Here is a 144,179-nt window from a genome sequence, read left to right as displayed (position 1 = left end):
ATATTTAATGTTTATTACTTTTAAGGATGACTTTTTATTGGATAGATTCACTAATCAATTCTATTTCTTCTTAAACTTCAAGATTTATATAAATGCATTGAACTTACACATTGTTGTGTACCTTGCTTTTTTTCATTCAGCTTTTGAGATTCAGCCATTTCAATATTCAAAGTTTTAGCTCATTCATTTTGGCTGCTCTGTGGCATTTTATTGTAAATATACATAAAAAGAATACATATACATAAATATATATATAAAGAATGCATATAATATTTTCCCAACTTTTTACTAGTACAAATATTTATGCATTGAATATTTTGACCTTATTTTTAATGCACCCCTTAAAGCTAAGAGGGCAGTTGCTGCTGGCTCGTAGGAGTTATATCTTTTCCGCACCACTAGATTTTGCCACATTCTTTCCAATGAGGTATACCTATTTACCCTCATACTAGTATCGTAAGAGAGTTGTTTTGCTATAACTTTGCCAATACTAAAAAGAAATTACTTAACAAAACCTAGGGGGTGTAAAGTGGTATTTCAGTGTTGATTTGATTTGCATTATTAGTGAAGTTTAGCATCTTTTTGTATGCTTTGGATTTTCTTCTTGTCTTTTTCTTTTTTTTTTAAGCTTTATTTTATTTTATTTTATTTTTTGGCCATGCTGCACAGCTTGTGGGATCTTAGTTCCCAGACCAGGGATAGAACCCTTGCCCCACAGCAGTGGAAGCACGGAGCCCTAACCACTGGACCACCAGAGAATTCCCTGGTTTTCTTTTTGGATTGTTGTTTCAAACCCTTTGTCCAGCTTTTTTTTCTCTTGGATTGTTAATTTGAGTTTAAAAGTCAAAATGTCATTAATATATTTAATGACAATAAACTGACTATGTGCACCAACACAGTCTCCATTTCCTAAATCATACATTTTGAGAATGATTTCAAAAAAACAAAATTTAGAAATACATTTTTGATGCCATGAACTGGCTGCCAATTATGTTTTCTTAAAATTATTACTGACTTCTCTTCATATATGCTGATGCAACCCCGGTTGTTTTAAACTGGTCTAGGGCCAGTTAAAAGATCTTTTACCCAGTTTGCTATTGGAAATTTCAGAAGGAAAATTGCAGTTTAGACTGATTCATGTAGCTCTGTTAAATGCATCAAAAAGTCACTTGGATTTATTGCTGGTGGCTTACAAATTTTGCCCACATTATACTTACGTAAATTAATACCTCTCTGGATTATAAATGGAGACAGATCTCTTTAAGTATTTGACATCTTCTTTCTATGTCAACCATTATTTCTAAAGAGTATTCCTTGTATCGTAAATCTGTTTTTATCAGACAAAAATTTCTTTCTTGTTTTCTTCCCCCCCTCCTTTTTTTTAACTTGTGTAAGACAGTGCTTGCCATGACTGATAAAGTTATGTTTCTCAACATATTCTGCATTTCAGCAAGGCCACTCTGTTTCAAGAAGTCACAAATCACCTCAGCTTATTTCCCTGATACAAGTTTGAATGGCACAGACATAATTCCCACTCAACTCTACTGTGTGTGTAGAGAGATAGCAAAGAGGTAGTTTGGATAAGTACACGAGTATGAGAATAAGCTATTTTATTTCTTTACAGATACATTTTGAGACAGCATATATCTATGAAGATCTTGATAGTAGGAATTCAGTAAACATCAAGTGCTAACATTTCCTTGATTTTTATGAGTAACAGGGACAACTGGAAGTCAAATTCAAAGTAAACATGAGTAAACACAGAGGACAAATTGAAAAGATTTTGAAGCAGATGTGAAAGCATGAGTCTATTTTGGAGACAAATCTAAAATATAAAATGCATAGAAATCAAGGGTAGTTAGAAAGAAATGAAGTTGCCTAAAGTCACTTTCTGGAGTCAGACAAAAGAAAGGAGACAAATAAATGCAAGTAACACAACCAAAGTGCATCCTCAGGATACTTGAGGGTTAATGATTAACAGTCATATCATATTGCTGCCACAAACACAGACACAGCCCTTCTGATCTCGTAGAACCTTGTCTAAAATCACTGTGGTAAATGATGAAGACGTAGTGTGAGTGACAGAGAGCCATAAATCACAATTGGTCTGAGTGCTTTTGGAAATAAGAAAGAATTTCACAATGAATTTCCAAAATGAGTCAAACTATCTGGTCCAAGAAAAAGAGACAAGTAGGATGTGACTGTGCTTTACATTGGCTATGTCAGAGGAATAGTTTTCAGTTAGGAATTTGCCATAATACAGTGGGGTGATCTAACAAAGGAGAAATGTTCAGAGGGTACCAGAGGATCAGTGTGAGAATATATCTGTTATCATTAGCAGGAATACTTAACCATTGGAACAAAATTTATAGCAAGTAATTGAGATATTATTCCTGAATCTACCCAAAAGTATATATTTTTAAAATATCAGTACAGGGTCAGGAGAGCTTAGGAGGGCCTACCATCTGCAACTAATTTTATGAAACACTAAGCAGGTCTTTACCCAATTTCCTCTTATAAATTAAAAACCTTTGCATTTTGCACTTTATTGTCTCTGTAAGGCTGCATTTGTATGGTTCCTATACATGGTCTAATTTTCTTTGTTGTGCTTTCAAGAGAAAGCAGTGAAAACAATCTTCATATGACTTCATAATAGTTATCATCCTTGAACTTGGACATACATTTCTCTGTATGAATCTGTGAATTAGTTTAAGTGTCTTCTGCATTTCTATCTGGTAGCTGGTAGCACTTAGTATTAGTTGAACAACCAGAGTTAAATAGATCCTTGGGGAGAGTGAGAGAGTGGTGCCTGAGGAAACCATTTTAGCCCCAACATTTCTGTGGCCTTTCCTTTCTTTTTCTTCAATAAACCAAAGTTGGCTTTAACATTACGAAATTTTTTTTTTTTAATTTTACCAGAGTATAGTTGATTTACAATGTCATGTTAGTTTCAGGTGTACAGCACAGTGATTCAGTTATACATATACACATATTCATTCTTTTTTAGATTCTTTTCTCAAATAGATTATCACAGAATATTAAGTAGAGTTCCCTGTGCTATACAGTAGGTCCTTGTTGGTTGTCTACCTTATATACAGTGACGTGTGTGTGTTCATCCCAGGCTCCTGGTTTATCCCTCCCCCCATGACATGTTTTAAATGACTTACAATCAAGTCAAATTTGTGCTTCAAAGAGGTGCACATGCTTATCCCATGTCTTCTCACAAGCCCAAGCACATGGGGCAAACGCCTAGAGTGCTGCCTGCCCAAACTTGAGAAGCACAAGAGTAAAGGACATGGTTCTGCTCTATCAGATCATTCACTTCATAAATCCTTAATGAAGATTGACTATGTGTCTGCCACTGTGTGAGGTTAGGAATATAGCAGTGAACAACACTTAAGACTTAGAATTTAGTGGTAATCAGTTTAAACTTATAAACATTTCTTCCCTGTGTATACATAACACTGTTGCAGACAAGTCAATGAAAGTCTTGAGTACTGGAAGGGATGAGGGTTGGTTCAGCTAGTGGAATAGACCTGCAAGTAGGAACAGAAACTTGCTGGCATGTTAGTTGAGAAGCTGCATGTGGGTATCAGTTATTAACAGGGGTGACACTGCAGAGCACCTCCTTTTAGAGCTTTAAGTTTCTCCAAGCACTAGCTTCTCCTCTTGGACAATGTTAGGGATTAAATTGGGTGCCCTTCAAATTCATGCTGATGTCCTAACCCTCAATGTAATTGTATTAGGAGGAGTAATTAGGTTTAAATGAAGTCATATGGTGGGGCCCTAATCTGATAGGATTGATATCCTTATCAGAAGAGGAAGAGACACCAGAGATCTCTCCCTTTCCAGCTAATCACAGCGGAAAGGCCATGTAAGGACACAGTGAGAAGGAGGTTGTCTACAAGTCAGGAAGAGAGACCTCACCAGAAACTAACCCTGGCACCTTAACCTTGGGCTTCCAGTCTCCAAGACTGTGAAAAAGTAAAATTCTGTTGTTTAAGTAACACATTCTGTGATATTTTGTTGTGGCAGTTTGAGCTGACTAATATAGATAGCCATCATGATATGACTCATTCATTGAAAAGAGATTGGGCATCACCTACTATGTGTCTAGCACTGTGACCAAAACAGACAAAATCTCTGCATCTGTGGAGCTTACACACTGATGGAGAGAGACAGACAATAAACAAAATGCATAAGTAAAATATGTAATATATATAGTGAATGGTGATAAATGATATGAAGAAAAATAAAGCAGAGGGATAAGGAGTACCAGAGGCAGGAAGAAGATATGAGAGGGGTTTGGGTATATAATGAAGAGAGAAAAAGAAAAGAGTGAAGGATGACTTCAAGCTTATTGGCCTAAGTAACTGGAAGGATAAGAGTTGTCATTAATTGAGATGGAGAAGACAATGGAAAGAAGAGATGGTATAGGAAAATCAAGAGTTAAATTGTGGGCATGAGTTCCATAAGACTGTCATCTAAGTGGAGATGCTAAGTAGACATTAGGTACATGAGTCTGGAGATCAGAGAAGCTACCTGGATTGTACTGTACATGGTAGGTAAAAATTTGGGAGAGCCTTCAATACATATATGGTATTAAAGCCACTAAAGTCTGGAGGAAATTAAGGATACAAGGATAAAGAAGCAAATGAATACAAGGATTGAATTCTGAGATCCCAATAATAAGAGACTGGGGAAATGAGGAGGAATGAGCAAAGAAGGCAGAGAAACAATTCAAGTCAGTTCTCTCAAGTCAGAGCATGCCGTCTTGAAGCCAAAAGGAGATATATATCAAGCATAAGTGATGAGGTCCTGTGAAAAGGAGTTAGAATCAATGATTGGAGGTTCCAGCAGGGTTGAAGAATTACTGGAGTCGGGGCACTATAGCAAGGTGGAAGGAATTTAGGTGGATGCAGTAAGAATTTGGGGTGCTTGAAACTGAGTTGATGGAGGGTTGTAGTTAGTTCTTGATTATGACAAAGCGTCGGAATGAATGGCTGAGGAGTGTGGAGGACAAGGTATAACTTCCAGGACATTACAGATGAGGGGTAAATGACCTGAGACTCCAGAGTACTGGAATGTGGGTATTCAGAGCACCAAAATGTGGGTAGTATTTGAAGAGTCTGATAGCAATCCAGCAGTTAAAATCATCCAGAATGAGGGGGATAAACTGTGAGGTGGTGCGTGCTATAATTTAATGACACTAGATAAAAACCTGGGGTTTTAAAGGAAGATTCGAAGGAGGATGGTCTGGAAGCAGCATGAGAGGCAAAGATGACACTTAGCCCATTCCCAGGGCCCATGGTAGAAGAGGGTGGGAGAGGAAACAGCTGTTACTTCAGAGGTACCAAAGAGAGAATCTTCAGCGAGAGTCAGATTTCCATTAGAGCAAGAAGGTGAACCTTCTGAAGAGAATCTTCAGAAGAATTTGAGAATATGAGGGCTTTATTGAGGACTAATACTAAAGTTCCAGAAGGCATTGGAAGGGTTTCAAGGGTTAGAAAATTGGGGAGTGTTCAGAGCTATATTTGGATTTGATTCTAGGAGTTGAGTGATGACTTGGGAATCCTAGATATTCTCAAGTGGCTAACATTACAGGAATGGAGGGCATAAAAACAATTGTCCAGATAGTGGGAGTCTGGGAGTCTGGGAAGGACAGAAGGGTGGGAGGAGGCAGAGTGTTTCTAGAAGCCCGTAGAAGAACTCTATGTCCCTCCCATTCACTCCCCCCAGGGGAGGCCTGGAGGTTAAGGAGGGTTAGTCTTACCTGGAATGTGTGCAACAGAAATACTGGCAACCATTGTATCCATCTGACTGTTGCTATTACCAGGGCCATTTGTGCTTATTTCTAGTGCTTCTGCACAGCAAGATTTTCCCATCCCACTCCAAAAATCATTGATAACATTTAAAAAGTTATTTTGGGGTGAGTTTGGGTGAAAAAAAAAGTTACTTTGATGCAGTTAAGACACTGCCTCCTTAGTGAGATGCAGACTGTAAAAATAATTGTGCTTTTCTTTTGCTTATTAAGTACTGATATCTAAAAATGACAACTCTTAGGAAACTGAATTTTAGAATTCCATTTTTGTGTTAGTGGTTGCAATCAAAGTTATGGTCAATATTGATTCCTCACCAGGGTGACTCTAGCCAAAACTGCAAGCTTACCTCAAACATGCATACTCAAGAAAAAGAGAGACAATTTACTTTGAATGTATATGCATGAACTACAATGTATAGTCAGTTTAAATAAATGTTAGTTTGGGGATATTGTAAACATACATGGGTATACTCATTTAAATCCAATTTAGAATATATTGTTATTATTCTCTCACCTGGCAATACCATATAATGTTGGAGATTTTTAAAAAATTGAAGTATAATTGATAATGTTGTATTAGTTTCTGCTGTACCGCAAAGTGATTCAATTATGTATTTATATATATGTGTGTATATATATATATATATATATATATATATATAATTTTTCATATTCTTTTCCATGTGGTTTATTACAGGATATTGACTCTAGTTCCCTGTGCTAGACAGTAGGACTTTGTTGTTTATCTATTTTATATATAGTAGTGTGTATCTGCTAATCCCAAACTCCTAATTTATTCCTTTCCCATCCCTTTCCCCCTTGGCAACCACAAGTCTGTTCTCTAGGTCTGTGACTCTGTTTCTGTTTTGTAGATAGGTTCATTTGTGCCATATTTTAGATTCCACATATAAGTGATATCATATGGTATTTGTCCTTTTTCTGACTTACTTCACTTTGTATGATAATCTCTAGGTCTATCCATGTTGGGGCAAATGGTTTTATTTCATTCTTTTTTATGGCTGAGTAATATTGCATTGTGTATACATATCACACGTTCTTTATCCATTCATCTGTGATGGACACTTAGGTTGCTTCCACATCCTGGCTATTGTAAATAGTGCTGCTATGAACGTTGGGGTACATGTATCTTTTTGAATTATAGTTTCATCTGGATATATGCCCCGGAGTGGGATTGCTAGATCATATAGCAAGTCTATTTTTAGTTTTTTAAGGAAGCTCCGTGCTGTTTTCCATAGTGGCTGCATCAGTTTACCTTCCCACCAACAGTGGTGGAGTGTTCCCTTTTCTCCACATCTTCTCCAAAATTTGTTATCTGTAGACTTTCTAATGATGACCATTCTGACTGGTGTGAGGTGGTACCTCTTTGTAGTTTTGATTTGCATTTCCCTAATAATTAGCAATCTTGAGCATCTTTTCATGTGCCTATTGGCCATCTGCATGTCTTCTTTGGGGAAATGTCTATTTAGGTCTGCCCATTTTTTGATTGGCTTGTTTGCTTTTTTATTATTGAGTCATGTGAGCTGTTTGCATATTTTGGACATTAATTTTTGAGATTTAAATGTCAATTTTTACTTGGCTAACTGATATTTAGAATACAAACTTCATTTCTCTCACACACACATTTCTGTTACTTATTCTAAGCATTGCATGCCCACAAGCAGCTCTTTAGTATTTCCTGCAGAGGTTTTTCTTTCATGCACAGAGAGTGGCCATGGCCTTGCTACATTTCTAAACATGTTCATACTAAAGAAAGGTGTCTTTTCCCAAGGTGAGTGTAATTCCCCTAGCTTATTGTTTAAAGAGAGCAAGCATTTGTCTCTGCTAAATGCTCTGAGTCCACCCCCCACCCCGCCCTTCCCTACCAAAGCAAACACACACAGGATAGGAAATATAAAAAGCATCTTCACAGACAATATGAATAGATCAAAATTTATCATTTATTAATTATAGCTGCCTAATCTGTTTCCAGATAGCAGCTTATGATAAGAAAATATACAATAAAGTTGTTAGCAGAAATTTAAAATATTAATAGAAAAATAAACCACCATACACTAATCACTCAGGTTAATGAGTTATTACAGCAAACACGAAACGTTTTTCTGAGTCTCCTAGAAGTCAAAGCAAAAAGGGATGAAATATGAGCTTCTTATCCAGTTGATGATTGGGCTAATGATATCTTTGGGTGCCTGTTATGTGTCACTTCTGTTTATAACAGAAGTTTATATTATATATAAACCTGATAGCCACCCCATGGGATTAATTCACCATACCCATTTTAATACGAGGAAATGGACATTCATAAAAGGAAAATGCCTTTGCCAAGATCAAATGACTGGAAATCACACAAGTATTTTGTCTCAGCTGAACCCTGCCTTTGCTCTTTCTAAAATCCAGGAGCATGGTAATAATACATTTTAACTTAGTAAAGGTGTTTCTGCAGATCTTCTCATGGTATCATTGCTTGGGAGCGAAAGGAAAAGAAAAATTTGATATTCAATTATTGTAGTCTGTAGGCAATTATTTTCCTCTCCATGACCAACAACAGGTTGAAATCTTCTCAACAGTTTCTACTTGCCAGAATATCAGGAAAGACAGTTAGAATGAAAAACAAATGTTTTAAATATGAGTTTCTTCTTCTTAAGTGCTTTTACATTCTTATAATAAAATTAATTAAATCCACACTCTTTGTTATTTACTCTATATTAGTTTCCCGGAGCTGCTGTAAGAAATTTCTGCAAACTGGGTGGCTTAAAAAAATAGGGATTTATTCTCTCTTGGTTCTGGGGGCCAGAAGTCCAAAATTAAGATATCAGCAGGAGCACATTTCCTATTGATGCTCTGGGGTAGGATCCATTCTTTGTCTCTTCCAGCTTCTGGTGGCTGTTGTCATTCTTTTACTTGTAGCCACATCACTCCAATCTCTGCCTCCGTGATCATATGGCCTTGTCTCCTGTATGTCTGACTGATATCTCTCTGACTCTCTCTTATAAGGACACTTGTAATGGCATTTAGGGCCCACTTGGATAATCCAAGATAAGCTCCTTCTCTAAAGACGCTTAACTTCATCACATTTTTGCCACAAAATATAATATTCACATTTTTGCCATAGAAGGTAATAGTTATATGTTCAGGGATCAGGAAGTGAATATATCTTTGAGGTGTCATTTTTTCAGTTTGCCACAATTTTCTTTCTGGCTGCCAAAGATTCACCTCTATTCCACATGCAAAACACAGCCAGCCCATTCCAACACCTTCAAATGTCTTAACTCATTTTAGTACCCACTCAGGTCCAAAATTTCATCTAAATAACATTAGCTCAAAAGCTGCAGGTCTCATCCTGTAAATAATCTAAATCAAGTATAGGTGCTGGTTGGGTATCATTCATCCTGGGGCAAAGTTTACCTCCATCTATCTATGTGTGAGCTAGACAACAAGATGCATACTTCCAAAATTCAATTTGAAGACAGGTATACTATAACAGTTATAGACATGCTCATTCCAAAAAAATGAAAGTGGAAGAAATAAAGGGGTTAAATAAAATCCTGAAAGACAAATATCAGGTTTCTAGGCCTGAGAATAATCCTCTGCAACTCAGCTCTGTAGCCCTTTACACCCATGACTCCACCCTCAAAGTCATTCTTCCTTTTTCTTGAAGGGTAGCACATTTTTGTAGTTGAGTAGATTTATAAGCATGTTTCCTGTTTGTAGAATTTAGGGAGTCTAGTAGACTTTTTTCATGCTGTTTTATCTCTCTCTTTCAGTCCAAACTGACAATGTTTCTCCTGATATAACATTTTTAAAAACTTTGTGGGCCTCCTGTGTGTCATAGGAGGGCCTAAATAAGAGAGCCTTCCACAGATCTTTCCTGGATGATCCCATCTCAGTTCCTGGCTTCCTTGAAATGATTGAGTAGATCCATGTGTCATACACCTCATCTCTTTAGCGAAAGGTTGTCCAACTGATATCTTTAGACTTCTCTCCAGAGCGTGCTTTCCTAATGGTGAATCTCCTAATTGTGGCATCATTTGCGTTTTAGGGAGGCTGAGAATTTCTCAAATCGTCAAGTTCTGTTTCTTTCTGTTTAACAATTCTTTCTTTAATTTATCTCTGTCCTCTAATTTTACAATGAGCAGCAAGAAGAAACTAGGCCACACCTTCAACATTTTGTTTAGATGTCCAAGTTTTTTGTTTATAAATTCTGCTTCCCATACAACTGTAGGATGCTATTCTCCATTATGAAGACATTTGTGATGGTATTTAGTGAGCATTTGGGTATAATCCAGGATAAGGTCTACCTTTCAATATCCTTAACTTAATTACATTTTTTGCCTTTTTTTTTTTTCCCATATAAAGTAATATTGACAGGTTAGGGATTAGGAAGTGGATATATCTTGAGGGAGGAGGGCATATTTCCAGCCTACTACAATCTGAAAATCATTACCCTTCAGGAGAAAAGCAGTTTTGGTTAGACTGTGCCACCAGAGGTAGATTCAATCCACCTGATCAGTTAGCTCTTGTTTAGAGGAGAGGTTTTGATTTTAAATCAGAAAGATACTTTACACATATATTGATGGAATAGGAGAGAAAGGAAAGAATGATTATTATTTCATGATGAGGCTCATGCCTGTTTATACTAGGGACATATAAAGATTTGAAAGTTGAAGGCTAGTGTAAGAAAGTGAAGAGGCAGAGGCAGAAGCAGAATTAGGCAGACTGTTGCCATGGTGATACAATTAGTATTTCCTTTGACTTCTCTAAGAAACCCTGCAGCCAACTTTTCTACATACAGATATTTAGCACAGTTTGAAATCCTCTTCAGTTTCCTTTGTTCAAATAAAACTTATTCCCCTCGTCAGCAGAGAAGCAGGCATTGAAGTTACTCTGCTTAGCAAAGGTCTTCCTGCTGCTCATCCTCTTCCTCCCCCAACAGATAGACAAATGCCCATGGCCGTACACCTGCACACCTGGTAGTAATCTGCTTGCCTTTAGTCTTCCATTTCTTATAATCCAGCAATTTTAAATCTCTGGTATACATTATAATCATGCTGAGTTCTTTAAGAATATACACCAAATCAAAGCTTATAATCAGAGAAGAATGAATATATATATATATATATATATATATATATATATATGTACACAGACACACACATGTATTCAAGTGATTTGTGATTTTGGAATTATGGAAGACTGAACTATATGGAAATGCTTGATTAAGAAATATCCCATTAAAGCAATTTTTTTTTTCTGATTGCTTTAGCTTACTATAAACCCAGTCATTGGACATTAATGAGATTTTCTCTGGACCTTTATTACTGATCTGTGCCTGTGTTGCTGGGAATGGTGTCTTGATGTTCTCTGGATAATCAGGGCCAGTGAGATAACTCGTCTGCTGCAACATTTTTCCTTGAGATCCCTTAATCTTATATAACTGTTTCCAACTTGAATGGTGCAAAATGAATTTGTTTTTTATAAAGTTGTTTATTTTGTTGAAAGGTAGTATATGAACTTAAAACATTTTCAAAGAACATAAAAGTGTATACATTGATAACTACCTTCCCCCACTTCAGACTCTCAGTTGCTTAATGACAAGCATTATTAATAAATTCCTTTTACTTTTTTTCTGAAAAATTTCTCTGCTTTAAAAAGTTTATATATCTTTAAACAAACACACAGGCACCAAAAAATACAAATGAGAGCATGTATTTGCAGTGCTCTGAATTTTGCTTTTTAATTTAAAAATGTACCTTAGTGATCACCCCAAATCAGCAACTATAGTACCAGTCTTCATTCTTCAAATGGCTGCCTCTTATTCTATTCCGTGTATGTACCGAGAGTAATGTAATTCCTTACTCAATGGCATTTTCCCTGCAGTTTTCTGGTTATTCTGTGAACATCCTTGCACATATGTCTTTGCACACGTGTATAAGAAGCTATCCAAGTCAGGGGCCACTTATTTGCCCAACTCCTGTGGGGGTGTCATTCACATCATAGATATGGGAATGGAAATCTCTGAGGTTGCACAGTGTGTTAGCCTGTAAAGCTGTTCTCAGTGGCTATGAGTAAGATACTTTCTTAAAGTTGAAATGCTACTTGTAAAGCTAGAGCATATAAAGCATGAGTGTATATTCATTTACAGTGCCATTAATAGTGAGTTTTTGAGATGGCATGTTTTCCACATGGCTTCTAAAATGTGCAACACACAATCCTACATAAATGGTCACTCCTGGAGTTGTGCAACACGTGGAACATGGTGGCCCTGATTTCTCAAAACTCTATAATCAGACCGATTTAAGTAGACTATTTTTTTTGAAACTACATTTTAATAGAAAACAAAATACAAAATAACTCTTTTCAGAAAACAGAAATATTTAATCCTTTTCCCACAAATTAGAAATCGCTTTATCCTCAGAGCGTAGTTTTTGATGTGTGTGTTTGTACTTAAGATTTGTTTCACAGACTGTTCATTAAACTGCTATTGCAAAGCAGGAGGTGGGAGGGATGATCTCAGGAGAAAAAGACATTGGAAAAGCCACACCTCAGAATCATATGGAAATTCAACATTTTCTAATTCTATCTTTTGACTTTTCACTTCAATTATTTTCATTTCTTTACCACAATCTGTCCTTTTGGGGAGAGAATTGTGAACAGAAGTGCAGGCAAGAAAAGAATCTTTCTTCCCCACCATCACTGCAAGAGCCCAAGACTTTCTCAATCAAATCTACCTACTCACTTCTAGAAACAGATCAGCCAGAGTGATCAATCCGTCACCCAGAAATTTTCCCTTTCTCCCAATACACCATGCAACCAAATTCTCTGAATTCCCTGAACCTCAAAATTCCAAGTATCACAGCCAGTGCCAGGAGTAAAACCTGAAAGATGAGAGCAGAGAAGGCCCCCTCTGCCAGTGCTAGGTTTCCTCTTCTCAATAATAATAATAATTATAATTATAATAACAATAATAAAAAATCCTGGTTCTCTGTAATCACGGAAAAGCAAAGACATTTGCCAGGATGACCCCTCCCCCTTTCCTAGTTCCCGCCCCCGCATTCCTGCCCAGACAGAGTCCCTTCCACCCAGTGACCCTGCAGCACTGCTCCCGGGGAGGGCACCCAGGAAACCTCCTCCGGCCAAGTGCAGCCCCAGCAAGGCAAGGGCATCTTGGCTCCAGAGACAGGAAGGGGCCAGCACGAGCACACAGTGAGATCTCCGTGATTCTTGATCTCATGTTCGTTCCCCATCACTGCCCTTCCTTCCCTGTCCTTCCACACTTGGGGGCTGAGCGAAGGGTGGCGGGTTCGGGATGTCCGAGGGACGAGGGGGGGATGCGGGGAGTCTTTCACAGTCAGTCAGTGATTCCATCCGTCTGTCCTAAGACTTGCCACCTGGAGACTTTTGCACGCCCAAGTCCATTACATGGAAGATGAAAATTAATGTTCCTTATTTTCTTGTGTGATTCCGGTCACCAGCAGGAGGTTGCAGGCCATGAACTGCACGCTCAGCACGCTGCTCATCCTGCCAGTGTAGACGCCCACGAGCTCACTGGACGAGCCGTCGGTGGGCGCGCTGCAGTGCACGCTCCTGATGTCCCAGACGCGCACCGCGTTGTCCATGGACGCCGACGCGATCAGGCTGCTGTCCGGGCTGAAGGTGAGGCTGGTGATGTTATCCGTGTGGCCCCGCAGCTCTTTGTACAGGGTTCCGGACGCCAGGTCCCACAGCTTCAGCCGCTGGTCCTCACCTGCCGACGCCAAGTACTTACCATTGGGGGAAAAGGCCAGAGAGAGCACGGGGCCGCGGTGGCCCGTGAAGAGCCTCACCGAGTTTCCCTGCTGGGCGCTCCACAGCCGGACCGTCTTGTCGGTCGAGCCCGTGGCTAAGTAGTTTGAATTAGGGTGGAACCTGACGCAGTCCACGTCCGCCAGGTGCCCAGCGTAGATCCGCAGTGGGTACGTCCGATCAAACGACCACAGCCTGGCCGTGCGGTCGTGGGACCCACTGGCGAAGTACAGGCTGTGCGGGCTGATGTCCAGGTCCCACACGGGGTAGGCGTGGGCCTGGTACAGCACAGTGTTGGTGAAGCTGCCGAGGTCCCAGTACCTGATGGACATGTCCTCAGAGCAGGAGAGCAGCCCTGAGCTGTCCGCGAGGAACCTGGTACTGTACACTGGCCCGCAGTGTCCCCGCAGGACCTTCATCTCCGTTCCCGCGTTATCGTCCTCGTCGTCCTCCTCCTCCAGGATGTCACAAGCCAAGTGGATGCGGGACACATCTACTTGATGGGGTTCAGATTTTAACTTCTTGGAACGCAGACTCCACAGTTTGATACAGGAGTTGTCAAAGCCAGCGGCAAGCAGCTTGCTGTCTGGGGAGACCTCTGCCGTGTTCAGCAGCTGCTCCGTGTTGTAGAAGGCGTAGAAGCAGATGGTGGTGAGGGAGGGGGGGCCATCCTTGACGCGCTTAATGCTCTCCTGCAGGACCTCCAGCGCGGCCTCGTTCTGCAGGGTGGGCGCGGGCACGTCGGCAGGCTCCAGGCCGCCGCCCTCGCCCCGGGAAGAGCCGCCGCTGGCGTAGAGCTGGTAGTCCGTCCTCATGGCGGGTTGCACATCCAGGTGGATGTGCCAGGTGAGGACTCTGCACAGCGCGGTGTTGTTGTCACTCTGGAGGTAGCGGAGAAGGTAGTTGTAGCTGTCTTCCTGCAGGCGGACCACGTACTTGTTGTCCAGGAAGGCCCGTAGCCGGAAGTTAGACAGGATATCCTGGATGGTCTGGTTGGTCTGCAGCTGCTCGATGACGTCATTCTGGCTGGCGTTCTGCAGGAACATCCCATGGAAGCGGCTGTAAAAGCTTTCTACAGTGCTCTTCGGGCTGTTTTGGACTAGGTTGAGGTGGAGGTAGACAAAGAGAGGGTAGAGGAGAGGCATCACTTCGTGGCTGTGCTGGGAGTCAGAATCTTTCTCTGTTATCTCCTTTGAGAGGTACCATCTCCTAGACTTTAACTTGTACCTCCCCGTGGCTGATGCTGAGTTCTCTATCAGAGTCTGTACCTTTCATGCTACGCAGCAGGATGCGGTGAGAAAATTCCGCAGCCGTCCAAACTGTACTTCATATTGCTGGGGCTCTGCCTGGCAAGGGGCTGCAGACACTATGTTGGCACAACCAGATTCTGATGGGACTGCGAGGCTGGCGGCCATCTCCTCGGCGCTCTGTGACAGCCGCAGGCCTTGCTTCAGTGGGCCGTCTGCATCCCCGTACTGCCGGCGTTTGAGGTAGCAGGACAACGGCCATCTGGATCTGCTCGGTGCGCACCCATTTCATGACTGAACATCCCACGCGGCTTCCGCTCCCCTCGCCGCCGCCGCAGCCGCCGCCGCCGCCGGGCTCGCCTCGCGTCCGCCTCCGTCGTCTCCGCGGCAGGCTCAGCTGGGCCCCTGCGCCCTGCGCCCTGCACCCGGCCGCCCCCGCGGCGGCTCTGGGCGGCCGCCCCATCTAAGTAGACTATTAAGTAAAAAATAGTGTCCTTTTAAAATTTGCATTTATGTAATTACAAAGCTGCTTGAGCATGTTTTATATATTTATAATCTATTTATAGATGTGTGTGTGTGTAACCTCTTTGTTCATACTACTTGCCTATTTCCTTTCTTGATGGATGATAGGTCAAGACTTTATTAAAGACTTAAAGATGAAAACATAATTTATTCCAAATATGCTGGATATAATTTTTCAGTTCTGTGTCATTCTACTGACCACTAGAAATTTAATACAGTTTGAGTTGCATGTCTTTTATATAAAGACCATTTCCATTATATACTAATAAAAATATCCCATGTTTCCTTTTTAATCCTTTTTAGCCTGTAAAGTAATTTAAAAAGTGCGGTCGATATTGATATCTAGTTTTGTTTTCCTTTTTCTCCAAATGGTTTATTATCTTCTCACACCATTTATTTAATAACACACATTTTCTTATTGACTGGAAGTACACATTTATTGTATGCTGAATTTCCATGTATACTTGAGTTAGCAACACCTTTATAACTGAGCCAAAAGAAGAGCAGAGTTATACAAAATATGATGGAGGAAAAATAATGGATTCCGTTTGGGATATGTTCACTTGAATTATATTTAGGACAAACAGGTGAAGTCCATTCGGTACTTGGGATTTCTGTGTGTAACGTCATTTTAAATCAGGCCCTCATGGAAATTTAGGTGCCATTACATAATCTTGGTCAAGCCAGATTGCCGCAAATATTTTGTCTTCAGTTTCATCATGGTTTGCCTCTTATGCCAGGGGCTTTAAGTCTCAGCACTATCCCAATTTAGAAAAGTAAAATGGTTCTAATTCTGAGTTGGCAGATAATTCATCCCTAACTTTTTGTCCTTTGATTTTATGTAACGAGAAGGTGCACAGAAATGTGCCTTTTATGAATAGACAGTTCTGGTACCTTGGTTATTAATAATAAAGCTTTATTTAATGGTAAAATGGTTGCATCGTATGTGAAGTCTTAACGTGTTCCATGTAAATAGCCATTCTAGGGGAAAGTTGCCTGTGGAGAAACTACGTACGCCGTCATCTTTTTCATAAAACCATATTAATTTTCAGAATTCAAAAACTTGGTCTTAACAAATTTGTTTTTGTAAAGTTAACAATGAGAGTGATCTTAGGAAAAAACATTAGAAATGTCACTTCAGCGAAGAATCCTATTGGAGAAAACGTTCCCTGAAGAAATTAAAAATGTCATTAACTGTCTACTTCTAATTTAACCTTGGACTGGGTGAGAACATTGGATGATTGCCATCCTCTGAAGCCTTATCATTTTTAGTTAACATTTAGCTAAATCTTTCTTTTGTATTTCCCTTGTCCATTATGAAGTAAAATCTAATATCCAGCCAGTTCGTTTCTAAATTCTAATTAGGTTACCACCTGTCCTTATCACATTTACAGGAATCATTTTGGAATGGGTGTTACTGTTGGGCCAATTTGCATGAGAGATGAACGTATGCAACAATCAAGATGTATATTGTTGCTAGGTTAGCATTCTCACCTCTACTCAATTTTTCCAGGCATCTAGATTTTATGAGTGAATTTTAGATTCAACCAGGAGGGACTCTAATGCTTAAAAATTATTTGGACCTAAATATAATAGAATAGGATGGAATGAATTATGGACAAAACTCTTATTCAGTGTCCAAAAGCCTGGTCCCTTGGCAAAATATTAGAAGATTATGAATTAACTCAGAATAAAACATGCTTCGTCCGTTTTTTTTCAAGGCACTGACAAAAGAAAATATTTTAAGCAGGAACATGGTTTAAGGGACTCAGATACAGAATTTTAAAAATAAATGTGAAGTATTAAATGTGAAATTGGCATACACAGCCTTGGTCATAATCGGATTTATAGATTTGTAACTTATATTGGGTCTTCCTTCTTGGATATATTTTATGCAGCCCCACACAGTGCTAACTGAACAGCTACCCATTTGACACATCAGGCCAGGGAAGGTCTCTGTGAAAATCTTCAAGAACAGTGTTAAATAATTCGGCCTTGACTTGTAATGCTAGAATTTAGCAGCAGCAGCCAACAGGGCAAATGGACCTGCATCCAATAGTGTACCTTTAGGTGGTTTTCAGTCATGAGGTTTTATCATCTCAGGCAATGAGATGGCTCTCTGAGCAAACTGTCCACAGGTCAAATGATGTAACTCCAAACTTTCCAACAATAGCAATGTCTGAAAATAGTGTGGGCTGAGATTCAAAACCCTCAAATTCTTGATGAGACCTTTCACTGCTGCAGGTTCTTGAGGAGGGTTCTGAGAGTGGACATTGATCAATGCAATGTGTGCTCTCATTACTGAGCTTTGACCCTTGGTGAGCTGGACTAAGTCACAGAAATTCCTTTTGATCACCTAGCTGCAGGCCTGGGCTACAGCAGAGTTGGTACCACCTTAGAACTTTTTGCCATCTTGGAACTTTCTCCTAAGCCCATGTGTTCAAGTTTTTTACCACTCTCATAGTGAGGAAAAGCCCAGTTACATCTAACTTTGGGATGCAATCCAAAGAAACAAGTCATTTTTATCTAAAGTGTGTCCACTGTTTAAAGAAACCAGTCCATCCCTAGAGCTTCCTGGAAGATTTTTTATTTTGTTTTGATTTTTTCTGCCAAGTAAATGTCAGCTTTAAGGTTGGTTGTGATTACAGTTACACTAGGGAATCTGCAGGAGGCCCTGCAAGCCATTCTTCACTGTTCTTTGTGAGTCAGTTGCTAGCTGCACAGTCAGAGTTCTCCCCTTTCCCTTAACTCCTTCCTATTTTTGGTGGACAGAGGATTGCTGGTATTGGTAGATTGTCCTGACTGAGTTCTGAGGAATCACTGTTAAGAATTCTACTTGAGCAGTGGTTAAGAATCTGCCTGCCAATGCAGGAGACATGGGTTCAATCCCTGCTCCAGGAAGGTCCCACATGCCACGGAACAACTAAGCCCGTGTGCCACAACTGTTGAGCCTGTGCTCGAGAGCCCATGAGCCACAACTATTGAGCCCATGTGTCACAACTACTGAAGCCCACATGCCTAGAGCTTGTGCTCTGCAAGAAAAGAAGCCACCACAATGAGGAACCTGTGCACCACAATAAAGAGTAGCCCCTGCTTGCCACAACTAGAGAAAGCCCACATGCAGCAATGAAGACCCAATGCAGCCAATAAATAAATAAATAAATAAATAAATAAATTTATAAAAGAAAAAAATTCTACTTGAGGTAGCACAGGCCTGGAGAGCCAGAGGGCAAGCCACAGCAGAGTCTGTGAGCAAGTTTTAATTCGATTTCTATGAAGACACAACACAAACACAATCCCAAGGGCCAAGGGCCAGATCCAGCTCTGGTTGAAGAACCAAGACTGTGAGGCCAGACAGAGCTCAGCTCAGAGTAGCAGCTTCTTGAGAACAAGACACAGCATCCCGGGCCATTGTTGCCTGTGACTTTGGGCATCTCTGGCTGGTCTTTGTTACTTTCAGTGTGCGTGTGGCGGGGGGAGGGGGTTGGGCTTGTTTCAGGGCTCCATTGACAATGCAGAGCAGGGCTGCTATTGTCCAATTTGTGTGCAGGTCAGGAGGAATGGGGTAGGTTTTTGAAAAGATAATAACTACACTTATTTAGAGCCTCTTATGACAAATATTCTAAGCAATTGTTACATATACACACTTGATTTAATGTTCACAACAACCCTCTGAGGCTGGTACTGTCCCTAATTTACAGATTCATCCAGGGACATAAGGAGTATGTGACAGAGTTAGGATTCCATTCTAAGGCCCCTGAGTGTGTACTCTTAACCACTGTGCTATGCTGCTTCTCTTTCGTTGCCAAGGTAATGGCGAGCAGTGATCACACAGAGAACGGGTATTTATGAGCTGACGTTGTGGTCAGTTGCAGGTGACTTTATCTGATGACTCTGGACAGATTGAGTGGATAATATCCCTCCAAACCTTCACTGCAAAGAAATGGCTGCTAAGGAGTTAAGTGGATCTGCGGTCGTTTATAAAATGCTCTTTCAAGGTTAGTTAGGTTGCTGAAAAAAACACGTAGTGCTGGCCCAACTAGACCACTGGAAACATTGCCTTGTGTACCCAGATCAAGTCCTTAGAGTCTGAACAGTTTCCACTTGCTGAACTGTTCACTTGAGGAGAACATCTATGTCTCATTCATTGATTCCTTCATTCAACAGCATGCATTGAGCGTCACTTTATGCCAGGCTCTATCCAAGATGCTGGGGATGAAAAATGGAAAGATGTGCCCCTTGTCCTCAAGGAACTTAAATACAGGCAAGAGATGTGCCATCAAACAACCGGGTGGCTCCTTTAAAGACATGTGCACACATCTGAGTGAGATCACCAGGGGAGGGGCACAGCCAGCTTCTTGGGGAGTCAAGGAAGCCTTCTCAGAAGAGGCAGCATTTGAACTGAGGCTTGAACACTGAATGAATTTGTCAGGCACACAAGCAGGGAGGACTGTTACAGGGAGAGCATGTGTAAAGGCAGGGCGCCAGTCCAGAGCTTGGTATGTTCAGAGAACTCTAAGTAGTTCAATATTGCTGGCTTGCAGAGAGCAAGGCAGGAAATGACAGATGAGACTTGACATTTCGACAGTGGCCAGATCTTGAAGTTCTTTGTATGCCAAGTAAAGGAGTTTACAGTTTACTCTGTAGACTGTGTAGACATTAGGGAAGCATTTGAAGGGCTTTAAGCCAAGCTTTCAAGGTTAGATCTTTCATATTGGAGCTATCAGTTTGGCAACAAGCATAGAAGATGGATTGGAGGGAGCTGATAGCAGAGGCAGGGGGCCAGTAGGAGTGTGAGGCTGCCCTACTTTGGGACGTTTCTTGGCATTGGAAATAGCAATAGTCAAGCTTTCCCAATGGGTCTGGGTAAGACCTCATGGAATTGCAAAGTTCAGTGTTGGGTGGGATCAGCAAGGAGGTACAAGGAAAGAAGCGTGACATGGTCTGAGCCAAGGGTGTACAGTTTAATAGGTAGGGTTTGGATTTTGAGCCAAATGTCTTTGTAGTGTGGAAAGTCTTCTCAGCCATCCATCCGTACACATTCAGATGACAGCAATGTCATCCTCAAAAGCAAAATTTCACTTTAGTAGCACTGCCGTTTTCATCATGATGCCATAGGCTCTACTTGAGGCCAAGCCAACTCATAATTCAGTTATTTTTTTCAACTTCAACAAGTGGCTTCCTTTGGATTGTATCCAAGTGAAATTTATAAATAAGGTCTACATTACAGGGAGTGTGTTTGTATTGTGTATATTAGTGTGAAATGTATTCTTACTTATTTCAGAGAATTATTGATCAGATTACCTGTAGTTTTATAATATTTCTGCCCTAGCTTCCCTGGGTTGGTCAAAAGGGGGTTTATTCCTCTCCTCTCATAGAGCATTTTTCATACATGACCACGCACAATACATCCACACACATCTCAAAAGTACATTCATACATATAAAAGATGAAATGTCGTCTGTGGTTTTTTTCTACATTCTCTGAAAGGCAAAAACTTGATTTGCTGAACTTCGGTCATAACTTAAAGTTCATCTTCTTCAATAAGTTTTCCAAAATACTTAAAATATAAGGCTTATTTTCATGCTGATTCTATTCCATTTGTACTTGTGCTGTATTTTTTACGTGTCATCTTAAAACAGTACTTCTACTGGAAGAGTCAGTATTAAAATAAGCACTATCAATAAATGCACTTGAAAGGTATTGGATTTTTTTTCACATGAGTCATTCCATCAGCATTCTAACCTGATGCAACTAAATCTAAATTGGCCCCCACCTCGCAGGCACTTTAGAGGTTATGCTATTAATTGGCAGATTTCTTCTAAGCAGTGTGAGTTTTCTTGATGTTTTTGCCATTGGGTTCTGTGTGTCTGTGGGCACATGCATGAGCCGCATAAGAACTTCTATAATCTAGACAGCTGCCAGGTTCTATTTTCGTGTTATTGATTACACACTCAGGCATCTCCCTGAATAAAACAAGCCCATCTGCGACGAGGTGAGCAAAATGGAAAACATATAGGATGGCCGGCTGCCAGGAAGCTGATATGTACATTCCAGTAATCTAATGCCTCACGTACGGTATTGTGTTGACTGTCATGACTCATGAACCTCAATTGATATCACCTGGCACTGGCTTTTCCTGAATGTTCTATGTCATTCATTGTCTTCAAAGCTAATCTGAACTTGTGGTAATTTTGCAATGTTGTTTTCAGAAGACTGAGACATACACATACACCAATATAGGGTGGGAAGAATTGTCCCTTCATTAGGTAATGGAAATAAAGTTATTCTGATGCATAGTGACGAATAGAGAATTATAAGTAGAGAGTTTGGAGTTTGACTGCCTGGAAGGTTTAGATTCCAACTTGAGCTTCAGCTATGTGACCTTGAGTAAGGTGTGAAAGATTTTCTGTCCCTCAGTTTTCTCGTCCATTAAAAAAGGTAGAATAGATCCTTTCTAGTAGGTTATTATGAGGGCCAAGTAAGAAAATAGGTATAAAGTGTTTAGCACACTAAGTGTTTAATAGATATTTCCTCTCATTACTCAGCTGTCAACATGTTGATTATCCTTTGCCCCACAATGAACACTGATGCTATTTAGTTCACACAGGCTAATTAATTGGTTGGGTTATCATAGATTATGAAGGTGGAAAAGCTCTCTTCCAAAGAGGGTTACTTGAACTCTGACTGAGAGAGCATCTTCCCCACCCCAAACAAGCCCCAGAACCCTACTCAAAGCAATTCTACTCATTTGTGCTTGTAACAACCAGAAGGTGCTAATGGAAACCAGGTAAAATATAAGGACTACACAAAAAAAACCATCCATTCTTACAGCTACTAGAAGTCTAGGGTGATTGTGATGGAGAAGGGTAGAGCAGGGAACTCAGGACCTCTCTTGAAGCACCTTGTAAATATGCAATTAACTGTTTTTTATCTTATAAAGTCATCATAGAGTACATTTTTAAAATGTGAAAAAAAGAACATGTAAACACTATATAATTATTCCCAGGACAGAGAGATTTTTATTTTTTTTTCAGAGCTGCGGGCAGATCTTGAGGAATTTATTCACTAAAGATTAATGCTTTTACATATGAACTAATTTTAGACAGACATAACTCAATTCAGATGACTGAAAGAAAGTAAAAGTTTTCCTGGGCATATAAGTAAAGAGGACTTAATTTTGTTTTCAGATATTGTGAACTGTGTTGCAATTATTTTTCTATTCCTCATTTCATTTATGATGTTTATCAGAATTTGAATAGCTGTCCTAGAAGAAGGTTAAAACTCAAATTTTACGACAGTGCTGCACAAACCCTTTAGATGTGTTTTAAAAATTAAAACTGGTGTATGAATATGTGCCCCCACTTAGAAGACTTCTACAAAGGTAAACTAGCCTTAATGATTACAGAGCAAAATGTGCTAGCTCTCCTTGGACCCCCTCAGCCACTCCCACTCCCCCAGCCAGAGCTAACAACTATTAGCAGTGGGGCCTATTTCATCTTGTATTTCTTTTATACTTTCTCTACTACTTGAATTTGGTACTTTGCACCTAGCTGTAAAGTGTTCAGGTTTATTTTCATTAATGGAGTATGTACAAGTGAACAACAATCAATTCAACTTTCTTATTAGCTCTTCCGTTCTGCGATTTTACAACCTTTTCACTCCTAATGTTTTGTATTTTCTCTGTTTTGTGTTTCTGCTGGGTCAAACATGTCAGAAATTTGTTTACTTTAGTGTCCTTTCCAAAGAACATAATCTAGGTATGATCATTGTACTTTGGGGGATATTTTCTATTAGTAATAATAACAATGGCGTTACAGACACATCTGAAGACTAAATGAGATGTTGTGTATAATGACTCGCATGAAGTGAGCACTTAACGAAGGTTAGCTCCTTTTATTAGTAGTATTATATATCTGACTTTACTCATTCCTTATAATTTCAACACTTTCAGTTAATATAGTATGTAGTGTTTATAAAGCCCTTTCACATATTTATTGCACAGTAGCCCTCCGCTATGAGCTGAATGTTTGTGGTTCCCCCTCCCCTCGCCCCCACCAATTCGTATGTTGAAACTCTAATCCCCAGGGTGCCAATGCGATGGTATTTGGAGATGGGGCCTTTGGGTAGTAATTGAGTTGTGAGGGTGGAGCCCTCAGGGTGGGATTAGTGCCCTTATTAGAAGAGATACCAGGGAGCTTACTTCCTCTCTCTCTCACTCTCTCTCTTTCCTACGTGAATATACAAGAAAGTACACTGTTCCCATAAAACATCAATCTCCGCATTTCACGTTTTCTAGGTAATCCTCAGGAAGACATAGCACAGAGAGCGCCTGAGGTAGTGAAAACAGGTTGCATCAGAACTTTGGGTGAATGAAGCAAGGAGGCTTCTCATGGGGTTAGGCTGAGTGAGGCCTCAGGGATCTGGGAACGTATCAGCAGAATGATTTCCTTACGAACGACTCCTTCTGTGTTTGTTCTCCTATCCTGCCCACCCACACACACTCACTGGAAGTCCCGTTTCCTCAGCCAGGAGGTAGTGACTGTTTCCCATAATGAACCCCTTGCTGCCCTCAGAGATATTGGTCTCAAGGTGAATAAAAGAGCAAGTGACAAATCAAGCAAGGAGAAGGAGGAGGAAGAGGAAGAGAGTGAATAAAGCAGAGAGCGTCTCTCCGAAAAAGTCTCACAGCCAGCACCCTATTAGAAAGGGGTTAGGATTCCTGTTTTATAGATGGAGAAACTGAAGCGGGCAGGAAACGGATCACCCACTCAGATCCACTAACTCAGAATTTCTTGCCCATTGTACTAAGTCCTGCTTTTCTCTCCACAAAGGACAAGAGTATGCAAATGCCAGATGGACCGGGGATCTCTTTCAACTACCAGCTACTACTATTGCACAAAGAGAAAAAAGGCTGCATGGTTGATTCATGGTGGTTGTTTACATAACTAAAGGCTTTACTTGGGGGAAAAAAAGTTTCATGTAGTATCATCTTACAAGTAAAACTAGTTGGTTGAACAACAAAACTGTGTGGTTAAATATGTTTGAGAGATTATCTACAAAATAAAAAGATAAGCTTCATGGTTTATCTATTTCCCTTTGCATATATGTGAATGTAATTTTTCTACATTTAAGCTATAACATTGTTCTTAATTGTGCATCAGGGAAATTGCAAACTCTGATGCTTCATCCTGTGTGTAATTGAGGTCAGCTCTGCAGAAAACTGGGACATCTCAATTATATAATCCCAGTTCAGTCCACACCAGCCTTTTTATTTACAGCTTCAATCTTAGTCTATATGTCTCATTTCTAAAATAAGAAATATCATATGTACTTGTCTTATATGAACTTTGATGATTTGTTATTTTAATTAAAATAATTGTAAAGTGTTGATACAAGGTAACATTAGTGATTTCAAATAAAATCTAATTCCTAAATAAAGCAAGCTATAAATCTTACATGAGACTATCTTTAGAAAACAACTTTTTTGATCATATATCCTCTAGTAAGATGTTCACTTTGAATTCAAATGGTTGAGAAGTCTGAGTATCCTTTATTTCCTGGAGGGATGTATATATTTGAAATCTGGCACAACCCACTGAGTGTCAGTGCATTAGATATAAGGAGAAGAACAATGAAGAAAAAGAAAATATACGAAAATAGACAGATGAATTTGGGAAGCTCACTTGCCTTAGGGGGAAAGAGCCATGAAACAGCTGCTAGCACCCTTGAAAATACTGCAGATGTGCCTCATTATACCACCTAGATTTCCAGCCTGTCACATTCAATGAGGTCTTTGCAAGCAATGATGCTGGGGCTGTCAGCATGATATTCTATAATTTGGGATGGCTCCCACCCCCGCCATTTTGTAACACTTCCTGGAAAGCAGTGGAGGGAGCCTTGCCAGAGAGTCTTTCTAACTCCATTTAATAAGAGTATTTTCAGATTTCAGTAAGAACAGCTCTATGCTATTGATGTGCTGGGGCATCAGTCATTCCCAGCACCATTTTGTTTTAAATAACTGAGGCCTCAGCGGGGAAATTGCATTTGATTCAACTCAGGGAAACTAGAGTTTATATATAGTGCCTTCAAGTTCACCACCCTAGTCGCAACTTCTGCGTTCAGCCTGATCCATTTCCCCACTTCTGTTTCTCTGGTGAGATTCTGAGTGCCCATGCTGTGCCAGTTTTTAAGAGTTGGAAGAGACTTGTGAGAGAAAGTGTGCATTGTCTAGAAGTGGGGCAGCAGCTGCCTTGGGGCTTCTTGTAGTTCTTCATGAAGTGCTGGGAATTCTCTGTGGCCCCAGAGGGAACAGTGAGTTCCTCTTTCTTCTCTGCGAGTGCTCGTTGTTGCAGGAGTGCATGGAGCTGATTCCCTTCAAGCTCCCTCAGAGATTCTGTCCCAGGCTTGGCTTGACTGCAAAATCACTGACAAGGAGACCCTGACTATTCAGTAACATGTCCACTGAAGCCTCCAGCTGGTGGTAAAATGAGGTCATTAGGGGAAGAAAGTGCTATAATTCGGCTCCTAAAGGAATTGTTAGTGACATTGATGGAACCCTAAACTGTGGCAATCAGGAGACAGATAATTTATAGAGCTACTCTCCTAAAGAGAAAGAGGATGAATCACCTTCCTTCCTTCTTCTAACCTCCTCCCCAAACTTCTCACATCCTTGGGAGGACAGCCACCTGCCACCTACACCAACTTCCCTTCAAGGACCCTAGAATTAGATTGTCTATTTTTAATAGAGTTAGAGGAACTATTTTGTACACATAGCTCACTTTCTCACTTATTTTGCAGAGGTGATATATGTTTGGCATAGGGATAAACGGAGACTTGCATCTTTGAAGTGATGCTGATGGGATCACAGAAAAATGACGACAGAGGAAGGAGAGAGAAGACAAGAGAACCTCAATACAGCACTGTAGTCATGGCACCAAATATTCCAGCGACAGTATCTTCCTCTGCCTGCTTGCTCTCTCACTCAATGCTTGTCCTTGTCTTCTTGTATCACACAAACATTCAGATGCTCTCAGTGCCCTCAGTTCGTCTATTTTCCTTACTATCCAAGAATGATTATTTCTGTCTACATTTTCCTCTCACCATTTCTTCTCTCACATCATTAGGTTGTGCTTTGACATTCTGAGGGCTGTGCACTTGATGTAGGATATTTTCTGGAAGTGTTGTTCTCCCTGCTTGATCTCAGAGAAGTCTCTCATTTGCTCTCCTGCTCTCTCTCTCCCTTTCTCCTTCCAGTTTCTTACAAAGACTCTGCAATCTGCTCTCAGTCTTCACTGTTGACACATCAAAGAAATATGACTTCAATTTTTCAAAGAAAATATGAATCATGTAGTGTTCCCCGCACGGACAGTACCCTTCTCTGTTAGCTAGCTGTACAATCTAAAATTCTGAGCTTCATTTTATACACAAGCAATGGTCAGATTATTGGGCCTGTGCAGTGCAGAGCACCACCGCACCAGGATATGAGCTCATCTTCCCTGGGAAACTAAGTGGGGTTGAGCTGGGTCAGTGTTTGGAGGAGCACATTACCGATGAAAACCAAAAGAAACCCAGGAGGGAACAACGATTTTTCATTCTGAACAAGGGCCTCCTTCTGTGATGAGAACACTTCAGTTGAAAATTAAAAAGCAACGATAGGCTTATTATTGTCACATAAAAACCACTTAATTGAAAATAAATTCCCATTTTGCATGATTATCAGACAAAAGAAACATCCACTAAATTGCATAAGAAGAAGGTTCATTCATAGTTCACTTTGGTGTGAGTGACAAAGACAAAGTAAACAAACGGAAATAAGATTTTTTTTCCAAGTTAACAATTTTTCTGGTATGTGGTATGGTCAGAACACTTTCAGCTTGTTTTCTGTATGTATAGTACTTTGAAAAGGGAGCTGGTTTTCCTAATGATGCTCTTGTCATTGCGTGACCTTGAATATATTTGTAATTCATCCAGGTACCTATTTCCAAAGACTTACAGTAAAATTCAGAACGCTTGTGAATCAAAATGTACTATTCAGGGGACTTCCCTGGCAGTCCAGTGCTTAAGACTCTGCCCTTCCACTGCAGGGGGCACAGGTTTGATCCCTGGTCAGGGAACAAAGACCTCACAGGCCACGCAGTGTGGCCAAGAAAAAAAGAAAGAAAGAAAGAAAGAAAGAAAGAAAGAAAGAAAGAAAGAAAGAAAGAAAGGAAGAAAGGAAGGAAGAAAGGAAGAAAGAAAGAAAACGGAAATAAAAGATCATATTGATTGTTTGATTTAAAAAAAAAAGAACCATTCAACTATTGTGGCAGGACCCAGGAATCAGAATATTTGATGAACCAAAGCATCCCATTATGTAGTTACTCCAATAAAAAGGAATTTCTTGTCTAGTGATGATGAGACAAAGGAAGGAGATAGGAAGTGGCAAAGAAATGAATAATCAAGAACAACACATGAGCCTGAACCCTGTACTTACACCCTGCCCACTAAAGGCTCCTGTAAATATCATTTGGATTTGGTTCTCTCAGTCTCTCATTACTCATTATCGTGTCCCTTTAAAGCTTCTTATCGGACCCACTGTGAGGGGGATGTATTCCAAAGCTGAAGGAATTATTTCCCTTGAGCTGTGCAGGTGGATGGGTAGATTTACAGTTGCAGGCAACCAAGACTGTATCAGTGACAGCAAGATTTCTGCAGGTTCATTTCAGCTGCCAAAGAAATGACTCTGCTGAATATTGATTCTGTTCTGCTTTAGGTGTTGCCCTTGGAGGCAGTCACCATGGACAAACACACGCAGACTGATCCTCATGCATCCCACACAGCATCTGCACATTGCTCTCAAACAAGGGCAGGCAGCTACACTTTCTGGAATCGACTTGGACAGAGAGCTATTCTAGGCTGTGTGTGTGTCCCAGTGGTGGAGGATGGAGAATGATTACACCAAAAACAGAGAGCATGTTTTATTAACCTAGAGATATTAATGGTTTCATAAGAAACAATAAAAATGAAAACCACTAGTAAATAAAATAAAAAGGGGAATGACATATATGCCTACACAACTGTATTGGTACAGTGGAGGCATAAATCCTAGCACTTTCATATGAAGAGAAGGAGAAAGGAGGAGAAATTAAAGGGTGGCGTGGAGCATACAGTAGGTAGCATGGCAAACCTGGGATGAATCTCAAAGGAGTTAGTGGGAAAGCTAATTTTTTCATCGTTTTACAGGAGAGATATGAAATCAGTGTATTTAAGGCAAATGGATGCTCTAGGGCAGCATGTCCAAAATTGTTCTTAAAATTCATGCAATGTTCAGAGATATTTCTTGTATTCTTTGAAAAATAAGTTCTGCTTTCAGAAGGCAAAAAACAGTATCCCTGCTTAGAGTCTTAGAGATTAAAAAGGGCATCAGCATCTTAAGGGTTCTGAAAATTATGTTGGTAATACGTCTCTCTGTTTTTAGTTTTATTCCCATATTTTTCAAACTTATTTCACTAGGAGGCTGTGTGTGTGTGTGTGTGTCCTAGGAATATTGCTCTAGGAATTTTCTGTGACACACAGTTGGAGAAGCAAATAAAATGGAACCATGAAAAAGGAAGAGGTTGGCACTTTTATCTTTCTTGCTTGCTTGCTAGTGGAATCATAGAAATGCTTTTTCCTATGGCCTTGAGGGTTTGCAAGTTTCTACCTATTCACTCTATCTTAATAGATATAGATGATATAGGTATAGATGTATAGATATGGATGTATATGGATATATATGCATACACACATATATATGTGTATATATACATACACACACCCACATATATGTATACACACACACACACACACACCTCTATATCCTTTAATGAGTCAAGCGAATAGCATTGTTTGCCTTCAAAAATACTTAGGACCTGATTACATTTATCAAAGACGCTCCTATAATCTTTTAAATAGATTTGCCACTCTTGGCACTGAATCGTCACAGGGAAGGCAGTGGTAAAGGATACACTATGTGGTCTAGAAGCCTTTTGCATTGAGGAGCATGAAATCAGGAACACAAGGGACCATGTTTTGAAGAACTCCTACAATGCAATTACAGGAAAAGGCCTGCTACTGTTAAGGCTTTCATTTTGGCACATCAAGAGAACAATAGTGGAAATTATTTTTGTTTATTTTGGGTTAACATCAAATAAAATTACTTCCTTGTTTGTCACAGATTTAATAGTATGTGTTCACTTGTCTCTAGTCTAAATATATGCAGGGAGATTCTGATATGAACTAGTTTAGAAACTGGAGACTGGAGACAAAAGTCACAAGTGACATTTATCACTAGATTGTAAGAGGGACTTGAGTCTGTGTCATCGGGCATTTCTACAGTCCAGAATACATAATATCCCATACAAATAGAAGCAATTATTCTCATGAATCAAAAGTAGTTCTTTTAGACTTTCAGATAACATTAGCTTGAACTTTTTGGTTAGGTCTTTGATAGAATTCAGTAAAAATGTGTCTATAAATAGAAAATTGGATCAGTGAGAGAGAACTAGTTCCATGTTCATGATAATTCAGAATTTAGGAGAATGAGAATGACCAAACTCAGTGTTCTCATGCTAGCAGTCCTCTTTCAGAAGTACTAAGCCAGCTGCTTTTAGGACAGTCAACACACTATGCACGTTTTTCCTTGTTCTGAAGTATTTAATAAGTGGTAGGTAGGGGAGGTTTTGTCATGAAACCTCTAAGTCAAAAGATTTACAAAGGGAACAAAGTTTGACTCCCTAAGTATGAAATGAAAACTTCTGTACTACAAAAATAGCCCATAAGAGACAAAAGCCCATGAAAAGACAAAAGAGCATCAAAAAATGTGTATCAGATATCATAGTCAAAGGGCTAATACCCTAAATATATGAACATGTCCCACAAAATGATAAAAAAAAGACAAAAAATACAATTAGAAAGGGGGAGTAGGATATAATAGAGAGTTCAGACAAAGAAACAGAAGTAGTTTATCAACATATAGAAAAATGTCCCGCCATTCTTTGGTCAGAGAAATGTAGACTAAATCGACAATGAGTTATCATTTTTACTTTATGAGATGAAAGTCCATAGTGTTTTTGAAGGTATAGTAAAACCAACAGGAGTATAAAGCAAAACAAACAGTTTGGAGGGCAATTTTCCAGTAGATATAAATTTATAAAATGTATAAACCCTTTGACTTCGCAATTCTATTCCTAATAATGAATTTTATAGAAACTTTCCTAAAAGTGTGTTGAAATGCATAAAGATGTTCCCTGCAGCACTATTTGTAATAATGAAAATACAGCATTATTTGTAACAATGAAAAATTGGAAACAAACTAAATGCTTATCAACCAAAAAAATTACTGAATAAATTGTGGTTCATTCATACAGTAAGAAGGCCAATAAGCCATTAGAAGAATGAGATCTGCAGATCTTGACAAGGGAGCATGTTTATGACATGTTGCTAAACGTAAAACACAAGTGACAAAACAGTCCATAAAATATGACTTCACATTTTAGGTAAATACCTGTGTGTGTGTGGGTATACATCTAAATGATGTAGTTTTCTTTTTTCTTTCTCTATGCACATTTGCATTTTTAAACACTTTATAGAAAACATTTTAAAAATTAAAACAAAATAAAATATTTAAACAAAACCACCTTGGACGAAGTACTGACTGAAGGAATGCCGTATAACCATCCTTATGCCTTGTTAGTGTGTAGTTTCTCAAGTCGAGCAGTAGGCAACTCCTGCAGGTCTAAAGTAGACTAACCTCAGAACTCAGCTCTCATTTTGCAATCACCGTGCTCCATTGATAGTTCTCATCTTTCCCCTGGATTTACTGCCTTGACCTTCGAACTGGTCTCCCTGCTTCTCCTGTTGACCCGTGAGTCACCCATTCTCAACACAGCAGTCTGAGTAGTCCTTTCACCATTTAAATGACATTCCTATCACCACCATGCCTTTCAGGGGCTTCCTGTTGCATTTATGATGAAACCCAAATCCGTAGCCTAGCCTGTAAGGACCCATGCTGTCTTGTTCTCCTCAATTTTCCAGCCCCTTCTAATGGCATGCCACCCCTACCTCACTTTGGGCCACCTACCCTGGACCCTTTCATTTGTTCAAAGGCAGTAAGTGCTTTCCTTCCACGAAACCTTTGCACATGCTTTCTATGGTCTCTGGAAACCCTATCTCTGCCTCCCAACCCACCCCGCTCCTCCCCTTTTCTTGGCCTTCCAGACTCAAACAAGCCTTCCTCAGAGAGAATTTCCCTGATCATCTTTACTAATTGAATTAAATCTCTATCAGTATCTCATATCATAAAAAGCACATATCGTGTACTTTTTCTTCAGTTTACTTGCCACAATTTAGAATCATATTTTATATGTTCTTTGTTTACTGTTTGCTCTCCAAGATTCATGCAAGTAGGAACTGTATCCTTAAAACAAACAGCCTGTAAAATCCCTTTCTAGCAGGATACCTGGTAGCATAATAAATATTTTTGAATGAATGAACAAATGAATGAATACTCCTAGCCCCCTCTTGTTGATTCTTATTTTTTTTAAAGTTTCCTTAGCCTACTTCTATGAGCATATTAAAATATTCTAAAGTAAACTAGAACACAAAACCATTCAACCATAACACAAAAGTATCTTAGTTAATGAACTGAAATACTATTCTGGGTGTGTCGAAACCTCTTTGGATGCCACTTTCAAAAATAGTCTCTGCTCTCTTCATATGCTTTCAACCTGTGGGAGAATGGGTGTCATACCCTGCTAAGCATTTGTGTTCCCAATTACCAGGGGAACTCAGCGACACCCTTGGCTAAACTGTTCTGTCTCAACTCATGTATTATTTCTGGTAATCTAACCTTGCCTCTAAGGACCTATACTATCTTGTTCTCCCTAGTTTCTCAGCCTCCTTTAATGGCACACCAACCTTCCACCTTTTTAAACAGGACTGCAGCTGATCTGTTCTACACCCTCCAAGTTTATAAATTTCCCTTTGAGGAAGGAGGTGATAAAATGGAGAAATGATTTAAAAAAAAAGTCTCCTACCAAAAATATCACTCATCTAGGAGGAGAAAGACAAACAGAAATCTAATTCTGTGTTCATGAGTCAAGCGTCGCTTGTGTCTCTTAGATGAGTGTTGTGAAGGGTCTTATTAGTGTGCAAGCTTTCTTTCCAAGCTTCCAAGTTACATTTGTCTTGCTCTCATTTACCATTTCCATTAGAAACATCTGCATCTACCTTTGATACCAATTCTGAAAGTATGTTACTCTAGGCAGTAAGTTTCTTTGAGTTGTATGCAAAAAAAAAAACCAGAAGATGATTTTTTTAAAAAGCTAAGAAAATGCAAAAGAAATGTCTTGGATAGATTCTAAGACATCAAAGAAAACTCGAACGATGAATCATTAGAAAGAATGGAGACAAAGCTATTCCAAATTCATAGGCTTTTTCTCTAGAGTTCCAGGATGGACATTTGTCAGTTCCTTTCTCCTTGTTGTCTATTGGTTAAAAGTCTCAAGGCATGACTCTGATTGCACAAGTTTGAGTTAGATGTCTACTTAAGTGTCCAATCAGATATTACCAGCCAGTTGCTCTTCTGTGAACGACGCAGGAAGAGAAGAGGTGCTTGGAAGGCACCCTAATGGATGCTCATCACACACAGCCTCTGAATTCCTGCTGAAACACTTTGTTGACTGATAATAAGAAAACCTATAAATATAGATGGATAACACACTAAAAGACTTTGAAAGAGCCCTATTCTAATAACAGGTTTCTAGAGAGGCATACTTTAACTTTGTCCGAATACAAAGAAGGACGTAGGAAACCAAGTCACACAGGAAGCCCTTGTTTTTGGGGTAGAATGATGACCTTTAAACAATATGGCTTCACATTTCTTCAGTTTCCTATAGGATAGAAGTTGTCTTCTTAGCTTTGACTGCCTTTCTCCCTCCCCACTCACGCAAATTCTCACCATCGGTTCCTTTTTCCTTGTTGGTTCATCTTTTTCTCCCCCATTATCTTATATGGCCCTTACTTTATCACTGTATTCCCAAATTGGTCACCAGGTCTTCTTACCTAGAGTTATTTACCTCCTTTACTTCACCATGCATGTGCTACAAGAGGAATCTTCCTAAAATATCCTTTTTGTCATGATGGCTGTCTCCTCAAAAACATCTAATCCCCTCTTTTTCCCTCCATAATCAATTCTAATCTTCTCTGCTAATCTGTTCAAGGGCTTTGATTGGCCATTCTTAGCCACATTTTGGTCTCTACCCTTCCTTAGTATGAATGCCCGGATCTGTCACTTTGGCCCCCTTATTGTCCTCCTTCAGCTCTACCCACCACGTGCTCACACTGCTGGCTCACTTTCGATCTTTTACTGACCAAGAATGCTATACTTCATCCTTCATCTTCACCTATTGAAATTCAAATTATTTTTCTAAGCCCATCTCAAGTCTTAACCTTCTATGAGGTCTACCTCATGCCTACGGTCCACCTCATTCTAAAAAATTATTTTCTTTTTTGAATTTGTCATGCATATAGCCTTATGAAAGACTATCCTATTCTTCAGTGCCTGCACACAGTTTGTAAATTTAACATCTCACAGTATAGGAAGGATATGATACTCTTCTAGTCATTTATGATTGTCAACAAATATTTATTATATAGCTCTTACATGCCTTACATTATTCTAGACAACACAGATGCAAAGAGCAAGACAAGTAAGGACACATACTCTTCTGGGGCTTAATTCCGGTGGGAGAAGATAGTCTGTACCCTGGACAAGGTGAGAAGTGATAGGAGTTGAGGTAAGTGAAGTAGGCAGGGCCAGACTGGGTAGAAATTTGAAAACTGTGAAGCTAGGAAAAAGTAGCATGATGATTTATCTTCCTTCTTCTCATTCTTCTCTTCCTCTCCTTTTCTCTCTCCTTCACTACGCTAAACAGTATAGATGTTGTCTTAAGTGTAATGGATGATCACGGACTTCTGTGTGGAACAAGGACTGTAGGAGGGCAAAGGAGGAGCAAAAAGGACATCTAGAAATCTACGGAAGAGATGATGGTGTCTTGGGCTTGGAGTGATACTGATGAAGTTGGAGGGCTTGTTTCATGTGTTAATACATGACCTCTCCTACCATATTAAAAACAAACCACCACAGACAGATGCCATACCTTAATCCAGGAGGTATTGCATAGGTAAAAGCATGTAGCAGAAGTTCCATATATCCATTGGCAAAGCGATTGGATTTACTTTTATCTTTGCTTATTTAAAAAAGAGTGATTTGCTACTGGGCGTATACCCAGAGAAAACCATAATCCAAAAAGAAACATGCACCGTAATGTTTATTGCAGCACTATTTACAATAGCCAGGACATGGAAGCAACCTAAATGCCCATGAACAAATGAATGGATAAAGAAGATGTGGCATATATATACAATGGAATATTACTCAGCTATAAAAAGGAATGAAATGGAGCTATATGTAATGAGGTGGATAGACCTAGAGCCTGTCATTCAGAGTGAAGTAAGCCAGAAAGAGAAAAACAAATATTTTATGCTAACTCATATATATGGAATCTAAAAAAAAAAAAAAAAAGTACTGATGAACCGAGTGACAAGACAAAAATAAGGATGCATATGCAGAGAATGGACTGGAGGTCATGAGGTTGGGGGGGCTGGCGGGCGAAGGGGAAGCTGGGACGAAGTGAGAGAGTAGCATAGACATATATATACTACCAACTGTAAAATAGATAGCCAGTGGGAAGTTGCTGTATAACAAAGGGAGATCAACTCTATGATGGGTGATGCCTTAGAGGGCTGGGACGGGGAGGGTGGGGGGGAGTCACAGGAGAGAGGGAATATGGGGATATGTGTATAAATACAGCTGATTGGTGTACCTCAAAAACTGGTACAAGAGTGTAAAGCAATTATATTCCAATAAAGAGCTTAAAAAAATAAAAGAAAGAAAATAAAAAACTAAAAACATAAAAAATAAAAAAGAGTGATTTGTCAGATAGAAGACTGCATTGACCATTCCTTTTGTTAACTATCCCCCTTCATCATCATGATGGATACCTGACAATTTATTTGTTAGATTTTGCAGGCACAGTGATATTCAGTCAAGACAGACCAAAGCTACTAAATTGAAACTTTCCTAAGTTTTTCAAATTTTAGATGTGTCCTAAATGTGTCACAATAATTTACAGGTTTTTAATAAGAAAATCTCAAGGCAGTGTAGGATAGCTGAACATTTTTGTCTTCCCACAAGCATGTTTCTTTTTAGCTCAGTCTGTTTGCTTATATATATCTAAATACCATGGTAATGTTTCAAATAATTATATAGTCCCCAATGTATAGTTTTTGAGTAGGATGTGCCAGTGATTAAAAATCTATGTATGGAAATAAAACTGCTGCTTATGAAGGCTGCTAAGTCTCAAGAATGTGCTTGGGTGTGTAATTCATATTTCCTTTTATAGCTGCAACTTGACTATTTGAAAACTAACTTTTCCCAAATAACTTAAAAGAAAATTAATGCCCACAAGAGAAAGGCATTCACATAAGTAAGTTGATCCAAAGATCTAAGTGATATGTTGCTCAAAGATCAATGATATAATTGATGGAAAACCTGAGATATCAGGTTTCCTGTGCAGAATTTTTGTGCAAAAGTTACAGTCAAGGTAGAGAAAATGAAATAATAGATACAAAAGCATTTTGAAGAATTCAAAGAAGTATATATACATTTGGCACTCTTTATCAGAACAGCTTCTCAGTTCTTCATTCAGAACAGTTCTAAGCCCTGGATTCTAAAGAAAAGTTTATTTGGAGTGGCCAATTAAATGTCAAAATTAATGTCACCAGTCTGAACATCTACCACCTTGTTCTAATTTATAGAAGAAATTCTCAGGGGGAGGAGCCTCCTTCAACAATGCCTACAAATACCTTTTGAAAAGAAATACATTTCTAACCATATGTTTCATTAACAAAATATTTCCCATTCCTGAATTGTGGTCCCATCGGAATCACAGTGTGACAGAATTTTAAAGGTGGACAAGATACTAGACAGTATGTAGTCCAGCTCCCTCATTGTCACATGAATAGTGGAAAGTAGGCTGAGTTCCTGCGACAGAGAGAGAAGGGTGGATGATTGAAAGGGGATCCAGGTACTGCATTTTCCCAACACAAACAAGCACTGTTTACTGAAGGAAGGCTTCTGCAGCAGTGCTAAGATTCAACCTCCGTTCTCCTGAAGCTGAGGCCAGCACTCCTCACCCACTACCTGCTTGTTTGCTTGCCTTCATATTATTGCATTATTGAAGCCATGTCATTAACCTAACTGTAGAGAATCGAATAAACATGTTTCTGTGAGTTTACTGTGCTCCAGGAACTATTCCAAGCACTCTATATCTATTAAATTACTTACTCATTACCACAACCCTATGAGATACAGACCATTTATTTGTGTTTTACAGATGAGAAAACTGAGGTACAGAGCTGTTTAGTTATTCATCAGAAGCTACTGAGTGGTAGAGTGTAAATATGAGTCCACACAATAGGGAAACTAAATACTTACCCATTACTTTGTTTATGGTTATCCAAAGTAGTTAACTAAAAATTATAACACTTGAAAATCAAAGTGCGTTCTTAAAAAACTGGAAATGAAATTCTAATGACTGGTTCTTGATTTAGAATGATGATAATTTATCTTTCAGCATTAGGAATTCAGATGTATCATCAAAGGGGAAGTCTGAGAGATCCTTTACTAACCTGGGGAATATATTTCTTAATTCAAATATTCATCTGAATGACTGCATCTGTTCCAGTCTTGTCTCTATCCCTAGTTATCAACATGGTACTTGGTACGTGGTAGGAGGTCAATAGTATCTGTTGAATGAATGAAGGATTGCAACATGGGATGAACTATTAAATTATAAATAAGGTTTATGCCTAAAAATGCTAAAGATTTTTTTTATTCAGGTAAATCTGGTGACCTGGAATGATTCATGTAGTTTCTCCAAGTATTGCCTACTTCCTAAAATATACTTTACATAACAAGCTTAAGCACTATGGATATTGTTAAATAAGCTTATAAATAATTTTATTGTTGTTCTGTAAGTATTCCATGAGTTGAATTGTACTATTTAATTTGAAACACCAGAAACACTTATTACAAGAGAACAGAATTTTTAAAATCAAATTTATACTATCAATGTATTCCTTTCTTAATAGAACAGTTTCCTACCTTTGAAAAGCAAACCAATTTAATAATGACAGATTAATCCACAGTTTGAGACATTTTTGCCAAGGAAAATATAAAGATAATACTTTTTATTGTAGTGTTTATTGTAATCCACAGTGGTAACATAGGGTTCAAATAAATATTTGCAATTTCAGGGTTTGTTCTATGTTCTTTCCAGGATATTTAAAATTTAGTTATCAATTAAAAGCACCTTCACCAGGAATCAATTCAGAACCCTTGCTAAAGTTCTGGACTAAAGGCCCTGTTAGCCTTCCCTTGATCCTTTGGTCAGAGTTTCCTTTTCCTGTTCTTAGAAGATGCTTTTCTAGTTTCAAAGAAACAAATGGTATGGAACTTTTTTAAAAAATGAATGTCTTAACCATTTCTCTTCTTCCTCCACCATGTGGAAAAGTGTCCCATGTTGCAGGGAAGGATCTGACAGAATGGCATAAATGTCAACCTAATCTGCCTGGTGGTCCTTCCAAGGGAAGCTTGGTGCTGTTAACAAGTACATACTTCACAGACAACACCATTTTACCCAGAAACGCCTGACCTGAGTATCACTGAGTTGTAACCTTACAGAAGTAGAAAAAGTGTGAGGCTCCTTCCTCTGATCAGCAGCAGGGCACTTTGCATAGGACTTCAGAGCTGGTAAAAGATGTCCGCCGGTCCGTTCATCACAATGTCTGCGTGCACTCTATTAGCTATGCTGTAAGGAATGCCGCTTGCTCTTTGTGTTCTGTGAAGTAGAACAATAGGTCACTCTCCTCCAGAATAGCTGCTGATTCCTTCAAAGTTCAGTCAAAGCCCACATTTTTCCCCTCTGAATAATGTATAAGCATGGTTCACCCATGTGCTGCTAATCTAGTATGGAGGGAACTTTCAGCCTTCTTGTCTGATGTCACTGAGAAAACCCACTGGTTCAAACAGGAAGACTTTATCATCCAGTTTTGTTTGGCGGAGGGCTGTGATGAAAAGGTAGGAGTGAGAGAGCTCCAGAGGCGTACGCATAGGCACGCAACAGCCAGGAATGCTCACAAAGGAATGAGACATCCAGCTTAATACCTCACAGGCACATTCTAGATGGAAAGCTAAGCCTTCCCCCCATGCACAGTGGTGACTAGATGTTCTTTTGAGGGAGTATCTCCTCCATTTCCCCATCTGAAATTGACATCCCAATCTGTGGTCAGCTCCCAAGCCTCATCATTCCATATGGTCAGTGGCCCCCACAAGGGGGCTTGTGTTTTGGTTTCCTAGGGCTGCCATAACATATTTCCACAAACTGGGTGGGTTGGCACAACAGAAATTTATTCTCTTGTGGTACTGGAAGCTATAAGTCCAAAATCAAGGTGTTGGCAAGGCCACGCTCCCTCTGAATCCTCCAGGGACGACTTCTTCCTTGCCTCTTCAAGCTTCTGGTGGGTCCTGGTGTTCCTTGGTTTCTGGCAGCATGACGCCAATCTCTGCCTCCATCTTCATGTTGCCATCTTCCCTGTGTGTCTTCACATACCTTCTCATAAAGACATCAGTTATTGGATTTAGGGCCTACCTGAATCCAGAACGACCTCATCTTAACTTATTAGATTTATTTCTAAATAAGGTCACATTCTGAGTTCTAGGAGGACATATATTTGGGGGAATGCTATTCCACCCAGTATAACCTTTAAGAGTAGAAAAGTGATGCATAATTTATAGAGCTCTGCTCTTGTCTCCAGAAATGTCTGAGAAGCATGATTAGTGCCTAAGCATTCCTGAGGATGGAGGCAAGGATCCCACTTTCTCAGGCAGAGGGAAACATCTATGTCTGCATGCCTTCTGGTCTCCTAGTTGGAATGGCTTTCCCTCCAGATAAGTTATAAAACCTATGTCCTTCGAAGCCCTCCACTCATACTACCTTTTCCTTGAACCTATTTTTTCCCAGAAGATGTTATTTATTCTTCTTTTAACCCCATAATTTGAGGAAGAGTTTTACGGATTTGGAACTTCTTGAGGTTTCCAAAGGTCTATTGTCCCAGGATCTCTATGTGGGAGGGACACAGAACAGCCAATGAAGAATCATAAAATCTTAAAGTTTGTAGGAACTTTAAGAGCTAGACAATCAAACCTTTATACAAAATGGTACCTTAAGGCTTCCCTGGTGGCACAGTGGTTAAGAATCTGCCTGCTAATGCAGGGGACACGGGTTCGAGCTCTGGTCCGGGAAGAACCCACATGCCGTGAGCAACTAAGCCCATGTGCTGCAACTACTGAGCCTGTGCTCTAGAGCCCGGGAGCCACAACTACTGAGCCCATGCACTGCAACTACTGAAGCCTGCTCATCTAGAGCCCGTGCTCTACAACAAGATAAGCCAGTGCAATGAGAAGCCCGAGCACCACAATGAAGAGTAGCCCCTGCTCTCCACAACTACAGAAAGCCCGAGCACAGCAAGGAAGACCCAGGGCAACCAATAAATTAAATAAATAAATAAGTAAATAAATAAATACTTTTAAAAAATGATACCAAAATGGTACCTTAAATTTATTAGCTCCTTAAGCGGGAATGACTTAGAACCCAAGATATTTACCTAAGGGATGTTCTCTGAAGGATGGAAAAGTCTATTACAGAGTAGGCGAGCCTCATATAAGCCTCATCTGTTTTATAATTTTGCCTCAAACTATCCCTGAAGCTCACAGTAACCTCGTTCCATCATCTCAATTCTTGCGTACCTAAAACTCAGTGTGGGTGTTGTGTTGATTCACTGTGTCATAGTTTGTCAATAACTGCCCTACTTGAACTTGTTAAGCCTTCTAAGAGTGGGGAAATGTGAGGAGTGGAGTGTAGGTGAGGTCATCGTTGTCTGTGCTCAGGTTCCAAAGAACACCCCAGCTCTCTCATACCCTGCAGTGTGGTTGGGGAAAAGCAGGAACAGCATTCTCTGGGGGAGAGGCTCTAGATTTGAATGTCAGAACAAAACTCCTGTAGCTTAACAGCCTCTTTCTAGTCCCTTTGTAGACTTTTTCATCAACCTGAGATCTTTCTTATCGTTTCAAACACTTTCAATTGTGACTAATGAAAGACCCAAGTAAAGTTGACCTGTAAAACAGGGGGTTATTACCTCCTATAACAAGCATTCTTGAGTATGGGCAGTTTCCAAGGTTGGTTAATTGTCGCTTAATAATGTCAAGGACCCAGGTGCTTTTGTTTTTCTTCTCTAACGTGGCCATGTTTCGCTTGTGTTCTCAAGATGGCTGAGGCAGATTCAGGTAGTACATGTAGACATGAAGACCAGCTTCATGGGCATGCAGTCAAGACCCTTGCATGGGGCTCCAGGCTCAGAACCTCATGCATGGGGGCTAATGTTCTGTCATCTCCATCTTGAAAGTCTTAATGATTTTACTTCCAACAGGGCAGAGGAGTGCACACCAAAGGCTTGGAGCCTTAACTCATGCACAGTCCTGCCTCACCACCTGGGCTGGGCAGGCTCTTGACCACTTGCTCCCTGACTCCTGCCCAACCACTACTGCCACGCTTTGCCTCCAGCGGGGGTCTAGGGGTAGGTATGGGGAGGGTCAGGGTCAGAGTAATGTATGTTCTGCATGCTGTGTTGCAGGATGAGGCTCCAGGTGCCTATGAGGGTCCCCAAACTTAAATAGCAAATAAAACTCACCATTACAGGTGGAGAGAGAGAGACAGTTGAAGAAAGGAACAAGGATCTTCACATTTTAAGTTTTCACTGGGCCCCACAAATTATATAGCTGTCCCTAGTGCAGAGTTCCAGCAGAGGAAACAAACTCTTCTGTGCATCTCTTTTCTCTAACAGGGAGTCTTTTGCAGATACTCCCAGTAGATTCTAGTTCTACATAGCCCAAATTTAGAACACATGTCCATGCTCAAGGCAGTGACTGGCCAGAGACTGAGACTACCCTGATTAGCATAGACCAATGGAGATTCTATCCCTGAACCCATGGCTGTTTCAAATATCAGAACAAAGTCAAAGATTTGCCAGCATGGAAAGATGGGAATGAGGTGACGTGGGGAGTAGGATCTCTGTAAAAAACCAATAATGTCTGTCACACTGTTCTCTCCCTGATTCATCTCCTTTTTCATTCCGTCATATCAGCTAGAGAGGCCATAGGATCCTCAGAAATAACTGAATCCAATGCGTTTCTAGTTCTTTTAGCAGTGGGAACTTTTCTTCAAATGGAATTAATCACAATATCAGAAGGCAAAAAGAATAAAAGGCAGTTTCTTTGGTTGAAACAGATGAATGTTGCTTGGGTCCCAACCAATTAGGAAACCTAAGTATCCCTAATGAAAGTCTATCAAACCAATCCAAGGATGTCTGCTTAAGTGTTGTGCTGTGAAAATCTTTCTGTGCTACCTAAGTTCATTTTTTAAAGGATCTCAAAAACATCCTCAAAGTTGATGTTTGGTAAGACACACGTGCACTGCAGCTCACTTTGTTTTCTAACTGAAGTGCAACATTTTTTCTCTTTGAAGGCATGTAAAACTAACCCATTAAGAAGTGATATAATTTATGTTTTTCCAGTTTAATTCTTGTTGTTATCTAGGACTTAGCATCTTACAAAGCCTTCTGATGTTTGACTCCTATACTTCATTTCTAAAACATCCGAATCACATTAAAGTCCCTAAGTGCTTGAGATTGGGTGACTGGATTCACTAGCAGAATGTTACTGGGCAAGAAACTGAGTTGGAAATTAGTTTTCTTTCCACATCGAACTCTCAGCTGCTGGGCAGGGAGATCTTACATCTTTCTTTTCTCATTGTCCCAGAGGATTTTTATGCCAACCGTTCAGTGCCAACTGCTCAGGTACACTCCCACAGAGGTACAAACACAACTAGCTGAGAATATAAGGACAGGAGATCTAAGCCTGTCTGTACACTTGGGGTTTAGAGAAAACATTTGGCGACTTGGAAGGCGCTCAACAGAGTGTGTCCTAACCCCTCCACATTCCATCCACCATCCCAACGTGGAGCAAATTCATACACCACAGGCCTTGCCCCCAAAATACACACTGGAATCCACAAACCACACTCCTGTGTCCATACAGTTAGAGACTCAGTAGATTTCTTCTTTACAGGAATTCTGGAACAAAGACCAGAGTCTGAGGTTTTCACCGCAACGTCTCCACCAGGATTAACACAACTGCGTGAGAAAGAAAGGAGCTCAGAGGAGTGAAATGCTTCCCACACGTTTAACTGAGTGGAGGAGGGGAAAGCACCTACAACCCATGCTGCAGCGTCTTCCTGGCCATTTTGTGATTCTCGGAATCAGGCTTTAGTTCAGCTAGGCCCGGGGCACTGAGGCTGGAGAATTTTTAGTGTCTGCCAGGATTTCTTAGCTTTGCTCTAATCTTAGACCAATGGCAGCAACTAACCAAAGAGGCCAGTTACGTAGAAGGAGTGTACCGAGAAGACAAGGCAAGCAGTGGGCATAGGTAAGTGATAAAAACCCAGACCCTTAAAATACTCTAATGCTTGAGCGATATCTTCATCATAAGAAGAACTAGATGGAAAATAAGAATTGCACTTCGACCTGCTATTTCTACACTATCGCAGGGCTGCCAGGTGATCTCATCATTTTGAATGGCATTTAAGTATGGTGGAGACACACGACTTATCTAAAATCATAGAATAATAACATAGGAGAATGCTTGTGAAAGTGCTTAGTAGACTGGGAAGAGGATTTTCTTGCTATTCAGTCCAAACTCCTCATCTCCAGAGTCAAACTGAAACTCAAAGAGGTTGAGTGACTTGCCCGAGTCAGGTGACTGCAGTCTCCTGCTCTCAGTCCCGTCACCACAAAGCAGATTACTCAGAGCAGATTCTTCTTGGGTGGGTTGCTGACTTTGCCAAATACATTACTATGCATATAATATTGGTAGTTACAATCTGTCTGGAAACCAACATCATTAACTACAGTAAGTCATGGATGTGAGTTCTTTGAAATAGTCATTTTCCTGTAGCTAGGATCATTCAGGCAGTTTTGGAACTCACAGATTTGCATAAACACTCAAAAAATGTATTACTTGCCATCTATGTCCAGGCAGAATCGGCCTGTGTTTTCTTCTAAGACGGAAGGGACAGTAGTAGTCACAAACTGGTGACGAATAGATGGCCCAGAGCTTGGGGAAGCTTGTTAGTGTTGCCAGTGAAAGGGCATTTAACTAGCTGCGTGTCATCAGCCTGCCCAGGAGCTCTGGGCTACGCCAGTGTCATGGTCATCTTGGCCCCCAGCCATCAGGTGTGGGGTGACAAGTCTGGGAAACAACCACAGCTTGAGCAAAAAGGATGAGCCACAGAGAAGCTAAGTCTGGTGCTATTTCGTTGTTAATATTGAGGGAAATAATAATAGGGCAGCCAGAAAAAATTTCTAATCAAGGAAGGGAGTATGTGATAGAGGAGTACTTCTTTGATTTTGGTAATATTTAAAAATAAATAACTGAGGTGCATATTTGGCTTCTGGTGTTGCTGCTCACCTGGTATAAACCTGTATAAACTGAATATAAGCATCTTTTTGACCTGCTATTTCTTGGCCATGACGTGCAACCTAGTCAGTCCTCCAAGCCACAGGATTTTACTGCCAAGGGATCAGCACACTTTTTCAACGAAGGGCCCAGTGGCGACTATTTTAGGCTTTGCAGCCATGTGGCTTCAGCACTACTAAACCTTGCCATTGTTGTAGGAAAACAGTGCTGATCAATCTGTAAAGAAATGGGCGTTGCTGTGTTCTGTGGGGCCATAGTTTATCAGTCTCTGCTCTAATAGTTCTGAAATGTCTGGAGTTACTATAGAGAGTGAGGGGACAGGTCTTAATGGGTTCTGGGAAGTTTTTAACCTGGAAGAGAGCCACATAAATGTGGAAAAAGAGGGCTGAGTTTTACGCTTGTCCTAGCCATCTCTAGATGTCTGGGGCGGGGGGGAGATTTGGAAAGTTCTGGTTGCATTAATGGTCCCCTGAGGGTCCAATAGAAAGGTTCCAAATTCTCTGTGTGTGAGAGAGTTAGTTGAACAGATCCTCTCAACACAGTTTGCAAATTCTTTTCACTAAAGATAGTAGACATCATTTGAAGAGAGTTTCGTCTAGTATTTCCATCCTACTGCCATCCTGAAAAACACTGAACCTCATTTGACATGGTTTTTTAGATGCCAATGAACATATAATTTGAGTGTATACCTCAGAGTATAGTTAAATATAATTTTGGCCAGTGCAATGTAACTTTCAGGCATAGGGACATATGGCTTGAATGGCTTGAGCTCATGCTGTATGTGTGTGTGTGTGTGTGTGTGTGTGTAACAGAGAACAGTACCATCTGAGTAAATGGTAGGCTTGGTGCCAGATGCCAATCTGGCTGAGGAAGGCACACAAGCGAACAAGCTAACCTCAGCCTCCACTTCCTCCTCCCCCAAGAATCTATTAAAAGACAGAAAGAGCTGTTTAGCATCAGAGAGTGGGACACAGTGCTGAACGCACATGCCCCAGTGTGGGGATGGCAGCAGCTGCAGCCCGGTGTCAGCGACAGTCCCTGCTACTGCAAAGCCCCAGCACATCCCAGGAGCCAGAGGGGGAAACTCTGTGGGACTTCCAGGATGTGGGGACTGGGCCAGAAAGTGGAGCAAAGCCTGCATCACAGAGCCCTATAACACATCTTCGGGAGGCGGAAACTTTCTGAGCCACTCCAATGGCAGAGGGAGAGCCTACGTCCATCAGTGGTAAACTTCTCCAGTTTGCCTCTTAACTAAAACTTGGGGAAAATAAATGCAGTGATGGAGAAGACTTTGATCCATGCTGCGGAAGAGCCCGAAATCCCATGCACTCCAGTTGGCCACTTCTTCCAAATGCTTGCCTATATAGCACAAAGTGAATTGTTTATCAAGCAATAGTATTTTTACATTAAATATATATTATAGAATTTTTCAAACATATAAGAATATGCTAAAATATAAAAAAGCCCTGTGTATCCACTATGCAAATCTATTGAGTACTAACACATCACCATACTTGTGTCATTTTTTGAAAGGAATAAAATATTACAGACACAGTTGAAGCCCCAGGTATCCCTCTCTTCTCTCTTTTCCCTTGCTGTGTTCCCAGTGGTAACTCCAGAAATTCCTTAATTTGGTGGGTATGGTTTTATACTATTATACATACAGAGTATACATTAGTGATCTATAGTCATATTTGGCATGTTTTCACTTTTTATAAAAATTGTATCATGATATGTATTTTCAACCTGCTTCTTTGCACAACGTTATGTTTTTAAGAAAATTTCGGGCTTCCTACGTGGCACAGTGGTTGAGAATCCACCTACCAATGCACGGGACATGGGTTTGATCCCTGCTCTGGGAAGATCCCACATGCCGTGGAGCAACTAAACCCGTGCGCCACAACTATTGAGCCCACGTGCCACAACTACTGATGCTCACGCACCTAGAGCCCATGCTCCACAGCAAGAGAAGCCACGGCAATGAGGAGCCCGTGCACCACAATGAAGAGTAGCCCCCACTTGCTGCAACTAGAGAAAGCCCGTGTGAGGCAACAAGACCAAACACAGCCAATTAATTAATTAATTAATATTAAAAAAAAGAAAATTTCTATGTTGCTACATAGAACCCTAATTCATACATCTTAATTGTTGTATAGTATTTTGTCTTATAAATATACACAAACTGGAAAATGGACATTCATTCAATATTGAAAAAAATTTGAGTGTCTCCTGTCCTTCATATTATTTTATGTTCTGAGGATATAGAAGTGAATAAAATAGGCACATTTTCCTGCCCTCATGGAATTGACATCTAGTGGTGGAGATAAACAAGAAAGGCATACGTATATAACAGAATGTCCCTTTTGAGAATATGTATGAAGTGAATAAAAAGCAAAGTAAAGGGACAGAGGTAATCGGAGAAGAGATGCAACTTTTGCACGCAAGATGAAAGTCTCTTGGAAAAAGGCTTTTCTGAGCTGGAAAGCTGTGAACAGGACCTGAGGGTGGTTTCCAGGTCTTTTGTTATCATCTGTGAATACAGTACTTTCTGATACAGCATCATGTTGCTCTTGTCATGTGTTTATGCCCCCAGTGAATATCTCCTTGTGAAAGTGAAGCTACGTATTTGTGGGCAGTGTGGCTTCATGTTTTCCTTGCATAGAAAATGAAAGTGTGTGTATGGCATGTTGAGGGAAACAGAGGCGGCACCCTGTTGAGTGTGCAGAGGAATCCAACCCGGGGCTTCAGGCTACTGCAGCCCCTTCCCTCCCCACCTGTCCACAAGCCTCCTGGATCAGTATCTCGGCACCGCTGTGGCCCATGCTGAGCACACTGGGTACCATCTGCAGGAAGCTCTGTTCTTGAACAGAATTGCTGTGCCAAGGGGGAGGAATATCTTCAACCTTAGGAGATCATGCTAAACATTTCTTCCCCAAAGTACCTCTACCAATTGGCACTTCCCTTCAGTAGCATATGAGACTTTCCTTTTCACCAGCTCCATCCCAGCACTTGTTGAACTTTTAAAATTTCACAAAATTTGTTTACATTTGCATTTCTCTAGTTATTGGTCACATTGAACACCTTCTCGTGTATTTATTGGCCAGTAAGTTTTCCTCTTCTGTGATTCATATCCTTTCCTCATTTTTCTGCTAGGCTATTCATTTTTCTTATTAATCTATAGAACTACTGATTTAATCCAGGTAATGATTTTTTGGCAGCTGTATGCAGAGACCATATCCCAGTCTATGGCTTGTCTTCTAACTTTATTGGTACTTTTTGTTCTACAGACATTTTAAACTTTAATGTGGTAAATTTGGCAATATTTTATTTTACAGTTTGTGCATTTTTTTATGTTGACTCCTTCCCTATCCTGAGGTTATATAGCAGTTTGCCACATTTTTTAATAAAAATTTTCCTGTTCACATGGCAGTCTTAACTTTGCCTGGCATTCAGTTTCTTGGAACCACATTAGTGAGGTTTATTTTATTTTATCCTTATTTAAATTTTATTATGACTATCTGTCCATTTATTGAATTGTCCTTCAGGCCACTGACCTACAGCACCTTGATAAACACACGAGCCTTCCTTTTGCAACTCATGCTCCTGTAATTGAGAAGACGGGGCTGAGAGTGACATTTACACATCAACCGTGAGGTTCCCTGGTGGCTCTAGAGCTGCCCAACATAACAGCAGTTGGATATTCAAGCATGGGAGGGAAACTCTCCTCATGCATTTATGACTTGTGGTAATTAAACTTTGGAGAGAACTTTTTGACTCAAGACCCATGTAAAATTATAAGTGAATTAGTCATGCCAAGGCTCACGTGTTATTATCATGAGCTCCAGCCTTCAGAATTTCCAAATAAATCACAGCCAAGGTACAGACGAGAGCCAACCATCAAATTTCAAATATTCCAGGATTGAGAAATGTAATTAGTTGACCTACAATAAACACACTTTATCACTTAGGGGTGTTTTGCTCTGTTTCCTGCAAACTGTCAGACATGTGCATTATAAACCTCATACATTATTAAAACAGTTTGTTTTCTAAAAAAAAATAATTTGGCAGAATAATATTGGAATTAAACCAAAAATTCAACTTTCTGGACTTTAGAATGGCATAGATCCAGACCAAGAATCAAGAAAAAAATAATGACCCTCAGCTATTTTAATTAACAACCACAACAAAAACAATCAGCAATTTGAAGAAAAACTTCACAAATAGCCTTATGGTAGAGATTTCTGTTAATAGAAATACCACAGACATACTAACAAAAGAAAAGAGAATGGAATCTGCCCTTTACTGGACATTTAGCATCAATTAGTCACCATATAAAGCACTTCTACATATGGTGTGCCATTTAAAACTTACTGCAGCCCTCAAAAACATTATTAAAATTCCCATTTTAAAGGTGAGAAGCTGAGATTTTAAAACCTTGATAAACTTGTCAAAGATGCAGAGCTGGTGAACAGTAGGTCAAAGACTCTGATTCTGTGTTGACCGACATCTTTGCTTATCTGTTTTCCACCATGGCTTCTGGTTCTAGTGCTTGGATGTGTTGCTCTAAGAAGAATCATTCAGAAGCTACTTTAATTTCAGGACCAGGGATCAAGGCATAGCTTGGGACTCCTCCAGCCTTGTCCTAAGTCTTCTCTGGAGTAGACCCAACCCATGGCTAACCCCAGCACCTCCCAGCCCGTGACATCCATACAGTCATTACCCGGAATTGTTGCATCCTGTCAAAGAGTGGTCTCTAAACTGGGTCAGTGGGATTCCACTCCATAATACAGGCCCTGTGACCCCTCCAAAATCTCTAGGGCCGGATGTGCAATGTGATGTAGGATGCTTGGATTTTAAAGAGAGAATACACTATGTTAGCAATCGTTGCAGAACACCTACAGGTATGAAGGAGCAACTCATAACCTTGGAATTATATTATTTCCTTTGTGAAATGGATATTCACACTAAATAAGGAAAAACAAGGTAATAAATGGACCTGTCAGTTCAGATAAGAACTCACTGCTAAATGAGTTAGAAATGCTTTTGGGTTTAGAGCTTTGGGGATTTCAGAATTGCAGATAATAGATTGTGTACCTGTTTTTTAAAGACTGAATGCTTCTCAAAATCTGTAGTTACTATATGCAGGGGAGTATGACTTGAACTTTGAAGAGTACTTTGCTTTTGACAGAACTGTTTTCACACATTATTTCACTCTCAGAGCAACAATGTGAGAGATTTTTATTCTATTTTATTGACAAGGCTGCTCAAGTTCAGAGAGCTTAAGAAAGTTGCAGAAGGTCACTTAGCCAGGAAATGGTAAGACTGAAACACATATTCTCTGACCTTTATAGGAGATTTGATAGAATCTACAGATTCTATTTCCAATTTTACCCCTTTTCTACTATGGGACCTTGCAAGCCACTTGAGTAGGAAAAACTCAACCCTCCCACTGTGTTTCCCACTTACTCTCACACAACAACCATGCTCACACCTTTGATACCAAATGTGGGGGGGGGGGGTTTCCCACACCAAGCAATTCTGTGATACCAGCTGAGTATCCCACAATTTAACTCACTGTCTACCTGCAGATAGCATCAGGTCCCACTGGTTAAGGGCTCAGTCCTACAAAACTGCACCCCTACCCTCCCACTTCAGATACCAATCCTAAGTCTAGGTTGTTACCTGTGCTTCTGACTGATTGGTTACAAATCTGAATTTCCCACAGTCCCTTCCATGGGTTCATTTAAACTGCTAGAGCAGCTCATAGAACTCAGGAAAGTTTACTTACTGTTTACCAGTTTATTATAAAAGGATATGTAAAGGATACAGCTGAACATCCAGATGGAAGAGAGACATAGGGCAAAGTATATGGGAAGGAGCATGGTGCCCTCTGTGGCTGCACCACCCTCCTACACCTCCACTTATTCACTAACCCTGAAACTCTCCAAATCCCATACTTTGGGGATTTTTAAGGAGGCTCATCACGTAAGCATGATCAATCATTAACTTGATTTCCAGACCCTCTCCCATAGAGGCTGGGGAATGGGACTGAAAATTCCAAGCTTCTAATTATGGCTTTGTGATTAGCCCCCATCCAGGAGCCATTCAGGAGCCCACCCAGAGTCACCTCATTAGAACAAAAGACTCGCCTATCATCTGAGAAATTCCAAGGGATTTAGGAGCTCAGAGTCAGGAACCAAGTCAAAGACCAAATATTAGAACAAAAGGTGCTCCTTGTGCTCTTATCACTTTGGAAATTACAAGCGTTTTAGGAGCTCTGTGCCAGGAATAGAGGCAGAGACCAATATAAATATATTTTTTCTGTCATCTCATGCCACTAAACCTTGCCAAATTTCAGTTTCCTTGTCTATAACCTGGGGACAATTATCTTTTCTGCTGAACTCAAAAGATTATACTGAGAGCAGATTATGGTGTGCTATGCAAATGTAAGATCTTATTTTTACTGTACACCTGCATCTGTTTGGCTCAAAACCTGTGTGGGGCTTTGTCAGTACAGGGAGTATGGTCTATGACTCCCTGGGGAGCTCATCAGAACTTGCAGGATGGCCAGAAGGGGACCTGTCCTCTCCTGCTGAGCCTAAGCCCATAGACACAGCTGCACAGCTCTCATTTTTAAAATTTTCAGCTGATTTCCAAGCACATTCCATTCTCATGATGCACAAATTTTAAAGGACTTTTGCCTTCAAGCATGCTGGAAAAAATAAATTGGAAACCTCTTTTTCAGTTTTTGGACCTCACAGTATATAATTCAGGTAATAAAAATATATATATATTACATGTTTTATTGCACATTTCTGTGTAAAACAGAGATACATATTTGGATGGAAGTTACCTTTCTTTTCATTACAATCTCTTTAGGACCGCACTAAAAGAACAGCAATGCCAAAATCTGCCTCATGGATAAAATCTTTAAAAATGTGTCCAGAAAAATGTAATAAAGAACATTATTATGCCAAGGATTCAGTTGAAATGCAGACCAACCAATTCCCTCTTACATATTTTGTAGTTTATGACTTGTACTATAACATCACAGGATAAACTGAGTAAGGCCCTGTTTTCTCAACATTGGCATGATGGAAATGTTATACTACATTTCTAATTTTACACGCATACAAAATTCTACATAAATAAATATCGACTAATGAAATAATTTGTATATGTATATATCTTGCACATACACATGTATGTATGTACATATATGTACATGTGTGTGACATATACACACATTCTACCAATGGATTCAACAAATATATTACCTCATGTGAATTAGCTACTTATATGAGGCACTGGGTATAAAAAAAGAATATAATCTAGTCCCTAACCTCTAGCAGATGGACATTCATGGAAATGAATAATTTGATTAGCGTAGTATAGGAACATTATATTTCATTTTGCAATTTTATTGAGGGTCCATTGAAATTGCATAGGAAAATAAATCTAATCTCCTCAATTAGATGTAAATCTCCTAGAATCTAGGAGTATAGAGATACTATTTTATATATACATATTTGAACACATAGGATATTGCTTTGTACATAGTATATGCTTAATTTATATTTTATTGATCAATATTGTTTGATTTTAAAAATCTGAAAGGCATTATTTAAGGGAAGTCACCAAACTTTGTATTTGAAGGTAATGCTTGCTACATGATTTCTGTATGGGATCAATCCAAATTAATGCTTTTAAAATCCAGATTGTGCAGACATTGTGTTGTCTTTTCTTAACAACTTCTTAAATTCTAAAAAATAACAATTAGCATTGGATCACTTATGTAAAAGTTTAAATAAAAAGAAAGAAAAGACATGAATTAAAAATACATTTGTGGTTTCAAAATGATTTGGTCATTTCTTTGCTAGCACTCTTACATTTCAAGCCAAGTCTTTTTGTCTTTAGGGCCGGATATAACAAGTTATATTTCTGTAGCTTCTTGGAAATTCTGATAGGAGATAAGATGGGAACAGAGTTTGAAATTCTTTAAAAAATATGAATGAAGAGTTAGCTGTGGATTTTAGCAAACTTTGGGTAACTGAAATTGGCTGTGATAGCTGAGACAAAAGAGGCCAGAAAAGTACCCTGGATGGGACAATAGGAAAAGAAATTCTTCTCAAAAGTACTCAGTGGCCTTGGATTTTCTTAGCATCATGTGTTGGTAGGGTTGTGTTTAGGTGCAGAGACAGAGTTGTCATTATTAATTTTTGTTTATGAGGCATTCATAAGATATCATAGTATAAAAATAATAAGGCAACATTGTTATTTTCAGGTATGTGAGCTGTAAAGCTGACACTTTAGCCCTCTGGCCATTTTTCAAGACATTACCTAATACATTACCTCATAATGATGACTAGAGGGAAACATTTTCAAAAGCACAGTCATAAAGTGCTTCGATAAAGCCCACTCTCAGTCTTGTAGCAAAACCTGGGCATGGATCCCTCCTAAAAGGAGTTCAGAGGCACCGAATGTCTCTGCCCATGCACAGGAGCATCACTCATGTCCTTAAGGACTCTCAATTTCATTTTGGGGCAGAAATCCTAGCAGGTAGACTATGAGACCAAATTCTGCCCCAGGGAGGAAAGAGCCTCCTGAGAAGCTGTGGTAGCTAGAATACTGTCACCTGCTTTATTTTTACTCAGTGGGAACACGATCAGCCAGTAAAGCCTAGCTCTTGCATTCATGCCTCTCAGGGGTCCAGTCCCCTAAAAAGGGGCAGGTTTGGGACATATAGGCACAGAGCGGAAACAGTGGCCTTTGAAAATGCACTGGGAACCCACAATAAGGCTGCCTTGCTGACACCTCTGACAGAAACAGATTTAAAGAATGTGACTGCCAAGGGCTGTTGGTGGGGCTTATTTTCTATTTGTTGTCAGAGAGGAAAGACTCTGTCTTCCTCATACCAGGGCATCTGTGAGCAACATTGCAATTGGCTCAATTCTCTCCCTTGGTTGTACAATATCTTCTCTCTCTTTCTTATCCATTTCTTCTCATATATGCCACATCTCTGCCCCTGCCATTTTCTATACAGAATTTATGAAAGATCATCCAAGATGGGGGTTCTTGAGGAGCTTTAAAAGAATACCTGTACCTGGGCCTGACTGCCTAGCATTTCTAATGTAGACAATCCAGGCATCAGCACATTAAAAAAAATTTACCAGGTGATTCCAATGCGCAGCCGAGTTTAACAGCCATTGATCTAAGGAGTTAGGGCTTTTGCGGGAGAGTAGTGAGTAGCTAGTAATGTTTCTGGATATGGGAGTGTGTGAGAAAGATAAATCTGGTGACATTATGCAGAGTAAATTAGAGAAGGGAGAAACGAGAGGTGGAAATCACGGGTTTATCAATTCTATCAACATTCGAAGGAGGATCATCATGGTGGCTGGAGTGCCAGTGCAGGTGAAATGATGCCACTCAAACTCTCTGTTCAAACCCCATTAAATATTCTGTTTAAATGTCATTTTAAAATGTCATCCTCTGTGGTAAAAGATAACATACTCTCAGAATGCATTTCTATCGAGGAGGATTTATAATTGCCAGTAATTTGCACTGGTAGATAAGAAAAAATACCTGGTCTATGAATTCTTGGATTAACTTTCTTTCAAACTAAGGAGAAATGCAGATACCTTCAAACCTATTCTCCTGTTTTTATGTTAATAGATGGTGTAGTTCTCCCTCAGAGAGTCTGACTGGAGGCCAGTGAGGCTTGATTCGATCAGCGTGGAGAGGTGGGATGTCGAGGATAATGCCATCCATTCACTGGGGTCACTGAAATCTCCACTCTGCAAAGATAATCTGCCTAGAAGAGAGAGAAATGGAGGGGAGTTGGTCTTAGAGCACATTCATGCTGCTGATGTGGAAATACTTACAATTACATGTTCATGTTACTCTGTTCTGCAAGATGGAAGAAGTCAGAGAGAACTGATTCCATTTTGGCAGCTGAGTGCTGAAAAGGTGTAATAATTAGTGCAATCATTAATTCATTCTTTTAAAAAATTTTATTGAGGTGAAATTCAAGTAGTGTAAAATTAAACATTTGAAAGGAAACAATTGTCATTTAGTGCATTCATGGTATTGTGCAATCACTACCTCTATCTAATTCTGAAACCTTTTAATCACCTTAAATATTAATGCATTTTTAAATTAAATTATTTATTTATTGTTCTACATATAAACGGTGTTACACCAAGTACAATAAACTGTATAAAGAAAAATAAAACATGGTTTAGGTCCCTAGGAAGCAAATCTTTAGTAGGGATCTTGGCCATTTTCCTCTTAGAATACAAGAAAATATATAATAAATTTTATTAAAAAAAAGCATGACACCAACCAAGGGAGAGCTAACTTCTAACTTGTAGATGTTTGTGGGTTGGGTGTGAAAAGCTTCACCAAGGAGGAGGTATTTGAGACAGGCTTCAAATAATGGGCAGAGAACAGGCAGAAGGAGGCAGCATACTTCCAGTAGCAGGAATAGCACAAGCCAAGGGAAGAAAGAAGAGGCATAAGAAACACTCAGGGGGTGTGGCATGACTACACCTGGGCAGGATGGGTGGAGCAGGTGTTCAAATTGGAAAAGTAGGTTGAGCTGATGTTGTTTGTAGAGATCTCTGTATAACTGACTGAGGAATTTGGATTTGCTAAGCAACAAACAGCTACTGAATATTTTTTAAGCAGGAAGAAATACAATGAATATTTTAGGAAGATAAATCTGATGACCGGGTACAGGATGGACTTGAGAGGGGAACTGTCCCTTTAGGTATTTTTAGCGATACAAGGGGTCTGGTTTGTCAGTGGGTAAGTTTGAGAAAAGTCTTGAGAGACATTTCCAAGCCCTCAAAAACAAGCTGGTGGAGGCCAGAAAGGAGGAGGGTTTAGGGTACCTCAATCACCCCCCCTCTGCTTCTGATGTAAGAACCTACCTTGATTGCCTCATCTTAGAGACCCTGTCTAAATCACAGGCCAGTCTCATTGGTAAATCACAGGGCCAGCCTTATAGGTAAATTATAGCTGGGGAGTTAGTAGTCATTTTTCAATGATCAGTCCTTTGGAGAGTCTAGTCCAGGGAAACATAGGCTCCCTGACCAGGGCCTGCTTCATCTTTAGGAGTGTCATACTATTGGTAGTGATGGTTATTCCTATATCCAATTGATTTTTGAAAGCAATTTTCCTCTCTAGCAGAAGCTTGTAGTCAGATGTGCAAAGAATCCTTTAGAACACGAAAAATGTAGGTTTGCTCCACTGCTCACATTATTCACATTTAACAAGAATTTACTGAGTGCCTACTGTGTGTTAGGTCCTATCTCAGACTCCCTCAAAGGGCTCTCATGATTTGGAGAGAGAGTATCAAGTCTCTAACCTACTGCACCATTTTCCTAACCTACAGATGACAGGTAAACGGTATGTGTACCTCTATACCCTGCTCCCATCTCGGGTCCACCTGGTCATAGCACATCCATCTTCCCACTCAGCCTTGCTCACACAGCTCAGAGTCCTCAGCCCAGAGCTGTAAGCAGCCTTCACAAACACTGCCTAGACAGGACCTATGGGATGTCACTTATTGTCACTTATTCACATGTCTGCCTTGAAACAAGTAGTCTCTTCTTATTTCGAGTGTTAAAATGCCTAATCAAAGCAATATCAATTTATACACTCATTCAATTTTAAATTTCTCCCTTGTTTGGGACTGCTTTCAACTAGGAAACTTGCAGTGCAAAAGAAAGATATATTCAGTCTTTTCATTTGTAGTAGGGTTCTACTACATACTGTTTAGCTCATTTATTACTACGTAATTTTATCTCGTTTCTTCTAGGGTCAGTTAAAATGTGCAGGATCAGAAAAGTCTTCTGTGTAGGATCAGTCTTATGTGACTGGAAAATTTCACTGGAGACCTGTGGATACAATGATACCCAAAGACACTGCAAAATACCTGGGTATTTTTATGACTCTTCCTCTGACCTGCTGGCAGCCCTCAAACTTCGAGTAGTTCATCTCTCTCCTTAGGTCTCCTCACCCCTCCCTTCAGCGTCCCCCTCAAGGACACCCTTCCAAAGGTTGGCATCTGAACCATGAACACAATTTTTTTGCCTTTCCAAATTGTGGAAGTGCAGGATTGTCTCAACTCAAACCTGTCCCTTCCGTCTGCCGCCAAACAGGGCAAACTCCACATACAGCCTTGTGCATTGACACTCTTTGGGGATGAGTCAGATATCAGTCCTCACACCTTCTAGGTCAGGTTCTCTTACGGTTCCTCCTGAAGCTACCTTCACTTGGATTGAGGTGAGGGGAGGTACCCCTCATGTCCTCCATAAGTGGGAAAGGACGAACATCCAGTGCACAAACGACTCTCCCCTTAAAGAAATCTTATTAAATCTTATCACTCTCTTTAGCCCCCAAATGAAAACTTTGCCTTAGCTTCTATAGCAGTGGATGATCAGCTGATCTTGGCTGAATAAGTATCATAACCTTCAAGTGTGTCCTACTTAGGTGGTCTAGCATCTGCTTTTGGCTATTGCATTTTTCTCTCTGAAAAGCCATGACAATAGGAAAAGTCAAATGTGATGTCCAATTACATGCCTAATTTTGGGGGGAACTAAAGATCACACAAAGGTTGCAAACTTCATGTCTATACTCCCTTCTCTGAAACTCCTTGGGGCACATACATTTCAGAACTCACAATTTTTCAGATTCTAGAAAAGCAATATGATGTATGTATCATAGACTATGTCACAACCACTGCAGTAGGACCAGGGGCAGCATTCTATAATCAAACTCAGCAAAATGTGCCCATGTTCACCCAAAGTTGGGTAAATAAAGATGACAGGTGGCCTTTTGTTAATTTTGGCCAAATGCGGCCACCAAGTGACTTGTTGCTTGAGTGAAATCAGTGGTGGTAGGAGACATACTCTGGCTCTCTATTCTCTCTATCCTCCACTTTCCACCATGACTTCCACTGACCGTTAACCAGCAGGCAAGGGACCCGAGAAATCCAGCCTGTGGCATGAGCATCCCTAGGTACAGAGCAGAGGAGAGAAGGGCCAGAAGAGGAGGTGAGGCAAGCAAGTCTGGGAAGGCACACTTACCATTTTCACTGAGACCTCCCCTTTCAGGAGGCCTTGATTTTATTATCCACCCCTCCATGCTTTCTGTCACTAACACCTCTTCTCAGCTAACTCTACATAGAACCAGCACTGAATTGAAAACCAGATAACCTGGACTCGGATTTGGGATCTGCCATCATCTCTTGCTATATCTGAAGTTAAATGAGACAGCATGTTTGGAAAGCGCATGGAATAATCTTATATCCTAAGAAAAGCCAGAGACTTGAATCTGTGGGGACCAAGTATATCTCTTTTCTAAAGGTTTGACTCAAAGAGTCAAGGTAAATAATGAAGGCAAATTAAATTGGTAATTTAAATTGGTAATTTAAAGGAGTACTGAAAAAAAAAGTCTAAAGACCTCTCTAAGCCTTTGGTTTTTTTAAGTCTTCTTTATGTGACAAAGACCAAAAAACAAAACAAAAAAACAAAGAATGAAACAAACTAATAAATGCATATTCATAACGTCCTTCCCCCAAAAGAAGTGGTCATATTGGTTCTCGGCTTTCTGCTGTTCTAATTTGGTATGAAGGACAGATGTACAACTGACATAGCTGAAAGGGCTAAACTAATTTCCATTAGAAGATACATATCGTTTCATTACAAAGAGTAATTGCTCTTCTTTCCTGGATGTAAATGTGTGAGAGAGGATAGAGACAGAGGGAGAACTGGAGAGATAAGAGCCAGGATTGGCTCAAGTAGGGGTCAGAAAATTTGAACATGTGTATAGAAAACCACTTAAGGCATTGATTCTGCCATGTGAACTCCTGGGAAAGAGAATTTTTAGGAAGTTTTCTTATGTCTTGTGAATGGCAGACCTCTTTGCTGCCTCTTCACGAAACTTCATTTTAAATTGCTTTTCAGTACCTTTCTGGATGTTTCCTTTGTGTATGACAACATGCTGAGATAGGTCACAGAGAGGCCCAGTTTTATTAGAGTTATATTTTTATAACATATTTTTCAAGTGCTCTCTAATGCTGCCAGTTAACTTTATTAAAGAATTCTTCTTTTGAATTTTAAATAAGTAAAAAAACTTGTTAATCTCTTTCTCAGTTAACCAAGGCTCTGTAGGAATCCTGGCAATTCCAACAGATTCCAATTCTATCTATGTAGATAGAACCAAAGCAAAATACCTTAGCAGAAAAAAGGCACTCTTTGAGCAGTGGACTTGGAAACCGAAACCTGCAATATTACAACATGAATTCTCCCAACAAAAATGGGTTGTGTTTTTTAGTTTGTGAACATTCTGTGTTCTTTCCCCAGAAACAGACACACTGAAGTTTTATAAGCCATTCCCAGGGATGCATTTCTGTAGAATTTCCTCATTGTTTGTGGCTAAGTGTGTGAAGGATTCTGGCATCCACGCGCATTCATTTCACATGCTCTGCCCTCAGGTCTGTTTGGTCCCAGCCTCAAATACCTCAGAGAGGGGGCGTTGCACCTGGCCCCACTCTGCAACACTCACCACGCTGTGTCTTTGACATGTGTGTCTTTGGTCTGCGTGAATGTGTAGCACATCCTCTCCTTTTTCAGCAATTTCAAAATGTGGCTGTTAGTTTCCCATCTCTTTCCCAATTCTCTTTGTTTATAGGAAAGCATTTCTGGTTATTTTCTAGACTTTTACTGCTGGCTGTTGGGCTGATAGGTCCTGCTGGCAAATTTGAGCAGTTTTCTGTGTTTACATCTGTTCCTTCTCTGGGCACCGTTTGTTGGCAGGCTGCAGACTTCCTTCTCTTTGGCCGTGTCCCTATTTTTTAAAACAACACAACCTCCAATATTTGCCCTGAAGTGATGATCAACACTTTTCCCAGATGCGTGATGACAGAAGTATGGTAGGGATTTCTTTGTGCTGGAGTTTATCTTTCCAATGTACGTAAGGCCTTTTTCCTTTCTCTAAAATGGTTTAAAAATATCTCTGTCCTTGCTTTCATTATCTTGAACCGATTCTTCGTCTTGGATTGATTTATCTTGAACTGATTCTCTGTTTTGGTTTACTTATCAGTCTCTGCTTTGTTCTTTTCATAGTCTCTGCATGAGACCCTGTCAGTTTAGCTGTGCTTATAATTCTCCTTTTGAAAACATGAGTTCTAAATGGACTCCTAAGGATATGATGGGCTATATCTTGGTGTGTGTTGGCACCTACAGTTTTTCAGCAAAAAAAAAAAAAAATCTGAGGTGGTTGACAAATAGTATTGATTAAAAGGTATTTGCCATCTACCAACAGGCATATTATTTAAAGATAAAATTATCCATGGATGAACTATATAGAATTTTAATAATTCTTTACTTTGCAATTACCAGTTGTAGAGAACCCATGCAATTTAGGAAGCTAGCAAGATTGTCAGGTTGGAACTCTTAACTTCAGGAGGCAGTGTTGCAGAAAGAAAAGTATGGGAACTCTAGACCAGACAGACTTGGATTCAGATTCTACCACTTCATAGCTCTCAGGGTTTCATTTCTCCATGAGATGAATTTATAAAAAGGGAATAATAATATTTACTGGGCAAGATTATAGTTAAGATACATTCATATATAAAAAGTGCTTAGGATATAGTAAGTACCCTCCAAATGGTAGCCACTTCTCCTTTTATTATTGATTTTTCTGAAACTGCCCACAGTCTGCCTCACTCAAGCACTCTCACTGGCATGATTAATTATTGTTCTCAAATTTCGTAAACCACATTTGGCTTTAATGAAACGATGCATATGTCCATCTGGAAAGTAAGTTAAAAAAATAAATATAATTCTATGGAATGACTAATAGCCCCTTGGGAGAAGCAAAGCACTTGGCAGACTGAGAATTTTTAGGTAGAGAACATAGAAATCTTGTCTGGAGGTAAACAGTCAATGCCTACTTTTTCATTAAAAATGCCAGGAGAAATATAATAATGTGTTCAGAGTCTATATTTCCAAGGGTCCATTTCTGCAACTCCTCCACAGTAAACTTTATTGTACTCAATTTATCTCCCTTGAAAACCAACCCAGCTCTGAGATACGATCAGCCCAAAGGAATATTCCACTAGCTGACTCAAGTCTCAAAAGTCCTCTAAGATGCATCACGAATGAGTTTTAAAGAATTTGCTTTTTTGTGAAGAAAAGAGTCATTTCTCAGGAAGCATAATCATTCTTGCTTCTCTAGATTAAAAAACAAAAAAAAATTTAAATAGGATGGGGGGGGTCTTTCAATTTAGCAGTGGAGCACACCTTTTAGAACGCCTTTAGAAATTTCTATAGAGCAAATGGTTTCCTATCAGCATTGGTCTGTCCCCAGTGGACCAGAGAAAAAGGTTGGAGACAAAAAGGGGTTCTATGAAAATCATGACAAAAAAGTAAGTTTTATGAATTATAATGAACATTTTAATGAATAGTTCAATTTTCGGGCAATTCTATGATTCAGAAATTTGTATTTTCCAATTAAATTCAAAACATGTATAAAAAGTTACCATGCTCATGAAAAGCAGGTTTAACTATTTACCAAAAAATATATTTTGCACATTTAAAATAAATCTTTTAAACCAAATAATCTTTTGATGCTTCATTTTGCATGGGACTAGAGTGGAGCATTATTTTAATTAAGTCATCACTGTTACACCTACCAAGAGCATGTGTTCCTTTCTTAATACCTTCCCCATACCTTAATACCTTCCTTACTTAGTACTGGGTAAGTACTTTCTTTTTGATTTTTTTGGGGGCTGGGGGGTAGGTACTTTAAACTACTTCACAAACATTTTAATAAATCATATTTTAGTCACATGACAAAAAGCTTCTAATATAAACTCCAGCCCAGTGTCTTAAAATTATCTGAATTTTGTTGCTGTGAGATTTCCAATGAAAATTAGAACTCTTCCACTTAACAGAATTAATTTTCAGACTTAAGCCATCATCAGGGATCCTAGAAGCCAAAGATAGACTTAACCTTGGTGAGAATCAGGGGAAATGAGATTGTTCAAGAAATGTGGGTTGCTCAGGACTGAGGCTGGAGGCAGGGAGAGGTTTGGCCCTGGGGACCCAAGAACAGCACAGCTGTGTCAGGGATCATCCACTCTGACATTTACTACACATTTTCTCCAGAAGGTGGTGCTTGTCAGTCACTCCTGGATGGTTGTGAGAAAGGACTAAAATATATCCTGACTCTTAAAAGAGTTTCCCTCACTACAAGAAGCCAATGGATACAAAAGCATTGCTAGTATGGCAACAGACATCATGTTTTAGTATATCCACCACTCCCACATAAAAGGCACTGGGAGAGCTTGTGCTGGAGGAATGATGGGGGATATACGAGTCCCTCAGCATTACAAAAGAGAAAGTTCATGATATCATAAAATTCTAAGCTGAACAAGTCTAACTAAAGACCAGCTGTCCTAAGTGTTCCTAACAAAACCGTATTTTGAGTTTGAAGTTATTATATTATTGAAGTTGTTTGCAAATTTCATATGTGTATTTCTTGGGGGGGGGGATAGATTTCATTATATTGTCAAAGGTGTCCACAAAGAAATAAAATTAAGGAACACTTACTGTAGGAAGGTGGAAGCTGAATCACAGCATGGTGAAGCCATCTGCTTGTGCTCCAGAATCTCAGTGGCAGAGGCAGAGAACCCTGTTTTCCTGAGGGATGTTGTAACTACACAGAATTCTAACAAAATGTCTTCACTTTGAAGAAAGAGAAGCTATTCCAATGTATTCTGCTATTCTGTGTCATGTCACGATAACTGTAAGGTTGGTTAAATATTCAAAGTTATTAGCGTTATTCTAATCATTTAAAAAAATGCTTATTTGACCAAATGTTTCCGTTTTGATTGATTATGTTGGCATTATCCAGACATAGCCCAAATAACAGCACACTCCCATGACCATGATCCTGTAAATATTCTGGCATCTCCCCCATTACCAATAAAACTATTCAGCACAAGTATGCAGCATAAAAGGGAGAAAAATGGGAAACACATGTTTGAGTTCTCCATGTGAAATCTATAGCCATTAAGGGAGTGATTTGCATTATGTGGCCTGATCCTGTAGCTAGCAACCATGTGACACAGCACAGTGAAAAGAAGGAGCAAGGTTGGAAGAGATATTTTCCAAGGAGACAGAACTACAATTCTTCTTTCTAAACCAAAACAACCCAGAAGCAAACCTAGTGAGAAAACATTTATATAGGACGAAAGAAGTAAAAAACCTTGTACTTCTGTCTTATAATGTGGTTTAGGGTAGACTGATAAAAAGGCAAATATTCTGAGAAAACCTACAGACTAATAATTGTCATAAAGTAACTTTAACAATGTGGCCTAAACCCAAATGAACAAGACAACATCAACAACAACAGAAGAACACCTAAGACCCCAAACAAGTATCATAGGAGAATAATTATTAACTTGAGTGGGGTTCACTTCCCTCCCCCACCTCTGAGTACTTCACTTCTCCTACCGCCGAGAAAGGTTAGAAGTCAATTTTTCATGAGAAAATAGAGTAAAAAGAATCTACGTTCCCATGGTGGCTGCATGGAGCAGCGGGCTGGGAGTGTGGCTTCTGTGACAGTCTAGGCTTCATGATATGATAGGAGCAAGGAGGCTTAAGATGGCCGGTGCAGATGGCAGAGAGAGGAGATTGCTGTGGGGTAGAAGGAAAGACTCTGGGAAGTGTAGCAGAAAACGGGAGAAGATGAGAGGGTTTCGTAGGGTTGCCGTAGCCAAGTGTTGGAAGCCCTGACAATCTTGAGAGAAACAAGAGTAGTACCATATAATTCCAACTGGGGAGATGCTCCCCTAATGTGACACTGTTGAGGGAGAGGCAAGGCCAGAAGCAGTCAAGACTTTATGAAGCCTTACACAAGCAAAGAAGACGGTAATCAGTATTGTCTAAAAACAACGTCCAGGTAGCATTTGTGTTTATGACAGGGGTACACCGTGTGTGTGACCTAATTTTCACGATGGGTCACTTCGTATGCAGTGTGATGGGTATGTTTGTCATTGCACTGACCACATAAGGAGGTGTTCAGCACACAGTGGAATCACATCATATTGTTGGCAACAAGGATTGGGGCTGGAAGAAAGTGAGAGGTGGAAGACAAAGGCTAAATATACTGCTGCTTAAAACCTGCATCAAAGTCAATTGCAAGTTTCAGTGCCTGGTAATGCCAGGAAGCGAGTTGAGTGAGTACATTTCTTCCATATTTGGGGTGGCTGCTATCTAGATTAGTCAGCTTGGAAAACAAACTAGCCTTATTCTTCATGCTTGTGAAGGTGTGGAGCACAGCTGGTTACGGTGAGTGTCTGCAGCCGTGGGGAACAGGCTCAGTCCTGCCATCAATAGGCAGGGTTTTCAGATGCTCTTTTTCCTTCCTTCTCCCAGGTCCTGCAAGGCTTTGTTTTAGTGACTTGTTTGTGAGGGAAGGCTATATATAAATCAGGGATCTCCACATAAAACCTTCAGATTGGGGTTTAGTGGAAATGGCTGAGAAGGAAGAACTTTATTGGAGAATAAATATATCAGCTTGTTTGGTGAAAGAGGTCTCTAGGCTTGTGTGGCCAGCTGTCCAGAAGATATCCTTCTTGAAGGGCATCTCATGCTTAATTGTGAGAAAGGGGTTGTAATTACCTGCCACTTTGCCATAACCCCATTAAGCCATATTGTATGCTGGGCAGCAGGTGTCATTTACTCACTGCTCACAAGCCAGTGTCTGCATGACTCAGGTTTAATTCCACCTAGGTTTGCTTATGTGTGATGTTTTGATTGTGATCAATATTTCGCCTCCCCAAAATAATCTCCATCATTAGATACTCTACTACCCTAAGTAGAGCATAGTGGCAAATTATGAACATTAGAATTGGGAAGTCCTGGATTAGAATAGGAACTCCATTCTAGACATGTGTCCTTGAGGAAGTTACTGAGCCTCTTTAACTTGTTTCCTTATCTGCACACTGAAAAGAATAAAGAGCATAATAATCTTATGGGGTGGTTAATGTGATTCAAATTAGCGGTATAAAGAGTTTAGAGCAGTATTTGGCACAGTAAGTACACAACAGAGGGTAGTTCTTAGGAATATCAGTTGTGGCCTCTAAAGATACCTGCTGTAAGTTGAAAGTGTGGTGCACCCAGCGGCAGATGAGGCTTATGACAGTATCCTGCCGCAGAGCGACGCCCCTGTCCTGCCCTTCTTGAGAAACAGAGTCTCAACCACAATTGGCAGGTGGGGTCCTCTGATTCCAGGTACCTATCTGTAATAATGCCTGACATGCACCTTCAATGAGGACTTTATGAACATAACAAAATCATTAGCTGAAAATGACTGGGCCCACCCAAAGGAATGAAAATTATATGCAGGTCACTACACAGTTAACTCAAACACATTAAGACAACAAAGCATGGGTCTATGATATTAATGTCTAGTTTCTTCTCAGTGAAGAAGCTGTAGAATTGATTCTTTTTTCTAATTATTATTTTATGTGTCTTTTTCTTTTTCTTTTTTTCTTGAAATGTTTCAGGATGTTAAAAATTCTTGTAGGACTTCCTAGTGGTGCAGTGGTTAAGAACTTGCCTGTCAGTGCAGGGAACACGGGTTCAGTCCCTGATCCATGAAGATCCCACATGCCACGGAGCAACTAAGCCCATGAGCTACAACTGCTGAGCCTGTGCTCTTGAGCCTGCGAGCCACAACTAATGAGCCCATGTGCTGCAACTACTGAAGCCTGAGCGCCTAGAGCCCGTGCTCCACAAGAGAAGCCACCGCACTGAGAAGCCCAAGAGCACCACAATGAAGACCCAATGCAGTCAAAAAAAAAAAAAAAAGCTCTTGTATTATAAAGCAAATGCTCATTGTTTAAAAAAAAAAACTCATGAATATATAATTATCTCAAAATAATAAAAAGCTAAATTTAATCAACTCAAAAGGATGAAATATTATAAAGGGAAAATTTTAAGTCCCTGTGAACATTTTCCCCTACCCTTTATCATCTCACTCCAGAGAAACAGACACTATTATAAAGTTTGGTATATGCACCGCTACACATTTTCTATCCATTTATAAACATGCATAGGTGTGGCTCTATGCACTTTTTTCTTTGCCAAAACAATCTCACACTACACATGCTATTCTATGACTTGCTTTTTCCCATAGCAGTTATATCTTGGGCAGCTTTCCACATCAGTACATTTAAATTTTCTTGATTTTTAACTCTTGTACAATTTAGATTGAACTTGTTTGCTTAAAAGACAAGTGATATATTGTATTACGTTTATTTATGAGCAAGACTGTGCAATTTTAATAATATTTTTGGTGACTTGTACTTCTTTCCATGTGGCCTGCATCCTTAGATCCTTTCTCCAACTTCCTACAGGGTGATTTCCTACGGGGTGATCTGTCTTTTTGTTACTGATTTATTAGAAGATTTTGCTTATTAAATTAACCCTGTAAGAGTCATATTGTGGCAACTATATTTCTCCGGCCTCTTGCATTATTGTTTCACTTTACTTAGAATGTTTTGTGTTAAACATAAATGTTTCAGACTTTTAGTAGTCAAGCTTATCTAAGTTTTAGCTTATTTCTTGCCATGTTAAGAAATGTCTTTCATAGTTCAAGATTACCAAAAAAGAGTTAATTTTTCCCTCAGGTATGTTACAATTTTAAAACATGTTCAAATTTTTAATGTATCTGGAATTTGTTATGAAGTGAGGAGCAAATATTTTATTTTGTTTATATTCCTACACATTTGAACCAACATTTACTAAATAGTGCTTCTCTTCCCAACTGTTTTGAAAATCCTGTTTAATGTATTTGAAAATTTCCATTTTTCCATAAGTATATTTCTGAGTGTTCCATTCTCTTTCATTGATCTCCCTATCTTTTTTTAAATTTATTAATTAATGTATTTACTTATTTATTTGTTGGCTGTGTTGGGTCTTCATTGCTGCATGCGGGTTTTCTCTGGTTGAGGCGAGTGGGGGCTACTCTTCATTGCGGTGCGCGGGCTCCTCATTGCAGTGGCTTCTCTTGCTGTGGAGCACGGGCTCTAGTTGTAACACGTGGGCTCAATAGTTGCGGCTAGTGGGCTCTGGAGCACAGGCTCAGTAGTTGTGGCCCAGCGGCTTAGTTGCTCCGCGGCATGTGGGATCTTCCCAGCCCAGGGATTGGCAGGCAGTTTCTTAACCACTGTGCCACCAGGGAAACCCCCCATCTATTCTTATGCTATTGTTTTAAACAGTATTCTTTTTGAAACATTTTAACATTTTGTCATTTTATTCTTCCCCTGGTTATTTTTTTACATTTTCCCTCTTCATGAATTTGTTCTAATAAATTTTAAAATAATTTTTGTAAAAATAATTCAATTTTTTTTACTGAGATTGCAAATAATTTCAACATTATTTTAGGGTGAATTTGCATCTTTATGATGTTGAGTGATTTTTTTTCCTGAGAAAAACTATATGCTTTTCTATTTGTTCAAGCCTTGTATCATGTGTCAGTAAAATATAAATATTTCCCTTCATATATATCCTGTGCATTTCTTGTTGATTTCTTGACATTTTAATATTTTGCTATTATTTTGAATGGCATCTTTTCTTTTTTTTTTTTTTTTTGGCACACGGGCTTAGTTGCTCCGCGGCATGTGGGATCTTCCTGGAGCTGGGATCAAACCCGTGACCCCTGCATTGGCAGGCAGATTCTTAACCACTGCGCCACCTAGGAAGCCCCTGAATGGCATCTTTTTAAAAATTTTATTTTTTATATTTTATCAAGGACACATTTATTGTGTTAATTTTTTTAACTGCCACCATGAGTGATTTCTCATCTTTTCTCTAATGTTTTCTAATGCTTCTTTCAGGTATAAAATCATATTATTTGATAAAACATAGGTGGTGGGTATATAGGTATTTGCTGTACATTTCTTTCAGATTTTCTGTATATTTGAACATCTTCTGTGTGTTTAAATTTTTCATAATGGAATGGGGGGGAGGTGAAATAATTTTATCTCACTGCACTACCCCCAAGCTTTGAATATTCACCTATAACCCAGCCACAATTTTATAGCTATATGAGATATTATGCATCTCAGATCTTATTTGGCAAAATACTTATTAGCTTGCTCATTATTTTTTCTATTGAATACATTTTCTTATTCCCTATACGGTATCTCTAATTCCTCGCCATTTCTAATCAGAATCGTGGCTAATTAACCCAATGACTAGGGCTTATTTTATTATTTCCTATATTGAGGAATTTTTAAAAAACAATCATCGTGGTTTTAACTGATTTTAACATAATTCATTATTTGTACTGTTAACTGTTGTTATCATTTGTAAGCACACCCTGCACAAGCTTCCTGCCCTGGGGAGCATAACAAAGCTCACATTTAATTACTATCTTGAATTTTCATGGTAGTCCAGGTAACAACAAAAGCGACGCGCGCCTAGAAATAATTAAAGTATATAATTAATATTATATACTTTAATATCATTTTAATGTTACCATACATAATCTCCAATCAGCCAAATACATAATTACCAAAATTCCAACATTATTAAACTTCCTAACATCTGTTGGGACAGTTTGACAATAACCTCAAGTCATGAAGCCTTATCATTCACATGCCATTAATTTTCTTGGTTTTATGCTTCAATGTTCGAATAGAATAAAACAATTAACTCTGGTTGAGGTTTTATATGAGAATAAGTACACAAACGCCTAGTTTAGAAACCAGTTCATTTATTCTACTACACATTTTCCTGAGAGGTTTACAGAGCAGGTACTTTGCTCTAGGTTATATTTTAGGTAAACCCAAGCATATGGAATTACATGATGAGCTTCTTAAGAAATCAAATGATCACATGTACGTATGCTGTCTATCACTACTGATAATTTTAATAAACGGAGGTATTTGAATTCCTTGATATGCTTCTAAGCCCTTTTTAATAGCATGATGAGCTTGCACTTCCTAGATAGTGTCTACAGGACAAAAACATGTTCTTCCTTTTTCATTTGCACCTCCACAAACCAAGCAGGGTTTGCTTTATTCATAGAGAATTTTCAATAAATTATGGTCTGAATAACAACTTCTAGGAAGAAAAGACTGTCTTATTATAAACATTTAATGCCTTTTTAGCTCTGGTCATGAAGAGGCTAGGGCAGAATTCTAATAAGACCCTGTTTGTTTTTTGGATGTTTGCCACATGCAAACTTAAGGACAGAGCAAATGTCACACTGGGCCCAACTGCGTCCATCCATCCCTGATTCTGCCCATGAGTAGGAACTTTGATGTATCATTACACTAGCCTCACAATATAGCATAGGTTCTGAAATAGTATAGACATTCAGTCACCTAATAATAATAATAGAGACCCCTAAGAAAGAGTGTTTTTAAATTACAATAACAAATAATAGAGACCCCTAAGAAAGGGTGTTTTTAAATTACAATAACCAAAATGAAGAATATCAAACACCCCCAGTGGTGCATCACTCATTCATAAAATTATCTGAATCCTCCCTCCTGTGGTACAGATACTACTGGGAAGTGCCTTTGATGCTCCAGAGTGCAGGAGGAAAGCCAGGGACCTACTCCTTAAGAAACCTGACAAACTAGAAACGTAATATCTGTCTTTATTCTTTATTCTTGACCTGACACTGGGTTCATCAGTACCACTTTTTTAGATTCCATAAGAATAAAGATGCAGATGTAGGGAATGGACTTGAGAACACGGGGTGGGGGGAGAAGGGGAAGCTGGGATGAAGTGAGATAGTAGCATTGACATAAATACACCACCAAATGTAAAATAGATAGCAAGTGGGAAGCTGCTGCATAACACAGGGAGATCCACTTGATGACTGGTGATGACTTAGAGGGGTGGGATAGGGAGGGTGGGAAGGCGTCGAGGGAGGGAGGGGATATGGGAATATATGTATAAATGCAGCTGATTCACTTTGTTGTACCACAGAAACTGGCACAACAGTGTGAAGCAATTATACTCCAATAAAGAGCTTAAAAAAAAAAAGTAATATCTGTCAAATCTTCATACAGTCTATGGTTTCTTCCCACTACATAATTGGTCTTTTCCAATTTTTTATTATGGTCTTATTCCATTTTTGAGCTCTCCCCTGCTGGCAATATCTGCCTTAGGTGCTTTTTCATCATTGACTGTGGTTTCTCCTCTGTCTTCTACCTTTGCTTTGAAAAGTCATCTGACAGCTTTAGCTGCATCTCTGGGACTGGCTCCTTCTCTGGTCATGATGGCCAGCATGAAAGCCAGCCTCTCAGTTAGTACTTAAGAGTTGTGAATCATGGCCAATTCAAGGCTGCCTGTTGTTCTGGAGTCCTGGAGTTTGGTTTAGGCATTCTTCTGGTCCAGAACTTTTATAGATTTGTAAACTATTTTTCACACCCTGTTAATTATCCCAACACTTCTTTGTGAATTACCTCTAAATGCAGTACACATTTCTAAACTCCATGCACTATTCTATTCCAAGACACTAAGTCATTTTACAGGCAATGTACAATGTTTTCTGATGATACCCAACATTTTGCTAATCTTTTTGGCTTCAGCAGCCCAGTGAGCCGATATCTTAAACAGTCTACTATGTCTGAGAGATCTTTTTCCTGGCATGTTAGTATCTGGAAAGCAACCCTTTTCTTTCAGAATTTTTGTGAGTATTTCTTGGTTTTAGACCAGCTTTTGTCAACTCATGAGCTGTTCAAGCTGTTGCAGTTATTCATGAGAAGGAATTTGGTCATAGATATTAGGTAAGTGCCCCACGAATGGCATTATTTTCCATATCTAGTCTGCCAGATGTGCCTGTAGAAGAATGAAAAATATTCACATTTTCCTATTTCCCATTCCTCTTATCCTATGATGAGTCGTTTTAGAAATCAGATAGATATTTCTTGCCTTTTTGTTTATTTTATAATATTTACATTCTGATTTTGGATAAATCACTTGACCCCCATAGGCTATTTGGGAAATATATTAAAAGATGTAGGGTCTAGGGCTTCCTAGGTGGCGCAGTGGTTGAGAATCTTCCTGTCAATGCAGGGGACACGGGTTCGATCCTTGCTCCAGGAAGATCCCACTTGGTGTGGAGCAACTAAGCCCGTGCACCACAACTATTGAGCCTGCGCTTTAGAGCCTGTGAGCCACAACTATTGAGCCCATGCACCGCAACTACTGAAGCCCACGTGCCTAGAGCCCGTGCTCCACAACAAGAGAAGCCACGGCAATGGGGAGCCCACGCACCACAACGAAGAGTAGCTCCCACTCACCGCAACTAAAAGAAAGCCTGCGCACAGCAAGAAAGACCCAACACAGCCAATAAAATAAATAAATAAATAAATAAATAAATAAATTTATAAAAAAAGAGAAAAAAAAGATGTAGGGTCTACAGCTTATTGCCTATCCTACAGCAGTTGTCCTCATCCTCCTCGGCAATATAACCTTGACTTTTTCCCAGTGGCTACATGCCTAGCTACCAGGGATGAATCTTGATTGCTGTATTACACATGTGGCAATCTTATGTCCACGGAAGGACACATGACCCGGTTTGGGCCAATGTGATATAGGGACTGAGAGGCTTTGGGGAAATGTTTTCTTCCCTTGTGAAAAGAGAGGGCTGCGTAAGAGGGCCTGCATGCTCCCTTCCTTTCTGCTTTGAACATTAGCATCTGAGAATGTGACACTAAAGCTGCTGCAGCCACCTTGGTCCATGAGGGACAGGCCAAGAGAATCCAGAAAAATTGACCTGAGTACTTGCATTATTGAGCTACTCAACCAACCACTTGAATCACACATCTCCAGACACCTGTGATGATGAAATATTATTATTTAAGCCATATTGGTTGTAGATTTTCTTTCCTTCTATTGAAATAATTATATCCAAACCAAAATGTAATAAAAAGAATTTCTTGACTATCCATAACCAGAAGTTATTAAAAATATTTACTGCATTTCCTTTCACTTTCCTATACATATACAAATATATTTCATTTCTATTTTTATAAAACTAGGATCATACTGATACGCAATGTTGTTCTCTGCTTTTTACTTATTATATTATGTTTTAGAATGCCATGGAATAACCTCTAAAAACGTGATTTATGATATGAATTGCCATAATTAATTTGCATAGTCCTGAACAGAATATATTCTTTCTTATTTTGTGTAATATTTGAGACAGAAATTTTTGTTGCCTGGAGGTCATTATGTCCCTTTCAGTGTAAAGAATAGTTACACAGTAACTGTTAGGGAAAAAAAAAATTTAAGGGAAATTAAAATATACCTCTCCTTTAGAACCTAATAATTACATGGGGAAATCAGATGAAACACAACTTAAGAGGTGTGATATTTCCAAAATATAGCTGTGAATAGCTTTACAGATCCAAAGAGAAGAAAGCTAGAGTTAACTTTTGAGTGTGGGAAGAGGTAATTGTTTAAAAAGTTCATTTCTTCCAAGGGATAATCAGTACAGACACTGCCTTCCTAGCAAGGGTCTAAAGCTATTTCAGCGCTGTTTATGAAGCAAAAGGGGCACATAAAGAGCTCCTGATAGTGCGTGTGGGACATTACATTCCTTACCTCTTCTAGAATTGTGACCGAGAGAACACTCAACACTAGTTGAAATTTCTCCAAAAATTTCTGGCAGGTCTCCTCTCATGTAAAGCATGAGGGGAAAAGTAATAAGGGAGGAAACTTCTCTAGCTCGTGGGCCTCACACACACAGGTCCCCAAGCTCGTGCCATCTGAATGGGAGGGATGCCGCAGCAGGTAGATGCTGCAACCAGACTGCTTTTGGTTAAGGCTCATCTTATACGCGGAATGGCTGATACTTAGAGAGAACATTCGTTCTCTGCCTGGTTCTCTTCTACTCGGTTTGCATATTCTGACTTATTAATGCACACAATTACTCTACTGGGGCATGTCCTATTACAATCTCCATTTTATAGATGAAGAAATGGAGGCACAGACAGGTTAAGTTCAAAGTGGCACACCTGGTAAGAAGTGAAGCTGGGACAAAGATTCCCAAATATTTTGGTTCATGGCACCCTTAGTATCTCAGAATTTTTTTTAACATTGCCCCAAAGCCACCAGAAAAATCTGTTTCCTTTATTAAGTAGTTGAGTCAAAACAACTTGATTTTATGTTCTAACCAGGCACTAGCCATTTTTTAAAAGAGTGCAAATATGGTGAAAGAAAAGCTATTTTAGTCCATTCTTACACAGCCACAGTTACTTGTTAATGCGATGTGTGCACCTGTCGGACTCTGCACAGCACCTCGAATCCCAGAATCAGATGAGACATCACTACCCTCACTTCTGATTCATAGTGATTATGTTGCCACGTTTCCTTGTTATTAAAGCAACTGCCAGAAATTCAGCTTTATAGTAATAAGCTCTCTTTGAAAGGAATGTAGCATGATCTAATGTTTAAACTATGAACTATCTCGATCTAGCAGTTCTCATGGTGTCAACAGATGTCAATTATTACCGTTTCCCTCCAAAATTTTTAAAATACCCAGTGTAGCCCCTGTGAGTTTCCTTTGAGACCCTGGGACACCTTGGTGCAGTTAGGGAATCTGTGGTTTAAGGCAACATGTTGCCATTTTAGCGTAGAATTCAGTAGAGGAATAAAATGTGATTGCTTTTAGTTCAGAAAACACCTATTGAAAAATTGCATTCAAAGCTGCTAGCTTGATTATTCAGAGCTTTATATATATTTGATTGAGAGATGCCTTCATGTGGCTTAGTACTCCTTTGAGACAAGTGTTACAAATGAATGGAATGGAACAAAGATGAAGCTATTTTGAGTCTCAGCCATTTTGGGTTTCTTCAGTAGAAAAATGTGGGGCTAGACTTAAGGCTTCCAAAATTCTTTCTAAACTTTGATCTCTGGAATTTAAACATTCAGATCTTTTCTTTCAACATGTGAGTGTAGCATTGTTTTTTCAAACACAGATTTTCCCCCTCAGTTTTCTTAAACATTGAGTCATAGACCATGATATAGTAAACAGACTCTAGATCACAGTTAACAGACCTCCTGGATTCTACTCTGAGCTCCTCCATATACTGTCTCTAAAACTTTGGGCAAATCACCTCACCGTTATGCGCCTCATTCTTTGATCTGTAAAATAAGGACAACAATGCCTGTCTTATCAGGTTGTGGAAGGATTGAGACAGTGTGTGTCATAGTGCTCTTAACATTGTAAAGCACCATATCCATATGGATCAATTATGATGATGGTGAGTGTGAGTTTGTATTGTGGGATTTTTAAGGTCTGTCTAGATAAGTGCCACCTGTGTGCTGTGGTAATATATGTGTATAAAAACAGATGATTGAACCTGGTGTACCCCCCAAAAAATAAAAAAATAAAAATAACCTAAAAAAAAATAATTGCAAGGTTTTTTTTTAAAGGAAAAATGATTTTTAAGATTTCTTAATTTACAATCTATATGCCGATCCCACATCAGAATTCTGCCCATCTGTGATCATTTCAATGCTGGGTTGATTAAATATTTTTAACACAATATATTTTAAGCCTAGCTTTGTTCATCCTGGTGCCTGATCATTTCGATGGTGGCTAAAAAATTTTTGAATCTTTTAAACAAAAAATAGACATATATCATATTATTCAAAACACTCATCAGTATAGCTCATTAAAAGTTGTCTCATTAAAAGTTAGCGTCCCTAACCATCTACTGTGTCCCTCCTCCCCCTGCCCCACAGAATTAAACACATGACTTTGTTAGCAGACTATGTACAGATTCCCCTTAGCAAAAATCATGGCGGTCAGACAGTAACATTTCGAGGTTTTGGAGAAAAAAGCATCATAGGAAAATATTTTCATGTGATTCAGTGGATCATTGAGAATGTGGTTAATGTCATTTACTGTGTTACAGTTTCCTCTTTATCTTAATGGAAATATCGCTGTTCTTGGTATGAAGAACTGTACTTCTGTAAAGTTTTTTTTTTTTTTAACATTTTTCCCTTTTTCTTTGTCTACTGGTAAGTTTAAAGATGAGGTTAGCAAATGCAAAGGGTTTCTTGGTTTTTGTTTTATATGCTAATATAGCTTCTGATTCTAGTTAATTCCTTGCCCCTTATTTTCCCTTTGCCTTATTTTTTTCTTACCAATATTCATTTTATAAAATATGCCAAATTCATCATAGAACACAGCATGGAATAAACGTTATTTATCACATATTTTTAAAAAACTCAAACAAATGAAAATACACTCTGCCTGATTATCAGTCCAGGTCCTGACAAAAATGAATAGCACATCCAAGGGGGAATAAACACCTCGACTTTGCTTTTTCCTTGCCTTCTGATCTCCCCCCAACAGGACACAGAGGGCAAGGGAGCCCACTGATGTAGTCCATATGGACCAGTCTTTGTCAGGGGCAGAGAACAGAGTGGAAAAGGGTGGTGAGTGGCTCTGTAGGTAAAAATGGAAGGTCTCTAGCAGATCTAGCAATGGTTAGTAATGGAAACAAATGGTACAAAAATAAAAGACTCTGTACACTGGAGGAAATAATGTGATGTCAATTGCTCCTATAGGTCAGTATTTCAAGAAAAGCAGTATTTAAGAAATCCATAGTCATCTAATAATATAGAAGCTAATATGCTACAGAAAACACTGAATACATATAATTTCACCATACAAAATAAAATTTAAAACTATAGCATATTCTCAAGACCAAAAGTTTTAAAAATAGGAAATGTGTACCATTTGCCCATCCCTGCACACAAATTAAATAGAAAATTTGGTGTTGAAATTCAGAAATTTTATGTATTCTTTGTTGTCCTGTCATGGCCAATACTCAAAGCAATAATTGCAGAAATAACAAGACAAAGATGAAATACATTTGGAGTAGTAAAACTTCACACATAAAACATTAGGAGACTAATTTCAGAAATTTGGTTGTGGACATTTGGAAAGAGTCTTGAAGACAGATACTTTTGTCAGCCAACATGTTAAGTGAAAATAAGAGTCTAATAAGAAGGATGAAAACATGCGGAATAATATTTTAAAAGGTTTCCTATGCCCTATTCAACAACACTCCCCACCATCAAGCCTGAGTAAGTTGTTGTAATTATTTCTCTCGGTCTGGTTTCTTAGCTTTATCTTAGAAATGAAACAAATCCATTTTTTCCCCCAAGGCAAAAAGAAAGGAAGAAAATAAATAAATGAAAAGGGAAAAAAGACACAGGATGCTTTGAGAAGACAGGATGAATTTAAGTGATTGGACAGCTTGAACTGAATGTACTCAGCAAAATAACCCCTTGCTGTTATGTCACTGAAATATTTACTCTTGCCACTTGCTTTAATAATTACTGTGCATCTTTGTGGATTTTAAATTGGCTTTGCCACTTGTGCCTGCTTGTGTTCTCTGGCTCATTTCGATCTAAGTGTTTATCAGTGAGTTTAATAATAAATTTTGCTTGCTTTGAAAAATTAGACTGTTGTTCTTTCCATCAGCCACTTTGTGAATTAACTCAGATTTCAAATGCTACTTAATAGCAACTATGTCTCCTGAGTATTGACTTTAATTAATTTTCTGTCTCTGACTCTGAAAAGCAATCAACAATTAAACCAAATTTAACCTCTTTTGGGGTGTTGGCTGCTTGAAATGCAATCTTCTTCCCTGTATATCTTCAAATCTCTGTTAATATAATAGCTTAAACCCATCACTTGTTCTTACAGTTAAAAAGCTGTGAGGGTGGCAAATTTTTTTTTTTAATTGAGTTCTCCATCTAGAGTGCATCAAGTTGCTGAAATTCTTGATCTAAAACTCAGGCATTTTAGAAACACTAGTTAATTCCTATCTCCTAACAAAACAATACTCGTCATTTTCTGGTAGGCTTCAAGGCGTGTCTACCAAACCATTTACTTCATTCCTGAGAAGCTTCAGTTTCTGAAATGAGCTTTCACTTCTTCCTGATAAAATGACAGCTCTGTTGGATGTGCCACCGGATACTTTTACGTTAGCCTTCAACCGGATTGTCTTACATCCCAGGAGAAGTGTGTATGGGAACAAAAAAAATTGGAGGTGCCTGCAAGGGTCATGGGAAATTTCCCTGGCACATAGAGCAGTGTGAGATATGTCGAAGGGAAATATTCAGTTTCATAGCTGGGGAATAAGATTTCATGTAGCACTTTGGGAACGTGTTTAAGTCAGTAGGCAGTAAGCTCAGGAAAATAGTACTGAAGAGCCTGAGCTTTCTGTCATTTCATGGTGAGCTCACATGGCCGCTAAGCTCATCAGGAGTGACAGAGCGCTGGAGCAACGTGGACCACAGAAACACACCCTCTCCATTTCCTAGGTGTTGCGTATAAAAGTGTCTTGGGGTTATTTTGTTGTTTTTGCTGTCTTTTATGCAGAATTGGTAGCATTGTTACCTTAATTCTCCATTTTCTTCAGGTTTACAGGACTCTGGGCTGAAAGGGAGCTTTGAGGCTATTTTGTCCAATCCACCATCTGGTGCTAAGTCTGAGCAGCCCTCCGCGCCTTGCATTTCCCAGTCCTCCCAGCGTGTAGCGGGTGTTGAGAGAAACACATTAAATGAGCTATAAATTTCTCTGTCATTTGCTTACCTTAGACTGGTCAGTTACCAATAGGTCCCAGTTCTTTGTAAGCCAGGAAAATGGGGGTCTAGACTGCCAGCTACCTAGAAATAAGATTCAAGGAACCCTTTTCCCAGTCTCCGGAGGTTTTGTTCTCCTCCAGTTCTTGCCCCTCCCACAGGCTAACTTCTGGTGCTCCCACTAAACCAACTTGCCAAAACAAAACAAGGTTCAAACCCTGCAGAATCATCCTGCCCCAGGTGCTGGTCATCCGATGGCAAGGGCAGACACTACTATCCAAGCCCTAGCATGATAGTACAAACCCTGGCCACCACCGTCTATGTCACTTTTAATACGGTATTTCTTAGAAGTGATTTACTGTGATTTGGGGAATGATCTGATGTTTTGATTATCTCAGTAGAGCTTAAAATATAACCTTTGGGGCACATGTATTTTTTTAGAACCACATTAATATTATTAAATACTATTCTTGTATGTATGACAGTTCACAATAGGAGGCAGAATTGCAGCACAGTTTAAAGTCAGAACTGTAGACACTGATACATGAGTTGAATCCTGCTTCCACTACTTGCTGGCTGCATTGCATGACCTTAGGCAAGTTACTTAAACCGCTTCATTTATAAAATGAGGATAATAAAAAGGACATATAAAGTGGCATGGATGGTGCTAACCCATAGTAAGTGTGAAATGAATATTAGTTATTACTGTCACTGGTTTTGGATAAACTATGATGAGGGGGCCACCCTTACCAGTGCCAGGCAGATGGTGATACTTAGAGCCCAAGCAGAACCCTTGACGTTTTCTGTACGTGTTATAGAAGCTGCAGCCATTTCATGGAATTTTCACACTAGAACACCCACTTTACCTTTAGGCAAGTCTGCTGTGCTTTACTCTCATAAGTGGATGACAATAAATTATATCTTAAATGAGATCAAGAAAAGGATATTCCGCAACTTCTTATGACAAGCAGATTCTGGTACCAGGAAGTTTATCTCACATCTTACCTAAGTCCTCTGTGTTACAGTTTGGACCAATTTCCTTAATCTGTTCTTGGTGAAGAGGAAAAGTCTCTGCTCACTAGATTCTGTAAATAATGAGTGAGTGAGGATGGGTGGAGATGGGTGGGGAGAGAGAGGCAGGAAATGAGAACTCCCAACTTGAGGGAGGAAATCATTCCTCTGGATCCAGGTTTGTCCCAACCAGCAGAGTGAGCCTGGGGAAATCATCAACTTTCTCACCTGTAGATGATCTCTCAGGTTTGTTTCATCTCCGTCTTCATTTTGCTATGATTTTCATAAACACTTTGATATGTGCATATTGCTTTGAAATTGCTTTTTAAAGATAACACAAGTGAATCATTTCCTATAATGCCTGGCTTACAGTAGGAATGCAATGTGTTTTTGTTCCCTTTTCTTTCTCCTTTTTGCCTCCCTTAGCGTTAAGGGAAACTGCATTATTGGAGAATAGTTTCTGTGATGACAGTCTATTATAGTTCTTCTTAGATCACTCACATATTGTGACTTAAGTAAGAACACTTTAACAATAAACACTGAAAAGAAATAGGGCTAATTCATCAAAGATAGTGCACAAAAAGGAAATAATGGTGGCAGTTGTCCTTTGCCCTCCTGATTGGGGTGGTCCTCACTGAGACACATGGTTACTGATGGTGTTCAAGACTCTTCTTATTCCGAGACTACACCATGGCTGATGCTAGATCCCCACTTTAAGTTGTTTTGCTTATTCTTCTGGGAGAAATTAAAAAGAATATAGTTTGGTTTCAAACTATATCTAGACCCAGTAGTAGCCCCATACCCACCTATAGAAGACTTCAGTTTATTTTCACACTCCCTGCATTTAGTTTTTTGAGGGTTTTTAAAAGTATTTTTTAAATATTTTTTAAAACTTTATTTATTTATTTATTATTTATTGGTTGAATTGGGTCTTTGTTGCTGCACACAGGCTTTCTATAGTTGTGGTGAGCAGGGGCTACTCTTCTTTGCAGAGCACAGGCTCTAGGCGCGTGGGCTTCAGTAGCTGTGGCATGTGGGCTCAGTAGTTGTGGCTCGTGGGCTCTAGAGCGCAGGCTCAGTATTTGTAGCGCATGGGCTTAGTTGCTCTGCGGTATGTGGGATCTTCCTGGACCGGGGCTCAAACCCATGTTCCCTGCATTGGCAGGCAGATTCTTAACCACTGCACCACCAGGGAAGTCCCTCCCTGCATCTAGTTTTTTTTTTTTTTTTTTTTTTTTTAATTTTATTTATTTATTATTTTTTGGGGGGTACACCAAGTTCAATCATCTGTTTTTATACACATATCCCCGTATTCCCTCCCTCCCTTGACTCCCTCCCCACCCTCCCTCGAGTCCCCCCCACCCTCCCCACCCCAGTCCTCTAAGGCATCTTCCATCCTCAAGTTTGCATCTAGTTTTTAATCATCAGAGTTACACCACTTGTTTCTCCCAACTCATTTGGCTTACTGATAACATTAAGAGTGTGTGTGTGTGTGTGTGTGTGTGTGTGTGTATGTGTGTGTGTTGAGAACAGTGAGGGCATGGGCTTACCTTGAGCTCAATTATTTTCAACAATATGATATATCAAAATATTTCTCCAACCAGATTTTGCTGACTGGTACACAACTGTATCTAACTCACTCTCACCATTTGCACCCCAAATGTGAGAATATCCAGAAGTGGAAACATAATACTTTGCAAAAGAATGTCTCCAGTGCAGAGCATAACACGTACCTTACCTTTCCAAAGCAAATAAGAGCAACCAAGGTTAATTAATTACAATCAGGACTTGAAGGAAATTGCACAGTATGAATGGTTCTCAAACTTGGCTGCACGTTGGAATTACCTAAAGAGCTTTACAAAATACTGATGTCTGGGTCCTGCTACTTAAAATTATGATGAAACTTGTCTGAGGTGCAGCCTGGGCATTAAGATTTTTAAAAGCTCTCCAGATGATTCTAACGTGTAGCCAAGTTTGAGAACCACTGATATACATCTGTGCACCTCAAAGTTAGCTTATCAAAAAACTTCTATGAGGAAAGAAGCAGCTTTAAAGGTGGATCCCTTAATGACAAGTCAATTGCTTTTGAGTTGTGAACATAAATATTTCCCTCTTGAGATAACAGTGTTACAGAAAATGATTGAAGATGTGGTAAGGAAATTGTGTCTCCATTAAAGAACCTAGCATAGCAAAGAAGTAAAGGAGATAGAAGTTTATGTTGCTGTTATGTAAAATGTCCAGAGATGGGCAGACACATGGCTATAGGATGGCTGCACAGCTCACAGGGACCCTCTCCCCTCCCATCTTGTTGCCCTTCTATCTTTAATAATGCTATTCCTCATGTTTGTCCAAAATAGCGGCTCAAGCTCCAGCCATCACAGCAGGAAAGGGGAAGGAGCAAAGAATGAACTGTTTAATGGCACTTCCTAGAAGTAGAACAGATACTTCCATTTACATCCCTTTAGTTCAGTGATTCTCAACTGGAGGCAGTTTTGCCCTTCAGCGGATATTTGACAAAGTCTCAAGACATTTTTGGTTGTCACAACTGCGATAGGGTGGAGGTAGGGAACTACTTGTATCTAGTGGGTAGAGGTTGAGGATGTTGCTGAACTTGTCACAATGCCCAGGACAGCTCCCACAGCAAAGAATTATCTGGCCCAAATTGTTGATAGAGTTGATACTGAGAAACCCTGCAACGTTTAGCTACAAGTTGGTCATACGGCTGTACCTAGCTGCAAGGAGAATAGGAAACTGTAACCTATATTCTGAGAGGCTGTACACCTATTAACAAATCAGGGATTCTGTTACTAAAAAGTTGGTCAGAGCAACTACTTCTCTGCACTATATTGTCCTAAAACGTCCAACTCTGGCCAAAGAGGTTTGAGAGCTGAAGTCTTTTCCCTCATCCAATATCCATCATGCAGCCATGATGCAAACTCATGCCCACCATTAACAGGCCAATTGTTGAAGCAAAACCACCTATTTGCATAAACATAAATACAATTTTAATGAGGGCTTTTCTGGCTACTGTTCCTGGGAAGCTGGGGTTATATTTTAATGATTTAATCTCTCATGAATATGCAAGAAGAGCCTGCTGGGCATTGACTACATCCGTGGTGGGTTACAAAAGAAGTTTCTAAAATATAATGTGCACTTTGCATTTTCTCTTTTCTCCTCCGTCTCCTTGGATAGGAATATCTCTTGAGGTAGAGCAGGGTTACCATAGATATCTACCACCTCTGGTCTCTTCTGGGGCTTTATATACACAGAGATAATGTAATAAAATAAAGCTAGACCTTCAAGTATATCCAGTCCACATCTCTATTTTATGGATGAGAAAAGCAGGCCCGGATACCAAGCTTCTGATCCTAGCACTTGTTCCAAGTAAATGTGTGATCTTAGGCAAGTTCCTTACCATCTCTCAGCTCAATTTGTCCATCTCTAAAGTGAAAGAATTGGAGTAGATGATATCTTAGAACCCTCTTAACATTTTTTAAAAATTGAAGTATAGCTAATTTACGATACTGTGTTAGTTTTAGGTGTAGCACAAAGTGATATGGTTATACATATATATACACATACATATATATGTAATCTGAAAAATATGTATATTCTTTTTTAGATTATTTTCATTATAGGTTACTATAAGATATTGAATACAGTTCTCTGTGCTTTGCAGTAAATTCTTGTTGTGTATCTATTTTATACATGGTAGTGTGTGTCTGCTAATCCCATACTCCTAATTTATCCCTTTCCCTTCCCCTTTGGTAATCACAGGTTTGTTTTCTATGTTTGCCAGTCTGTTTCTGTTTTGTAAATAAGTTTACATGTATTATTTTTTAGATTCCACATATAAGTGATATCATATAATATTTGTCTTTCTCTGTCTGACTTACTTCACTTAGTATGATAATCTCTAGATTCACCTATGTTGCTGCAAATGGCAATATTTCATTCTTTTTTATGGCTGAGTAATATTCCATTTTATATATGTACCACATCTTCTTTATCTATTCATCTGTCAATGGACACTTAGGTTACCTCTGTGTGTTGACTATTTTAAATAGTGCTGCTATGAACATTGGCTTACTCTTCTAATTAGTTTTTGTCTTTTCTGGATGTATGCCTAGGAGTGAAATTGCTGGATCATATGCTAATTCTATTTTTAGTTTTATAAGGAACCTCCATACTGTTCTCCATAGTGGGTGCACCAATTTACATTCCCACCAACAGTGTAGGAGGGTTCCCTTTTCTCCACACCCTCTCCAGTATTTACAAGAGTGAGTCAAAAACTACCTGTACTCTGGCTGCAGAATTTATTTTAATTAGCTTTTAGAAAAGACAAATACATCATTTTTCAACATAATCTCCTTGCTTTTCAATACACTTTGTCCATCTGTCAACAAGGTTTCATATTCCCTCATTAAAAAATGTTTTAGGCTGAGCTGCGAGCCATGAATGCACCACTGTCTTCACTTCATTGAATCTTCATCCTCGTAGGGTTGCTTTCAGGGGAACAAATAGGTGAAAGTCTGATGGAACAAGATCAGGACTATAGGGAGGATGCTTTAACACCTCAAAACAAAATTTTTGCAGTGTGTCGACAGTGTGGGCAGACGTATATGGACGTGCACACCCTCAGACCACAAAAAACGAATCACTGCACGCTGCTCTTCTTTTGTGCAAATCACAAGTGGGGCCTCCATTTTTGCTTGCACTGCAGTTACAAATGAACTGATGTAACACATTCACACCTGCACAGCAGTGACTGGGGAGACAGTAGTCTTGAACAGAAAGCGCTGGTAAGACAGTGTGGCCAACAGAAGTTTTAATATAACTGGAGTGCAGATAATTTTTGACTTATCCGCGTATTATTTGTAGACTTTTTAACGATGGCCATTCTGACAGGTGTGAGCTGATACCTCACTGTAGTTTTGATTTGCACTTCTCTAATAATCAGTGATGTTGACTGTCTTTTCATCCTCCTAAGATTTAAATTATTTGGTACCATGAAGCTCTGATCTGGGAGTTTCACCTAGGCTTATAGAAGGAGGAGTGAAGGAGCTGAGGCTGGAACCTTCTTTCTGAAGTTGAGCCCCCTTGTGGATTTTGCACTTTTGCTCTTGTTCTCAGGTTTATACTGACTGTCAATTAGCGTGATGGAAATATAAACATCCTGAGAGGCTAGGCTTTCCATGGAGACAAAGTTTTGTTAAACAATGTTAAAACTGGAACATTCCAAAGATTTTTTCACTTCTATTTCAATGCAATTCAATTTAATTCTATGACAGCAACAATTCACAGATAATGAATGGAGTCTGAATTTTGGAAGAAAGATCAATGAAATTCTGTCTATGAAGCAATTCTTCCTAAAGTCCATGTCTTTTTACAATGACTTTATACATAAGTCAAATAAACTCTCTTTTTTTTAATATCAAGGCAAAGTATACTATCTGATCTGGGTTTATTATCAGGTTTAGAAAAATTAAAAGAAAGAACATCAAGATAGCATTCAGAAGATGACTATTAAGTTTTTCTCAGGAGAGAAAAATTTCTACATCGTTAACTTCTTTCATCTGATTAACACACTTGTGTACAGCAAGCTTCAGGTCCTAGGCAGAATGGCCTTGCAAAAATGCTCTTCTTTAGAAAGTTATAGAGAAGACTTAGTTTCTGGAATGTTTTTTTTTCCTGGACTTGATATCTTGTGAATGTTGGCTGCAAACACAGCCATGTTGGGGGCAATGACAACATTGTACAGACTGCCTTCTCTCCTCAACTACACAGCTTCCTTCAAAGAGACAAGGGAAAGGACTCCCACTGCAGAGAAAATGGACTGTCCCAGCAATTTATGCTGCCATTCAAATATGAGAGCATGGCAGATGTGGAGAAAGTTTCCTTGCAATTTCTATAACCTGTTGTTACTTTCCAAGATTGCTGTATGTTTTCTGAGGACAAGCCATCAGTCATGGCTTAATCGCCTTGTAGATAAAGCTGCCTAAAATAACTTAATATGAATCCTTCTATTTTACATGTATTGGGCTTGTTTTATAATATAGAATCCAGAATAATTCTGGCCTTATCTGCATCACAATCTCAATGTTCGGGGAATGTTTTCAGACATTTCATGTTTTAGTTCTCAAAATACTGGTATATTTGGGTTTTTCTTCCCCCTAGACTTTAACCTCTAAAACAAGCTGACAAAATTACGATGAATAGGAATATTTTTAAACAGGGAGATAAAAATAGGCCCTAATTCATATCAGAGAGTTTTGGTAAAGTTAGTAAATTTTTAAAGAGTTCTAAGTATATCCAAATATTTTGAAAAGTGAGTTCTTTGGAAGTTGCCATAGCAGCAGGTATTTGAAGCTAGAAATATCTTTGAGATTATATGTTATGTCGGTGTTGAAATTGTCTTATTATAGAAAATGTCATAGACTTTCAGTTCAACATTACTTGGTAACAGTCACGACAGGTAAGAAAAATCTAAGGAAAGTTGCAGGGAAGGGAGCTATTCCCAATACTTCCTTATTTAACTTAGCCTTCCTAGGCAATTTAAAAAGAATAAAATATGTTAGCTCGTGTACATTTCTTTCACTCAGAATAACTTCATTTCTTTGATAATGGTATTCAACACATATCAATAACCAGGTGTAGGTGTCTGCCAAAGATGCAGATTGTGTTTTACATAATATGTCCAATTTTGCTAGGCTAGTTTTGTAAACAGAAGATGATTACTTATTCAACAGAGATCAGACAAAGCAAAATAGCAAAAATGTTAGCTGTTACCTCTATGGTGACATCCAGGGAGTCTCCTTCAGGGTTGATTAACTTTACATAGGAATCTAAAACAATTATGACTACACATGCTGAAGAATGAAATGTTCCCATCAGGCAATGATTACAACCAGCATCGAGAACAATTTCAGCCAGGCAATCAGAAATCACCAATTACGCAGAGTATCTGCAAGAGATGATGTTAGCTTATGAAAGTGCTGAAATGAATAACTGGCTAAGATTTTTAAAGGAAGCAGATGGACCCATTTTGGCTCCTGACAGTTGACTTGTACAACTATATGCACAGGTTCAAACAGACTCTGACCTGTAGTAACAGCCAACTTGTAATGTCACATTTATTGTTATCTACATTCATTTGCAAAATGCTCTTCAACCACAATAATGGAAAATAAAGCAGAGCAATGATTGTACAAATTGATTCTATTTCTCTTGTACTTTTGCTGCCTAAACCCCTTATTTTTTCCAAAAGCATGAATTTCTAATTTACATATCAATGAGCCATACAACTATTTGTTTGCCTGCGTGCTTTAGAGATGCATGTTGTTCTACCTCAATGGTACCCATTTTGTTTATCCATCTTCAAGATTCATCCTGCTGGTCCTTCTTACTGAAAAAACTCAGCGTCTTTCTTTCAGCTGAGGGATTCAAGTTAGCAGATTTGGGGGAAGTTCCCATAACTGCAGCAAGAAGGGATTTTAGCTTTACATAGTTCACATTTCCATGTTTGAGATATGAGACAGCTAAAGTGCATTGAATGAAATATCTTGTCCACTAATTTGTGGCAAGGCCAAAACCCGACGCAGGTGTTCCCATTATCTATTACTGATTAACAAAGCATTACCAACTTTAGAGGCGTGAAACCACAATGATGTATTTCTCATGATTTTGTGAGTCGACTGGGAGGGTTTTCTCCTGGTTTCACCTGGGCTTATATGCATTGCGTTTAGCTGGGAGGTCACGTGGATGGAAAGGAATGAGATGTTTCCTCACTGTCTAACATTTGATGCTGCTCTATCAGCTGGGGCACCTGGGCTCTCTTCTTTGTGGCCTCACACCCGCAAGGGATCTGACCAGTTTCCTTACATGGCAGTCTCCATCTTCCAACAAAGCAGAAGCAAAAGCTGCAAGCTCTCTTAAGATCTAGGCCCAGAAATGGCAGTGTCACTCCTGTCCTATTCTACAGCTCAAAACTAGTCACACGGTGAGACCAGATAAAAGGAGAAATGTATTGACTTCTTGATGGGAGGAGTGACCAAATCACACTGCAAAGGACCATGGAAGTGATTGCCAGAGCCATTTTTGAAAATGCTCTTCCACATCAGGTTACCAGTTTCAATAGGTAAGGACAACATTTCTGTGTCAGCTTATTCCCTTTGCCGTTTGCATCACTGCTGCTTTCATGGTGAATGGGTGCATTCCAGTCTGTCTGTAAACAGTTGGCCACTATTCGACCTATAGAGAAAATTTCCTCGTCATGACCATTTGGCTTCAAAGTGAAAACTTTAAAACTGCCCAGTAAAAACAACTAGCTTCTCTCTTAAAATTAACTTGATTTGAAACCTAATACATTTTACAAAGTAATAAAACCTTGAGAAAGCCTTTTTCTGCTCTTAAGTAGAATCCTTAAAGCTTGATTAGTTTCCAAATGAAAGCTGTCGGGTTGAGCAAAAAGCTTGTGTTCACAGTTTATGAGGGATGCCATTTGGTAACCTGAAGGTGGCAGATGTGAAGGCCAACAGTGAGGATGGTGGTGGGGCTGGGGGCCAGGGGCCTCCAGCTGCTTTCTTGATGGGCTCTTCGTCAAAGCCTCTCTTCTAAGAAACGTGACTCCATGCAAGTGGCTGTAGGTCTTAGAGTAAATATTTCATTAGTCATGATGGTTTTGAAATCTTAAAGCTGTGAAGGACACATTGGAATCTCTGTGATTTATGATAAAGCTGAAGGAAACTTGATCATTCTAGTCCTGCCATATGTAGCGGTGTGGAATGTGCAAATGAATTGAACAAGCAAACCCCACAGATTTTGTCTCTTGATTAAAAAAAAAAAAAGCCTTAAGTCAGATCAGCTAACAGGCAATTTGAAACAGGGACTTAGCAAGGCAGCTGTTTTAGATGAAATTCCTTCCAAATGCTTCTCTCTCCCTTCCCCCTTCCATATATATACATATATATGTATATATATATATATTTTTTCAAGGACTCAGAGAAGTTTCTCTTCCAAATTTTCTTGGTTCTGTGTATCAGTGATTAAAAAATGAAAACCTAGACTAGTCCTGACATTTCATGTTACTCCTCTATCTGTTTGCTCTTGGAGGACAGACAATGTCTTGGCCAACCCAGTATGCCCACCGAATCTTATGCCCCACAAATATTAATTCTTTGTATGACACATATAAAGCATTTAGCACAAAAGTTCAATAAAATGAACCAATGTGCTTTTAGAATATATCTCATTAGATTGAATTATTATACTTACCTAGAAAGTCAGAGGAAATAGCTTTTCTCTTCTGTAAAATGGATATGAAATAACTCAAAGAAATTAAGTGACTTGCCAAACTTTATACAGCAGTTAAATGGCTGAACCAGTTAGAATCCAAGTCTCCTGACTTGTAGCTCTATTATTTTTATTATACCATTTGATATTCCATAACAGGTATTTAATAAATATCCACTGGCTGAATGAAAGAATGTTCATCGTCTTTGTTAATACACATTACAGTTTAGTGAACAGAGCATATTTTAGAATCTAATATTTAGACTGGAACCTCTGTTCTAGAACACAGTGATTCTTTAATTCTGATCCTTAGTGACCTGTGAACAGACCAGACTGGCGAAAGAGAAATGAAGTGATTCACAGGCAAATGCTCATGTCATTTGAACAAGGCCTGGTCCACATTGATAGGTGCTGGGAGGTGGTCAGACTCAGTGAGCTGAATTTTCTGCTCTCTGTAGCATAGAGCTATATTCCCTTACCAAAAATTCTTGGGCAAAGTTTAAAATATTTAAGATTTTAGAAAGAAAATGCAATGCATATTCTGAAATATATATATATATATATATATAAAAATAGAGAGAGACATGAAGTAGCACCGCATAACAGATATGCTAATATTTCTGCTGTGAAATGAATATTCTTTCTTAGTAGAATAAAGTTTATTAATAGGCTCACATCAGATTTTGCCACCCAGTGAGCTTTGGAGTCAAACTTACCAAAATATATACAGTTTCTGAGTTTTCAGTTTTGGAACTCTGGGCAAGAGATTGTAGACTTGAATTTTAGTGATAAGGCTGGTCATATATAAACAGACTTTCTTTTGAGAAAAGGAAGACTTTGAGTGACAACCATTTGTAAAGCAAACACACACACACCACTCTTCTCTGTCTGTGTTAACAAGAAAAAAGGCAAGATTTCTTTTCTAGATGGAAGAAGTACCCGTATGGTATTCATTTCTCCACTAAGTCCCTATAAAAAAATCCTATACAGTATTTTGGGAAGGAGAACACCCATGTTAAAGCCTTTTCATGCTCATTTGAGTGAGCTCTGTAAGTAATAGGTATTTGCAGAGAAATCTACATTTTATTTTTATTGCATGTCAACCAAATATCTTACCTGACATGTCTCAAGTGAATAAACATAATCTTGAACTAAGTTTTTCTCCATCTCTGAGCCCAGTAATCAAAGCTGCAATTAATGACTACTGTTTTCTTGCCCCAAATCTGTGATATTCCCTCAAGAGAGACCCAATGCAGAAAAGGATCAGTGTAGAAGCAGTACAAATGCTGTACATCCTACAGCGTCCATCCATTCAACCCTGAAGATGGGAGTGGGAACGAGAGGCTTTAAAATAACTATTCTTCACAAAATCTACCTCTTGAAATCAGAACCCAAATTTCCTCCATGTCATTTTCGAAGTTGAAAGAGAGTTATTTTCTTAAATTGCATTTTATTTTTCTGGGAACATCTGCCCTGCTGGTTTCATCTTGTGTGTAAATGAGCTACAATAGCAACAATTTCTGTCATCCTTTTCACTGATCTGGAATCAAAGTTACCAGAGAGCCTCTTGAGAAAATGTATGGTAGAAAGAACTATGGATCCTGCAAAATTGTGAGTTCTGCATTGCTGTAGGTCAACCCAAGACCCTGACAAATGATATTACCTCCAACAACCAAAACGTCTCTGCATAAATTGCATATATAAGAATGTCCCCATGAAATGCGCAGCTTCAGATGAAAATGAGTGTTAAAAAAAAAAATCACTGTTTTCTAAAGAATTGAGCCTGAAGTGGCTATGAAAGCAAACTGGATGGAGTAATGACATTAATAAGAAATCAGCTGCAGATAAAGAACAAAATGGCTATTTATCCTTCTAGCTGTCTGAGATCTCAGATTATGGGAGTTAGCAAAATGAGATTGTCATGTGGGAAGGGAAGAAGAAACCTACCAGTTATCTATTGCATCCCTAGTTTGACCCAAGTACTAAATTCTTGTGTGTCTGTGTGTGTGTGCACGCGTGTGCCTGTTCCCCTTTTTATTGTTACAATAATTCTATTGTAATAGCCTCCTAACTTGTCTTCCTTAGTTCCATCCTTCTCTATAGCAGCTACAGTGATTGGTTTACAAAGGAAAATCAGATCACATGGCTCGCCTATTTGAAACTCTTCAGGGACTTCCCATCTCACTTTGGAAATACACAGAATTCTCAGCATACACACAGGCTTCATGTGAATTGGTTTGGGTCTACCTCTGAAGCATCATCAGGTACCACCTACTCCCCGGTGCACCACGCTCTCACTGTCTGGCCCTTCCTAGAGTTTTTTGAACATCTTCTCTCTTTCTTGCCTCCAAGCCTTTGCACAGCTGTCTCAAATGCCCTTATTCCGGGAGAGACTGTATGTAGATGGAACGAGATTGGCTACAACCTGATTAATGTTGAAGCTGGGTAATGGATTTGTAAGCATTAAATATACTATTGTGTTTACCTCTGTAAATGTTTGTAAGTTTTTATAATAAAAAAGTTTGAAAAGAAAAAAAAAACTGCCCCATTCCAACTTGCTGGCCTTCAGGTTTCAACTTAAATGTCAGACCTTCAAGGAAATTTCTCCTGGTTTCATAGACTTGATTTCTCATGCTTTCTCATAAAACCCGTGCCTTTTCTTTGACGTATTTCCCTTCTATTTTTAGTTATATGATTATTGGTGTGATTGTGGTCATTGTTTCCTCACAAAATTCTAAGGTCTTTTAGACCTGGAATTATGTCCACTTATTCCTTACCATATTTCCAGTGACTAGCAAATCTTCTGGAACATATAAACCATTCAATAAATACTTAAATAGGGACTTCCCTGGTGGCTCAGCGGTTAAGAATCTGCCTGCCAATGTAGGGGACACACGTTCGATCCCTGGTCCAGGAAGATCCCACATGCTGTGGAGTAACTAAGCCCGTGCGCCACAACTATTGAGCCTGCGTGCTGCAGCTACTGAAGCTACTGAAGCCTGTGCACCTAGAGCCCGTGCTCCGCAGCAAGAGAAACTACCACAAGGAGAAGCCCACACACAGCAAGATCCAATGCAGTCTAAAAATAAATAAATAAATATATTTAAAAAAAAATAAAATAAAATAAAAAAGGTAGCTGTCGCTGTTATCATACGTATCTTGTATTGAAGATTTGCTGACTTGTTAAGTGAGTCACTCACCCTGTGCTACATGACCGGGTTCTCTGAGAGGTGGAAGGAGCATAATCACATATCTCTAATCAGTTGAGGTGAGAGCTGCAGGCAGAGTGCCATCAAGAAATGGAGAAAGGCCTAGCTGAGGAGTGAGGGCACCCAGTTCTCTTCCAGGCTCTCTCCTTAACCTGGTCAGTGATTTTTCACAAGTTCATTTATTTCAATGTTTGTTGTAAAATGTGATAATTATATCTCTGGCACTTCTTCACAAAATTGTATCAGAAGTAAGGCAATGAAGATGAAGATTGCCTGAAACATGCTATATAATTTAACTACATAGTACATTTATTTAATGTCATGTTCCCATACATGCTTCTAATCTAAATCAAGCTGTACTGAAGGGAAAAGGATCTAGTTTTCCAAATATATCTCCAAAATCATAAGAGAATTATAATAAATAAATAACAGAAATCCTTGAATTATTTTAGTTTTCTAAAACACAGAAGACAACTTTGATCTGAAACTCCTGGATCTGAAAAGCGGTTCTTATTAGAAAAAAATAGCTGTACCTGAGTAATGATGTAGAAGTAGGCTGTACCAAATAAATGACCATATACCTCCGTAAATAACTGCTTAGAACGAGACAGTTCTAGCTGACAAAAGCAGATGTAGACAATAAAAAATGATACTGGCTAGTTAATTTGGAAGCAGGCTTGATACCCTTCCAGATTCAACAAAAATCTTAGACCAGAATAAGGGTATCCAGTATTTTAAGGGGAAAGGAAGGAAGAAGATGGAAACAATTATTAATTCTTTGCTCTTTAAAGACTTGATGTATTTATTTTGGAGTTGGAGGGAGGTTGGGATGCAGATCATTTCTGATTGGACATTTTTCTTCACTGCCCACTCAACCATGGTTCAGTGCTAATTCACGAGGGGGGAGGGGAATGTGTATGTGCACGAGTGTGTTTTAAGAGGGGTGGTATGGTACTTCAAACAAATAATCTTGCAGCCGCCAGCAGCTGTTCCTGATTTCTTTTAATAATCCATGACAAAAATATTGAGTGTATAATAATGCAAACAGCCAAACAATGAAATGAAAACAGGCAGAAGAAATCATTTGCTTTAACTCCTTCCATTTTATTTGAATACACTAAGTGGGTTGAGATGTTGAAATAATTGTTACTCTTTGTGAGTTTGTCCGCACAGTGATGGCACCAATCTTGTTTGTGTGTGTGTGTGTACTCCATTTTTTGGTTGAAGAGTGAGAAGTCAGTATAGTTAATTTTCTTTCTAGGAGATCTGTCTGCCTTGCTAATTTGTCCTTTTTTCCTTCTCCTTTGTGTAATCCTCTGATTCTTTCATTATCTAACTCAGCCAGACTTTGGGAACCATTTCAGGTGAAAAGTGTGTAGATGAGTTAAAATACATATTACCTTAATAGGTAGTACCAGAATTCCCCTTAGAGTAGAAACTCTTTGTCAGGAAAAGCACTCATTGGTGCCACCTACTTCCTTATACACCATGCTTTGGACAGACTGGCCTTCCTCTGGTTCCTTGAACAGGCTGCTTTCTTTCTTGCCTGAAGACTTTTGCACGTGCCATTTGTTGGGACTGGAAGGGGAGGCTATGAGGGCAGGAGGTAGGATGGGAAAAGGAAGTGCAAGAGATAGATACAACAGTTTACATTAACAATGAGTGGAAAATTGTGCCCTTAAGATTCACATATTTCATTCTCTGTGTATTAATTTCCAGGGGCTGCTGCAACAAATTACCACAAACTGGGAAGCTTAAAATAACAAATTAATTCTTTCACAGTTTTGGAGGCCAGAGGTCTGAAATCCTGGTGCCAGTAGAGCCACACTCCCTCTGAAGTCTCTAGGGGAGGAGACATACCTCACCTCTTTCAGCTCCTGTTGCCTCCAGGCATTCCTTAGCTTGTGGACACATCACTCCAATCTCATTGCCTCCTTCTCCTCTTTGTGTCCCCTTCCCTTGTCTCTTTTTTTTAAGGACACTTGTCATTGGATTTAGAGCCTATTTGAATAATCCGGGTTAATGTCCTCATCTCAAAATCTTTAACTTAATCACATCTGCAAAGACCCTTGTTTCAAATAAGGTAATACTTACAAATTCCAGGGATTAGGACTTTATAACTTTAGATGTCATTATTCCATTAACCTCTTCAAATGTACTTGCAGACTGTTGAACTAAGTTTTATCTAAACTCTTTGATTATTCCCACATTGTAATTTTCTGCTTATGTAATTTTACATTCTTCATTTTTTTTGTAATTAGGTTAGCTAATATATTGAAACTTTATAGACTTTAAAAAGAAATAACTCATGGATTTAGTTATTAATTTTATGATTTTTTTAACATAAATTTTTATATAATTTTTAATGTAAATTTTTGCATTTGTCTTATAAGTTAATTATTTCTGCTTTCATTGGATTTGTTTTGGGTTTTTTTTCTAATTATTTTATTTGGATGTTTGAGTCACTTATTTATAATCTTTCTTGGTGATTGACCTAAGGTTTTAGTGCTAGGTATTTTCTTCCAAAAACCACTTTAACTAAACCCATAATTCTAATATGTACTTGAATCTTTGACCTAAGAATTTTTAAGAGATCTTTTGGTTTAGAGGTGACATGCTATTTTTATTTGTTTCCTAATTTCTATATTAATTTTAGTACTATTACATAGTTATCAGAGAATGTTGCCTCTGTTATTATCTGCTTTTATGAATTGATCAAATTTTCTTTGTGGCCAAATTTTTGACTGTTTCATGATTACCCCCAAAATATGTTCTGTCTTCAGTGCTGAAAACCAAGTAGAATTATCTTATTAATTATATTATTCAGGTCTCCTATATCATTAACTGTTTTTTCAACTTGATCAAGCTCAGAATGATAGTAAATCAGAGCCTGTTTCTCCTAATGTGATTCTTACCATTTTTCTTCGGAGTTCCTGTACTATTTGCTTTATGATTATTAATGCTAGATTATTTGGTACGTGGATATCCATAACTGCTAAATGTTTAAAATTTCATCCTTTATTTCAGTTGCCCATAATTCTGTTACTAGTTCATTTTCCCTAAATTCATTCTTTCTAATACTAAGATTGAGAGCCCTGCTTTTCTACCTGTCTGCATTTTTCTCACATGCATTTCCACCTATTTTAATTTTCAAACTTTCTGAGTCATTTGAAGTATCTATTATATAAAACATATAATTGAGTTTAGCTCTGTAACTAATAGAACATGTTTCCTTTTAAGTAGATAAATCTATCCATTAGTTTATTTATTAATATGAGAATAAGGTTTGATCTTAGGTGTGTGTAATATTTGATGTCATCATCTCTGTTTTTATTCTTACTTCGTATGGTTTTCTATAAGGTTTATATTTCCGTTGCTATGTGTGTGTCTTTATTCTTAAAATTTGAGAGGTTTTCACGTTTGTTCTGTATGATTGCCATTATACAGCTTTATACAATGGCCTTGATCTTCTATTCCTCTTGAAAGTCTCTGTTAATTCCCTCCTATGAACAGTGACAGAATAGGTATTGTTCTGTTTCCTATCCTCTTCTCCTGGCACCATCCAGTTCTTGAATGACTATTCTTCATCCTTTCTAAGTGAACTGTGCTGGCTTAAATAACTTTGCTCACCCGCACTGTGTGTGTTGAAGGTTGTCCCTCAGAGCTTTTCCAGCCCTCTACTTCTTTCTAGGCTGAGTGGACTTTGATGGAGGCCCGGAGGCAGGAGATCAAGAGCCTGCACCAAACTGTGCACACAACTGCGCTGGAGTCTTAGGTGAATCCAGGCACAGGACATGAGCACCAAAAGCATCTCCAGGAAGCATGGGTGTTAATTCCCACAGCATCAGTTGGGCATTGATATCATGCTTGAGCCTCAGGTTGCATCACCTTGTGGCACCAGTAAGTGTGGGAAAGGCTGTGAGAAAGGCTGATAGGTTCACATAGTCTAGCTTTCAGGCTTATCTTCTCTTTTGTGTTCTGAGCAACAGCTACTGTTGTTGCTATACTCGTTCCCATGAGAACAGACACAGGCCATGTGACTTGAAAAGGTGCACCCTAGTGCCTGATGAGCAGGCTGTCTTAGGAGACAGATACTAAAACTAAGTCCAATCTAAGAAACACAGGTCAAAGATTATTATATTTGTGGTGATGAAAGGAGTTAGTCAATTATGGCCTCACAAATTGGGCTTTAAAAAAAAGTCATTAAAAAGTAGATTTCTTTGTGCCTTTTCCTGGCCTGAAATACACGAGATGAAACCTATCAGTTCCTTAGATTGTTTAGATATATCTGTTTCTTCTAATTTTCAGTTTTTAAGCTCATAGGCCCTTGGACATCACATCCTGGATTAAAATTCTGCCTTGGCCACACACTGCCCATGTGGCCTTGGGCAAATTACTGAATGTTTCTGTGACTCAGTTTCTTCCTCTGTTTAATAGGGGCAATAATAGTAGCTGCTTCATAGGGTTGACAAGTAGATTAAATAAAATGATACATGTAAGGTGTTTGAGAACAGTGTCTGCTCCGCAGTAAACACCGTACAAGTATTTTCTTATCATTATTATTGCTGTTACACCCCCCAGGTTGAGAGCCCTTTTGTGTGTGTGTCTGTAGTGCGTTTGTAAAACTTCTTACTTGGACAATGCCTGTCTTACCTACTAGACTGCATACTCCGTGAGAACAGGGACCTAGTGCAGCTTCTGGTAGACAGAATAGAACACAGGATGGCTCAACAAATACTTTGCTGCATAAATGGATGAATGAGCCAATGAATCATCCCATCAATACTACTCATTTTAGTCCCTTCACATGCCAATTTTCTGAAGTAAAGCGTATATTTTGAACTCGCTCACTCATTACAGAGAAGCACTAATTTCTGGTATAAGCTTTAAACATATCTTTTAAAACTATACTTATAGTTACCCTTTAGTGGAGAGATGTGAATCAGACTGATAGAGCAATGCAACCCATAGCTGTCCTCTTTTCCCTGACCACCAAAAATGCATTGACTTAGATCACCCAGATACCCCCATATTTTTTCTCGTTGAATTATCCAGATGTTATGACCATTCAGGGGAAATTTTGAGGAGTCTTAGTTCTGTTCCCCACCCCCATCCTCCTCCTAGTCTCCTGAAAATTAGTCACCAATAACTTGGCTGGTATATGGATACATAGATGGGTTAATTTCAAACTTCTCTGGTATGTATAATTACTTATTTTGGGTATCTCCCAGTCTTTTTAAAATTTTGTGTTCTAAAAGCCAGAATTGGTAAGCTTCAAAATGAATGCAGAAACATTAACCCAAAGAGCTGTGATTTCCAGGGAACTGAGATGATTTAAGAGCGCAAGCACTGTGATACAATCGTCTTTTTTTCTAGAGGCTTGGGATCTGTTCCAAGTACACTGAAACATTCCACATTCAACTGATATATTACGGTTAACACTCATGGCTCTCCTGCCTGATACCAAACTGTGAAGAGGGGCACGAGTGGGAGGATACTAACATTTATCAAACCCCTGTCATGCCAGCTGCATTACCTCACTAAATCCTCACAAATATTCTATGATTCCTATAATTATACCTCATTTAGATGGGAGGAGACAGATTTCGAGCATTGAAGTTACTTGTTCAGAGTCTAGAGAGAAAGAAACAGCCAGTCTTTGACCATTCCTCCCGCAGTCATTGGCACCCTGTAAGCCTCTGTCATGTAATTTTGACTGCACCCCCCATTCTTCCCCTTATGTGCAGTAATACACACCATAGGGTGCACTTCCTTTGTTGTATCCATGGCCCCTTCAAGCTGACCCACCTCCAGACATTGGTCTTTCTCTCTGTCCTACCCTGGGGCCTACTCAGGTGGAAGGTAGTCTACAGAAAGTAATTGATGGCTTGTTTTGCATTTTATTGAGTGTGTAGACAACAGGAGATGAAATTTATTTTCTTAACTTGGTCATTTTCTCCTGAGTTCCTCTCCAAATTCTCTGTCTTTACTTCTCTGTCTCCCTTGCTGACTCATACGAGTCCTTATGTTCCCTTATCCTGCCCTTATCCTCCTTAGTAAGCTATACAGTGTTCTTAACTATGCTCACATTTTATGACTTTCACTGTCATTTCTATTCAGAAGAATCATGTCTCTATTTCCGACCTCTCTGTGGAGCTCAAGACTTGCACTCCCAACCTCCAATTGGACATCCAATAAATGCGTGCTCAAGTTTGGACATGTTGATTTTGAGATTCTGGCCTAAGTCCCATTTGAAGACTTTTGATTCGTCTCTGTATTTGTTTGTTCATCTTTAAGTGGATGCCAAGCTAATACCTCTAAGTCAATAACCGAGTCTTGTCTTTCTTCCTTAGCCTGATGAATATTATCACTCATCCACCCAAACTTAACGCCTCACAGTTAACATTTCTCTTTTTCCTTAAACACCCACATCTGTTAGGTCACCAGATTTTGTGCATTTTGTTCAACCATATTCAACCCCTTTTTGTTCGTCCTTTGTTTGGATCCTAGTTAATCTTCACCTCTTGCTTGACTTTGACCCCTTCTTAGATCGTTCTAACTATTCTTCATCCCTCCATGTCTTTCTGCAAGTTCATTAACACTGATACCAGGGTTATTTTTCTAAATCACAGATCTGATCTTTTTCTCATTTACCCCAAAACTTCCAGTTTCACTCCACTGCCTACAGAATAACAATACAAATCCTGAGTGGACACTTTAGGCCCTTCAGGGAATTAATCAGCTTAGCTTTCTCACCAGTCCTACCCTCAATGCACTACACTAGAGCCATGTCAGACTAAACCAGCAGTCCTGACTCCCCACTCTGTGCCTTTGCCAATGATGTGCTCCTTTGCTTGCGATGGGCTTCCTTCCTTTCTCCATCACACTCATCCCAAATCTATAACACCCCAACCCTCTCCTAGCCAGAAGCCACTAGCCAAATTCAAGTTGACAAAAATTAAAGAAAAACTAAAAAGTAGGTTTTTCAGTCTCACTAGAAACATTTCAAGTGCTCAGTAGCCCCATGTGACTTGTAATAGATAGAATACCCCATCATCACAGAAGATTTTTTTCAACAGTACTGTTCTAGTCCCCTCCTTTCTCCTTTGTAGGATGTACTTGATAGCACATTCTTCCTCAAGGGAAACTTCTGTTTCTCTTTGGTGTTTTGGTCTTTATTTTCTTTTGCTTCTGCAGATGTCAGTTCTGGTGTTTGGGCTATGTCAGAATGAATAAGCAAAGGATTTTCCTAATACCTTTTATAAACTGGCTTGATTTTTTCCATGTCCTCAAAATTTCTTTCAATCTAGTTTATTCTCAGCTGAGGTCATGAAGAAATGACTCCCTTGCATGTGATATTTTCCTTAAGTGCAAATCCATTACACATTTTAGTTATGAATCTATGTGGCTCCCACTTCACTTATTCTGGCTTAGTTTTCAGCATAAGCCTGTAAAAGTCAAATTTTGTCTGCAAGTGGAAGTAACAGCAAAGAGACTTAAGGACAATTTGGTCCACTTAGGAAGAATGGGAAGGAGAGGAAGAAAAACTTTTGCTTCATCACCCTTTTCACTTAACACACACACACACACACACACACACACACACTCCCACACTAAGTTGTACTTCTTGAAAGTGAGGACATTAGGGTCCAGATAAAATCCCCAAAGTACTTTACTGTTAAGGTCCCTTGTCAGTTGCATTCTGGATAAACATTCTCTCTTTCTCCTTTTTTTTAATTGAAGTATAGTTGATTTACAATGTTGTGCCAATCTCTGCAGTACAGCAAAGTGACTCAGTTTTACACATATATACATACTTTTTAAAATATTCTTTTAACATTCTCTCTTAATTACCTTAATGTATAGAAAACCTGAACTTGTTTTCAGAACGATGAAGTGATCACTCCTATCTCTGTACCACTTCTATGTTCTGTACGTAGTTCACCTATTACTGCACATATTGTATTTGTCTGCAAAGTCATCTTTGCATCTAAATCCCCCTGACCATACTGTGATTATTTAAGGCAGGAGAGTCCACTCATCTTTTTGTCTCCAGCCTATTGGTACAATTCTTGGCAAATATTAGAAGGGCTATATATCTGATCCATTCCTCAAGTTTTGAGTAGTCCTACCTTCCATATCCCCAGCCACATTCCTCATCTGCCATCAGTAGCTCTCTGTCATTGTGATGTGTCAGGATAAGGAGATTCCTAGAACCATCCTTCCTTCCAGTGGTGGGTAACTCTCTCCTGTGCCGAATATACCCATGTAACCACCCACTCCCAATTTTGCACCTCCTTGTTCAACAAGCCAGTAAAGGGCAGTGAAGAAAGCTAGAATCCTGAGAGGCTCCATGGGCATCTTCTTGCTGGGCATTGGCTGGAATGAAATTGGATTAGACTCTCAAATTGCTTGTATGCAAGATAAAAAAACACAGCCCTCTTCTAAACCCAAGAGGATAACTAAACAGGTTAGTGATCCAGATCTAGCCCGAGGCAAAATTAAGATTTTCCCAAAAGATTTTCTCTTTTTAGCCCCCTTTTCCTGATACATAAGGCTTTGATCAAACTGCAGTTTTTAACTGATTACAGCTTTTGAAAACTTGAACGCTTTAAAGACCCACTACATCGTTAATAGTGATGTGTTAGGCCAGTGAGGTATTACTCAGAAGAGCGGGGTAAGCTCAGGGCCTGTTTGTAGCAGCCCAGCCCACCAGTCAGGAGTCCACCCTGATATGGCTGGTCTCAAATTGGGAAAATTCCTGAGAACCAAAATCATTCATTTACCTCTGAGGTCAGAGTACAAAAGCTATGGAAAGAATTTCACACTTTCTTCCAGAAAGGAAAGAATTATATTCTTTTCAGTCTCCAATCAAGCTTTTATGATATATGGAACGACTAAGTTCTTTTTTCCACAGAGGCCAGCTTTCATTAATCAAGTTTCTCAACTCCTATAGAAGAAAGCCTGACACATAACTTAAACAAGTGGTTAAACCAAAAATATGATGTGGTTTTTATTTAGTTAATCAATGATTTAATGGCATAAGCAGGATTTTTAGGACCATATTTATTTTCATTCTTCTTTACCAACAGAATTAGATCTGTTACATGGCCAAAATGACCACACAAAATTGCTCATTAAAAAGACCCCCCCCAAAAGAAAAAGAGAATGGGGGGAAATCAATTAAAAAGCCAACATATTGGTGTTAGGAAGCTCCAGGAAGTTTGTATATCATATGGAAATTTTTCTCAAAAGCTTCCTTTTAAGAGGAGGGTATTGATCTTTTTTGGACAAAAGCAAATATATTTTCCTCAGGCCTACCCTATGTATTCTAAAGTTATCTGATTTATTTTTCTTTAATATTCTTTCCTTGGTCTGTTAACATAGCCTATCTCTGCAACTCATAAATAATACACAGAACTGCATTGCAAATGTCTACTGAGACCAAGTCAATGCTTCCCTGTATTAGCTTTGTTCTCTTTGTTTTTATTTGTTTGTGACTGCCCTTCCTCCTTTCATGTTTACAGCATCATATAAAAAAGCAAAAAAAATAACAGAACTACAGCAGAGGATTGAGGATAGGGAAGAAGATCTAAATCTCAGCAAAAGGCATGTGGGCCATGCATTTTTATTATGACCAAGTCTAGTCTTCACTGCACAGTCGGTTTAGGGTGTAATTTTATCATGCATAATTTTATCAAGCAAGACACCATATCGCTGCTGTTTGGACACAGGGAAGCTGGTCACACTATGGTGCCGAGGAAAAGTAGCATCACGTGGCTTTGATGCTGATTTGTATATTTAACATCCAAATTGGCATCCTTAAAGCTCTGGCTGTATTCTGTACAGAACATACTGGAAGCTAAATACCTAGTGGAAAGTGCCTTGAGAGACAACTAAAAAATTGACATTGGGACATACATTTTGAAGCATTAAGTGATGGTGAGCAGCAGATAAGCATTCAGACTTGAGTCCATTTTCTTTTTAAACAGTATCAGTGCTGATAGTGGTCGGTCAAGGTTATGTTTTTACACATTTGGCGTCTGTCTTAAACTACAGCATATAAATGCTCCAGACAATGCACACTTAAAATTGACAGTTACACAGAATTTGGAGAGGGAGAGTAGTGATTGTGCAACTAGATTACTGAGGCCGGCCACATTCCAAAGAATTCACATTTGCTCAGCATCTGGGATAGTTTAAAGCTTACGGAAAATGGGAATGGATGTTGACAAAGGTAGAATAATATACATCAAGTCCAAGGATAACACAAACAAACCCATATAACCAGTGACATTTTATATGAAGAGAGGCCCTTTAACCAGAACAGTGAGAGGCAAGTCTGTACACCCCTTTGGGAGTCTAGACATTTGGGAGGAAGGAAACTAACCAAATGTTCCGAACCCCTCTCTCTCACACTGATTGAATCTGCCTGCAATGGCTCAGCCTCTGTCTTAAATAGAGCAACTCACATTTCCTCCTCTTCTTCCTCCACTGCTATTGAAACATAAGCTTCCGAGTCCATAATTTGGGTCAGAGGAGAACAACATTTGAGCCACTTACAAAAACCAGAAATTGTCCATTGATCTCAAACATTAGCTAAGTGTTTCCTTCAGTTAGAGGCCCTGTTTTTCCCAAGCTATCAGCCTTCAGAAGCTCCAACCAGACATCTGTAGGGGAGATGGTTGACCTCCGCCAGTGAAGCCTCTCAGGCCTTAATACTGAGTACATTTGAAGGTAGGGGCTTCCCTTGAGTTTCAAAAACCTTTGTTGACTTCTCCACAGGAATCTACAACTAACTTCTAGGACTTCCTAGGTGGCGCAGTGGTCAAGAATCTGCCTGCAATGCAGGAGACACAGGTTTGATCCCTGCTCCAGGAAGATCCACATGCCATGGAGCAACTAAGCCCATGCACCACAGCTATGGAGCCTGTGCTCTAGAGCCCATGAGCCACAACTATTGAGCCCATGTGCCACAACTACTGAAGCCTGCACACCTAGAACCTGTGCTCTGCAACAAGAGAAGCCACTGCACTGAGAAGCCCACGCACCAACGAAGAGTAGCCCCCACTTGCTGCAACAACTGAGCACACAAGCCACAACTACAGATCCCATGCGCTCTAGAGCCTGCATGCCACAACTAGAGAAAAGCCCATGCACCGCAATGAAAGATCCGACATGCTGCATGAAGATTCCACGTGTTGTAACTAAGACCCAATGCAGCCAAAAATAAAATAATGTTTAAAAAAAAAAAAGATGCAGGACACCTTTGGCTTTTTCTCCCCTTACCAGCTCTTTAGACAGTTGGTGATAATTGATTGTTTGATGATGTCTATTCTTGGGCCAGTCTGAAGCCATGTCTCTAGGGTCACTTTTACCTAAGGGTCAAGAATTGAATTTGGGTCTTGAGAAGGAAGACAATTATATGCACACATTACAAAGGAAGCATAAGAACCTACTATTGTTTAATTATTTAATTACATTGAAATAAAATAGGACAACATTCTAAAGTGAGAGTTTTAAATCCACCTATACCACCAAATATTCCAAGACTCTTCCAGGACAGTGTCTACTGAGCAGATAGCAAGATCAACAAATAAGAAGAAAAAGACTGCCACAGTGAGTCAAACACTCAGAATTTGGGGGCGGGGGAGCTGAGGAGTGTTTCTGTCAATAAGGAACTTTTTGTAAAATGGCAGTTAACGTCCTAAAATCAATTCTAAAACATTGAGTACATATCCCAAACATATAGCTTCCTATAATCAAACATGTATGGTATTAATTTCTTCAGTATCATGGTTGGAGCTTCATGTTTCATGAGTTTATTATGCCCAGTTGAACAATGTTATCAGTGTAGACATACAGAGAAAAACAATTAAGAACAAATTCTATTTACAAGTCTACATTCACTGATGACTCTGAATTCATAGAGGGGATGCTTGGCTGACATCTGGCATCATAGAACCTTTCTAACCCTCCCCCTGGGGAGCCAGCCTGTCTGGGGCCGAAGCCTGGCTCTACCACTACTAGTACTAGTCATCTAGTGTGTGACTGTATGTGTCAGGAGTCTCCAGAGAAACACAGCCAATAGGATGTGTATACATATATATATATATACAGAGAGAGAGAGAGAGAGAGATTTATTTTAAAGTATTAGCTCACAAGATCACAAGATTTTAGAGGCTTGGTCATAGAGGCTTGGTCAGTCCAAAATCTGATAAGGGAGGTTGGCAAGCTGGAGACTCAGGAAAGAGTTACAGTTCAAGTCCTGGTGAGCCAGGAGAAGCCTGTGTTGTAGATGAAGTCTGAAAGTGTTCTGCTGGCAGCCTGGGACTTCTGGAAGATCAGCTCTTGTTCGAGGCAGACCTTCAACTGATTGGATTATGCCCACCCACGTTATGCAGGGTCATCTGCTTTACTCAAGTCCACCATTTAAATATGAAACATCCCAAAACACCCTCACAGAAACATCCAGAATTATGTTGGGCCACTACTGTTGGCCAAGTTGACACAAAAGAAACCAGTACAGTGACCCTGGGCAAGTCACTTAACCTCTTTGTGCCTCAGTATGCTTGTCTATAAAATGGGATTAAAGTACAGGTACGTATTTCATAGAAAGGTTGTGAGGATTAAGTGGGTTCACTTAAGTGAAGTGCTTAGAACAGCTCCTGGCACATAGTAAACACTTTATTACAGACCATTGGAATAGAAAGGAACTTTCGAGATATCAAGTCCACTCTGCAATCCAGAAAAGTGTAATGACTTGCCCAAAATTGCAGAGTAAGTTGACATCAGAGGTGAGATTAGAATTCTAATGTCCTAAATACCAGTCTGGTGACTATCGTAGAAAGCTTTGCTGCTGCCTCCCTTGACTAGGTGAGTACTACAACAGTATTTCAGGTGAAGGGCATTATTACTAAAATTTAAAATCCCTTTGTTTTTGAGATTTTTTTAAAAATAAGTACTTGGTAATCACTATTGCAGAAATGTATGTTTGGTTATTTATGTCCAGAGGTTATTGAGGAAAAAATACCTCTCTTGTGCACAGAATGATTCATTAAACCTGAGATTCCTTTATGCTTCTGCGGTTCCATATTAGTCATTCAATTCCCTTGAGACAAACTGAGCTATTACTAGCACCTGGTATTTCCACAGAACCCACCCTTCAAGGTTCAGTGAGAATCAAGGTACAGCTAATTGAAAAGACTGGCATAGTGTGAGTTGTTTTGTTTTTTCTTTTTTGAGGACTTAGATGTCTCCATTATGAGCCTGCTGAGAAGAGCTATCTCTGCAGAACCTTGTCTTCCGTTTCATCCAAAAAGTTGCTTTATCTGAGATTCTATATCAGTGTTTCTCAGAGTGAATCCTGCCAAGATAATCTGGGTTATAATTGCCCAGAGAGCTTCATTAAAAAATTCAGATAACTGGTCAGCACTACAGAATCACTGAATTTGAATGGCTAGGGGTGGGATTCGGAAAATGCACTTTTTACAAGTTCCTTAGGTTGATTTTTATGTTACAGAAGCTTGAGAATTGCTGCTCTAGATTATCACAAATTTGCTAGTAAACACTGCATCATGGAATTTTAGAGCTGTAATGATCTCCTTTAAAGTTTCTAGGTCGATCCATCTCCACTTGTTTAATTATGTTGCGTTATACATTCCTTCTAGCTGAAAACAGTTTGGTTCTTCTGCATTAGTGAAGTGTAGCTGTGCTTACACAGTATTTCCTGGTTAGAGCTGCCGGGTTGGTAATTATTGTTTGCTCTGCCTCATAGAAGCTCCAGGAAAGGTATTGCTTGTTTTTAATGCTGGCTGTTAACATTCATGGTTTATTACATTTAGTGCCACATTTTTAATCACTCAGTAAAAAAGTTTCCATTTTCAAAGCACATTAAATCTCAACTATATTCTGGATTGAAATCAGTCCCATCTTTAAGAAAAGATTTAGCAAATACCTATTTTTGAAAGAATGACTTGTATCTTGTAGAAATACACATGTATGGATATTGCTACTAATTATATAAACTTACATCATTACATCAAGGAAAAAAATCTTTGCATCCTAAGGTGAAAATACACAGAACCTATTGGACTTAGTTCCTGATGCCTACCTGACCACTTATCATTGACAATACTAAGATCAAGAACAATTTTAACATTTGGTGAACGTGTATTACATGGCAGGGGCATGTGCTAAATACATTTATGCATTATTTTATTTAATCTTCCAACAACTCTGTAAATTAGATAATTTTATCTCCATCTTAGAGGAGAAACTGGAGCTTACAGAGGTCATGTCTCTTTCCCATGGTCACATAGATTGTGAGCAAGAGTAAGAATTTGAACACAGGTTAGTCAATTTGCAAAGCCCATGCTTTAACTCTGCCTCTCAGTAGACCAACTTCCTGCCTTTGCTCTGTTCTGTCTTTTTTTTTGTTTTTAAAATTTTTGCCTGTATTGTGTCTTTGTTGCTGCGTGTGGGCTGTCTATAGTTCTGGAGAGCGGGGGCTACTCTTTGATGTGGTGCACAGGCTTCTCATTGTGGTAGCTTCTTTTGTTGTGGAGCACAGGCTCTAGGCACACAGCCTTCAGTAGTTGTGGCACGTGGGCTCATAGCTGTGGCACATGGTCTTAGTTGCTCCTCGGTATGTGGGATCTTTCCAGACCAGGGCTTGAACCCCTGCATTGGCAGGTGGATTCTTAACCACTGCGATACCAGGGAAGACCTGTTCTGTCTGATATTATTCATAAAAAAGACACCAAAGAGTAATTGAGATTTGACGGTTGAGAATAGAGGATCGTTAACATGCTATTACTCTAAATTGGAAGCTCACCATTAGGGCTGTGCTGCGGGGAGCATGGTGGCACCGCCTAGGACGCAGCTGAACTGAGCTTTAGAATAAGCTCTATTACTCGTTAAATACGTGACTTGATGCAAGTCTTTTAATGTCTTTGAATTCCATTGAGTCCATTGGTCATACATCAAAGGGGCTGGACTCTTATCACTTCAAGCTGTAAAATACTGTGATTTCATATATTTTCGTAGAACTTTAAAACCGGCAGAGATAATCTGATCAGGAATCATTTGGTTGTAGGGAACAGATACCCACTCCAGCTTGCTCAGGTTAAGGAAATTTATTATAAAGAAAATAGTTCGTCTCATAGAAACAAAGTTGAAGGAATATAACTGGACTTTATGGGAACTGAAAAGTCCTCACTGTCTCTTGTCTCCTTTTTTCTGCACGGGGCCAGGCCATCTCCATTTCTGTGTGTTGCTACGTTGCTTTTCTCCACCTCTGCTGATTGACTTCCTTTCCTCGCTTTCTCATGGCCAATCAGAGTTGGGCAGTGTGGCAGCCCTCAACGCTGACTACTTCAGTCTCTGGGTGTAAATTTCAGGTTTCAGGACTAACTGAAAGCGTCTAACTGGCTGAGTGTGGGTGACATGTCCACCACTGATTGAATTATCTGGGCCAAACAAATAAGATGTGATTGTCTGATCCTTTACGCTATCCATTCAAGGAAATTATTTCAGTCATTTACGGAGAGAATATACAGCCGTTGTGAGAAATTGAGACTGAATCTCTAGTAGATAGCACACATATGGCTTGATGTAGGATTTTCAACTGCATTTTTGAGTTACTGTCCCTCATCCTAATTCTGTACCATTTGATCCTATTTTGTCCTCTTTCTTTCTCAGGGCCCTTATATTGCCCTCCACCTCAGTCTTTTCGGACCTCCCTGATTTCTTTCCTTCCTCTGTTCATAAAATTTCTTATTTCTTTGAGGTGCTGCAGGCAGGTTTTCAAGGTAGCAGCAAAAACAAATCTAATCAAGTAATTCCTACCTAGAGTTAAAATAAACACATTGTCATTATTTACTGATTATTATGTGCCAAATACAGTGCTAAGATCTTCACATGTTATTTTATTTATTCCTCACTATAGACTAACAAAATAAACGTTCTTAACCTAGTTTCTGATCTGAGAAAATGGAGGTTCTCTGCAGTTAAATAGCGTATGTGAGTTCACACCACCAGTAAATGTAAGAGCTGGGATCCAAATTCAGCCTCCAGAGCCTGAACGACTATGACCATGGCTGCTGTGGTCACGATAAGTTATTCAAGGGTGTGCTGCAGCTGGCTCATGTTGACTCACAAGAGCCAAGTGTTAAGTTTTCAAGAATTTTGAGAGCTCGTTATTAAACACAGCCATTATGAAAATTTAAATTATAAAAACTTACAATTAGATAAGTTAAATTAAATGTTGGTAATAAATAATCAAAACTCATCCCTTTCTGATTATTTTACTAGGTTTTATTATTATATAAGCACTTTAGTTTACTTATGCCTATTGTATGTATATGATGGAAACGCTATATAATTGCTGTGCACATCCCTTCCCAACTCTGTGTCTGTAATCAGACATCGTAGGAGTATTTACATCACAGAAACTGGCAAAAGCCCCATCTAAATGCATTCACGTTAAAAAAGAAAAAAAGAAGAAGAAAGAAAGAAAGAAAGAAAGAAAGAAAGAAAGAAAGAAAGAAAGAAAGAAAGAAAGAAAAAGAAGGAAAGAAAAAGAGCGGACAGCTGTTTAGCCTACAGAAAATCCATCTGAAGGCTGAATTTGGCCTATGGGCCCCCAGGTTTTGACCTCTGCTTTACAGAAATGCATCTCTAATGGGTGAATCATAAGCTATCCCTCCAAAGCACTCTCTTGAGAGTGGGCATCTGACACAGCCACACATCTGGTCAATCATGATCGCCTTTGCAAACCACCAACAGCTTGTCATCCAGACAAAAAAGAGGGAATCAAATTAGCCCTAGCCAATGGTTGCCTGTTGCCTAAACTGAGGACTTTTCGTCACCTGGCTGACGTTTCCTGTTCTGCAGAGCCAGGTATTTTTATTGGCATATGTAGAGTCACCACAGTCTCTGCAAAGATCTGGCTTGGATCCTTGACTGCACCAGTGAGCAGGGAGCAGCTGACCCAGAGATTAAATTAAGCACAGTGGCACTTCCTATGCATACTGCCTTTGCATCTGTTTCAAACTTTGTTTATTCATTAGTTCTTCTTTCTAGGTTGGTGGGAAGCCAAAGAGAAGAGGGTCTTGCAGCTGGAGAAGATAAATCTGTGATGGGGTATGTGGGTGGTCATTTAATGTTGCTTTCTGGGCTGGAACTAAGGATGGTTTCTTATGTTGTCTATGGAAGCAGCAATTATCCTTCTCTCTTTGACTGAAGTAGTTATTTTTGGTAAAAAGCTATTAAGTCTTTTGACTAAGAACATTTTGGGTACCCTGTGGTTGGTTAGCTATGTTTAGATCACTTGGACAAATTTCTCAGCTTTTCCATCTCTCTTTTGCTAAACTGAGACTGATAGTGTGACAGTATCTAAGATAATGGAAACAAAAAGGTTTTAAAAGTTTTTTGAAATTCTAAAATATCAGTATAATTCTTCAGTGTAAGTTCTTCTATTGTTATTTATTTAAACAATTACCCCAATTACCACTAATTTATTTTGTGCTTTGGACACTACTTCATATCCATAATGTATCCAGAATTTTAGTGCAGGAACCATACTCTTAGTTTCCAAAATGTTCTTATGTTCTGATTATCTCTCTCAGTCCAATTATAGTATATTGTTTGAAGTTGTGAATCTTTGGAGTGTTTCCTTTCTGTGGATTTCTAAAAAGTCCCTTCCTTTCTTCACCTTGGCATATGAGTTTAATCAGGAAATAGGATGTATTGAATACTTCATATATTCTCATTATAAGGTCAATATGATTTGCTGTGAGGAAGATTGTGAAGAAATCTTTTAAGTTTCAGCTCTGTAGAATCAACTACCACAGTTTACATAAAAAGATAATTATGCCCCTCCCTCCCCAAAATCTGTGTGTAATCAGAGTCAAGTAACAAGATAGACTGTACATATGAATGAGAAGAATCTCTTCACCATTCACTTAACCAACTCTCTTAAATAATGTCAGCTCTCCATTCCCTCTAGTACATTGTCACCGCATGCTGCCTGCCCACAGCTCTCAAGATCCTTCAAGAACACCTGCAGTTTGAGTGCTATGCTGCCCGAACATGTTTGTTTCAAATATATTAGTGGCACTTATTATTAAAATCACATAATTAAATCAATGAAATATAGGACATAAAGATAGGTGTGGGGATTTTTTGTATGAAAACTGAATCAATTGCTTTATAAAGACTTAAATGTGAGTGGCTAGAAACAATCACTGACAGATTAAATATTGCAAGAAAACTTAAAATATTAGGGGAAAAAATCACAAAAAATTAGGTAGATTTGTACTCACAATACCTGGAGTGCTCTTGCTCCACTTTTAAAAAACTAAAATTGGGAATCATGAAGGATGCATTGTGGATGTGTTGTATGCAAGAAAGATGCTGTAAAATTCCAATTAGTAGACTTTTAAAATTGATATATAGTTGATTTACACTGATGTGTTGATTTTAGATGTATAGCAGGGTGATTCAGTTATACATTTATATATATGTATATATATATATATAATTTTCAGATGATTTTCCATTATAGGTTATTACAAGATATTGAATATAGTTCCCTGTTCTATATAGTATGTCCTTATTGTTTATTTTATATGTATTAGTGTGTATATGTTAATCCCAAACTCCTAATTTATCCCTTCCCCCCTTTCCCCTTTGGTAACCATAAGTTTTGTTTTCTGTGTCTGTAAGTTTGTTTCTGTTTTGGAAATAAGTTCATTTGCACCTTTTTTTTTAAGATTCCACATGTAACTGATATCATATGATATTTGTCTTCCATCTAACTTACTTCACTTAGTATGATAGTGTCTAGGTCCATCTGTGTTGCTGCAAATGGCATTATTTCACTCTTTGTTTTATGGCTGAGCAATATTCCATTTTATGTATATATATACATATTCCATTTTATACACACACACACACACACACACAAACATCTTTGATGGACATTTAGGTTGCTTCCATGTCTTGGCTATTGTAAATAGTGCTGCTATGACCAGTGGGGTACATGCATCTTTTTGAATTAGAGTTTTCATCTTTTTAGGATCTATGCCCAGGAGTAGGATTTCCGGATCATATGGTAACTCTATTTTTAGTTTTTTAAGGAACCTCCATACTATTTTCCATAATGGCTGCACCAATTTGCATTCTCACCAAACAGTGTAGGAGGGTTCCCTTTTCTCCACACTCTCTCCAGCATTTATTATTTGTAGACTTTTTGATGATGGCCATTCTGACTGGTGTGAGGTCATACCTCATTGTAGTTTTGATTGGCATTTCTCTAGTAATGATGTTGAGCATCTTTTCATGTGCTTTTTGGCCACCTGTACATTTTCTCTGGAGAAATGTCTATTTAGGTCTTCTGCCCATTTTTTGATTGGGCTGTTTGTTTCTTTGATATTAAGGTTATGAGCTGTTTAACAGACTCTTAATCAAGAAGAAAAATGGTCCTGTATCAGATGCTTAATGAATTAATGTACAATAGTTCAAGTTTTATATTAGAATAGTTATTAAATGTATGATTTCTTTTATTTAGCATTCTTTGTTGTTGTTGATTTGACCAGTCAACCACTGGTCCTGATCTCATCAAATTAGAGAACTTCTACTATATTGAAAATTTGAAAATTTGGAAAAAGAAGAAATCTGTTGGTTTTGAAATAGTTGGGAGGTTGCTCTAAAATGACTGGTATAATTTTATCACTCTAAAGGAATAAAGCAAAATTCTTAGATCAAGAGCGAACACACAAATGATAGGAGAATGCAAAGTTCAAGACATGAAAGGTAAAATCTGTGGAAAAGAGTGAAGAGTGGGGAAGAAAAGGCTGAGAAGAAACTTTTGGAAAGCTCTCAGAGGAGCTACAGAATCTGATTTTAGGTAGTGGGCACAATTGAGCCTGTGACTAATTTTCTTCAGAACAGTTAAATTATAAAAGAAATATTTTAAGGAGATTTTTCTGGTAACAGTACGGAGGATGAAATTAATCCCCAATGGCAAATATAGAGTTTTGGGGGGTGCAAGCTCAGGTAACTGGCATTGTTTGCTTGGAGCACTGTGATGAGGAGCACAAGGCTGAGGCTGGCCTCAATGAGAAGAGTGCGGTTTTCTATTAGTGATGTCTGACACAGGCAAGGGAAAGGAGGGTGCAGCAGCGATGCCACACACTTGTTGGCCCTGAGTCAGATTAAGGATATAGATAGTGGACGTAGTTATGCCACTGCAATTACGTGAGAAATAATAAAGGAAGGTATGAGAGATATTTTGAAAATAAATACTAATTTAGTTCTGTGGATTAAATTATTTTATAAGTGGAATTTGTAATTTCTTTTTTGGTGTCAAGTGAGATGTTTTGCTTTATTATTATTATTTTTTTATTGGAATATAATTGCTTTATGCTCTTGTACCAGTTTTTGTCATACACCAAGGTCAATCATCTGTATTTATACACATATCCCCATATTCCCTCCCTTATTATTGATATAAGGAGATCATTAGAATATATCCATAAAGAGCAGAGGTAAGACAAAATTTTGTTAAAAATCTAGACATGTCATTTTTAGCTAAATAACTTGAGATAAATTTCCTGAACTCTTTGACAATGTATTAGCTTGCTCATAGGGATCCAAACTATTAAAATTATGGCAAGTATTTAAAGGAGTAACATACTGCCTATCGCAAAGCGCCCAGCAATGATATTCATTATTTTTAAAGCTTGGCCAAGGAAAATCTGGCTTCAAAAATATTTTACTATTTTTTGTCTCATTAAGGACTGCCTTAAAAATAAAAATCCATAAAATTATTGCTTTGCTAATTGAGATTTTTCTGGCCTCTCAACACCAAAATAAAACTGAACTGACTCTAGATTTAAAAAAAAATAGAATCCATATTTCCAGGTCTTTGGAAAAGAGAGACCAATATTTGTTTTTCTATGAGAAACTAGAAATTATAAAATCCCTTTCTGTCTGGACCACTGTTTGCTCACCATTTATGGAAATAATCAAAGGCTTTGTAAATGAGGGATTATCATAGCTCTGAAGCCATGGTCTGAGCTGCAGGATATTGGTACACCCATATACAGACATCACAATATATTTCTCCTTCTATCTCTGCCCAGTGGGCAGTGCTTTCTTGGCAATGCGCATGAAAACACTGGGCATTCATTCACAGGATTTCCTGATTTGTTTGTGAGAAGTTGTGATGCTCATTTGCAATTAGGTTTCGGCAAACTCTTGGCAGAGACTGTTTTTATAAAAAAGTACAGAGCTCTTCATTTGGCAGAACTCTTTAATGTGTAGGTTTGTATTTCCTGTCTTCCAGTTTCCTTGAAAAAAATAATGTTGTAGAAACACACACATACCCATTCATTAAGCACTTTGAAGCAGCAGTCTGTGGTATTTCCAAACAAAACATTGTTTTACCAACATGGTTGATTGTCTCAAAGTCTCCTTTCTCTGGAATTCTACCAACTGACATTTGAGACTAAAAAGCCAAAAAAGCGGATTTTAGCCAGCTGTATAGTTTGTTACTAGTGGCAGAGAAAGACCTGAACCAATTTTAATCCAAGAGAAATATCATGAATCATCATCTTATTATATCCAGATCTCTATACGCTGCATGGAGAGACACATTCAGAGCCCGAATATTCTAGAACTGATTGCTTTTCAAAGCCTATCCCTTCTCTACAAATTCTTCTTCTGAATCCACTCCGAAATGGTAAGCTTTTGGGACTTCCCTGGTGGTCCAGTGGTAAAGAATCCACCTTGTAATGCAGGGGGCGCCGGTTTGATCCCTAGCTGGGGAACTAAGATCTCACATGCTGTGGGGCAACTAAGCCTGCGTGCCACAACTACAGAGTCTACATGCCACAGCTAGAGAGACGCCCACACACCACAACTAGAGAGAAGCCCACACACCACGACGAAGAGCCCACGCACTGCAGGGAAAGATTCCACATGCTGCAACTAAAATCCAACGCAGCTAAAAAAAAAAAGAGAGAGAGAGAAAATAAATAAATAAATAAATAAAATAAATATTAAAAAAAAATGATAAACTTTCGTTTGTGATGTAAAAATAATGAAGCTGTGATATATTCTATATTATTTACAGCAATGACTTGAATCATTACGATCATTATCTTTATTACTGTTAATTATTTAAACACAGTTAATGCTAAGTCTGTATGTGTTTAAAAACATAACATCAAAATATCTGACATCTGAAATACTGTTGCGTGGAATTAAATATCAGTCAACTGGCGTAAAAAAGGTATCCGTTCATGGTGTGAAAATTTGAGAAACTTTCTTCCTTTACAATGTGAGCTGAAGGAAACTCCCACAGCAAATGTTCTGTCCTAAATCCTATGCCCCCACCTTTTCAAAGGGCACAGAAACTGAACCCAGCAAAGATGCCTGTCAAAATGATTTAAAAGGAGGAAAGGACGTTGCTAGAGGGGAATTCATACTCCAGATCAAAAGAACAATTTTAAGTGGTCTTCTCTGGTGGCCTGTGTTGAGACATATAACAGCTCAGACTGCTGTTTTTCCAAGAGGTGAAATTTCAAAAAGAGGAAACAACAGCAAACAGGCTGCCAATTTACTCAGCCGTGTCACAACTGGCAGGAGATCTGTTCAAACTAAAACCACTGATTTACACATTCCTGGCTCTAATATACTCCTAAATATTAACACTTCTTAGAAAACTTAGAGCTTGCATGTCACATTTATGACTCCTGGGTTGACACAGCCATGTCCAAACACACTGGTCCTCATGACAACTCTTTGCCCTGTAATTCAGCCCCACTGGGGGAAGCCACTATCAACTCCACCTTCAATGCCTGAGCAGTCCCTGGTGCCAAAGGATGCAAACTGGAGTTAGGATGCCATGCTTTTTGTAAGGTGTAGGTTAGAGGGGAATGTTTATACCACAATTCCAAAATAATAATTGTAGCAGATAGAATATTACATTTCCTTTTTTCCTGACTTGGGAAGGCAAGCTGACTAGATCATTGTTCAATTTCCCTCAGATCCTTTCTACAAATGGAAAACTGATATCTGGCAGTGGAAACAACAGAGAAACTACCTTAGCATGTTGAAAACAAGTGTCAGGGAGAAGTTACCGAACAAGACTCCTCGAAAGAAAGAAGATATGTTTTGGAGAAGAAGGAGGAAATAGAGAAAAGTGAGTGTCAAATAGCTAGTAATTCTAAAAATTTACAAAAGTGTAACCAACTTTAAATATCCCAAATACCCCAGCAGTGCTTCTTTCCAGAAAGTAGAAATTTCTCCAACTTATTTAGCTGTAAGCAGGGTTCAAGGATCCAGTCATAAAATAAGCTTAAAGTAGGTCTGATTAAGCTTTCAGTACTGGATATGTGGAACCATTAAATGTATTTTTTTAAAGGGAAAACAATAATACTGAAATGTACATTCCTTTAACTGGAAAAATACTTGAGTTCTCATATAAAAAACATTTTTTACACACATATGTACACAAACACCTAGAAAAGCATGACATTGCACTCAAAGCTGTATGACTACTAATTGTACCAAGTACATTCATTTTATATATTTATGTGTAAATTTGCCTATCCGTTTCTCTATCTACCTGTCTAGTTAGTTATCCTTGGAAAAGGAAACGCTATAAAAACAATATGTTAGGGCTGATGACAGTGTTAATTGTAATTATAGTCTGGAGTTTCTACGATATCAAGGGATGGTTTCTAACAAATCTTTGTTATTCATCTACAGGTAAACACACATACAGTGAAAGAGCACAGGTCAACACCTTATTACTGACTGTGTTCTGTCCAACTTTTGTAAGTAGTAAAGTACAAACTGTGATTTTTTGAGTGTTTCTCACCTACTAAGCACCTTACATACATAAGCACTTTGATAGCATGGAATATGACACCCAGCATGCCCCAAGCCTCTAGCCCACAGCAGGTCCAGCCGTCTCCTCCAGGTCGGCCCCAGTGGGGTGCCCCAGGCCCTCCTGCTTATACTCAGCTCAGCTCAAGCTGTCCTGCCAAGGTGACCCCAGTGCAGTATGCTCCAGGATGCTCTGGCCTGTGTCTGCTCTAGCCACCTACCAAGGCCCACTCCAGTTCTAGACATCCCACAAAGTGGGCCCACCCCAATGTGCCCCAGGAACCCCTGGCCATGCCTCCTCCAGTGCCAGTCATCCCATCAAGTGACCTCAAACACTGCACGCCGAGAATCCTCTGGCCCATACCTGCTTTTGTTCCAGCTGGCTTGCCAGAGGTGCCCAACACATGCAGCCCACACAGGGGATGCTCCTTCACAGGGGATGCTCCTTCACAGGGGATGCTCCTACACAGGGGATGCTCCTTCACAGAGGATGCTCCTTCAGGACTGGGAGCGGCAGCTGTTTCACTTCATTCAGAGAAAAAACAGACGCTCATATGAAATGAAAGACAGAAGAATATGTTCCAAATGAAAGAACAGGGTAAAATCTCAGAAAAAAGAAAAACCCTAATGAAATGAAGATAAGTAGTTTAACTGATAAAGAGTTCAAAGTAATGGTCATAAAGATGCCCACGGAACTTGAGAAAGGAATGGAGAACACAGTGGGAACTTCAACAAAGAGTCAGAAAATATAAAGAACCAATCAGAGCTGAAAAATATAATAACTGAAATGAAAAATATACTAGGGGAAATCAACAACAGATTAGATGATACAGAAGAGTGGGTTAGTGATCTGGAAGACAGAATTTTTTTTGGACATGTCTCCTCAGGCAAGGGAAACAAAAGCAAAAATAAACAAATGGTACTACATCAAACTAAAAAGCTTTTGCATGTCCAAGGAAACTATCAACAAAGCAAAAAGGCCACCTACTGAATGAGAGAACGTATTTGCAAATGATGTATCTGATAAAGGGTTAATATCCAATATATACAAAGACCTTATACAACTCAACATCAAAAACAAACAAACAAGCAAAAAACCAAACAACCCATTTTAAAAAATAGAGGATCTGAATAGATATTTTTCCAAAGAAGACATACGGATGGCCAACTGGCACATGAAAAGATGCTCAACATCACTAATCACCAGGGAAATACAAATGAAAAGCACAATGAGATATCACCTCATAACTGTCAGAATGGCTATAATCAAAAAGACAAAAAATAACATGTGTTGGCAAGGATGTGGAGAAAAGGGAACCCTCATGAATTGCTTTGGGAATGTAAATTAGCACAGCTACTATGGAAAACAGTATAGAGGCTCCTCAAAAAGTTAAAAGTTGAACTACTATATGATCTACCAACTCCACTCCTGGGGATTTATTTAAAGAAAACAAAAACACTGATTTGAAAAGATTTAGGCACTCCAGTGTTCATTGCAATGTTGTTTACACCCTAAGCAGATATGGAAGCAACCTAAGTGTGCATTGATAGATAAATAGACAAAGATGTGAGAGAGAGAGATATTAGCCATACAAAAGAATGAACTCTTGCCAATCGCGACACCATGAATGGACCTAGGGGATATTACGCTAAGTGAGATAAGTCAGACAGAGAAAGACAAGTACCATATGATTTCACTTATATGTGGAATCTAAAGAAAAGCAAACAAACATAACAAAACAGAGACAGACTCAGATACAGAGAACACACGTGTGGTTGCCCGATGGAAGGGTTGCCAGGGTGAAATAGGTGAAGGGGATTCAGAATTACAAACTTCCAGTTATAAAATAAATAAGTCCCAAGGATGTAATGTACAGCATAGGAACAGAGTCGATAATATCGTAATGACTTTGTATGATAACAGATGGTTACTAGACATCACGGTGGTCGTTTCTAATGTCTGAAAATATCAAATCACTGTGCTGTGCACATGAAATTAATAAAATAGAATAAGTCATTGATACTTCAATATTTAAAAAAGAAAATGCTTCATGGAAGACGGCTTAAATTTTAAACAATTATGTTCACCAGCAATAATCAAATAATAATGGCCCTGAAACTAAGCTTTGGATTCCTTCTCATATATTGTTTACTCAATTTAATCAAATATCACCTCATGTATCATTTTTTATTTAAAGAATTTTCACTCGCATTTTGTTGGTTGCATTAAGAACTCAGAAAATGTTATTTAGAAAAGTCGGTTTATGCTGAAAAGATAAATATGACACATTTTGTTCTTTACCACAGCTTAGTAATGCGGGTTTTATCAAGTAACAATGTGTTGTGTTAGTTATTTCAACATAAGCAGTCATGTTCAAAAGATGGGGCATGGGAATTTACATTTTTTTTAAACAAATGTCCCTGGTAATTTTTATGCATACCAAAAATAAAAACCTGCTGGCCTAGGTGGTCGGATTTCTGTTGTTTGCAGAATGTTCCTGTAGATTTCTTTTCTAATCTTCCCTCCCCACTCTCTCACTCTTTTCTTAAAGAACCTACCTGCACTCTGTACGTAAAGGGTCTGAGTCCCACGGCCTCTGCTATTGTCCATAGCTAAGTAGAATAATGATGGAGCCCTGAACCAAAATGGGCCCATGAGCCACTCTCTCTAGTCAACTGTCATTCAGACTCAAAGACTGGTCCACCTCTGTTGGGAACTGAGAAGCAATAGAAAACAAATGCACTCACTTGATTAAAGACATTTTCTAGCCCCAAAGGTAGAATTAAAATATGTATGTAGATAGATGAGAGAGAGAGAGGAGATAGAGATAGTTTTACAGAAAACAAACTCACATAGTATAAATAAAACAAAAGGAAATTTAATACCACTTCCCATGCCCCCAAAACCAAGTGTGGAAAAAAGGGGAGAAGTCCCAGATAAATAGAAACAAAGACTCTAGCCTATTCCCTTGCCAGGCAGAGCATAATATATGTTAAAATGGGTGTAATATTTAGACTCAGTTTAGAGTGTCTTGTTTACATTTAAGGCTGACAGCTTCAACTACTCTAGCAGATAGCTGGTGACCTAAAGCAGAAAGCTTGTTACAAGGTAGCCAGTGAAAGGGGAGCAGTACAATCTCCCCAAAACAACTTTCATAGAGTCCCTTATAACATCAGGACGGGGTGGTCATGTTTGGCACGTAAACCAAGAAAAACTGAGAAAAACAGTCTGCACAAAGAAAGAATTACTCCCATGTGACGGGAGACATGCATCCTGCCCTTGGGTTATGAGATATTGATATTGATTTCCCCTAATAAATCCCTTCCCTTGAATTTCTTTTTTTTTTCTTCTTAGTATGATATGTGTAGTTTTCTGTTCTTTACAATGAAATAATTCCTGACCAAGACAGCACCAGTAGGTAAAAAATTAGGACTATTGGAACGTGAATGTACAAGGTACCTTGACTCTTTGGATCACTGATGCCTGAAGTTCTGCATTAGGTTTTTACTATTTTCATGTCATTTTAAATTTCATGTCACGTGTTTAATTTTCACTCATTTAAATATAACATTTCTGAGAATAATAATAACTGTTGAGGGTCCATAAATCATTTACACCCTCAGGATTATATCAGAATTTTTCACTGTAAACAGGTTTTGATACAGAAAAAACAGTCTGGTGTGGAACAGGGGGTTTAAACCAATATTGCTGTTATTGCTGCCGCTTCTTCATAGCTATTTCTGCTGCTGCATCCCTCATAATGATGGGGAAGGTGATAATTCAGACAGCCTCTTTTTAGTATGTTCTACCTGGTAGAGACTGGTGTAGGCATTTCATATACATCAAGGCAGGAGTTTCTCACAATAAGCCTCTGACGTTGGCATTCTTGTCGACATTCTACAGATGAAGACTTGGAGGAGCAGAGAAGTAAAGAAAACAGCTCAGAAAGTGCTAAAATTAGAACTAGTTCTGTCTGTATGACTCAATTTCTGTGTTTTTAACCATGAGTATGACAAAAGAGGAGGCTTGGCTAGAATAGGGGATATGACTAAAAAAAAAGTTGTAAATGCATATGACAACATTTATACAATTTAACTTTGCCCAGGGCTCTCTTCGATAGGAGATTAATGACTTTTCAACATTTATAACCTATAACAGTATGTACTACATTAACTGTGAGAAGCCCATCTTATTACTGTATATAGATATAGGCAACATCACATTTACCTAAATCCATATTCTCTAGTTCAGGTTTCCAATAACTCCCTGTAAATAGTCATAAGACGACGCAAGTTTAAAGAGTTTTTGCTTTTGAGAATGTTCATGCTAATAGTGTGTGGATAAGTACTAAAATGAATCAAAAAGCGCTTAGGAAGGATAACATTTGTTTAAAATGTTAGGTGTATGTGATTTGTGATTTCTTTTAGAAAATTAACAAAAACAGCCTGTATCAATTTTAACAGGGAGATGCTATCTCCCTAACCAAGTTGCATAGAAGTACCCATCAACAGTGAAAACTCCAGCTGAAGACACTTAGCTGTATATAGTGGGACATTTCTCTAACTTAACAATTTGAAAATTCATCCTGCCTCTTATGTGTAGGATTATATGCTCTTTTAACTTACCTCTCCTAACACGTTGATTAAAAATAAGCTGGTCCATGTTTGATAAATACACTGTGAAGTGGCAATCTCATGCATGAAGTCCTTCTAAGAATGAAAATCAAATGGCTTTCCTTACAAAAATGCCTAGCAGAAAAAAAAACTTTATTAAGTCAAATTCTGTATTTTTAAAAATGTGATTGTTAACTTAGAGTTCATTAGCACAGCCAAATCTGCTACATTATAAAATACGAGAAAGTCAAGAAGTTTTTTCCAAACTCTAATTAGGAAATGAACAAATGAATGAATGAAAATTTTGTAATGCTTTTGATAGTTCAACACCTATGCATATTATTATTACATGACCCATTTGGTCAGAAAATAGTCAATAGCGCAACAATATGAAATTATCAGATGGTCTGTGCTAGATTATTGTCTCCTCACCATTTTATTTGTTGCTTCTGAGATTCCAGGTTTTTTGTTTTTTAATTTTTATTGAAGCATAGTTAATTTACAATGTTGTATTACTTTCAAGTGTACAGCAAAGTGATTCAGTTATACATATATATTTTTTTCAAATTCTTTTTCATTGTAGGTTATTATAAGATATTGAGTATTGAATTCAGTATATATCATTGCTATACATTTATTTTTTCCTCATTCAGCCTTTTACACTGGCTAAACGTTCTTTTAACAAATTTATCTTAGTATGATTAATTTTATTTTATAATAAATAAAAGAAGTGAATTTTGGTTAAAGATGAAAAAGATTTTTCTATAGATAATAACATATTTGGTAGCTTTGCTAATGGTGTTAAAAAATTCAAAATAGTTTTATTTTGGACACGTTTTCTTATGCTAAAGATGTTTCCCCTCCTATACCACTTAGTTATTCTCTTGATCAAATTCATAATTTTAGCCCCTACTGAAAGCTGAAAAATCACACAAAGATTTTTAAGGAGGAAAATGGCAAAACATTTCTTATTTCTGGAACGAGCTGACCAATATAAAAGAGAAAAATTGAATTATCTAGAATTAAAGGAACTCAAAACATACTCAGAAAAAAATTTTAATTAAGAAAAGACTAAAGTTATTTAGTGCAAGATAGGAATAAAGAGCAAGAAATTAGTGCTAAAATCTAATTGGTTTAAGGGACAATTACGGGGACTATGAACATATTTAACTGTAGCATAGATTACTAGAACTCTTCCACAGGGCTTTATAAAAATTGGAAATTAAAGAAAAGAAAATTCAAAATAAGTGTTAGGCAATACTCTTTGGAACTTATAAGGGCAATTTCTTTCCAAACTTCTTTTACCTTTTCTTATGAAATGTTCAAAGAACAGACTAAGAATTATTGAAATCATTTACTATTTTTTTCCCCTTTGGAAAAGTGATGCCAGGAGTGTGGTGAATTTCCACTCATTAGAGCTGGAAAATCATAATTTCCAAGCTGGGTTCTCCCTTTTAATAAAACATTCCATACATAGTTAAAGTATTTATATGAATACACCCCATTTTGAATATTTCATCTTACAAAATTTCAAAATTTCAAAACAAATAAGACAAAAAGCAAGTATTGCATTCCAAAAATAATTCACATGACCCAAAAGAGTAAACATAAGTATGTGTCTTGATTTCAATTTGATAAAAATATTATTCATGTGTTCCTAAATCTCAGGAACAATCTCTTTTCTTTAACTTTTTTTTTAAATAAATAGTTTGTATTTAATAAATAGTTTCTAAAATGCATGCTGGATTCAAGGTACTTTCCAAGGCTTGTAAACCCTCCAAAGTTTTATTGTTGTATTTGTAACTACTCTCTTTCCAGGCACATTTATAAAAGGATCATAATCTTCCGAGATTATTGCTCTAACAGTCTAAGAAAATTGACTTTTTTAGTGTTCCAGTAAGTAGTAGTACTGGTAAATACTGTGCCTCCAGAGAGGGGAAACATAAGGGCTTCTCATATTAGGATAAAAACAATAGATTTCAACAATGATGTAGGTCTTGTCAGCTGTTGCTTATTACAAAAACAAATTATTTCTATCAGATTCAAATGAACGACTTGCCCTTATAGAAATGAAAATGTCAACAGAATGCAAGCTTTATTCACAATGTTCTCTTCTGAAAAACTTGTTCAAATAAAATCTAGGCATGAATTCCTTGCCTTTTCAGGAACAGCTGTTTTATTGGGGAGGAGGGTAGAAGCCGTATGTAATAATATTGAAGAAAGAATTAAACTCGATTTAGCAGATCTTGGAAAAACTAACCTAAGCAGTTGGCCTTCAGAATTTGAATTCCCATAATTTTTCTCTCTAAATTTCAGTTTCTAACAAATATTTGGGATGTATATTCAAATTAGGAATAGGGTGTGATTAGATTCCATGCAACAGAAAAACTGAGTGTAAATAAAAGGAGAGTGATCCGTTCTACAATATTTTCCTGGGGCTTACAAAGTTTTAAAGTTGACTTTGAGCAAATACAGCTGTAGATAAGAATCTCAAACCAGATGGGATGGGCAAAAGTCTAAGATGGCCCTCAAGATCTCTTTACCCTAGTCTATGTGTCCTGCCATCCTCTTATTTCCTCCTGTTGAATGTGGGGAGGACTTGTAAACATGAGGGACTTGTTGCTCCTATGATTCACTTTCTCTATTGGGGAAGGTAAAGGGATTGTGTCAGTGTAATTAAGGCCCCAAATTAGTTAATTTTGATTTAAACTAAAAGGAGATTATCTTGAGTGTTTTTGACTTAATCATGTGAGTCCATTCAAAGAAAATCTGGGAGTCAGAAATGTTCTCTCCTGCTGGGCTTGAAAAAAGCAGGCTGCCCTGAACTCCTCAGCTGTGAGAAAGTGGAGTCTGAGGACAACCATGTGAGCGTGAAGAGGGCCTTAGCTTCAGATGAAATTGCAGGCCTGGCAACACCATGATTATAGCCTTGGGACACCCTGAGGTCATTGAAAATCGAAGTCATGGTTTCCAGTTTTAAAAAATGTCTAACCTGTTCAAATAATGGTGTCCAAATGTTGGAAAGTGATGGAGTTTGGCTTGTTTTCCATCTTAGTTGCTTTTCTTTTTTATTGTTTGCTTTACATACATTTAATTTTTCATCGAAATAATACGTGTATATGATTTAAGAAGCCAGCCCGTTGTGAATGTTATCTGTTAGCTTGCTATTGTGAAAGTTAAAAATTGAGCTTTTTCAATCTATTCTAGTCCCCACCCCAACATAAAAGTAGCTGCACTTACCTTTTACCCTCACTACGCTTTTTGGTTAAAGCAAAATTGTTATTACAATGGAAATATTAGCCATTAATGAACAGTGTTCTTAATTATGATTACATTTCTTTTTGTATAACATGCTTTCCCTGTAATTAAGCATTACTCCAGCTTTTTCCTTTACTTACGTTTTTGCCTATCAATTGCTAATTCATCCCCAAACTGTCTTCCAAAAGCATACTAGGCATTCCAAGATATCAGTTATTCCATCTGGAGCCCTCCAACCTCTCTCTAGACTAGTTTCTTTACCAGCCTGCAGGGCAGCTGTTATTCTTGGACTTGTCTTCATCAATGTCCTGGGAGTTTACTCTCTTTTCTATTTCTGAACCTCTGTTTCCTGAAGCCTCTAGCTTCCTCTTTCTTGTGTTATTCCCTCATGTGGCTGAAGCACACCCTCCAATAGTTTCTGAAGACATGGTATGTGGGAGGTATTGTTTTGAAGCCTTGCAATTAAAAATATTTATTTTCTTTTTTTATATAAATTTATTTATTTATTTATTTTATTGGCTGTGTTGGGTCTTTTTAGCTGTGTGCGGGTTTTCTTTAGTTGTGGTGAGTGGGGGCTATTCTTCATTGTGGTGCGCGGGATCCTCATCACCGTGGCTTCTCTTGCTGCAGAGCATGGCTCTAGGCACATAGCCTTCAGTAGTTGCAGCACATGGGCTCGATAGTTGTGGCTCACAGGCTCTAAAGCGCAGGCTCAATAGTTGTGGCACATGGGCTTAGTTGCTCCGCGGCGTGTGGGATCTTCCTGGAGCAGGGATCGAACCCGTGTCCCCTGCACTGGCAGGTGGATTCTTAACCACTGTGCCACCTAAGAAGCCCAAAATTTTTATTTTCTACCTACAATTAACAATATATTTTTTCTACCCTCATACTCATTTGTTAATAGTGCTTAAAATAGAATTATAGTCTGAAAATAATTTTCCTGAAGATTTTCAAAAGAATTGGCCTATTATTTTCTACTTTCTAATATTGCTTTTTGATTCTCAAAATGACTTTTTGATTCCTCCTATGCCAGTTGCTTTTAGAATCTTCCATTTGTAGCATGCTGACCTTTTGCATCCATGTACCTTTATTTAAGTATTTTAAAATTTATGTTTCTGTGAATCTGTGACCCTATCAATCTGAAAATCCATTCGTTTTCATTCTAGGAAATATCCCTGTATTATTTACTTAACAATTTCCCCATTCTATTTGTTCCATTTTCACTTTTTAGAATTTAACATTATTCAGAAATTAGACTTTATCCTATATCTTTTTTTAACTTTTCTCTCTAATTTTCCTTCTTTTATGTTGTCCTACTTTCTGAGTTTTGTCCTTATTTTTATCTTTCAAGCTTCCTGGTAAGTTTTTAAGTTATGTTAACATATTTTTAATTACAAAGATATGGTCCTTTTCATAGCCTGCTGCTCTTGCTTCATGGATGCTATATCTTCTTCTATAGCTCTGAGAATGTTAATTAATTTAAAAATATTTTTCTACTCTCTACATTGTCTCTATTTCCTTCAGATCCTTTTTTTTTAAGTCTAGTTATTTCAGTCATTTCCTTTTACATAAATCTTTTCTGTAATATCTGTTGACTCAGTTGTCTGTTGACATGGTAAGAATAAAGTTTTTAAGAGTAAGATATTAAGTGGAAACTGTGATTTTCACAAAGGTGAAGGCAGCTGTGCGCTTTACCACAGGCTAACCTGGTGGGGACCAGGCCATTATTGGGAGATCCCAAACTCTGAGCATCACTAACTACCCACCCTCCCTAAGGGTAGTTTCCTTAGACTGTAGTCCTCCAATCTTGGCTGTCAGCATCCTGGAAACTGAGCAGGAGAAGAGAGGCCAGGTATCTCCATGCAGTACACTACTTCTCACTTAATTCCCCTGGTTTCAGCCCATCAGACTCACTCTCAGCACCACAGTTTATAGCTGTCTTATTTAAACCTCTCCCATCTTCTTCAGGTTTTGGGAGGAGAGATCACCTGGCTGGGTGTAGTGCCCGATCTAAGGATCCTATTTCTCTTTTAATAAACTTTCTTCCTATTTTCAGCCCCACTTTGCCCTTCTGCTTTCACAGACAATTAAGGTCTCAAATTCATAAGTCTTTCCAGGGTTTTCTGCAATGAATAACTTTTGGGATTGGGGTGAGAGGGTAGATTCTGCCCCACTGAAGGCTTTCTTTGGCTTTTTTTCTTTTTCCAGTCAATTAAGTCATTTACCATTTAAACATCAGCTTCCTAGCTTCTGAATTCATACTGGTAACTCCCATCTCATGTCTTTTACTCTCTGAAGGTTTTTTTCCTCATGGGTTTGTTCAGTGGTGTGCTGGTAAATGGCTCTCTGAGAGAAAAAGAAGAAGGAGAAGGAGAAAGAGAAGGAGGAGAAAGAAAAGGCTCTGCAGCATTCACTCATTTTACTGGTGTGTACTCACACTATGATTGTTTTCAAGCTACCAATAGTTTAATAATGGCTTGTAAGAGTCCTGAATATTTAACAGTTGTGTCTTGACACCAGGTTAGAGCTGGCTCCAGCCCAGCACTGTTTGTGCCTTTTTAAAAATTTTGTCTTTTTAATTTTAGTAGGGCTTCGGGAGAGAGTTGAGATAAAGTTAGAAAATCACCCCACCATATTTAATGGGAAGTCTTAATTTCTTACTTAGCTAGTTTGTATAGACATAAACAGAGTGACTAGAAAACAACATTCACGAGTGGAATAAATATAAGAAATGAAAATTATCTGGAATATATGTGTAAGTCTGTGCTGCAAATACTGATGAATTGGCTTTTTCCTCATTCAACTTCCCTGTCCTAACCTTCCTTTAAGTTAACAAAGCTTCTTCCCTCTCTTTCCCTTACATATGTGTAAACACATCTATTAAAATAACTACAAGATTTAAAAGAAACAAACCAAAGTTCTCTTCCTTTGAACATAAGCTTAAACTAAAAAAGCTTTACTTAGCAGGATGTGTTTTTAAATGCTGAGATGATATTTAGGGTTATAATGTCCTAAATGAAACCAGCTCATAAGGCGTTATCATAAATCTGCATCTTGGAGGTGTGGTACAAATAAACTTACATATTGAAATAATATTTGCTTTGACATTAGTCACGCCTCAGTTACTCAGAGGTGTAAATTAGAGAGGATATCTAACATGTAAAACTTATCTTACCCTTTCTGACTGGATTGTGAAATGTTTATCACCAGCTCCACTTCCAAGGAATCTTAAGGCAAAACCTGAAAGCCACAGGAAACTGTGGCTGCCAGTCAGGGATGCTGCCTCACGTAGAAACAAGGATTTTCCCTGGATGACATCACTGAACTAATATCTGCAGCGTGCAATACTCATTGTGGAAACGTTAAGAATCGTGGCACAGAGATTCACACATTTAGGCAAACAACATAGTGAGCGAATTAAACTCGCACTTCTTTTAGTGAGATAAAGTTTGTCAAACACCCACAGGATTCACAACCAAGCTCTGAAAGAATCATACTCTTCCAAAATTTAGAATGAAAGCAGTCTTAGATACTGTCTTTCCCACAGCATTCAATTATGGATAAAGAAACTGAGGACTAAAGTGGTAAAGCCAGTGGTTAAATGGGAAACCAGAAACACTCAGTGTTTCTACCTCACATCTGGAAATCTCATGACTAAAGATTCCTGTCAACCCAAAACTCTCCCCCAGGATGAGGAGAAAATGAAACTAGGAAATGTACATTTCACACATCTTATCTGGAAAGAATACTTTCAGTTCCAAATGCTATTGTCCCACTAAGATGCCAGCATACTTTTTCGCAATGTTCTACTTGTGTGAAATAATTAACAGTCATGGGTTTTGAGGCTTATGAACTTGTTTTTGTTTTGACTGTGACCTCTGTTATTGCACATCATGAGACCTTGCGTAAGTAAAGTGAGTGAGGAATGCTGCCTTTGGCTCCCTTATGTCCTGTGTCTAAAATGCAGAGAGTGTGACCAAAACAAAAAAACAAAAGTTCTGAAAACCCAGCAATGCTGAAGGCAAAACAAAACAAAACAGAATTATGACTTTGGTAACTGCTGTCTGTTTCATGTAAAAATATTCCCAGCTTTTTAAAAAATTTATAATTTATTTTCAGCCAAATGTTTGAAGAGGAACCCATGTTGGACACAAGCCATATCTTGGCTTTTGTTGTCATATGTAGTAGTTCAGAAAATCTGCTTTGGTTTATTTTGCATGATGTCATATTACATGAAACAGTCTTAAAATGTAGCTATTCATGGGCCATTTCATGAGAGAAATGACAAAATGTACACATGGCTAGAGTTACTTTTGAAACTTAAAAAAAAAGTTAGGTAATAAAGGCAAAAAAATTCCGTTAAGTTAAAACTATCCCTGAGGTGTATAGAGCCTAGGTGAACTTTGGTGGGTAATTACCCGTTCTCTGATCTTTCAGGGTGTCCTGACCATTCCAGCATCATTGGCAAGAAAAGATCCAAATTTTACTTTCAGCGAATGATCTTTTGAGTGAATGAACATAGGTAGGACTCTACAATCAAAAGAGGAGTCTATCCTATATGAGCTTCAACAGTCATTCTCTATATGCCTTTGGTAGCATTTCTAAGCTTGTTTAGATAGCTTCTGTCCCAGGAAGTTGAGGGCCACCATTCATCTTATTTCATCACAAGTTGCCAATGGATGGCCTTAATATCCTCTTAAAATTTTTGATTCCCTGCCAGCAACTTGCATACTTGATGACTTATGATTTATTTTATTTATTATTTATTTTTGGCATCTTATGATTGTCACTGACTGAGCAGGGGACGTTTTGTCCTCATAGGGCCCTGATGAAGGAGAAGGACGTTCCCATAGGCCAAGGAAAAGAGGACAAGGTGATTGGCACCAGGCAAGAAGATAAAAAAATATTTCTTTGTGATCGAAGGAAGCCTGTGTAATAAACAAATGAAAAAATATTTTAGGATTCCTCTTTGGTTAAAAAAGTACAAGGGAACTCCAAGAATGTAAAATTAAAGGTATGTCCAGGATCCTGTCACGTTTTGACTGTCGCCATCCTATGTCGTTCTCTAGGGACAGCTGTAAAAGCCAAGAGATGAATAAGCACATGTGGGCTCCTACACATCATCGCAATATCACTACTGCAGGAATTCTAGCTGAATAACAGCCAGGCTTTAGAAAAACATCGCTGAGGATGTGCTAGAAGACTGTTTATTCCCTGTACTTGTTTTTAGGTAAACTCCTTGTAAATTCTTACAGATGTTTTCATGGAGATCATCATACCCAAGAATTTACTTGCATCCATGCTGGCCTCATTTTTCTAAGTAGTGCTTTGACCACTCTCTTCTGGGGAGTGTTTTATTTCATGAAGGCAGGGCCTACTTCCTTTCTGTTGCTCTTCTGTCATATTTGATCCTTTGCCGCATGACAGATCCTAGTCCACAGATGTTTAGATCTGAATTGGCCTTTATGGTTTCCTGTTCCTGAGAAGTCACATGTGTTGAAAGTTCCCTAAAAACCTGTATGTGTAACGTCTTCCTCATTTAATCATGATTGGTTTCCTTTTATTTCCCACCTCACTCTGCAAAAAAGGCAGAGAAAAATGATCAAAAAATTCCTGCGGCTTGTGTATTGTGGTTTTTGGTCTGCAGATTGTGTTGAGGAGGGACAACTTCTGGTTTTCTTGATGTCTTATGATTGTCAGTGGTCATGTACAGTTCAGCTGTTGTTGAAAAGCTCTGATTGGGAGGAAGGAAAGCTTCATAGACTGAGAGGAGGGGGATAAAGTCATTTGCCTTTGGCTGGAGATTCAGAGCTGATTGTGCTCTGCTGGCTGTTGGTCCAGAAGGCTTGCTCCAGGGCATGGAGAACAACCCAGACAGATTGCTTGTTTTTTTCATGTCAACTATAAACTAATAATCCCACAGTATAAATAGATAATAAGTATTAGGGCTGTGGAAAAGCAACATACTTGATAACATCCAACCTAGCACAGACATACAAATGCCAGGAGCCTGTAACTCAACAAGGAACACCCCTGAAGGGGGTGGCTTTCCTCTGTCATCCCACAGCCTGACTCTTGAGCCTGGGAGTGTTGTACTGTCCAGAGAGACAAAATATCTTTAAACAGCACTGTGATTCACTCTTCAGAACCAACAGGGTTGAGTATATTGAAAAACAAAACAGAACAAACACAGAAGCAGTAAATATTGTTGTCTTTGAATCATTTCCTGTTGAGGATGATCAGCCTAACAAAGCGTTTAGAGACCGGTTGATCAAATAACATTGACTCGCTGGTGCATTTTTCCACTGTAATTATCAATACTTTGTCGGCAATATATTGAGACAAGTTTGGGTAGCACACTCACTTCTATACGTAAGATATAAGAAATACTTTATAAAATTTTAAGGGAGACAAAAACAAATATGTTAAATTTTTCTCTCCAGAAAGAAAAATTTTAGCCTACAAAAATTTTACTAGTTGACACAGAACAAGCTTTTCTTTTATAGCTGCACTAGCCCAAGCCTTAAAATTGTTTCATGAATTATTACACAAAGCTCACTGGATTATTTTTCTCAAAGGCCCTCTCCTGCCCATGCAGTCTACTCCTTCTGAGTCCATTCACTATTTTATAAGGTATATATGTACAGATATATATTCAATATATCTGTACATATATACATATACTCAGTCTTTATGAATACAAATATTTCAAAAAGTCAAACTGCATTACAAAATTAAATATTTTAAGCTATTTAAACTTGAATATCTCTTCTATAAAATGTGCATAACATCTACCTTGCAAAGATATTGCAGGATTAGAGTTAACGTGTGTAAAGTACCTAACCCAGTACCTGATGTGTGGTCTATGCTACATAAATCCCAGCTATCATTTGTATATTATTAAAATGTTTTCTGACAGCAAGTAAGCCACATCATATAGAGCACTTTATTCAAAACTGTGGGCTGTGACTGTTTGTAGCTCATGAAATCAATTTGGCGGGTTATGACAAGGATTGAAAGAAAAAGATAAAAATAGAAAAATCTGAGTACATTAGCATGCAGTGGTAAGTAATGTTTTGTGAAGTTATTTCTATTACATATAGTGTGTGTATCAGTGCCTGTGGGTGTGTTTGTGCTGGCTGAGATTTCTATGGATCTTAGTCCCAAAACTTTGAGAGCCACTGATAGAGAGTGGGGTGGAGAAGTGGCTGGCTTGGAAGATGGGTTTAGAATCTTACAGAATTGTGTGACCCATCCAGCTTTGTCCTTTTTATGAGACTGGTAGACCAGGCCACTCCAAGGCCAAGAGTCTGTGCCCCTGCAGGTATTTCTGGGGCTGACCTCCAGGGAGGACTGGGAGAAGATAACCTTGGATGCAGTGCTCTAGGTGGTGCCAAAGCTCAGGGCCCAGGAATTCCCTGGCCATACACGTGCCCATGTACCCTAGAGCGGGTGGGAAGGGTGGTCCGACTGCCTGGTGCTTATAGAGATCCTGCTGTTGATATGGGTGCCAGGAAACCCTGGGATTTACCTACCAGGCTCCTCTGTCAGGATTTACACATGCTGCCAGTGACGCTGGGGTGAAGAAAGATCTAGATCTGTGGGTGGGCGACAAGGTTATGCTTTGCTCTCGCCTACACTTCAAGGGCTGTGGTGCCAGCTCCACCGTGGAGCCAAAGCAACAATCGGGCCCTCTCCGTCCTTTCTGGCTGTGAAAAGAATGAGACGTATGTTTCGTAAATTCCAAAACTGTGTTATAAGGTCAGAAATTTTACAGTGTTCTAGGGAAAGAATGTACAATTTCTGAGCAACAGAAAGTGATTCATGCCTGGCATTGTCAAAAAAAATGTCCTAGCCATCATTATTATCATGCAAGAAGGTCGAATTGCACTTAACAAAAGAGAAATATTCACACAAATGAAGAATTTGCACATAGAGGCCTCAACTGGAGTGTGGGAAACAGCTCCTTTTATTCCTGTTGGTCTACAAGCCACTCTGAACATGAGCTCCCAGAAGCTGTGGCTCTCAGAGGAGCCAGTGCAGGGAGGGAGGCCGCTGGCTCACCAGGATCACGGAGGCAATGACTTGGGAGATTCCAAGTCCCATTCGGCTTCAGTTCAATGTTAAGACCACAAGAGCCATTCCTTGAGGTCTAGAGCCAGCCTTGGGTACAGTGCTGAAGTGTGAAACATTTGGAAGTTACGAAGACTTCAGTCAGGAGGCCCCACGTGTTGAGCCATGCCCCACATTACCTGATCCCTGCTGGCTGTACCCACAAACCACTTCAGGCTTGAGGACCTCTCACATTGTGGTGCCGCCCTACTTGTGGTCTGTCTTCTGAATAGTTCTTTCCTCCAGTCACCGCTGGAAATTCTCAGTGTCCTCCTCCTGTGTAGGAGGAAATGGCCAGAGAAGGGGATGCATTTTGGTTCCATGAAGATTTGCAGAGCACGTGCAATCATCCTGCTGTGAGGAACTTTCCATCAGTTGGCTGGTGAAAAGCTGGTTCAGAAACCCGGGAGTCTCTCCTACACGAGAGCAGAGCAGAGGTGAGAGAAAACCCACAAACAGCGCCACTGTCCCCAGACGGGAGGGAGAACGTGTCCAAGTCCCCTCCCTCATCGCCTTCAGAGCTCAGGTGTGCACACCTGCACTGATCTCCCGGAAAGTTATTATACGTGTGGTCTAGGTAAAAAAAAAAAAAGGTGCGTAACCCTACACACGTGAATAAAATTTGTGCAAATGCATCATAGAAAGTGATAGGACAATGCATTAGGGGGATATAAATGCTCTATTTTCAAAAACATGCTGCTAGAAGATGTTTTACACACACACACACACACCCACACACTATATATACTCCCTAGCCACTAATAAGAGGTTTTCTAAGTCACATGTTGGAAATCCTGTATTATTCAGGGTGATATTTGTGAGATTGGGCAACTGGCTGCCCTTTGGGTCACTCCACAAATTTCACACACAACTGAATTTTTAGAACAGACCAGTCATTACGGAACTTGGCTGTGTATTTCCAGAATAGACCTAGACGTTTTTGAATGGGAAAGCAATTCAACTTCTTGCAAACTCTGTATATTAAATTTTCCTGTTACCCACCTTTTTGTGTCCCTTCCAGATATATTTCATACTCCAAATCGAGGGACCTTTTTTGCCAGAAATTTCCCTTATAACCTCTTAAAAAGTCTACACATTTGCAGGTAAATGTAATCCATATGTTGCTGGTTTATTCTTACTTTCTTCATCAACATGTTGCCCTCTACAAAGTATTTGATCACCTATAAGCTATATGAGTTTTTTTAAAGCCTTTTTTTTTCTTAGTGAAGGGAAACCACGTTTGATCAATAACATAGTTATAAAGTCAAAGTTACACAAGGACTTATGAAGATATATTGTTTTACTATTTAACTTTAATAACATAAGCTAGAAATATTTGGAAACTCACCCATCACTGTCAGTAAAATGCACATTATTGGTTTTTTATTTTCTTCACAGACTAAAACTCTATTTTTTTGTTTATAAGATGCACTTTATCTTCTCATTACAGTGACTTTTTTCCTTAATTTGGTTCCTAGCTCTGCAATTAGAATTCGTTGCAAATAACTATGTAATATAACTCTCTTATATTTCACCACATCTGCACATAAATACCCTTTACAGAAAGCCTCTAAATCTGTAAACCTGAACACACAATAATCATACAAAGTTATAGACACATAATACAAGGCATAAACTCTCTCTAGACGGTGAGCTCCCTAAAGGCAAGAGGACCATCTCCCACCGTGGTATCTGAACATAGCAGGCCTTCGATAAATATTTGTTAACCAAAGAAAATGTGATTAAAAATAACAGTGAGAAACATAGTTACAGAAAGAGTCTGCCGTTTTAGACCACAGAGGGGTGTCATCTGAGCAAGGAGGAATATGTCAACAGGATACAATAATACACCAAACCCTACTTTAATCCAACTTCAAATGGATTAAAGGTACAGGGCTGAGGGCACGAGGGACCCAGGAATGCTCTCAGTTGCACAGCTGCTCCAGCCGGCACTTTCCAGCATGTGCCTTTGTTGGGAAGAGGAGCTGGGGGCTGGAGTCGGTTACAGGGCTGTAAATTAATTTATATTCCAACTTCTAATGTTAACATAATCATTGTGCTTCAGAAATAACCATATTTCATTTTGTCTACATAGAATTATATATATATATATATACATATCATGTGTGTAAATATACACAACATTATAACACAGATATCTGTGATATTTATATTTGTTAAGCTGTATATACTTCTCATTCTACATATAAATTTGTGTGTAAGTAACATCTATATACATATTCATATGTTATATAAAGTTCTCTATACATAGTGATTTACATTATTTATAAAGGAGAATGGCGGAGGCCACCATCACTGCAGTTCATGTATTCCTTTGATATCAAATATTATCAACCCCAAGAACATTCTTTACTTATAGACTCTTCAAGGAAGCTGGCGATGTTCTCTGATGTCTGAGGCTTGTTCACACTCATAACTGTATGTGAATAACTAAAGAATAAAACACGAAACTCCCTAGGGAGAGCTAGGAAATATGAACTCTCCCTAATTGATATAATCAAATTTCTAGAATCACAAAAGAATAAAGAAAACTTGTTTGAAGGCTACATTCCCCACCAAAGATTTTCAGTGGATTATTTTTTCAAGTTGCAAAGACTATGAAATGGAGCCCCAAATGGGTCCTGAGCCCCCTCAGCACTTGCCCACATGCTACACATTCCTGACTTCTGAGCACAAAGTCACAGATCGGAGTCTCAGGCTCACAGATTTTCAAGCTTACTAATTCCACAGAACTCCCATTCACCTCTATACAAAAATGTTGATTCATAACATAGCCGTTATGTAAGATATTGAGATGTGTAAGCAATGTTCACTTATAAAAACCTGATTTACAAATGACCCGCACTTAGAACCAGTACAATCTTCCCTCTTCAGTTTTCTCTTTTCCTTCATGCTTAAGACCCTGCTGATTCTGCCAAAACAAACACACAGACCCCTTCCCCCCACACACACATGCACCAAACACAGCAATAAACAAGCCAGCAGAGCTGTGAGAAAGTTGGAGTATGAACTTGGAGAAAAGCAGGAACTGATATATTTTGCTGTGGGGCAAGACATCAAAATGCAAATAACAGAAGAATTAAAAATGCTATTAGTCATTCCAACCTTAGTGGATATTAATTTAATCAGAGTTGCTATCATTCTCATTAAAATCAGCTTCCTCTTTTCTGTCTTTCTCATTATCCACCCCTAAGAGCATTTACAGGGAAGGTATAGACCAGCAAAAAGTCACTGTGTAGCTGGGAATAGCGGTGAGTAAGTCACTGTGGGGGTGAGATGTAGGGGTGAGTAAGGAAAGCACAACACGATTTGGGAGACAGTTGCAAATAATAAAAAATAAACTATGGAAGAATATCTCAAATGACCTCTATCTATTTTAGAATTTTGACAAAGCCACACCTGGTAGCAGAAAACTGTCTTCATTCCCTATCTTCTTCCTTCCTTTCCTTTGCTGTTCCATAGCCACTGGCTCCTAGAAGGCAATTCTACACAGTCCTTTCACCACACTAATAGGACTCCATCCAACACTGCATCTTGGTGACTGATACCTCCAGGGATGGTTAATGGGTTTCTGTGTCATATAACCTTTCTGGAATAGAACCAATTTACAAGTTAAAGACTTATAATAAGCCCACAATAGTTTCAACATGATAACAAAAAGCCGGGAAAAGGAAAGGAAACTCTCTGCATTTGTCCATTGTTGGACATCAGTGATATGCCTGCCGTGCACTGAGCGAAGTGCAGGGCAGCAGACAAGGATGAACCAGTTGTTTTCTTGGTCCTCAAGGTAATCACGGTCTCGTTAGGAAGAGGAATGTATGGATTAATGAAGACAACTGAGGAACTTCCTTGGTGGCACAGTGGTTAAGAATCTGCCTGCCAATGCAGGGAACATGGGTTCAAGCCCTGATCCGGGAAGATCCCACATGCCGCGGAGCAACCAAGCCTGTGTGCCACAACCACTGAGCCTGTGCTTTAGAGCCCGCGAGCCACAACTATTGAGTCCATATGCCACAACTACTGAAGCCTGAGTACCTAGAGTCCGTGGCCCACAACAAAAGAAGCCACTGCAATGATAAGCCCCACACTGCAACAAAGAGCAACCCTCGCTCACCACAACTAGAGAAAGCCAGCATGCAGCAGTGAAGACCCAACGCAGCCAATAAAATCAATATTAAAATAAAATAAATATATTAAAAAAAGACAATTGAGTGTTTGAAGGTATTATGGACATTGTTGCAGTCTGGTATGAGTGATGCAAAGAAGCAGGGCCAAGTAAAACTTTGGGTGGTGGTGGAACTATTGATATTTCTAACATTCAGTGTTCACAGGCAGAGTGGATTCATAGAGTCCAGCAGTGAGTGACTAGTGAGAGTGGAAGACAATACAGAAGAATCAGTAGGAAGAAATGCCTGCCTTCCCTTCCTGATTATGTGTAGGCTCCTAGACTGGGTACCAAAGTCAAGTAGCCCCCACCATGAATAAAAATATGCCCACTATGCAGGGGCAAAGTGGACAAAAGAGACAGTCCAAGCTAAAGGGGACTGGACATGAGAATAAAACAAGCCATGTAGAGGGCAAGAGGCTGAAGCCAATGTTAGCTGTATATATTATATATGCATGTGTATATAGATTAGATATATGGCTATATTTTATATATATTGCTAATATATATTACTAATATTGAGTTGGACAAAAAGTTCGTTCTGGTTTTTCCATGCAATGTTACAAAAAACTGGAACAAACTTTTTGGCCAACCCAATACATAATATATTATAATTTTTATGCATATATATATTCTTTTTCAGCTATATATATTATATATGTTAGCTGTATATGTATGGGGAGGGGAGAGAGATTGAGAGGAGGGAGCATAAGCCTAAAGGATTAAGAAAACTAATAGAATATATAAAATAGATGACTAATAAGGACATACTGTATAGCACAGGGAACTCTACTCAATACTCTGAAATAGCCTATATGGGGAAAGAATCTAAAAGAGTGAATATATGTATATGTATAACAGATTCACTTTGCTGTATACCTGAAACCAACACAACATTGTGAATCAACTATACCCCAATAAAAACTGAGAAAAAAATTTTTTTAATTAAAAAAAAAAAAGTCTTGAGTGGTAACACAAGACTGTCGTGTATGGAACCTTCACTTGGGGGATGAAAAAAGTGGAGTTAAGATGCCCTGTGAATTTAGACACTGAACACACTGTCCTAGATGAACACATATTTGAGTTGAAACAAAGAAAATTGGTCAAGGTATGATGGAAAGAGAAGAGTCGGTGAAGGAAAAAAATCTAATATAATCTATTGAAAAAAGAAAAATTTTTTAAATTAATTTTGTTTGATTTTTGATGGGGGGGTGAAGGAATAATTTATAGTGAAGCTGTATTAATAAATGTAAAGTGATCTATTGCCAGCCAACAAAACACAAAATGATTTCTGATAAAATGTTCAGATAAGTAAACCATTAAAACCATTAAAGAGAGCTAATTTAATATACTAGAATATTTTTAGTATATATTTACTTTTGTTTTTGTAAGAAAAAGAGTGATCTAAAATGATAATTTCCACAAAAGAAAAAAAGGACCATACAAATCATTTGAATTAACATATATAATATATAATTATACATAGACACTTTAAGATATGGATATTAAAGATAATATTGAATTAAATTAACAAAAGAAGCACATTATTTCCACCATACACAACACCTAAACATTTTCAGATGCTAAAAGAATGTTTTAAAATATTTTCTCCTTCTCTCAGTTAAGAATAAAAAGTAAGTTGTTCCAAATGTTGTTTTATATAGTGCAGGATATCAATAATATGTCCAAAAGATACCTGTGACAAAAATATCATTTGAGTGTTTCTGGGCACATGCAACTATTTAAAAATGATTTCAGAAAAATTCCTCTGTCACAATGCTATTGCCCAGCAGCGGTGGCCTTACCAGTAACCAAGCAGATACTGGCTTTTCTGGTTCTGAAGACAGCAAGGAATGTTGACAGAAAGCACCACCCCATGATTCATGTGTCAGAACAAGGCTTAAATCATTCTTTAACAGAAGAATTTCCAAGGTTATTCCTTCTCACGAGCTTTGTATGTAAGATACTCTACTATCCCCATGGTTACCAGAAGGGGAGAAAAAAACCCCTGTACTTCAAATTTCAACTGCTTTGCTGTTGAATCCCAAGCACGCAGTGACTTTCACCTCAACAATATCTTCTGGATTGTTTCAGTTTTTTCAGTGGATTCTGGATATGACTTGTCTTTGAAGACAATGAAAACATATCACAAGCAAGCAACCAGAATGACATGTATCTTCTACACACAGAATAATAAAAGCTGGATTTTTCTGCATCTAGCTACATTGTTTACCTTTAAATACTCTGAGGGGATTGGGCAGCAGTGAAATCACCCCCAAAAAAAGATTATCTGAGAAAAAAAATAATGAAAGCAAATGAAATGAATGATTCTTTGAGTTCGGTTGATAGAACCAGCAAACCAGGCGAATGATCCCCATCAGCTCCAGTTAAAAGGAGTATTTTTAGCTTTGTGGTTAATAGGAAATGTTAAGCTACAAGAGGGAAAACCATCTCGGTTATATGGTCCATTGGTCATACCAATTCTTCTTGCCTCAAAGTAAACATAAAAAAGTAAAGCAAACAAAGCAAAAGCAAAAGACTGACAACGACAACAGCATCCCTCTTCTCTGCTTATCCAAACAAATCTGTCTCTTCAGTGTTGGAGTCAGCTCAGGTCTCATTATCCATTACAGAGGAGATACTATGAGGTGGATGTTTCCACCAAAGTTCTTTCCTATTCTGGCCTGGGAGCAACAACACGACAGCATCAACACAACAGCATCAACAGAGGTAATTCCATGCTTTTATTGTGTTCTCAGTATGTGCACTGGTCACCATATAAGATTCAAAGATGGATATAATTGAATCCTTGTCCCCAGTGGACTTACAGGTTAGTAGAGGAGCTAAACACCTTATTCTACCTTTTATTGTCATTTGATTTCCTCTTTGGTGATTGCACAGGGGAATGAAAGAAGAGTTTGAAGCAGGAAGAATTAATATCCTCCAAATTTCCAAATTTCCAAATATCTATTGGGAAAAACCAGAAGTTGCTTTCTAGAAGCTGACCTTGAAGATGTAGGAAGGGCAAGACTTGAATAGGTGGCAAGAGAAGGGGAACTTATTACAAAGAGATCATAGCACCAGTAAAGGCATGTAAGAGGGTATGTGGGTCATAATGAGTTTCGAGCTGGAGTTCCAGAGGACTACAGGGCAGAGAGAAGTAGCAGATAAGTGAGCATGGTCATTCAACAGAGGGCCTGAAATGCTAGTTTAATAGTTCATTTCAATCTGTGGATAATTGAAAGTCATTAAATGTCCTTCTAAAGAGTAGTGATTGCGCTTCCTAAAATTGGCCCTGACCCTACTGTGTCTTGAATACAAGAAGCATTGTATAGAGAGAGTGCAAAGTGAAGGTTTAAGAGGAGGCATAATCCTTGGTCATCAGAAGGACCACTGTGCTGAGACCACCATCTCTTTACTCTTCACTACGGTTGCCCCGCACCATTTCTTTTTTCACCCTGCCACCCCACCCCCAGCCAGCATTCCTGTGTGAGGCATGCAGACCAGCCCTCCTCCAGCATCAATCCTTAGTCCACTGGGAATATTTCATAAACAATGCAAGTGCTGTGCATCACCTCTGTATCCCTGAGTATTTAGACAAAGAACCAGGCAACAATCAGCCTGAGATCAGGCGGATGCTTTTTGGCTAGAACAGTGGTTAACTCCAAAGGAATGTTATACACACTTTATTTTTGGACCACTCCCATCTCCACAAAGGGCCGACCTCTGGCCCAAACAGTCCTGTGCAAATTCCTGGTGCTTCTTAATGTTGGCGGGATACCTGTGAAATACACTACCGCTGAGAGAATGCAGTGGGATGTTGTGCACAGGAGATGTTATCACAGGTAGATAATCTAAGGGCTAAAGAGACCTTGGTCATCTGTCAGCCCTATGTCAGCGATACAGAAATCCAAAGAGCACACATTTTGATGGGGACAATATGGCCTTCAAATGGTGACAATTGGTTCTTGGGAAGTAAAAGCATCTAACCAGTGTTATGTATCAAGCACAGAGATACATGCAGTACATAAACAGATATATGGTATATCTTTGCTATTGAATTATCATGGGGGAAATTTTATTAACTTACTAATTTATTAGGAAAAAATGTCTTAAAAGGCTCCTTAGGAAAGCAATGATTTTTTTTTTTAAAGATGGTTGAAACATTGTCATAGGAACATAGGAGCCTCAACCTTGCCCCTGTGGGTTCACAGGGAAGTGGAGAGAGGGAGAGGGAAATCTGTGAGAAATCCCCACCTTGATCCTATCCTCTGAGCCAAAGCAGAGCTGTCTGAATACTCAGCCTCTACTCCCACAAGGCCGAGGTAGGTATTCAGAGAGCTGATGGCAGAATATGAAATCCCCAGGTCTTGCCAGGCTTCAGAGAGAGCCCGCTGAGTGGCTACTGGAGCAGAAGCAGGCTCTGCCCGCTTAGGAGTGTTCCTTTAACTTGCAAATTAAAGGCACACTCCCTGGGATTTCCCAGGGCCTGCCTTAGAGCTCAAGCCTGTGCTGACAGAGCTGGGCTTCCCGATATTGATCTACACTTAGGGACAGACATGCAAGACAACTTTGCCTTAAATGGTGTCTCTGCGAAGCCTGCAAGTCTCTCCCTTCTCGTGGAATATGGAGTTACTCTAGAAGGAAGTGATTTGGCTACACCGGGCTTCCCCTAAGCCAGTGGATTGGAATGGCAGGACTCTTTGGCAACCAAATTCTGGCCTAGAGTGAGGACATATTCTCTTCTTTGTGACTGAGGGACTAACAGACCCAGATAACCAGCAGAGGACTGGGGCCATCCACGACATCAGACAGGGAGTCTTCTGTGTTTCTATTAGAGTTTCTATGTAATTGTTTTGTCCACCCACAAACAGTTGGAGTCTTGCCCAGTATCTGAGACTTGGAAGGGGCTGGGGAAATGAACAGAACCAGAGGAGGAGGAAAGAGGTGGCCCTGCAAGGAAGGCATAAAATGTGAAGGATAGTAGAGGAGGGCGGAAGAGGGGAGTGCGTGAGGGTGAGACTGCAGAAAAGGAATGTAGCTGTGGGTTTTCAAGGCCATTTTAGCTCAGGAGAAAGAAAATATGAAGAAAATTATTCTGAAGAGTAATTGGCTAGGTATGTAATTTTCTCTAATTATGTTGTATGAGAAAATTATGCATATTTACACTTGCCAAGACTGTATATCTCATCCAAACATGCAAACACGTGTATCTTTCATCTTATTATACATGTGTGGGATATTTGGGTGTGCAATTTTCTAATTTGATAATGATTTAATGAAGTTCTTCTTTCAAGGTATCTTCCTTTGAATTTCTTTTTGTGTTCCTGTATGTCAAGCAGAAAGTGAGAGGAGACTTCCAAAAATGGAAATGCGTCAAGGGAGGCAATAGAAACTTGATGAGGCTGTCACCCTTTAGATCTCTAAGGGATTGCTTGTGAAGGGTGAATAGTACTCAATATAATTACTTGCTAAAGGATTAGGATATATTTTTAATTATAAGTTTATACAGGTAAATGTTTATGGGCTTGCACGGACAAGGCTCAAGAGATGTAAAGAAGTTTTACGTCTTGTGGCAGGAGAAACAGGTCCACAAAAGGAAGTAATATGATTATCCCACGTCATTTACTGTGGAATCAGCTTTGGAATTTATGTTCATGCCTTTTATGGTTAAGCAAGGAGACTCAATTTGCATGTATAATATGTGCTCAGGTTCACATCCAGTTAAATCCAGCTAAACTCACACACCCATGTCATTCTGACAAGATTGAGGTGCAGATGAAACTAAGACTTTTCTAAGTTGTTCACACCAGTATTACATCTAATGTCTGCAAACTGTAGAGGAAGGACAGAGATTTTACTATATTAAATTCAAGAAAAAGAAAATCTCAAATTTTCACATTTCACATGTATTTTAAACCTAAATGGTCCACGCCATATTCACTACCTTGGAAAAACAGAATTCAGCCCAATATAAGTTTCAGGAGGGAAACTTTTAATTATACAAGGTAATATGGTGTGGAGAAAAAGAATTCTTTGTCATAAATCAAACATGCACCATTAAGACCACATGCTTAAAAAAATAGCTTCCATCTTTATAAGAAAAAAAAAAATCACTGTATCGAATACTGCAAGCTATTGTGCCAACCCCCTCCAACCATCTCACTTAGCGGGAAAGAGCCCACCTGTCATTAATGCATTTCTCTTCACATTTCTCTGTACCTTTGAAAAAGGCACTGCCGGAAGCCAAGCTCATCCTCAACAGCACAGGGGTTCCAGCTTTAGCGTGTTGATTCTTCCCTCCAAGCTTATGTGGACCCAGGGATGAGATTTCTTTGCATGAGCTGGGCCTTACAGCTTGTGTTTCCAAATATGCTTTTGTTTCTTTGGTTGGTTGATTGTCCTGAGTTCCCCACTATTCTCTATATAACATAAGTGAAAGAATCCCATAGTGTCACTACTAAATTCAGATTCTAGATGAGTATTTAAAAAAATAAAACTGAAAAATGTGAGACAAGCATGGTTGGTCCAGGCTCGATGCATGTACTGTCATTTCCTTTCAAACACTCCTAAAATTTTTTTGCAGTTTAGACCCTTTGTTCACAGCAATTCCTCCAACCTGTTTTTATTTTATGAAGGAGCAAGGGTTAAAAGAGGTGAGCAATGCCAAGACTTGTTTTCTTGCTGCATTTTCTCTTTTGTTGTTTCAAGGATTTGGGGTGGTTTTGTTGTTCTCTCTTTTCAAAATGCAGTTAATACAACTCTTTTCTAATTGTAGGATTTAGCTTTGATGTCATGTAATGAGCCATTCCTTAGGAAGTACAAAGTAGAAATAACAAGAATAGTTAGGCTGCAATTATTAAATCATCTTTCACCATGCTAAAACCCAATATATGGTGAAATGAAAGTCATCTCTTCTCTATGCAGTGAGAGAGATTAAGACCTTTGAAAAAACAAAAGCAAAAACAAAAAACCAAAAAACCTCCCACGTGTGAAATTGTGATATTTGTGGCTTTAAATAAGTGGTCACTCATTTCTCAAAAAAAAAGTAGTTTTATGAAAAATCACTTTTCCAGGTAGAAACACATACATGAGAAAGGATTCGTTTCCTAGAAACTTTTAGGTTTGAGATTATTAACAGTGATTGGCTTTCTTTTAATTAGTCACACATTTGCCCTCCCTAAGGAAAAACAAACTGTATGAACTGCTGTTTTTCACAGTAGTCCACCTTAATTGGAATGGAATTTTAAGAAACAAAGATAAAAGTTAGATTTGACTTGAAATAGTTCGTGCTTTTGTAAGCCCTGGGTCACTATGGCCACCACAAATACAAAGTCAGAAGACCGTGAATCATACATAAATGAACGCCAAATATTTTTTCTCCACCTGAGGAGATAGTTGAAAGGATAATAATTGCTTGTAAAGTACACCATATGCCCTGTGTAATCCTAGTAATATGTTAAAATATTTAATTGTGAAAAAAATCACCAAAAGATAAAAAAGAACCTATTTCTTCTATCCCAAAAAACCAAAGTAAAAAAGCAAAAACAGGATATCATAAAAGAAAATCAGGCATTTCATTTGATCTAAATGAGTGGACTAAACCTACAAATGTGGGAGAATCTCAATTTCTACAAAGTGCAAGGAAGACTGCAATGTTACTGAAAAGGAATTGTTGGCAGCCAAATACAAGCAGGGCTTTTTGTCCCATTTCGTGACTTGTTCATCACTCATTCAAAAGCTATTCAGAAGTGTTTAACTTCACTGAAAATCCAAGAGGGTGATTTGTACAGTGGAAACCCACTCAACCAAAACTTGTTAAAATCTAATTTTTATGATGCTGCTGCAACTTGCAGAGTTTTTATACAAGGAGCCATAACAGAATATACCCTAGAGAGATTGCCCTGCCATAGTAGCCCTATTAATAATGACAAACCTTTAGTAGGCTGATCTAGTGACCCTTCACATGTTCTCTATAATATAATCTTTTAAATGGACAACTTCCAAATATTGACACAACCATTAATAATAATGCTTGTAGGGTAAAAGAAAATCCTTGCAACAGTGAATTCAGATAATCTAGGTTATGCTTCCAGTTTCTTCACTTCTCCTTAATTTTTATGTAGATAATGCCTAAAAACATCTTTCCTAAATTCCAAGCCAGCCAGTCTTTAAAGTCAATAGATCAAATTGCTCAAAATCACACAACCATTTAATGGTCAGTAACAACCTCTGAAACCTATTTCTTCTTTTCTTCCTCTGTAAAATTAGAAGACTGATTGATCTTAAAAATCCTTTCCAGATTTACAGTTCTTGTTCTAACAGCAAAAGAAATACAGAAAAGCTTCAAACAAAGTTGGATGGGAAGTTAATATTTGTCATGTCACACAGAGAGAGTAGCTCAGCAATTTCCATTAATAGGAGTCATATGGTAAAATCCCCCAGAGCTATTTAGAAATAAATCTCTGATTGCTTAGAATTATGGGTAGAGCTGAGTTACCTTGAGTTTTTATTATTATTATTAAAAAATTCAAGGTATTCAGAAGTTATGCTCTGTCTTTCTTGGGATAGAGTACCAGAGATACAATGGAGATGAAAGTTGTGGTTTTCAGATGAATATTGAAAAAGGACCGAACTGGACAAAGGATGGGATGGAGAAGGATCAGAAATGCTGTAAAGGTCATAAGAACAGAACTGGGTTATGGATTGGCATGTGAAAAGTATTTCAATACCTCACGGTTCCTTGTGGATGGTAGACTAGCCTTCCGATGTACTTAACGCCCTAACTAATGAAAGAGATATTGAGATATTATGAGCAGTTGCATTTATATTTCATCTTGCGTTTGTTGTGGGATAGCTGATGCAAGACTAGACAAATGCCAGAGTCGAAGAGGATGGAGTGGGGGTATCAAAGGAAATTTTCAAAGATTGAAAAGAAGCATTATAACATGTTTCCTCCATTACAAGTGGGTGGACGGGCTGTGTAGGGTGTTGGGAGGAAGTGTTAATTTTCCTTTAACATGCATTTATAAATTGTTTCTAGAAATTAATGCTAGATAGTTCATATTTCTGTAAGTATGAAGGATTTCAGATTATTAAAAATAGGAAATGAAATATTAGAATGAATGCTTAAAAAAGGAAAAAGTTTTGTGTGTTTCACATTCATATGACATACAATTGTTCTTTAAAAATACTTACATGATTTAATGGCAATAAGATACATACATTTTGAAGAATTTATTTACTAAAATTCTGAGAGTAAAAAATGTTTTAAAGTCTACCAAAAAGTTGAAAATTATATTTGATTCATACACTATTAGTAGATAATAAGAATTCAACAGTATAAAAAGTTAAGAACTCAGGACTTCCTAGGTGGTGCAGTGGTTAAGGATCCGCGTGCCAATGCAGGGGACTCGGGTTCCATCCCTGGTCTGGGAGGATCCCACGTGCTGCGGAGCAACTAAGCCCGTGCAGAGCAACTAAGCCCATCAGCTACAACTGTTGAGCCCGTGTGCTGCAACTACTGAAGCCCACACGCCTAGAGCCTGAGCTCCGCAACAAGAGAAGACACTGCAATGTGGAGCCCGCACACCACAATGAAGAGTAGCCCCCACTCGCCGCAGAGAAAGCCCGTGTGCAGCAACAAAGACCCAATGCAACCAATAAATAAATTAATTAAAAAAAAAAAGTTAAGAACTCATATAGAAAAAACAAACTCACTCTTCCCTCTTTATGAGTTCTTCTCTGATAATCTATAGGTAGCTTTGGGTGTTCTTTCTCCTCTGTCCCCAACATCTATTATGTTAAAAACCTAC

The 144,179-nt window shown here is 38.8% G+C and overlaps 1 pseudogene; it reads right to left on the bottom strand.

Annotated features, from left to right (window-relative positions):
* Positions 1–13,272: 13,272 nt before the first annotated feature.
* LOC130859445 (TAF5-like RNA polymerase II p300/CBP-associated factor-associated factor 65 kDa subunit 5L) lies at positions 13,273–15,160 on the bottom strand (annotated as a pseudogene).
* Between the last annotated feature and the right edge of the window lie 129,019 nt (positions 15,161–144,179).

This window comes from Hippopotamus amphibius, chromosome 8, assembly GCF_030028045.1.
Source record: "Hippopotamus amphibius kiboko isolate mHipAmp2 chromosome 8, mHipAmp2.hap2, whole genome shotgun sequence".
Taxonomy (NCBI): Eukaryota; Metazoa; Chordata; class Mammalia; order Artiodactyla; family Hippopotamidae; genus Hippopotamus; species Hippopotamus amphibius.
This window is presented reverse-complemented; position numbering and strand designations above follow the sequence as displayed.